Source organism: Neomonachus schauinslandi, chromosome 16 (assembly GCF_002201575.2).
Source record: "Neomonachus schauinslandi chromosome 16, ASM220157v2, whole genome shotgun sequence".
NCBI classification, from domain to species: domain Eukaryota; kingdom Metazoa; phylum Chordata; class Mammalia; order Carnivora; family Phocidae; genus Neomonachus; species Neomonachus schauinslandi.
This window is the reverse complement of record NC_058418.1, coordinates 4,259,919-4,404,097: the sequence shown is the minus strand read 5'-3', so window position 1 is coordinate 4,404,097 and position 144,179 is coordinate 4,259,919. Positions and strand designations below refer to the sequence as shown.

At 40.3% G+C, this 144,179-nt stretch overlaps 5 protein-coding genes and 1 pseudogene across 5 annotated transcripts; 1 reads left to right on the top strand and 5 right to left on the bottom strand.

Moving 5' to 3' along the window:
• Nucleotides 1–31,173: 31,173 nt before the first annotated feature.
• Nucleotides 31,174–32,630, bottom strand: LOC110573772 (zinc finger protein 501-like). Its single transcript, XM_021682399.2, has one exon. The coding sequence runs from the start codon at nucleotides 32,564–32,566 to the stop codon at nucleotides 31,238–31,240; it is 1,329 nt and encodes a 442-aa protein (XP_021538074.2). The 5' UTR covers nucleotides 32,567–32,630; the 3' UTR covers nucleotides 31,174–31,237.
• Nucleotides 32,631–56,753: 24,123 nt separating this feature from the next.
• LOC110573639 (putative protein ZNF720) lies at nucleotides 56,754–60,247 on the bottom strand. The gene is made up of 3 exons (XM_021682264.2): nucleotides 60,233–60,247; nucleotides 57,326–57,452; nucleotides 56,754–56,863 (listed from the first exon to the last, which is right to left on the bottom strand). Exons 1-3 carry the CDS (start codon nucleotides 60,245–60,247, stop codon nucleotides 56,754–56,756), a joined length of 252 nt encoding a protein of 83 aa, XP_021537939.2.
• Nucleotides 60,248–81,360: 21,113 nt separating this feature from the next.
• On the top strand, nucleotides 81,361–82,345 carry LOC110573773 (annotated as a pseudogene).
• A 2,788-nt stretch (nucleotides 82,346–85,133) lies between these two features.
• Nucleotides 85,134–85,621, bottom strand: LOC110573775 (microsomal glutathione S-transferase 2-like). The gene has a single exon (XM_044922019.1). It carries the CDS (start codon nucleotides 85,572–85,574, stop codon nucleotides 85,134–85,136), a length of 441 nt encoding a protein of 146 aa, XP_044777954.1. The 5' UTR covers nucleotides 85,575–85,621.
• An 8,543-nt stretch (nucleotides 85,622–94,164) lies between these two features.
• On the bottom strand, nucleotides 94,165–110,884 carry LOC123323242 (zinc finger protein 678-like). The gene is made up of 2 exons (XM_044911346.1): nucleotides 109,951–110,884; nucleotides 94,165–94,190 (listed from the first exon to the last, which is right to left on the bottom strand). Exons 1-2 carry the CDS (start codon nucleotides 110,792–110,794, stop codon nucleotides 94,165–94,167), a joined length of 870 nt encoding a protein of 289 aa, XP_044767281.1. The 5' UTR covers nucleotides 110,795–110,884.
• Nucleotides 110,885–132,423: 21,539 nt separating this feature from the next.
• Nucleotides 132,424–138,407, bottom strand: LOC110573637 (putative zinc finger protein 727). Its single transcript, XM_044911345.1, is given in 4 exon segments — nucleotides 132,424–132,572; nucleotides 133,047–133,113; nucleotides 133,115–133,173; nucleotides 138,332–138,407. Coding segments are annotated over 4 exon segments (306 nt in total). The 3' UTR covers nucleotides 132,424–132,468.
• Nucleotides 138,408–144,179: the final 5,772 nt, after the last annotated feature.

The following is a 144,179-nucleotide window of genomic DNA, read 5'->3' as shown; positions in this document are numbered from 1 at the left end:
ATTGAAATTATGACTCCTAGGTCATTATATCAGAACAAGAATGCTTCTTGAATGCTTATAATCTGTATTTTCAACAAGGATCACACAGTGGATTTGAAATGCATAACATAGTCTTTGTATAATCCTAAGATATTTTAATGATAGAATATATTGGCTTTTAATGTGTTAACACTGATAGGTAATGGATGATGTATTCTCCTGCCACCAATATTAACCTATCTCACCTTAATTAAGAACGTAGACAACAGATGGTATCTACCACGCATTTGATAATGGTGATATAATATAACTAGTAATCCACTTTCTCAGTGGCCTCAGACTTTAAATAATGTGTGGTTATATTTCCAACAGTTTATCTATTGCACTGGTTTCTCTTCCTTTTAACTCCTGGGACATCAACATGGACACATGATAGATTATATAGGGGGACTGTTGACAGTTTAGGTAAACTTCTCCATAATGGTGCTACTTGGCATCCATTTTGTGTAGTCAGTTGGATTACAGGGGACTTGAACTCACACCAGCCCCTCTCACCAGTGCATTTCCGAAATAACAGCCTGCAGAGTCACATGCTAATATAACTTCTGATAGGACACCTCAGCCACTGCCCTTGTGAACAACCATCTTCACTGGAACCCTAGACATCCCCCTTGTGCACCCTGTAGAGAAGTTCCCCACAGAGTTTACCTAAAACTGTTTTAGTTTCAATAGGTCAACCTGGACTTACCCAGGAACTCCAAAGTACTCTACCCACGGATCCGAATAAAGAATTTAGCCCCATGTCAAAACTCCAATTTGTCTTTAAAGATGGATTCTTTTTCTTTTTTTAAAGATTTTATTTATTTGACAGAGAGAGGCAGTGAGAGAGGGAACACAAGCAGGGGGAGTGGCAGAGGGAGAAGCAGGCTTCCCGCGGAGCAGGGAGCCCCATGCGGGGCTCGATCCCAGGACCCTGGGATCATGACCTGAGCCGAAGGCAGAAGCTTAACGACTGAGCCACCCAGGCATCCCTAAAGATGGATTCTGTCAAGAACCTGAATGGTCCTGGAAGTAGACTCCCCCCTGGAGGCTGCAGAGAAAATCCAATGCCTCATGAAACCTTGATTTTGACTTTACAGGACCCTAAACAGAAACAGCAAATCCACTGAAAGTCAGACACATAAATAGCAGAGTACTCTTTTTTAGCTCCTAAATATGTGGAAATTAGTCACAGTAAAGTTGGAAAACATCTACACATAGGCATAAATTTAATTGTATAATAGAAATTATTTATTCATTTTTAATTTAAATAAATTAAAGTAAAAGTCCCCATTCATTGCCCCCAGTCAGTAATAGTTTGATTTTCAGATATAACAGCTCATCAGTTTGAGCTGTATCTTCCTTCTTGTGCAATTTCAGAGGGCATGTGAAGTTCCATTTGAAATTATATAACACACACACAAACTAAAATATTTCGCACTTCCTTTAATGTTTACATAAATATGGCCACATCAAACTTACCATCAATCAAATTGCTTTCCTTAACCAATGCTATCTAAAGGTGGTGTTTTCATACCAGGAGAAATGGATTTACTGCATTCCTAAAATACCATATCTGGTGGTAATTGTCAATACAGCACCCTTGTTGAAACACTTTTTTTTTTTTAAAGATTTTATTTATGTATTTGAGAGAGAGAATGAGAGAGAGCACATGAGGGGGGGGAGGGTCAGAGGGAGAAGCAGACTCCCTGCTGAGCAAGGAGCCCGATGCGGGACTTGATCCAGGGACTCCAGGATCATGACCTGAGCTGAAGGCAGTGGCTTAACCAACTGAGCCACCCAGGCGCCCCGAAACACTTTTTTTATACATTTACATACTTAAATATATCTGTCTCCTGCTATCACACACATCATGAAATGTGGATCTTTGATTTAGATACAAGTGACTTAACTGGGTGGTTCCTGGACATGAGATTGTTGCACCATGATGACTGCATTTTTATAATGAGTGAACAATTGAACTACTCTTGGAAATGGATAAAAAAAGAAAGCAGAAAAGTCAGTAATATCCTACCAACTGTGTTTTCACTGTTAAAGAAATTAAACAGGGAAGCCACTGACTCAGGGGGCTCTAATGCCTCAGTAGCCTCGATAAGCAAATCACAACTTAATTCACAGTCACTGCATTGGAAAGGAAGAAAATGAACTTGAGAACAAAGAATTACAGTCAACTAGGCTTTCCAAAAATAAGGCAACTACTTAAGATATACCCAATCAAGCAGTGTCCTTGCTTTGCTTCCATATCCTCTCAATAAAAACCTTACTAATGGGGCACCTGGGTGGCTCAGATGGTTAAGCCTCTGCCTTCGGCTCAGGTCATGATCCCGGGGTCCTGGGATCGAGCCCCGCATCGGGCTCCTTGCTCCGCGGGAAGCCTGCTTCTCCCCCTCCTTCCTGCTAGAGCTCTCTCTCACTATCTCTGTCTCTCTCAAATAAATAAATAAAATATTAAAAAAAAAAAAAAACCTTACTAGTAGCTCCTACAGGTGGGACATCACTAATTTTTTTGTTAAAGATAGATTGATTTTTACTTATTTATATTTTTATATATTCATATTTTTATTTATATTTTATTCATTCAGTTAATTAATTAAGAGGGGGAGGGGAAGAGGGCAGAGACAGGCAATCTCGAGCAGACTACCTACAGAGCTCTGCCAGAAGCCCAACGCCAGTCTTGATCTCACCACCCTGAGATCATGACCTGGGCCAAAACCGAGTCGGAGACCTAACCCACTCAGCCACCCAGGTTCCCCATGCCTAACAAATTGAGTAGGCAAATCAAATGGTCAAATTAACACTTGAAAATTTCAATGTATATCACGTCATCTTTTAAGATCACAATACCACTTTCATTTTGACCAGTTTCTCAAGTGGCCTAAACTCCTTACCACATTGCAAGTGGCAGATGACAGTGCGACAGGTTTCCGCGCCCCCCTCTGCTCACTTTTGCACATGCGCACAACACACCAGCGCGACTCTGCTCTCACTTCCCGGGACTTCACCCTTGGCAATGGCTCCCCACAGCGCCTGCGCAGATAGAGTTGCCCAACAAATGCTGCACATGCGCACAGAGGCCTTGTGGCGCACACAGCCTCTTTGGGCCAAAACCTGCAGTCATCTCCTCCTTCCTTCACCAGCCGAGGTCTTCAGAGCACCACACCTAAATCCCATCTCAACCAAGCCCACACACCTCAGTTCACAGTTCAGGCAAGCTGGGACCAGAGTCTATGGACAGACCAGTCCTCCCTCTGACTAATGTTATTACACCCAGAATATTTGACGGCTTCTCCCTTCCCTAGTGCCGAAATTTCACACATGCGCACACAGAGAATGCAGGTGAACCCCTCAAGATCCTGAGTACCGCACCTGCCACAGTGCAGAGGGACCCAGAGCAGGTGGGGATAAGGGACTGGACATCAAGGATCACCATGTGCAAAAGTCATACTGTTCACTTTCAAGTTGGCTGTCTCCCTCCCCCGTATGTACAGACAGTAATAGGGTGTGGAATTTCGTCAGTGGCCAACATCTCACAGATTTTTATTTTGTTTCTGTCCTCAACATTTTTGACACCGTGCTGTTATATTCAGTACATGAAAAGATACTATGCTGAAAGCTTTTTAGGAAATGTTGACAGTATTTTTGTACAAAACATTTTTTTTTGAAAAAATACTTGTTAATTTATTCTATTTTAATTTGCCAATGTCAATAAAAAGTTAAGGGAAAAAAAAAAAAAGGATCGCCCTGTGCAATATGAACGCATAAGGTGCCCATCAATCCCACCTCTCTAGCGGACCTTCTGACATCCTAGTTCCGGATTCATTTTTCGGGGCTAACACTATGAGCCTAAACCTCAGCAGCCCCAGAATTCTCATCAGAAATAGTACTTTTGCCTAAATGGGGTTTGCAGACTCTAACACAGAACTGTCATTTCAGATTCTGTAGAAAACGACCTCAGACCACGAAACTGCCCTCCACGGCTCCACTGTCAGTCCCCGTGCCTCCCTTCTCAGAACAGCTCAGAGAACAGAGTTCCTGGCAGCTCCACCTGGGTGGCCCAAACTGGCATTCACACCCTCCTGAGGCTCAGACTTAGATAAAGCAGAGTAAAGGACTAAAAATTCAGGGAGTCAGTTTCACATGTCTGGTTGAAACAATGCTTCCAAGGTAACACATAACATCCCACCTTCCATTCCTGAGATGTCCACTCATAGTCCACACATTAAAATTAACCAAATACATAAATGCAAATGACTGATGAATCAAATTTCACTCAGAGCCTCTAATCCACCCTTCCTTTCTATGTCTGCTCTCTATATTTGTGCTATCGTGACATTATTTTTAAGGTTAATGATAACGAAAAAGAAGAGAAACAATCTCTACAATCCCAGGGAGGCACACCCAGCATCTAAATCCTCCTGGGAAAAATGAACATATAGTACCCAGTTCCCAGGGCTTTAGTAAGATTAACATGCATAATGTATGCAAGATTCCCAGCACAGTATCCTGAACACAGTGCATCCTCAAATACCTGGAGCATGTAGTAGATGCTCAAAAAACATTCCATTCATGAATGAGCACATACTATTTATCCAAAACAGCCTTGCTCAGACACCACAGCCTTATCTAGTCCCTTCCCAGCTTGCAGCTGATGAGCAGAGAGAGTCATCTTTCCGGGAGATGTCAGTCTTCACTGGGAATGGCAATACTTGTGTTGATATAGGATGATTGGGTATGGGGCGCCTGCGTGGGTGGCTCAGTCGTTAAGCGTCTGCCTTTGGCTCAGGTCATGATCCCAAGGTCCTGGAATCAGGCCCCACATCGGGCTCCCTGCTCCGCGGGGAGCCTGCTTCTCCCTCTCCCACTCCCCCTGCTTGTATTCCCTCTCTCGCTTCTCTCTCTCTGTCAAATAAATAAATAAAATCTTAAAAAAAAAAAAATAAAAAGGATGACTGGGTATAAGGGACTCAGGCTTGATCTTTTGCTTTCTCAGTGCTACTGGAAATGATGTCTGGGGACAGCAACTTCACTGGCTGTTAAAAACACAAATTAATGGGCTTCATGCAGACCTAGGGAGTAGTGATATCTGAGTGTGGGGGCCAGAGAATCTGTTTTTAATGGGAACCTCAAATGGTTTGTATATACATGAAATTTTTTTAAGTTTATTTATCTAAGCAATCTCAATACCCAACAAGGGACCTGAACTCATGACCCCACAATCAAGAGTCACATGCGCTACAAACTGAGCCAGCCAGGCGCCCATATATATACATGAAATTTTGAAAAGCAATATTTAGAAAATTCGTTCTCCGCTTTGGCGTCACGTCAGGATCCCCTGTGTAGATTTTAGAACTGCAATCTCCAGGGTCCCAACCCCAAAGCTTCTGTCACTTAGTCCTCAATAATGCCTAGCATCAATTAAGTCTTAATGACACGGCCCAACTTATTCCACTGTGAGGCCAATGTAAACACTGAGGCTCCCAGGTACATTTCTGAGGACAGAGCACAGGGTCTCATCAATGGGGAAGCCTCCATGGGGAGAGCTGCTCTATGTAAGTTTGGATAGAGGAGGGTCAGTCTACCCCACATTCCTTATGTTGTACCAGAATTTGTGTGTGTCTACAGGAGACAAATGCACCAAAACAGAGAGAGAGAGAGAGAGAGAGAGATGAGTAAAAGACACTGGGGCCTCCACTTGGAAACTCCTAAGTGTACAGATTTTCACATGCCTCCACAATCAATGGAATAGCAATCAGATCACATATTCCCTCACTGGCCATGGGGAGGGTTTTGGATTTCACTGTGAATGCCATGGAAGACACTAGAACAGAAGGTAAGTCCTTAGAGGATATAGGAGCACGTGAAGAATGAGACAGGAGCTGTCCCTCTGTGAGCACCAGAGAAATAAACCTTGGCTTCCAGGATCATTCCATTCAAGCAGAGCTTCCCAAAACACATTTTATTTTTCTAAAAGGTTTATTTATTTATTTGAGAGAGACAGAGACAGAGACAGAGCATGTGCGAGTGGGAGGAGAGGCAGAGGGAGAAAGAGAATCCTCTAGCAGTGGGGCTGGATCCTAGGACCCTGAGATCATGACCTGAGCCGAAATGAAGAGTTCGACACCCAACCAAGCCACCCAGTGCCCCCCGGACCACATTTTCAGACTATGTTTTCTCCTTTGGCCCCCCCCTGTGTCATCTGCTTCATTCATTCCCACCTACCTGGGTGTGTGGCTACTGTCTCCTTTCCCTTCATGTGCCCGCGCTCTTTCCTTTTGTAAAGAAAAAGAACAAATACAGCCTAGAGATAGCAAGACCTACTTATAAGAAAAGGAAGCATGACTCTTGCTGGAGAATCTTCAATTTGAAATCCAGCACTATGCTCGGTAGAGAAGAGAGCACATTACAGAAGGATGTAGAAAATTATTTCTCCAAACGCTCTTACTGACGGCCACTTTAGAACACTTAGGAAGCATTTTCAATGTTCAGCTCCTTAACTCTACTTCCAAGTACTACTGAATCAAAAATAAGGAATAGATGTCTAATTTTAAGATTCTATGCCAGTTAGTTTCTAGAATTATCACTAATCTAGAGTGAAGATTACGGATAACCTCAGCAGATGGGAACATTAAAGTCAAGATAAAACATCATGAATACTTCCTTCCTTACACCAACAAAGCCTGATTATTTCCTTGAAATGATGTCATTTGTCACTTGTGATGACTTACAATATAGAATTTTAAGAACTTGAACATATAGTATTATACTATACTTCTTTCCTCTTCCTGAAAATAGAAAAGTAATAAAGGAGATAATTTCTGTAATGCTATGCAGGATGAAATGGAAAATTATGAAACCAAGGAATAATTTAGAACCTTTACTTGCAAAGACTTGGATCTCCAGTAAACAAAAGTGAGAGCCTTCATTTTTCTTTTAAGATTTTTATTTATTTCTTTGACAGAGAAAGAGACAGCGAGAGAGAGAACACAAGCTGGGGGAGTGGGAGAGAGAGAAGCAGGCTTCCCGCTGAGCAGGGAGCCCGACGCGGGGCTCGATCCCAGGACCCTAGGATCACGACCTGAGCCGAAGGCAGACGCTTAACAACTGAGCCACCCAGGCGCCCTGAGAGCCTTCATTTTCTAAGGGAATCTGGCAGAGAGACCCTGAACCAAGTGAACAAAATTAATATCAGCTGTAATGAGACAAACTGATTTCAGTGGCCTGAAGCACAAAGGACTCATCACTGCGACAGTGCTTACAAAAATAAAAAAAGCAAGTCTTTATGATTCCAATCATGAAAATATAGCATTTTTCTGAAATTTCAAGCCACAGATTGCTCCCATGTCCTGTAATCTTTAATATATTTTAAATAGTAAGTCTTTTCGTTGAAGCAATCTAGACAGCAAGGCTCTCTTTTTCAGAACGTTGACTTATTCTGGGCCTGATAACTGGTTTATTTGTTCATCTAGTTTCCATAGACTCAGGCCTCACCCAGACAGAACCTCAATATTATATATGCTCCTCCTTTACTGGGATCCCAAAATCTAACCCATCTCCAGTGAGAATCTTGGGTATCAACACATCCCCATATTGATCTGTCACAGAGGGAATACTTTCAATAGTTGCAGGTCATGAATTCATGATAGGAATTCGTCATGCTGCATAGAAAACCCGGCTGGAGAGAATGGAGAGACAGCCCGGGGATAATAGAGGAATATCCTAAAGGGCTGACTTGACTATCATTAAAAGAATATAGTCCGAAACATATTTACTAGGCAGGACCACCAAAAGTAGAGAAGTGAATGTTTGCAAGTTCTAATATATGGCCTTTCAGTAAGAAATGAAGACACTGCCCTAAGCTAAGTCAAGACAAGATTTACCCCAGAAGCAGCCCTTTCGGCCTCTCCCTTCTGTTCTAGGTTTCTTTCTCTATCGATATTAGGTAGAGAAATCACACCTGTATGCCTTTAAAGGCCTCAGCACAGTCTCTTCACCTGCTATCATCAGCTCAGAGGCAGAAGGAACTTGAAATGCACAAAAGGCTACCCACTCCTTTACTTTTTCACAGGGAAGATTCAGAAAAAAAGAGCTCCTACGTGGACATTTGCGTGTGAGTTTCTCCTTCCCCGGTTTCAGATGTCTTCCCCTCCCACAGACAGCCACAAATCCTGCCACAGGGAACTTGGGCTGCACTGACCTGCCCCTTCCAACTGCAGACCAAACAGTCTGTTAGCTTCTCTTCAAATGAAAGCTGGACTCAGCTCTCACAAGTGTGTCTGCGAATCCTTGGGCTTCACCCTGGTCTACCCGAGAAGCACCTGAAGCACATAGTTAAAGCAGCACTGATGTTCTCACCCTGACCAGTAGACAGACTCTGGCAGAGGGCCCAGGTGATGGTGGTTCTTAAAACTCACCCTGGGATCTTTACTGTAAACCCAGGCTGATAAGCAATGATGTGCTTTCAAGTTTTAATGTGCATAGAAATCATTTGGTGATTCAGGTTCCATAGAAGAAATGGTGATTCTGCAGGTTTGGAATGGGGTCTGAGAATTGGCATCCTTCCCAAGTTCTTTGTTAGTGCTGATGCTGCTCCTGGAGACCCTCGTTTAGTGGCCACACTAGAGAATGCAGGCACAGCGCACCTGAGCCCCCCACACCCACCATCTACGTCAACACAAACAACTCCTGGTGAGTTCCCAGGAAAGAATTTACTATTCACTTTTCACTGTTGTGAGTTTATTGTTGGTCCCAGGAAAGACCTCCATCACCGCCCTGAAGGACCACATGCTTTCATAGCACTTTACAGTTTATAGAAAGGCAGCTCGTGAATGCACTAATGTCTGAGCAAGTCTCTATTTGGAAAACAACGTGTATACATCGATTACTGCAATGTTGATTGAGCACTGATTTTCTGTTCACAAGGAAGTTATGGTGCACCGTGTGGGCAACTTCACATATATGATGTGATTTCATCCCCATAATGCCCTGTGAGCTGGGCACTAGGTGTCCTATAATAACCATGAAGATGCACAAACTGGGCCCCACTTATGTGCTTCATCTTTTTCCCTATCGATTAAAAAATAAAAGTTTGTATATTACAGGAGCGAAATATGGATGAATGGAAAAATAGAGAAAGGAAGGGTAGATTAGTAGTTCCAAGAGTTTTCTTTGTTGGGTTTACATGTTTTTCACAGGATAGAAAAATGTTTGATTTTATAAGCAAATGCCAGTTTTCTTCTACTTTGTATACTCTCATTAGCAATATAGGATCATTTTATTTTTTTTTATTTTTTTTTTTTTTTTAAAGATTATTTATTTATTTATTTGACAGAGACAGAGACAGCGAGAGCAGGAACACAAGCAGGGGGAGAGGGAGAAGCAGACTCCCCGCCGAGCAGGGAGCCCGATGCGGGACTCGATCCCAGGACCCTGGGACCATGACCTGAGCCGAAGGCAGTCGCTTAACCAACTGAGCCACCCAGGCGCCCAGCAATATAGGATCATTTTAATTCCTCCACATTGGTATTACCAAGTTTGTTTTTCCCTCAAATCTAATTATTCTAGCAAATAGGAGGAGTCATTTTCCTGTATGTTTCCTAGAAAACATCTCCCTGTTTTCTAGGAGTGGTTAAAGAAAATGTGCTATATATATTATTTAACATGATTTATGATATAAAATATGTATTATAGAATATTTATATATTTTAAGATTTTATTTATTTGACAGAGAGAGAAACAGTGAGAGCAGGAACACAAGCAGGGGGAGTGGGAGAGGGAGAAGCAGTCTTCCCGCGGAGCAGGGAGCCCGATGCGGGGCTCAATCCCAGGACCCTGGGATCATGACCTGAGCCGAAGGCAGACGCTTAATGACTGAGCCACTCAGGTGCCTCTGTTATAGAATATATTATGTATCATAAATAATTTATTAAATATACTATAATATCTATCTATACAAAATTCAGCCTTAAAAAAGGAAGAAAAACATCCTTCCATTTGGACAATGTGGGTGAGCATGGAGGATTTTATGCTAAGTGGAATAAGCCACACAAAATGGCAAATACTATCTCAATTATATCTAAAATCTAATAATCTAATAATCTAATCTAAATCTAATAATGTTGCACTCCTAAAAGCAGAGTAGATGCTAGGACATGGCTGAGGGCAAAGTGGGAGATGTTGGTCAAATGGTACAAAATTTCAGTTATGCAGAATGAATAAATCCTGGAGATCTAAAGTACAGAATTATGTGACTACACATAATTCCATGTCTATTATACTTGACATTTGCTAAGAGAGTATATCTTCAATGTTCTCAACAAAAATTAATTTAAAAATCAGAAATAAAAAGTCCTAACACTATGAGATTAATTAGCTAGATTGTTTTAATCATGTCATAATGTATACATAGATTTATGTTTTGTTACTTGAGCAACTACTGAATCTGCAGGAATGGAAAACAGGATTCTGGGTAAAAGGTTGGTGAAGCACACGATTTCATGATAAAAAGAGAAAAGAAGGCACTAAAATATACAGTCGTTTCCTTCCACGTATCAGCTTCTAGGTTTTGGGAATTGTGAGCACCAGCCCTGGAGAGATGAAAGGAACAGCCACTCCACTCAGAATCTGATCTCCTCTAATCAGTCCTGGGAAGGGAGGAGCTCCAGAGCCAGGCCAGACCTGCACACAGCATCAGAAGGGGGTGGATCTGGTTTCGGCTTGGGAGGGAGCTGGCTGTAGGCTCTGATCTCCCTGCTTCTGGGGTATGTCTAGGCCTGTCATTCCTAAGCCTTCCCAGAGAAATTCAACACGCAGAGTTCATACTGTTTTAATCTATTTAGTCTCATTCCTATTTCAGAAAATAAAATAAAAAGCAACTTAACATAAACACTTAGCATTTTCGGGGGCAATTACATTAGAAAGCTTTTATTCTTACAAGAATGCAAAACAAATGCTACTGCTACTAAGAATTCTTTGGACCACGGATGACCCATCGAAGGTGACACCAGAACTCACACCACAACAGAGAGAGGGAACTGGCCCAGCTGAAGCAAAGCCCCCTGTATACCACCTCTTCCTCACATTGACTCCACAATCCTGAATTCAACAATTTGCTCTAACCTAAAAGTTCCTGGATGGTAGGCATCATGACTCCTCATCTGTTTTTCTAATGACTGAATGCCATGGAAATAATCAGGTTCTATCTGTTTGCATCTCTAAACTTGCTCAGTCAGTGTTCTTTACCACAGTATGAGGAACCTGGAGTACCTCCCACCTGGACCACGAAGGAGATTCCTTCTATGGAGGGAGGAGAGGACCCTGAATGACTCATTCTTCTTTCTCTGAGATGGAAGCAGATTCAGATTGTGATGCCAGTCTAACCCCAGGCTACACCGGACATTCCTAAATATTCCAAAGAGTTCCTGGTTCTGAAAAGAGTGTCCCCAGTGAGACTGAACTGTTGATGCCCCCATAGGGATTCAGGGAGCAGAAACCTTAGGCCATCAGCTAGGGCATAAACCTGTCCTGGTGGATCAGTATCCTCTGATGCAGGTGTGATGTATCCTGTCCCTGGGCAGGGATCTCTGCAGTAAGAAGCCTCTACTTCAGTTAACACGGGTTACAGGTAGCTGTAGTTGTGGCCATGATTCTAGATATTTTGTGGGTCTTAACCTTGCACTGTTAATGGATCTTCTCCCCTCCTGAGGTTGTACTAAGGCAGGACCTAGTGTGGCAGGTTTTAAGCCTATGCTCGTTAAAACTTACAGATTTGGCATTGATGATCAGGAGTGCCAGTTTGTTGAAGGACCATCAAACTTGTTAACCACCTTTGTGGAACTGCCTTCACAAGATCACACCCAGGAAAATGTTAGGCAAATATAACATATCATATTGAAAGATACCCATTCAGAGATATTTTGGGTATCTCTGCATTCTTTCAGGAGACCCTGTGACATTACTGACTGGACTCTGATCTTACCTCCTGGGACCATTAGTACATCATAACTGTATAATTAATTAAAATAATAATTTTAAAGGATTCATTGTATAGCTACAGTTATCTATTACTAGAATAGATTCTCTATATTATTCTCAATTTTACCTACAATGTCACTAGCTTGTAAGTGTACATAACACTCTGTGAGGCATGAATATATAAATGACTGACATGGAGGAAAACAGACTACATTTTTCTCTTGAGATGAGGAAGTTTTCTAATTCATCCAGGGTACAGAGGAAGACCTGGATACAGAGCGGTCATCACTAAGGAGAATAAAGGGGCAGAGAATCTACACATTCAATGCAATCCCTATCAAAATAACACCAGTATTTTTCACAGAGCTAGAGTAAACAATTCTAAAATTTATATGAAACCAGAAAAGACCCCAAATAGCCCAAGTAATGATGAAAAAGAAAACCAAAGCTGGAGGCATCACAGTTCCAGACTTCAAGCTATATTACAAAGCTGTAGTCATCAAGACAGTATGGTACTGGCAAAAATAGACACAGGGGCTCCTGGGTCGCTCAGTCGGTTAAGCATCTGCCTTCGGCTTGGGTCATGATCCCGGGGTCCTGGGATCAAGCCTTGCGTTGGGCTCCTTGCTCAGCAGGGGAGCTGCTTCTCCCTCTCCCTCTGCCTGCCACTCCCCCTGTTTGTGCTGTCAAGTAAATAAACAAAATCTTTAAAAATAAAATAGACACAGAGATCAATGGAAAAGAAAAGACAACCCAGAAATGGACCCTCAACAATATGGTCAACGAATCTTCAACAAAACAGGAAAGAATATCCAATGGAAAAAAGACAATCTCTTCAACAAATGGTGTTGGGAAAATTGGAAAGCAACATGCAGAAGGATGAAACTGAACCACTCTTTCACACCATATACACAAATAAATTCAAAATGGATAAAACACCTAAATGTGAGATAGGAATCCATCAAAATCCTAGAGGAGAACATAGGCAACAACCTCTTTGATTTCAGCCACAGCAACTTCTTACTTACTAGATATGTCTCCAGAGATGAGAGAAACAAAAGCAAAAATGAACTATTGGGACTTCATCAAGATAAAAACCTTCTGCACAGCAAAGGAAAGAATCAATAAAACTAATAGGGAACCTACAGAATGGGAGAAGATATTTGCAAATGACATATCAGATAAAGGGCTAGCATCCAAAATCTATGAAGAACTTATCAAACTGATTAATCAAAAAACAAAAAATCCAGTCAAGAAAAGGGCAGAAGACAAGAGCAGACATTTCTCCAAAGAAGACATACAAATGGCTAACAGACACATGAAAAAAATGCTCAACTCATCAAAATTACTCATCATCAGGGAAATAAAATCAAAACCACAATGAGATACCACCTCACACTTGTCAGAATGCATAAAATTGACAACTCCAGAAACAACAGGTGTTGGGGAGGATGCAGAGAAAGGGGAATCCTCCTACACTGTTGGTGGGAATGCAAACTGCTGCAGCCACTCTGGAAAACTATGGAGTTTCCTTAAAAAGTTAAAAATAGAATACCCTATGATCCAGCAATTACACTACAGGGTATTTATCTAAAGGATATGAAAATAGTGATTTGACAGGGCATATGTACCCCAATGTTTATAGGAGCAATGTCCACAATAGCCAAACTATGGAGAGAGCCCAGATGTCCCTCTATGGATGTTGGTTAAAGATGTGGTATATATATACAATTGAATGTTACTGAGCCATTAAAAAGAATGAAATCTTGCTATTTGCAACGATGTGGATAGAGTGTATTACCCTAAGTGAAATCAGCCAGTCAGAGAAAGAAAAACACCATGAGTTCACTCATATGTGAAATTTAAGAAACAAAACAGATGAACATAGAGGAAGGGAAGATAAATGAAGTAAGATAAAAACAGAGAGGAAGGCAACCATAAGAAACTTTTTTTTTTTTTTTTAAGATTTTATTTTTATTTAACAGAGAGAGACACAGCAAGAGAGGGAACACAAGCAGGGGGAGTGGGAGAGAGAGAAGCAGGCTCCCCGCTGAGCAGGGAGCCTGATGTGGGGCTCGATCCCAGGACCCTGGGATCGTGACCTGAGCCGAAGGCAGACGCTTAATGACTGAGCCACCCAGGCGCCCAAGAGACTGTTAACTACAGGGAACAAACCAAAGGCTGCTGGAGGCGAGGTGGGTGGGGGATGGGGTAATTGGGTGACGGGCACTTGATGTAGTGAGGGCTAGATGTTATAAGCAACTGGCCAACCACTAAATTCTACCCCTGAATCTATTAACATGCTATCTGTTAACTAACTTGAATTTAAATAAAATCTTTTAAAAAAACAGTCATTCTAAGAAAAATGAGTAAAGGGGATGGCAATTTGGAAATATGTTGATTAAGAACAAGTTGTTCACTTCCCTCCACATAGTCTAGTGAAAAAGAGAAAAATTATAGTGATGGAAAAAGGAAGGATATAAAAAATTACAACAGTGCTTTCCAGGACAAAAATGCCTGGGGTAGATATTTTCTCAGGAGAGGTTCTTGGTGTGGTATTGGTCTGATGCAAGTGTTAGCCCCCCGAATGTGCATGCACAGAAGAAAATCAGAATGAGTCCCAAACAGAAAACATAGGAGGTACATCTGAATGCTGCATAAAGTAAATCTATGTGTTCCTCACGAAGTATAGCAGAACAGGATCCAAAGCCTATAATGTTTGTGCATATTTGTTGTACTTCTTATCCCATACATACATAGGAACTGTGGTATTGACCAGCTCAGGGAGGATCCAGCACAAGATACTGGAGGGGCCAAGTGAATGTGGGGCTGTTCCTTAATGCTTTGCCCACCTGGAGTTTCTGGGACTGATGGTGATGGCTTGGAAGACACTCAAGGGGCCAGAATTATCAATGGACAGACACATCTCTGGACTCTCTGTGCAACTAGAAAATGAGTCTGTGTCCAAAATCATGGAGAAAATGTTTCAAACCAAAAGCTGCCAATGTGTCTGAGATTCCTCTTGAAGAATGACCAACACTTGGCTACATTCAGATGACTGAGAAAAACCTCTCAAACTCGCCCTGGTTCCCGTCTAGTATGGGAAATGATGACATAAGAGGTAGAACTCCTCCAGTTTTCCAGGGAAAACCTAGAGCAGGAAGATCATTCCCAATGTCAAATACTCAAAGGCTAATTTCCAGGGTTCAATATTTACATTCACATGCAGAACAATCAGCAGGGAAACATGAGTTGTGGGCCATGTTTTTCATGAAAAATGAAATCTACAAGGTTGACCAAAGTCTAAAGTCATTCTATAGTGTTTACAAGATATGGCCCGCTGTTACTGTTTTATTCTAATGATTTTAATGTTCATGATTTTATGCTTTTGGACTATTATTCCTTTTTTACTGTGTCAGATAATAGAATACATATATAATCTGACTGCCCCTGATTTTGGCACAAAGCTCCTAACATTCTTGTAAATTCCCAAGTGATAAGAGCACTAGGAGTATCCATGTTCTAATATTTGTCCTTGAACTCTCCCTGACTCAGGGCTGCTAAAACTCTTTTAATTCCTAAATGATAAGAGCACTAGGAGTATCTCTTATTCTAGGGAAGTGGCTCTGGGTGGGATCCTGGATGCGAGCTGGCCACCAGAAAGACCAAGCCATGATCAGCAGCTTGGAACACTCAGTTTCATCTCCCCAACCCCTTACTTCGGAGAAGGGCTGCAAATGGAGTTATGACTGCTCATGTGTACATGAAGAAGGCTCCATAAAATCCCAATAGTATGGATTTGGGAGAGATTGCAGGCTGGTAAACACATCCACACAGGGAAGGTTACACACCTAACTTCATAGGGACAAAAGCTCATGATTGTGGGACCCTCCCAGACTCACATTATGTATCTCTTTATCTGGCTATTCATCTGTATCCTTTATCGTATCCTTTAATAAGCTGGTAAACATTAAGTGTTTCCCTGAGGTTTGTGAGATACTCTAGCAATTTAATTGAACCCAAGAAGGAGATTATCGGAAGTTCCAATATATACCTGGTCATTCATGTGTATAGGTAACAGTGTGAGCTTGTGAATAGGGTGTGAAAGTATTTTGGGGGTGGGGGCAGTTTGTGAGACTGAGCTCTTATCTGTGGGACCTGAGAATATCTCTGGGTAAATAGTGTCCACATTGAATTAAATTGCAAAACATCCAGTTGGTGTTGGAGACTTGCTTGTTGCTGTGGGGAAAGTACCCCCAACCCATATTTGTGACCAGAAGTGTCAGAAGTAAAATGCTCTGTGTATGTAGTAAGAGGGACACAGAAGACATATACATAAAGGAAAGAACTGTGTTTAACCCTTCATAGAAAAGAAACAATAGGTTTTTTTTTTCTTTACAACTGACCAAAATAGTTTAGTTCAAAAAGGTTTAGTGATCATCTAAATATCAGTTGAGTCAGCACTTGAACCTGGGTACCTACAGCAACAAGAGGCATTCAAATGCCCTTCCAGAAGACCTGTTCTTGGATTCTCTCCCATTAGACAATCAGTCCTTCATCCAGAAGACTTCACACAGAACAGCTTCCATGGTCTGAGACATGAGAGTGTAAGTTCCAGCCCTGCACACACACATATAGTCTGAATATGTATTTAATTGACCACTGAAAAACAGATACGGCAGGTCCGGCTTCCAGAATCAAAACACAGAAGCCTCGCCTACACATGACCCACTTTCACATCTGCAGAACCAAGACCAGAGTCCACTTAAAACAATTCATGCTCATCTCTATATCTGATTGCGTTCTTCATGGGCAAATATCTCCATTGAAGATGACAACCATAAGGAGGTCCCCAGAGTGTCATTCTCAAAGCAGGTTCCCAAAACAGGCCCCACTGGCATCATTTGAGCACTTGCAAGAATGGAAAATTGGGGGTGTCACAGCCCAGCCCAGAACTATTGAAATGATAACATGGGAGGAGGCCTAGAAATCTGAGATTTTTACAAGTGTTTCAGGTGGTTCTGATGCAAGATATGACAGCCTCTGCAATAACTAAGTCACAGGTCATCCCTGAATTAGGCACAGATAAGTCCTCTTACAAATCTTCTATATTTGTGGTGATGTTAGTGGTGTGACACACACACAAATACACACAAAACACATTTTTCTTAGCCATAAATAAATCTGACTCTAACATAGTCTGTTATGGCTTCCTGGTCTTCCAGGTCTTACTTCCCTCAATGCCCTCCTCCAGCTTCCTGGGATCACCCATAAATACAGTTCTCATCACATTCTTTCATCAAAATAATCCAACTTAGAATGAGTTGGAATTTATTCAAATATTTCATCAAATAAGATAGGAAACACATAGAGCCAAATGGTAATAAATGTTATAATTTATAATGGACTTGAATATACAATTCTCACTATGAATCGGCATTTGATGATTTTTACTGTAAGAGCATAAATAACGGGATGCCTGGGTGGCTCAGTATGTTAAGCGCCTGAGTCTTGATTTCAGCTCAGATCATTGATCTCAGGGTTGTGAGATCCAGCCCTGTGCTGGGCTCTGCGCTGGGCGTGCACTCTGCTTAAGATTCTCTCTGCGTCTCTCCCTACCCAGGCGCAAGCTCTCTCTCTCCCCCTCTTAAAAAGAGAACAAAAAGAAGAAAAGCTTAAAAATGATATATGTAAATTATAGAGTACACAACATAAAAAATAGGATTTGAGTTATTGGTGACATAAAGACGGTAAGGGGGAGCAGAAAAGGTAGTAGAATTTCGTATGTTACTGACAATATCAAGTTAAAATGGTTTGTTACAGCTTTGAGAGGTTTTAAGTAATCTCCAAGGTAACAGGAAAAAAAAAACTATAAAAGACATAAAAAGGAAATGAAAATGGTATCAAAGCTGTCATTACAAACGTCAAACAAACATAATGGAACACAATAAGAGAGGGAAAGAGGGATAAAATATCCACAAGAAGTACAGAAAACCAAAATCACAACAGCAATAGTCCTTTCCTTTCAGTAATTATGTTCTCGGTAAGTACATGAAACTCCCTCCATCAAAAGGCATAAAATAAGGGCACCTGGGTGGTGCAGGCAGTTAAGCATCCAGTTCTTGGTTTCAGCTCGGTGTGATCTCAGGGTTATGGAATAGAGTCCGAGTCAGCTCCACACACAGTGTGGAGTCTGCTTGGGACCCTCTTCCCTCCCGCTCTGCCCCTCCTCCCCTTCCGTGGAATAAATAAATCAATCTTAAAAGAAAAAAAGTGCCATAAAGTTGCTGAGTGAGTAAAACACAACATCCGACAACCTCCCATCTACAAGAGTCACATTAAATCTAAGGACACACATAAGATACAAGTCAAAGTATGTAAAAGCACATTTCATGCAAATGGAAAGCAAAAGAGGTCACGGGTAGCCATATTACCATCAGACAAATACACATTAAGTTCATAGAGTGTCAGTACAGAGAAACGACCATATATGTAAAGAAATGAAATTACCTGGATAACAACAACTATAATAACGTGTGCACATAACATCAGAGATCCCATGTACGTGAAGTATCCAAGACAGAACTGAAGCAAGAAATCAACAGCGTCATGATAGCAGCAGAAGTTAATACATCAATTTAACTGGATAGAAAGACCACACTCAAGCCCATTAGGGAGAGCACTTGAATAACATAAAAGACCGGGTGCCTGGGTGGCTCAGTTGGTTAAGCGACTGCCTTCGGCTCAGGTCATGATCCTGGAGTCCTGGGATCGAGTCCCGCATCGGGCTCCCTGCTCGGCGGGGAGTCTGCTTCTCCCTCTGACCCTCCCCCTTCTCATGCTCTATCTCATTCTCTCTCTCAAATAAATAAATACAAAATTCTTTAAAAAAAAAACAAAACATAAAAGACCAATTACATATAATGGCATATACAGACAACTCCATCAAGCAAGAGCAAAATATACAATCTTCTCAATCACACACGGAACATTCTCTGGTATAGACAACCTGTTTGCCTACAAAACAAGTCTTAACAAATTTAAGAAGATTAATATCATACCAGTATCTTTTCTGACCACCGTGGAATGAAACTAAGAATGAATAGCAGACGGGAAATTGGAAATGCCACAAATATTTGGAAATTGAACAACATGCTCTTGAAAAATCAATGGATTAAAATGAAATTTAAAAAATAACCAGTAAATATCATGAGACTGATGAAATGAAACACAATATATTCAAACACATGGAAATCAGATAAAATAATTATAAGGAAACACTCAGTGGAGTTTAAAGGCAACCTGAGAAATGGAAGGTAATTTGTCACAGAGTCTCTAGAGCATAAGGATTTAATATCAAGAATATAGAAAGAACTTTTGCAACAACAACCAAACAGCAACTAGCATTATTAAGAACTGGACAATGTTTTCAATGGGGACAACTGAAGGAAGATATACAAATGGACAAGGATATGAAAGATGCTCAAAATCACTATTCATTAGAGAAATACAAATCAAACAGTGAATCATCACCTCACACATGTTCAGATCCCACTATTAAAAAAACAAAAAACCCACTTGTGTTGGAAAGGATGAGGAGAGACTGAAACCCTTATGCACTGTTAGAGGAAATGCAAATGGTACAATCATTATGGAAAACGGAATAGAGATTCCTCAAAACTTTTAATGCATATTATCATATGACTCAGCCATCCCACTTGACAGTATATAACCAGAAGAATTCAAAGTAGGATCTGCAAGAGATATTTGCATAAGTGGATTCAAAGCAGCATTATTCAGAAAAGCCAATAATAAATGAAAGCAGCAGAAATGTTCGAGAATGCATAAAGAAAATGTAGATATACATGCACTAGAATAATATTTATATTATTTATATATATTTATATTATATATATATTTATAATATTTATATAAATATTTATAATATTTATATTATTTAACCATGTCACTTTATACGACATGGTTAAACGTGATGTTAAGTGAAATAAATGAGTCACAGGAACAGATACACTATGATTTCACTTAAGTGACTGACGTAGTGTCATGAACAGCATGAAGGAAGGAAAGGAAAGAGAAAAAGAGAAAGAGAGAAAAAGAGAATGAGTGCCCGAGTCTTAGAATAGAGACAAATGTGGAAGTGACTGCTTAACAGGTATTATGTTTCAACTCAGCAAGATGAGAAAATCCCAGAAATTGTTTTTCCAATAATGTAAATACACATAACACTTTAGTTATTACCAGAGACAAATTTTATCTGAGTGACCCATTTGTATGACAGGGCAAACGTCTAATTACCAAACATCTGCTGTTCGTCTTATGGCTCCGTGAAGTGCATTTCTCCACTTCAAAGTGCCAGACCCTCCTCCATTTAAGGATGACAATATATACCTCCTTTTACCCAACTGTCTTTGAGATTTCCATGTCTGGGAAGGTTCCTTCTACTTACGAAATTTAATTTGATCTATCCTGTTAATCTGTCACATTTCTTTTCTTTTCTTTTTTTTTATTCATGAGAGACAGAGCGAGAGAGAAATGCAGAGGGAGAAGCAGGCTCCCAAGGAGCAGGGAGTCCGATGCGGGACTCAATCCCAGGACCCTGGGATCATGACCTGAGCCGAAGGCAGTCGCTTAACCATCTGAGCCACCCAGGCGCCCTAATCTGTCACATTTCAATTGGATTCTTAGTCCAGGCAGAAGGACCTTGAAGGGAACAGAAATTCATGCTCCCTGGCAGGATCAACACAAAATTGATCTAATGAAGCCAGCATTGATCTTGTCAGTTCAGATGTAAGAAAGCAAACTACAGGTAATATATTCCCAGGCACAGCTGTACCAGACAAGGGACATGTAGCCTAGGCTCAAGACATAGGCTTGTGACCCCACTAGCTTACAAGTAGTTATTCAGCACTAGCCTACAGATATAACTACCAGATGCAACTGATAAAACCTTTAACATTAAGAAACATTTTTTCTGATTTAAAGTCTTTTTTTTTTTAAGATTTTATTTATTTTTTTGACAGAGAGAGAGAGAGACAGCAAGAGAGGGAACACAAGCAGGAGTGGGAGAAGGAGAAGCAGGCTTCCCGCGGAGCAGGGAGCCTGATGCAGGGCTCTATCCCAGGACCCTGGGATCATGACCTGAGGCGAAGGCAGAGGCTTAACGACTAAGCCGCCCAGGCGCCCCCTGATTTAAAGTCTTTTGAGTAGAATACACCTCTGGGGTATAAGGTAAAGCGGCAGCAGAAGGTATCAATTAACATCTGCTAATATGGCCTCATGGGTCTATAATTTGTTTTTTTCTGTTTTTTTCCAGTTTCACCTTAGGGCACAAAATTACACCACTTGTATTATTTGTGAGGAGCTTATGACAATAGAATTGTTCACATTCACCCATTCTAACAATAAGGCAATGAAGTGCAATGGAAGGCTGAATTCTAGCTGTAATGTTTTTTTGTAATAACATTTTCAAATATACTTAAATATAGAGAGGTTTTTATGACACAATTTGATTTTCACATCAATGAAATATTAATATAAAATACAGAGGAAGAATAATTCAATTTGTACTGAAATAAATATTACATGTACAAAGCACATATAGTTAAAATGGGTCACAATAAATGAAAGTGGAGACATCATTTTGCCCAGTCACTAAAGAAAGCCGCTGACACTTCCAATCCTACATCATCAAATTTAATTATTCTTGCTGATTTAGAACACAAAACAAATACAGATCCCAGGGCTTAACTTTCAGAGGTACCAGCATACATAAATCACTACAGTGATCCAATTTAAGGTCAGTAGGGACCAGTAAATCACAGCATGAAAGTGAATGAGTTCCTTTTTCCATTAGTGCCGTCAGGGTAGGATTATTATGTTACTAGATTTTCTCAAAAGGACTTCACATTTTCTCAAATATTCAGGAGAAATATATTTTCCCTCTGTGCCCTACATTAACACTGATGTGCTTTGGTCTTGAATACAGAAGAATGATGAGTTTTAAAATTTCTTTTATAAATTTATACAATCTGGATTGTATTGGCCTGAAGAGTGTAACTGCCAAACTTGTACAATAATTGTTATTAAAAATGGATGCAAGAGAAGTTATTAGGAAATGCGGACATACTATATATACAAATTGTTAGTTTAATATATCCCATTATATAGAGCACCAGAAGTGTGCAATTATAAAGCAAGAGTTTGTTAGGACTCTAATATTAGTCACCCTTTTACATTTCTTCTGATTAGACACATCACAAAATGTCAGTTGTCTAAGACTTGGCCCATTTGGTCTCAACCTACAAATATATATGTAAGCAAATATTCATATCAAAAGCAATTGCTCTATTTTAAATGTACAAAATAAAATTTCGAATTAAACTGTCATGAGCCAAAAAAAAAAGGAGCTTAGTTTAAAAGGACTGTGCATATCAAAAAGTTACCTTTAAGAAGACTATGATGGAAAATGTGAAATGACTCTTGAGTATGGCACTTTCATTTTGCAATGAGAGAAATAAGGCATTTGATTGGGAAGACCTCTCTTGGTAAGTAACTTAGCATGTGACAGTTTCATCATAACCTCATTTTGTTGAGGACTAGTCCTCTTCTGCTTATAATACTTTACAGAATCTGAGAGGCTTTGTGGTTCTGATTCTGTGCTTGTGTTGTTGAAGTTGTTTTTTTGGATAGCAATGGGAAACGGTGTGTCTGATATATCTACCCACTTGCAGCCCATTAGGGTGCCTGTTACAAAACTGCTTGGTGTTCAGTTACTACTCTATGAAAAGGAAGGTGATTTTCAATTGTAATACTTCATGGCCACAATATACTTTAGAGTCAGGAGAAGCACAGACTGCAGATGTGTGGTACAGATGCATCTGCCTCTTATAATTTTAAAATTCTCCACAATGTTGCCAATTTAAATCCTTGATACATTCTGTAGAAATTCTGGGGGCTCCTGGGTGCTTCAGTGAGTTAAGCGGGGGTCGAGTCCCACTTTGGGCTCCTTGCTCAACGGTGAGCCTACTTCTCCCTCTCCTGCTCTCCCTGTTTGTGCTCTCTGTCTCTCTGTCAAATAAATAAATAAAATCTTAAAAAAAAAAGGAGATTCTGAATGAATCCAAAGACAAAGGACATTAGCTCCTCTCAGTTGACCGGAGGACTTTCCTCCAGCATCCAGCATCCATCCCACAGGGATTCCCACTCATGATACAAATAATTTAGGTGCTGCTCCATCAGGGGAAACAGAAGAATCAGCCACTTAGCATGCTGAGCACTTTGAATTTAGGCAAGTTAACTCCAGAGAAAACCAAGACACAAAATACAATCCACCATCTCCAGGGTGACACCTGAAGGAGCAAGACCACTCAAATTAGCACATTCATACACAAATAAAACCCCATAGGTCGTGCTGGGCATCTCAACCCTCTAGGATGGAAAATAAACCATCACAATGGGGAAAAAAGTGATGGAGAAAGGCCTTCCAACAATCTGGTGAGATTGATGTTTCACACACATACATTACATAGTTTCAAGTCTCTAAGTAAACATAAAATTATACTAATGATCTTAATGCTGAGGTGGCTTAAATGAGGACCCCTTGAAATAATTAGTGTACTTATGCATCATCATCCAGAGAGCCAACTATTAAGCTAAACAAATCAAGTGTGATACCTCTTTTGACTACTACTTAGGACCTTTTAAAGGAGACACTGAGAGGATAGGAACCATGCAGGAAACAAATAATGGACTTTCTGAAATAGTGACAAAAACAGAGCTAAGACATGCCAAGTACGGGACAAGTACTTCGCACTGCTGCACCTTCTTTTTATACTTTAAATAGGATGCCAGGAAATGAGGCATTAAAATTAAATCCTCTGCCAGGGAACAAGAATACTTGTCCCCTCTAAGGTCCTTCTAGTTGGACTAAGAATCAAATTAACATGAGACAGATTACCAGGAGAAAATCAAATTAAGTATGTGTAAATACAGGGAATCCATATAGACACAGAAATTCAAAAGACCGTCAGGCAAGATGAGGTACAAATGTCAACCTGAACTAAGGAAAAGAGAGTAGGGGCCTGGAGCTTCACAGGAAGGGAAAACACTTCACCAGGCAGTAAGAAGAGCAGATATTTGTGCTTACAGACGAGTCACTGAGGTAAACTGTCTCACTGTTAATAACTCTTATTCTCGGAAAGACCCCCCGTTTTAGATTCTTCTCTGTGGTTAAGGGGGGAGGGAATGTTTTCCTGAGTCTGCAGGGGTTTTTTTTTGTTTTTTTTTTTTTAAGATTTTATTTATTTGACAGAGAGAGCACAAGCAGAAGGAGAGAGGGAGAAGCAGGCTCCCTGCTGAGCAAGGAGCCCGATGTGGGACTCCATCCCAGGACCCTGGGATCATGACCCGGGCCGAAGGCAGCGGCTTAACCGACTGAGCCACCCAGGCGTCCCAGTCTGCAGGTTTTTAAGTGCCTTCAACTCAAATTATCCAAAGGCCAAACTGGCACATTGGGTTGGGGGGTAGAGAAGGGGCGAAGAGGCTGTCCTTAACCCCTTCAGTTCCCCCATATGAAACTTCCTTGGGACTTTCACGTATTAAAAGTTGACCTGGTAGATTGCTTCATGTCGCTGATCCAGGACTTTCCTCCAGACAATAGGTCAGTAAAAGTCAAAATCATTTCAGGAGGCAATGATGCAGGTCGATGTTTCAAAGTTAGCCCGGGGGTTCAAGTAAGGTTATTAAATGAGACATTGGTATGAAAACAAATGAACTCTACTTAATGATTAGATCAAATGTTAAGCCAGGTTCTGATTTCTTTTTTTTTAAGATTTTATTTCTTTATGAGAGAGAGACAGAGAGAGCGAGCGAGCGAGCACGAGCAGGGGGAGGGGCAGAGGGAGAGGGAGGGGCAGAAGAAAGAGAAGCAGACGCCCTGCTGAGCAGGGAGCCTAGTGCGGTGCCGGGCTTGATCCCAGGGCTCTGAGATCATGACCTGTGCTGAAGGCAGACACTTAACCAACTGAGGCACCCAAGCGCCCTGCCAGGTTCTGATTTCTAAGGGTTGCCAGTTGAACAGACTTCTAGATGATGCATTGGAAGTATCTTTGGATAGAGTGAGGGTAAGTAGGGGCAAAGTGACAGATGTTCCTTGTTTATTTTTCAAATGCATCTGGTAATACTTTCAGTGAACCATAGAGACAACACTAACACTGTGTATACATGACCTATCATGACGATTTCTTTACATTAAGATATTTATATTAAGTTTGCAGAGCTACAGGAAAAGCAATTTTAGTTCTAAAATGATTGCAAGTAAGAAAGGTGGGAGAAATACCAAAATGTTAGGGGCACCTGGGTGGCACAGTCCATTAAGCATCAGACTCTTGGTTTTCGCTCAGGTCATGATTCAGGGTTGTGAGCTCGAGCCCCGCATCAGGCTCTGCGCTCATCACGGAGTCTGCTTGGGATTCTCTCTCCCCCTCTCCCTTTGTCCCTTGCCCCACCCAACCCTCTCTAAAATAAATAAATCTTTTAAAAAAAATCAAAATGTTAGTTTGGGGACTTAAATCCTGGCATTGGAGGAGTCTAGAAGAAATCAGGATGGAGGCCAGTTGATGATGAATAGTATTAAAATCTAATAACTATAAACATGTGTTACTGAGACATATTTTTCTCTATAGTCATCTCCATTTTTACCAAAGATAGCCAAACTAACACTGATTGGATTGCAAAGGAAGCCTAACAAAAACACTTGTCCTGGGGGCACCTGGGTGGCTCAGTGGGTTGAGTGGTTGCTTTTGGCTCAGGCCATGATCTCAGTCCTGGGTTAGAGCCCTGCATCAGGCTCCTTGTAGGGTGGAAAGCCTGCTTTTCCCTCTGCCCCTCACCCCTCTCCTGTGCTCGTTCTCTCTGTCTCTCTCGCTCTCCCTCTCTCAAATAAATAAAACCATAAAAAAAACACAAAAAAACAAAAAACCTTGTCCTGATTATTTACATAAATGCAGGAAGAATAGAGTTTAACCTACCAAATCTTTAAAAATGGCTTTTCTGGAACTTTTCATAAGAAATCTCAAGAGCGAACATTCAATAGCCTCTCCACACCAGGAGCCATGCCATAAACTTGCCACCAGACTTTCCCTACAATAACAACAGATCTGGGTAAATTCCTCTCTTCATGAAGACCCCTAACTATCCATGGGTTCCTGCATCTCTTAGGAAATTACCTTCTTTGCTCTCCTGGTAAGGCTGCTGGGAACTCCGTAAACAAGGTGTCAGGTTGATATTTCCAAGGGGCCTTTATTGGCCCCATAAAGTCAATGTTAGTCCCTTATAGCTGTCATCATATCTGAGTCTATGCAGCTCTTCCTCAGCTATGACATTCTAGTCAAAGCCTTGTTTATATAACCAGTGTTTTCAATTGTGTCTCCTCCGAATGAAAACAGATTCTTATTGAAATTGCAAATACATATATTGGCTAAAATATAATAGTTACTCCGACTTTCTGGATTCTGGAATAATCAGGTAGGGAGAAAAGATAAATATTTCAATTTGTTTACAAGGGTATATTTTATGCCCTGGTGCAAGTCAGTTAGGAGAAAAGTCTACTTGGGGCGCCTGGGTGGCTTGGATGGTTGAGCATCTGCCTTCGGCTCAGGTCATGATCTCGGGGTCCTGGGATCAAGTCTGGCATCGGGCTCCCTGCTCAGTGGGGAGCCTGCTTCTCCGTCTCCATCTGCCCCTCCCCCTGCTTGCGCTTTTACTGGCTCTCAAATGAATAAATAAAATCTTTTAAAAAAAGTTTTCTTAAATCTGTAAAAAACAAAACATTTAAAAGGATTTTTTTCAATTCCAGTTAGTTAATATACAATGTAATATGAGTTCCAGGTGTACAATAGTGACTCAACAATTCCCTGCAACACCCAGTGCTCAAAACAAATGCACTCCTTGATGCCCGTCATTTATTTCACCCATCCCCCAACCGACCTCCACTCTGGTAACCATCAGTTTCTTCTCTATACGTAGGGTCTGTTTCATGATCTGCCTGTCTTCTATTTTTCTCTTGGCTTGTTTCTTATATTCCACGTATGAGTGAAAATATATGGTGTTTCTCTTTGACTTCTTTCGCTTAGCATAATACTCTCCAGCTCCATCCATGTCATTGCAAACGGCAAGATTAAATTCCTTTTTATGGCAGAGCAATATTCCATTACCCCACCCACCCACACATACACACAATGTCTTCTTCCTTCATTGATCAGTGAATACTTGGGCCTGAATGTCTGAACAGAAATGCTCACCACCACTGACTGTTGAACCGCTCCTCCGAGAAATCCATGGCACAGAGCCAGAGAATGGGACTATACCCACAATGGGGCTGACTGAAGGGAAGAAGGTCCTGCAGAGCAGTGCATCAACTTTCACGCAATGCCACCCATCTACGGTGGATCTAAACTTGATTGGGGTTACACACCTGGGATACCAGTGCTTGGGTGCACCCACAGCACATGCCTTGCTGATCCTGCCTACGCCACTCTCTAAAAGGCTTCATCTCTCAAACCTACTTTACCATGGGGTATTTTTTTTTTAAGGATTTTGTTTATTTGAGATAGAGAGAGAGCATGAGGGGGGGAGGGTCGAGGGAGGAGACCCCCCTCCGAGCAGGGAGCCCGATGTGGGACTCAATCCCGGGACCCCGGGATCATGACCTGAGCCGAAGGCAGTCGCTTAACCGACTGAGCCACCCAGGCGCCCCTACCATGGGATATGTTTTTTTTTAAAGACTTTTAATTAATTAATTTATCAGAGAGACCACAAGCAGGGGAAGCGGCAGGCAGAGCAGGCAGAGGGAGAAGCAGGCTCCGCGCCGAGAGAAGAGCTCAATGCGGGATTCGATCCCAGGACCCTGGGATCATGACCTGAGCTGAAGGCAGACGCTTGACTGAGCCACCCAGACGTCCCCACCATGTGATATTTTAAAGCTACGCCCAAATGATTACATCATCCAATATCCTTCCTCCATCAATTACCACTGATCTAGAACTGGGCAAACAACAGTCATCGTCGTCATCCAAAAGAATCTGGTCCTCAGTAACACCTAGGAATTCAATTAAATCATGAAAACACAGAAGCCCCCTATGCTTCAGAAACCCCATTTGCCAATTCCTTATGTCCATTATATTTATTCATCAGAAGACAACACCAAGAGCTGCCTTTGCCTTTGCAGTGGCTAGAGGGGAACCACCTCTGTCTGGTTCCCTCCCCGCATTGGAAAGTTCTTCACATTTTTTTTTTTTTTAAGATTTTATTTATTTGAGAGAAAGAGAGACTGCATATGTGGGGGAGACAGGCCAAGAAAGAGAGAGAAGCAGACTCCTTGCTGAGCAGGGAGTCCGACGTGGGGTTCAATCCCAGGACCCTGGGATCATGACCCGAGCGGAAGGCAGACGCTTAACCAACTGAGCCGCCCAGGCGCCCCTCACATTTTCTTTTAATAGATCTTATCTTTCTCTCTAAGGATGGTGCCATCATTGTGTTTTACAACCCAGTGTTAAATGTCTGAATACCCATTGGCCTTCCATTTCTCTAATCTCAATTCAGTGTTTACTTAGGAAACTCTAGCCACAGCACAAGCGAAGAAGAATGTTTGTGATGCCTAAATAGCTGGAAACAAAACTGAGGATAGAACTGGAGATCTGGAGATAACTAGGAAAAGAAGTAGAAGTTATTTTTCTAAATCCAAGGAGTCAGTTGTGCAACGCAGGAAAGGTATCCTCTCTCCGTATGCAGAATTCATGCCAATTCTTCATCGTATTTTCTACCTCTTACTTGAGGCTACAGTATCACTCCTATTGGAATGTTTCTCCTACTTATAGGGTATCTATTACACACCGAGCATTAATAAGAATGTATGCTTACTTCATAGAAAAATCAAAACAACACCCCCACGTATGAAGTGGGGCACATACCTTTATTTGGGGCCATGGTACAGTGCTTTAACATCCCAAGACTAAGTCCAGATTGAGTCATTCAAACTAAAACAGGTTTAGGTAAGCTCTGTGGGGGTCTGTCTTCTCTACAGGACACATGAGGGAAAGTCAAGGTAGTCAGGGGACATGTTTGCTCATGAGGGTGGACTGGGGATGTGAACAGAAGTTACAGTAACTTGTGACTCCGCAGAGTGTTGTCTAGAGAACACACTAGTGAGAAGGGCAGGTGTCAGTTCAAGGTCCCTGCAAAAGTACTGCCTACACGAAATGTATCCCAAGTAGCATTATTATGGAGTACTTGTCAATAAGACCCCCATATAATCTGTAATATGTCCATGATAATATCCCACTATTTCCTAAGAGGAGAAAATGATACAATAGATAAACTAGGGTAAAAATAATCACACATTATTTAAACTTTAAGGACAATGAAAAAATGGATGACTAGGTATATTATTCAACTCCATTACCAAATATGTGATAGATTCCATCAGTTACCTAAAACCTTTAGATAGGTTAACGTTGCTGGTAGGATAACACTTCATTCATTACTCATCCATGGTAATACATTAAAAATCAATTAGTTTTATTAAGACCACACATGAACTAAGTTATGAATTTCAAATGCACTCCGATCCTTATTCAAAATACAGAATCCAAATGTTAAAAAGCACTCATATGCGGATATAATGATGTGGAAGTAGTGATTTCCATAATTTTCAGGCATGAGGTCATTCTTAAAAAATTGGTATATAATTTGTGTATATATAATTATATACCATTTTAGGGAAGAATTAGCTATCCTCTTTCTAATATCTGTGAAGATTTCTTCATTTCAACCACATCAACTGACATTCTCTACTTGTAACAATAGCTATTATAAGGATACATCAGTATTTTACTGAACTGCCACCTCTTTTTCCTCAATAACCAGATGGTAAAATATTTTATTTATAATATCCAGGAAGTTCTTTAGCTTTAATAAAAGAAGAATGTTGTTCTGAACACCTCTTTCATGATAACTGACATTAATGTTATAACCGCAAACAGCATCTCCATTTAGATTTTCTTCATATATTGTATATTATATTGTCCTTCTTCTTCCATGGACAATTAGATATGCGAGTCCCAACAAATGAAGAAGGGCATCTCATATCTTTGATACAGCAACAATCAGCCACATACTTTGACACACCCAAGAGGAATAAATGAATTTCATGAAATGATTTGAGAGTACAAATACATTAATATTTGCTAGTCACAAATCCCAGATAGGATCAATGAAAAAAGAAGCACATATTGAAATTAATTATACTTATGTAAAAATCCATCCACTTAAACCTTTGAAGCATAATAGCACATACACTAAGTGTTTATATTATTCCTTATAAGGAATATTTTTATGTAACATCTGAATAGATTAATTCCTATACTGCCTTCTACTTGATTTCTGTGATATTGACATTTGATGTTTACTTACATACATTTCTAAATATTTACATCTTTCAAGTTACTTTCATTTATGTATTCTCTGGTGTTTGCTACAGTGAATATTTAAAATGAAGGTCTTTCCTCATTCATTATGTTTCTAGGGTTTGAATCTAGGATGCATTTTGGGATACTGAGTATAGACTGAATTCCAGTTAAAGGCACTGCAACTTTGTCTGCATTTTACAGTTTCTATCCTGTATGATAACTAAGATGTTGAGCAATTTGTGAATTCCAGCTAGAGGCTTACGACACTCCTTATATTGTAATCTTTCTCCTCAGTATATGTGCTGCCGAAGCGAGCACTCTTTCTCCTCAGTATAAACTCTGAGATACAGAAAAGGGTTGAGCAGTTTAAAAGTTTCCCATGTTCTTTACATTTCTAACTTTTTCCCCAGTATGAATTCTGTGATGTTGAATGAGGCTTGACTTCTTATTAAAGGCAATGCCAAATTCTTTGTATTTGCAAAATCCACTCCAGCATACATTCTCTGATCAGGAATCAGGGTTTAACATTGCTTAAAGGCCTTGCCACATTCTTAACAACTTTATGGTCCCTCTCCACTATGAATTCTCTGACGTGGAGAAAGGGGTGAGTAGTCTTTAAATGTTTTCTCACATTCTTTTACATTTGTAATGTTTGTTCCACTATGAATTCTGTGGTAATGAGTAAAGGTTGAACAGTGATTAAAGGCCTTCCCACATTCTTTACTTAGGTAAGGTTTCCATCATCAAGTATGAGTTCTGTGATGTTGACGCAGGTGTGAGTGCTGGATAAAGGCATGGCCACATTCCTTACATATGTAAGGTCTCTCTCCAGTATGAATTCTGTGATGTCGAGTCAGGTGTGAGTGCCGGTTAAAGGCCTTTCCACATTCTTTGCATACGAAAGGTCTCTCTCCAGTATGAATTCTGTGATGTTCGGTAAGCTTTGAGTGCTGGTTAAAGGCCTTGCCACATTCTTTACATTGGTAAGGTCTCTCTCCAGTATGAATTCTGTGATGTCGAATAAGGTATGAGTGCCGGTTAAAGGCCTTGCCACATTCTTTACATATGTAAGGTTTCTCTCCAGTATGAATTCTGTGATGTTGAGTAAGGTTTGAATGCAGGTTAAAGGCCTTGCCACATTCTTTACATATGTAAGGTTTTTCACCACTGTGAATTCTGTGATGTTGAGTAAGGCTTGAGTGATGGTTAAAGGCCTGGCCACATTCTTTACATTTGTATGGTTTCTCTCCAGTATGAATTCTGTGATGCTGAGTAAGGTTTGAGTGCTGGTTAAAGGCCTTGCCACATTCTTCACATTGGTAAGGTTTCTCTCCAGTATGAATTCTTTGATGTCGAGTAAGCATTGAGAGCTGGTTAAAGGACTTGCCACATTCTTTACATTGGTAAGGTTTCTCTCTAGTAGGCATTGGTTGATGTTGAGATAGTGTTGAGTGCCAGTCAAAGGCTTTGCCACATTCTTCACAAATGTAAGTTTTCTGTCCAGTAGCGGCTGTGTTATGCATGTTTAGTCCTGATGCTTGTCTAAACATGTCCCCAGGTTTATTACATCTGTATGAGTTTTTTTCCATGTGAATTCTCTGATAATCACCAACATTGGAGGACTGGTTAACAGATTTCCCATATTCATTATATTTATAAGGATTCTCTCCCAAAGGGATACTCTTATATATAATAAGGTTGGAGCTTTGATAAAAGACTTCCTCAAATTTATCAAAATTAAAATGGTTCTCTGGAAAATGAGTCCTCACAGGTTTATAAACATTTGAACACTGGTTAAATTTTTTTGCAGATTCGCTACATTGAGCAATTCTGTTTTCATTGAATATGTTCTGGTAATTTTGTAGAGTCAACTCCTTGGTGAAGGACCTCTCAAGTGGATCCCACATAGCACTTTGTTCTTCATTTTTAAATCTCTGATTTTCAGAAATATTTGACTCAAATGTCAATCCAATCCTACTTTCAAAATGGTTCAAATAATTATTTTCAGCATGAACTAGATAACTTTCCAGATTTTCCAACTTTTTGTTCTCCAGATATGTATGTTTGACCATTTGATTTAAGCCCTTGCTTACAAAAACAAACTGCTTTGCAGAAGAAGCAGGATTAAGAAGGGATGTTTTCCAAAGTGTTTTATATCCTTCATCATTTTGGGCAGTGAGATTCATATTATGGACAGTTGTCTCAGTTTGGATATGTCCTCCATGATATCTTTGATGCTCTTCACTCTCCCCATCATTTTTCCAGTCTATCATTAAGTGTAAATTGTCAAGGGCACTATGTTTATATCTACCCACTGCCACGTTTTGGAAAGAAGCTTCTATGCACAGCTTTGGCAGGAAATTCTGGGTGCCATGTGAAGATACAGCTGAAAGATATTGAATAAGAGAAAAGTAAAATCATTCCACTTACTATTCTCAGATGAATATAATGAAAACTTCTAATATGGAAAAATAAAATCAATCAGAGAACTTCAGCAAGATGGCCGAGAAGGAATCATCAGGACTTCATTCCTCCAGGGACACATAAACTTGCAGACATATACCCGTAACATAGCCTAACATACAGTTCTGTAATATTGTCATGCTGGAGCACACATCACTTTCCTATACGTAAAAAACCAGGAAAAGTACCAATTGAGCCTAAAATTAGCAGCAGGAACTAAATTTAAACTTAAAATACAAATAAGATAAGATATAGCAAAAACAGAAAAATATCAACAATAGGAAGAGTTGGTTTTCAGAAAAGAGCAAAAGCATTGACATACTTTTAACTAAATCAAGTAAGAATGAAAGAGAGAAGACCAACTAAAATCAGAAGTGAAGTGAAAGCAGACACAGTATAACCGATACCATAGAAATAAAAAAATTATAAGAGGTGATGACGGATAATTATATGCCCAGAGATAGATAACCAAACAAGGTGTATAAATTTTTTTAAAAAGTACAACCTAAAAAAAAAAAAAAAAAAAAAAACCAACCGAATCCCATAAGAAATTTAAAAAAAAAAAAAAAAAAAAACCCTAATCTCCCATAACGGGAAAGTTTAAAAAAAAGGAAAAAAAAAAAAAAAGCCCGACAAAGAAAAAGTCCTGTGCCAGATGAATTCACTGGATAATTCAAAGAAATATTTAATGAGAAAGTACTTCAAATCCCTCCAGCATTTCCAAGAGGTGAAGAGAAGGGAAATTATCAAACACTCTGTGACAGCAGCATTACCATGTTAACAAAGCCAAGGAAGATACTGTAAGCAAAGAAAACTACAAATTGCTAAATTAAAGAATAGCCATGTAAATGCCACAATAAAAGGAAGCAGACTGAATCAAAAGCACATTTTACTATTTTACAACATAATCAAGTGAGAATTCTTCCTGGAATTCAAGTGTGTTTCAATATGCCAAAATCTACAAACTTAAGATTGCACATTAATAGGATGAAGATCAAATATGACATCATATTAATTCATGTAGAACATGAAAGTGAGCATACGGGACACCATTTCATGATTAAAAATACTCAATAGTAGGAATAGAAAGAAACTAACCCCACCTAATAAAGGCCATATATGTACAAAAAGCAGATATCTAACATATTTGATAGTAAAAGACTGAAAACTCTATAATCAGAAACAAGGTAATAAAGAGACTTCCTCACTTCCAAATCAACATAGTACTAGATATTCTAGTCAAAACAATTAGGCAAGAAAAAATACATAAAAGGAATCCAATTGAAAAGAGAAAGAAAACTATCTCTGTTCACAGATGACATGATCAATAGAAAACCCTAAAGAGGGGCACCTAGGTGGCTCAGTTGTTAAGCGTCTGCCTTTGGCTCAAGTCATGATCCCAGGGTCCTGGGACTGAGCCCTGCATCGGGCTCCATGCTACGCGGGAAGCCTGCTTCTCCCTCTCCTGCTCCCCCTGCTTGTGTTCCCTCTCTCGCTGTGTCTCTGTCAAATAAATAAATAAAATCTTAACGAAAAAAAAAAGAAAACCCTATAGAATCCTTATTTTCATTTTTATGCTATTTCATTTTTTTATCATCACTTATATTGTTTATTTCTGCCAATTTTCCCTAGTAGACATTCCATTTTTTAATTTTCTTATGCTTAAATGCTTAAGAAAAAAGGTTCAGGGGTGCCTGGGTGGCTCAATCGTTAAGCGTCTGCCTTCGGCTCAGGTCATGATCCCAGGGTCCTGGGATCGAGCCCCACATCGGGCTCCCTGCTCCGCGGGAAGCCTGCTTCTCCCTCTCCCACTCCCCCTGCTTGTGTTCCCTCTCTCGCTGTGTCTCTCTCTGTCAAATAAATAAAGTCTTAAATAAATAAATAAATAAAATCTTAAAAAAAAAAAAAGGTTCAAATAAGCAACTTAATATTATACCACCACGAACTAGAAAAGAAGGAACATCACTGATATTTAGATGAGGAAGGAAATAACAAAGAAAAATCAGAAATAAACAAAATACAGATCAGAATAAATAATAACATAACATTGAAAGTAATGCAGTCTCTAGCAAAATCCAAATGCCAATTTTGGCAGAAAGAACAAAACCCCTCCTAACATTCATATGGATGTCACAGGATAACACATACCCAGAACAATCTTGAAAATGAAGAGTTCATTGGTGGCACCTCAGTTCCTGATTTAAAACATATTACAAAGACACAGTTAACAAAATAATGAACTATAAAGATAGGGATAGACTAATGGAAGAGTGTGTTAATGTGTATGACAATTAACTGAAGATCTTGTTAAAATTCAAATTCTGATTTGGATTTCTAGGTTGGGTCTGAGTTTCCATATTCCCCACAAGCTAGCAAGTGATGCCAACATCTTAGTTCAAGAGCCACAATACTGGGCGCCTGGGTGGCTCAGATGGTTAAGCGTCTGCCTTTGGCTCAGGTCATGATCCCAGGGTCCTGGGATCGAGTCCCGCATCGGGCTCCCTGCTAGGCGGGGAGCCTGCTTCTCCCTCTGCCTCTGCGTCTCTCTCTCTCTCTCTGACTCTCATGAATAAATAAATAAAATATTAAAAAAAAAAAAAGAGCCACAATATCAAATTAAAAAAAAAATAGAGGAAATCATGAATGATTTTGAACTCAGAGGATATTGTAGAAATTACAACTTCTAACATCAAGAACAGAAACAATTCTTCTTGAACATATACTAGCCACTACGTAACATTCTAACATTTTTTCAAAAATTCACCCATGAATCCACACAAACCTACGTGAAGAGTAGAACTGTTCTTCATCTTTCAAAAAAATATCTTGGCAAAACTTCAGTAATAGTAGAGCCTGAGTTTTACCCAGATTGTCTGACGTTGAATTCGTGTAAGAGGAACAGAGACCAGTATACAGAGGCACCTCTAAAAGAAGGTTCACAGTAGGTTGGAAAGTGACATTGGGAATGCAAACATGATTAAATCACAGAACATATCAACTAAAAGAGGTAAGGCTAAAACGTAACACAGAAAAAATCACAAATAAAAATAAAAAGAATAAAAATGATAAATCAAAATTTTTTTATTGTCCTTGAATCTAAGAAATGTCTTCAGGGGCATAAAACTTACAAATCTATTTGTGGATGAAGGGTTTTGTGTCTTGCAAACACACCACAGAGACAAACACACAATGATAGAAATGAAATACCTATTGTTTTGGAGTCTCTTATAGTATTGAAAGTTTTTGCTCATTTACCTTACCTAGCCGAGTTAGATTTTAAAATTTTAGGGCAGTAGGGGCGCCTGGGTGGCTCAGTTGGTTAGGCGACTGGCTTCGGCTCAGGTCATGATCCTGGAGTCCCTGGATCGAGTCCCGCATCGGGCTCCCTGCTCGGCAGGGAGCCTGCTTCTCCTTCTGACCCTCTCCCCTCTCATGCTCTCTGTCTCTCATTCTCTCTCTCTCAAATAAATAAATAAAATTTTTAAAAAATAAAATAAAATAAAATAAAATTTTAGGGCAGTGGAACATAGATGATGCATGCTTTCCTTCTACAGAGCAACAGAGAAATGCTAAGGAAGAGTTGGTCTCAGGAGAGAGACTTCACTTTGAAAGCAGACTACAAAGTGAAACAGAAGGGAGTTTCCAGATTAAATGAGATGATTTATGCACGTCTTTCAGTAAATCCTCCCAAGGTATGTGATGATAACTGAGAAAAATTACTAATCTTACAGCGGAGGAATGTGACATACAGGACAGCGGAAATGAAGTGTATGAACCTGTAATGGGTCACACTGGTGTCAGGTGCCTAAGGTTCTTCAAAGGAAGCATAACAAGTGCTATGAAATAAATGTCTAAAACAACAACTAAGTAAATCATAATCTAAATGGAAACCTGAAAACATCCATTTTATTCAAATATCAAGTCACATATAGGACCCAGACACTGTAATCTGGAATAGTATATGTAAACTATGTCTTTCGTGTGTGATCACAGGCTTTCACGGGCTCCTCTGCATTTTGATCAGCTCAATCACAGAGGCTTTTCCAGCGACCCAGACATGGGAGGTTAACCGATGTACAAGAATCGTGGAACTCTCATCTCCTGTAGGTACCCTGCCCTCACTTCATAACGTCCTCGAGGGTTCCTCAAACACTGTGGGATTTCTCCACTGGAACACAGATGGACTGGGAGTTTTGATACAAGTCCTAGTCCTCATGTTGACCGATGTCCTCTCCAATTTTTGTCTCTCAAGGATGATGTTCTTCTATTCTAACCTGCGAGGGCCCATAGCAAGGTACACCTGTGTACAAACGTGAATGATCTAGGGGCGCCTGGGTGCTTAACTTGGTTAAGAGACTGACTTCAGCTCAGGTCCTGAACTCAGGGTCCTGGAATTGAGCAGCCGGTGAAACCCCATGTGGAACCCCGCATAGGGCTCTGGTCTCAGCAGGGAGTCTGCTTGTAACTCTGCACCTCCCCCTGCTCTCTCTCTAATAAATAAATAAACCTTTAAGACAAACAAACATACAAACAAACACAAAGTTATTGATCTAGTCAAGTGGAAGAAGAATAGGCAAAGTTCATTTAACACCAGGGCTGAATCTATGGCTCCCTTACCTCATTTATCTCTCAGGTTTAACCAAAGAGTGATAAAAATGATTCCTTTCTAGGTGCTGTAGAAAAAGGAGGAGGAGGCACACCTCACATGGGAACCAAGAGACTGAATCAAGCCTGCACGAAATCCAGCTTGAGTTCAATGAAGAGCACTAAATATACTTAAAACAAAAACAAAAAATACTTCTGTAATCTGAAGCACACTACCACTTCGGGCAGTCAAACCTTGAGAATGTATGCTCCACACAAAATTCCAGGTCTGCATCAGAGAAGATGAACAGTTTCAAAGAGTCCCTCAACGTAGGGAAGAGGACCAAAGAGGTGGGGCTGGAGTCCTTCCCTCCCTTCACTTTTCATTCAGCCTAATGTCACTGCTGCAGGGTGAACAGGATCCGCCACTCCTCTCTGGGGCTCCTTTTATTTCTCCTTCTTCCAGTCGCCATGCCAAACATATTCTTGGAAATAGCTCCCACTTTGACAAGTAATGCAGGAACAATCTGCTTCTGGGGCAACAGTGGATTTCTTCGCTTGGACCACACAGATTCCATAGTCTTTAAAAATACCAAGTTTTCTCTATACTTTTACTAATGCCCGCTGCTTCAGGGTACAGAATCTCTTCTGTTTTCCATGCGAGCCTCCTCCTAAAAATTGACTTTGCCTAAAATCAACACAGCCAGGAAAATCAGTTGCCCTTTCCAATATCCCCAAAAGAATTCACTTATACAGAAAAGCCTTCATGAGACATGTGGCCATTATTACATACATGTTAATGGTTGAGAAATGAGAGAGAGCACCTTGTGGGAAAAACAATTTAAGAAGCTCTAACAAAAATTACTGTTCTTCCATTTACCTCCCGGGTTGCTCAGCCTGTGGGGACTCTAGGCTTTCCCATGTCCTCCTATTTACTTCTCCAACCGGCTACACACACTTTCCTCCACAATTTACATTTTATCCATTGTGTTATTTATAAATTTGCATTCCTAAATCTAAATCCTACCATGAATACCTAGGATTAGCTTCATCTGGAGAGTAGATTAGCTTTCTTTTTTTTTTTTTTAAAGATTTTATTTATTTATTTGAGAGAGAGAATGAGAGAGACAGCACATGAGAGGGGGGAGGGTCAGAGGGAGAAGCAGGCTCCCTGCCGAGCAGGGAGGCCGATGCGGGACTCGATCCCGGGACTCCAGGATCATGACCTGAGCCAAAGGCAGTTGCTTAACCAACTGAGCCACCCAGGCGCCCATAGATTAGCTTTCTTTACATGCAAGTTCTGAAGAAAGTAGTTGAACCAATAAATAAATAAATAATAAATAAATAAATAAATAAATGTATACCTGTATTTCTTTCTTTTGAATGAAGTCCATCAACAACCCTGAGAACTATAAAAATTCCATGACTACACACATTCCGTAAGGTAACTAGTTGGACTCTTAACAATTTTCCAGTGCTGGCAGAAGACAGGAGACTCCTAGATCAAAGTCCAAGCATCTTATGGCTTCTGACTCAGCAAACATCATCAACATTTTGATCACAGTAATTTCACTTGCCAGCCTCCCACCCACACTTCCTACAGGTAGATGCTGCACGTGCAGTGGGTTTGTGTCCTGTCTGTGAGACTCTGAGCATAGGAAACCCCAATATCTTAGAGGAACATCTAGCATATCTGTCCAAACTTTTGTCATGAAAAGAGACATATTTTCTCGTACAATAAACAAATCTGTCCTCTACCCAAAAGTCAGATACTGTCACTATAGTCCAAAGCCTTTTTACACACAAGCATCAATGGAATGACAATTAGAATAAAAATTTTCAGTGCCGGGCGCCTGGGTGGCTCAGTTGGTTAAGCCACTGCCTTCGTCCAGGTCATGATCCTGGAGTCCCGGGATCGAGTCCCGCATCGGGCTCCCTGCTCAGTGGGGAGTCTGCTTCTCCCTCCGACCCTCCCCCTTCTCGTGCTCTATCTCATTCTCTCTCTCAAATAAATAAATAAAATCTTTAAAAAAAAAATTTTTTTTCAGTGCCTCCATCCGTAACACATGGAGAAACTTAAAACCATAGAGAATCATCTCCCAACAATATCTACCAGTGAGTTTGACCCTGGCATAGCTCTTGCCTAATTTTCCCATATGTACACCACCTCATTAAACATTCATTAATCTGACACAGGATCTGGGATAATATCTATTCAGTTTGCATCAAGAAATGTTTTCCAAGGCTATGATCAGCAAGAAACACACAGAAGAATCAGGTGAGCTGTATCATTCACTTCTGCAATGTCACCATGTGTCTTGCATTCAACCAGGTGAAGAAATCCAAATACCCCTGAGGGTCCACCTTAAATTTCTATAGTGAGCTTTCTAAGGGACATAGGTAAATAAACACTAAACTGTGTGAAAGCGTACACCTTACAGGTACGAGAGGTATGTACAGGATGAGAGGATATTGTACTCCTTACCCAGGCAAAGTACATAATGGATACACTGGAATCATGGATTATTACAGTAAAAGGACTGAAAAATGGAAAACACATAGAAATTAGGGCACAGGATTGGGGCAGAGGTGTTTATCAACCATTATTGGGGGAATATTAAAGCACAGGCCTAAAAGATGAGTGAGATGGTGTAAAGTAAAACAGAGGTGGTCACAGGGGCGCCTGGGTGGCTCAGTCGTTAAGCGTCTGCCTTCGGCTCAGGTCATGATCCCAGGGTCCTGGGATCGAGCCCCCCATCGGGCTCTCTGCTCGGCGGGAAGCCCGCTTCTCCCTCTTCCATTCCCCCCTGCTTGTGTTCCCTCTCTCGCTGTCTCTCTCTCTCTGTCAAAATAAATAAATAAAAAATCTTTAAAAACAAAAAACAAAAAACAGAGGTGGTCACACGGAAAAAAATACTTTGGGTGGCCCTGAACATAGGTGAAGATCTGGAGGAAACGATCCTATGAATACACTTCACCTACTATGTGTGCCTCTACTGGATGAAAATCGAGGAACCTGTGATCCAGATCATGAGCTCACAGCATGATTTCAAGGAATAAAAATGCTGTACACACCAAATGTATGACTTTCTTCTGCTATTCACGACAGTATCCAAAATTCATTTTCCTGTATGCTGTTTTGCTGCCTATTTGGCAGTGACAGAAGAAAATGAAAAATTCAATGTACCTGGAAGCTTCTATGTTAAGCTCCTTCTAACAAGCAGCTAATCTTAATGGTCTGGAAGACACCCAAGGCACACATTGTACCACAGTGAACACACCCCTGGCCACTCCGTAAACATACCAAATAAGTGTGTATCTAGAACCATGGCAGAAACACTTTCACCCAAAATCTGTCACTGTGGGTGGGACTCCTTTAGAGACAATGACCAATGAGTTTTTTCCTGTGTCTGGCAATAAAACCTGTAGAACTTTACCTCCAGTGAAGTAAGGAGAGAGATAATGGTAAACCAGCTATCAGGTTGCCAAGATTCCAGCTACAATCTATAACAAGTAAATTTTTGCTACTGCCAAACCTCTGGAGGCCATTCTGCTATGGGAAATAGGAATAATCATTCATCAGAGCAAAGGGGTGCATGACATCAAAACTGACATTGTGTGTATGGTCCTGGGAGATGGCTAAACATCACTAGAGACAGGAAAAGATGGAGACAGATCACAGGAGAAGTCTGCTCCAAGATTGTGGTGATGTTAATGCATGTGAAGAGTTGTGCAAGCAAATGAAAAGAAAGCACAATAGAACATTTTCAGAATACATGTCAATTTGTTCTCAAATTGGATGGGAAAAAAGAAAAAAGAATATAAAACTTCAATTTACTACACAAACCATGCAACATATTGATTTTTCATAGATTTCTGATTGAAATTGTAAAGATAATGATTTTTTTTTAGAAAAACACAAAGGATTCTATCTCTGTGGTCTTGGTATGAGAGAAGATTTCTAAAAATGAGAAAAATCACTAACCATTAAGGGTGAAATGAAAAATTGGATTACATTAAAATTAAGAACTCAGGGCACCTGGGGGCTCAGTCAGTTAAGCGTCCAACTCTTGATTTCAGCTTGGGTCATGAGATAGAGCCCCGCATCCAGATCCAGGCTCGGCTGGAGTCTGCTTGTGATTCTCTCCCTTTCCCTTGGCCCCTCCCCCTGTGCATGTACTCTTTCTCTCTCAAATAAATAAATCTTAAAAAAATATAAGAACTTCTCTGAATCACAATCTCTAAAGATAAAAATACAGGTAGAGTAAGAAAGAAGACAAAGGACTCATTCTCAGTATACATATATAACTACAAAGCCTAAAGAAAAAGATATCACAACAATTGGGGTCCCTGGGTGGCATGGTCCCTTAAGTGTGGGACTCTTGGTTTTGGCTCAGGTCGTGATCTCAGGCTCATGAGATCGAGCCCCACGTCAGGCTCCATGCTCAGTGTGGAGTCTTCTTCAGATTCTCTCTTCCTCTGTCCCTCCTGCTTTGTCTCTGTCTAAAAAATAAGTAACTCTTAAAAAAAAAAAAATTACAACAGTAAAAAGGGACAACTAACTAGACACTTCAAAAAGGAGACTATCCAAAGGTTAACCTAATTCCATACTAACAGGAAACAAGAACAACAACAAAAAAGCAAATAAAACCACCACTTGGTAACATCACATAGCAACCAGAAGAAGCAATTGATTGTGAAAATGACATAAACTACCAAGTCTCAGAAAATCTGTGGATAAACCAGAAACCCATACACTGCTGGTGTGTGTGAAGATTGGTACAAAATTTTTGCAAAGTGTTTGGTAGTATCTCTAAAAGGTGAACATATCTAAACATATTTACCAACAATGCACTCCCACATATATGGGCAGCAGACATTTGTACATGTTTCACTAAAAGACAAATTACCAATTTTACATGCCAGTACTGTTCATGATAGTCCTACACTGAGAACCATCCCCCTGTCCAGTAACAGTAGAATGATGCAGTCATTTGATATTCACAATGGAATTGGATAGATCCATTCTAATGAATGATGCACAGTATCATGCAGGAATACAGATAAATTCAAACAATAGATGGAAAGAAAAAAAGCCAAATACAAAAGAGCTCCTGTTGCCTAAACTTTTATATTAAGTACAAATATGGGGACAGCAATCTCTTGCCTTACATGTTAAAAGAGTGCTGAGCTTTGGGGAAAGTTACTGAAGAGCTCAAAGGGAATTTTAGAGGACAAATAATATTCTGTTTCTTGATCTCAGTGGCTTATACAGATGTAATCAGTTTGTGTAATTCCCCTGAGCTGTTTACTTATGATTTCCACATATTTACTTTAAAAAAAAACACGCACCATCAAAAAACAGGTAAGTAAATAGATAAGTATCACAATGTACATATACTGACAAGTTGAAATTAAAAGGATGTAATTTCACACTGTGACTATATTTAAAAAGCCTTTTTTCCTAAAGCTTGCTTTCATTTCTAGCTAAAGCAATATAGTTCTGAGTATACAAAGTTCACAGAAAAAGAATGAAATGTATAATTATTTTCTTAAAATACACACAGGACAACATAGCAAACAAGTAATGAAAAAACAGGGTGTAAGGATAAGCATAAAAAACTTGGTAAATAAAAACCCCACTATCTTCACTAGGAATATTAAACATAAATAAACCAAATGTTCCTGGTAACACTAAACTTTGCCTGAATATATTCCACTGGAATTTTCCTAAAGCCATAACGAACACAGGAGGAAAGAACTGGAAAAAAGAAACAAATAACACCCCATATAGTGGTAACCAACCAAACAACTGGCATGGCAATATAAATATCATATATTAAAATCCTCAACACTAACGGGGTTTGTCACTGTAATTCATAGTGTTATTTTTCAATATCTAAATATACAGCATTTCAATATTCAAATTGGAAGATAACATAATCTATATTTATGTGTGTCCATATTTATACACACACACATATATAAAAATATAGACATATAAATACATGTATATAGGGAAAAATTTATTTTTAGCTCATGAGAGATTAACATAATCATCACAAAGGGTTGACATCACCAAGATGGTGAAACAGAGGCTCCTGGGTGGCCCAGTCAGGTAAGTGTCTAAACTTTGATTTCAGCGCAAGTCATGATCTCAGGGTTGTGAGATCGAGCCCCATATCCATTTCCATGATGGGCATGGAGCCTGCTTGGGATTCTCTCTCTCTCCCTTTCCCTCTCCCACATGTCTCTCACCTTCTCTTAAAAAAAAAGATGCTCAAATACATAGTTGCCACATCAGTACTTCTCATAATGAGCTCAAGTACCAACTATTCACATAAAACATCGCTGGATAAATCTCAGTACTGAGGCGTGAGGCTGAAACACCCCCTGGACCACAGAGATCAACAAGCACAGCATTAGAAGGGTTAAGAGGTTAATTTAGGTTAATTAAGGGTTAATTTCACATTGACCACAATGCACCTACTTCCCCCGCCCCCACCCCTGGCCTCAGGCCAGCACAGTTCCCTACCATGATTCACCACCTGGAACTATTAATTCCTCCACCAAGAAAAAGAGGGTGGTGGGCATCCAGCATTCTCCAAATGGCAAGCTGCTTCCTGGGAGGCCCACCTACGTCTGGCCTCATGGGGATTCCTGGAGGAATCTGTGGTGCTGGACCACTGGGGATCATAGAGGCATGGAAAGGTGGGTAGGGCTTACAGCAACCAGTGCTCAGATCTTAAAACACTGACAGACCAGACTGCAGTCCACCTTGCAGCGACACCCAATCAGAGATCACAGTGACTGCCCACTTGCAGAACAGAGATGAACCCACCTGGTTAAGGAAATTTGTCAGCAGCTGGGCCTGACTTGGGTCTCCAGCCAACAGGGTGAACTAGAGCATGGAGGACATTCTTGGGCTCTATCTGAGCAAGTATGCAAATTGGAAGTCACTTCCCACTGCTGAGCATAGCCTCTAGTCACCCCCGCCCCAGCAATCCTGGGCAACCGCAGAGCCTACGTCACATGCCTACGGGAGAGAGAGCCAAGCCAGCAGCATTGCCCAAGTGTTGAGCATAACCTCTCTCTGCATGAGCAGGGAGCTTGAACAGTGACCTGGGGCAGTCTCAGAGCCTAGCCTATTGTACTGCCCAGCAACAGAGAATGGCCTTCAGTCCTGCCAAATGTTTGAGCATAATCCATGGTCCCACCTGATTAGGGACTTGCAAGCATTGGCTTGGAAAACACTCAGGAGCCCACAGTACCCAATGGACACATGTCTGCCCTCTGTGAACATAAGAAGAAGGATTCCAAGAAAAATCTGGACCAGAGAAATCTTTCCAATTTTCAAACGCACACAGGCTATTTGGTTCTATTCCAAGGCTCAATATTTACATTCCAACAGAGAGGATTCAGCATGAAACGTGACTTCTGGGCTACCTTTTTCATGAAAAATAAATTCAAAAATATTTACTGAAGTCTCACACATTCCTTTGCATAGTACGTACCATGTATGTCCCATGGTTATTAATGCTTTATCTATTTTAATGTATTTAATGTTCCTGGTTCTATGTATTCCTGCTAATATTATTCTCCTCTTACTGACAAAAATAATTAAGTTAAAAGAAGGTATAGTGATCATTTCAATATTGGTAGAGTCAAGGTTTGAACCTGGACACCCTACACATGAACATGAGGCACGCACGTCAAATGCCCTTCCAGAAGGTGACCTGTGCTTGGATTCTCTTTCCTCTTGTTCCCGGGGAAGTCTTTATACACATCGGCCTCCATGAGACTTCAAAGCGAAAATTCCAGCCCAAACCAAACACATGCAAATGAATGGCTTTCACTTGAGTACTAAGGACCAGAACCAGAGATCAGGTGTCCAAGGTAAAAACACAGGAAAGGCCCAGCACACATGAGTCCACTTTCACACCTGGAGAACCAAGACTACACACCTCTGTACCTGACTACATTCTGCATAGGCTAATACCCTTCCTGAAGAACACAACTATAAACGTGTCCCCAGACACGGGTTCTCAACATGTGTTACCTAGACAGGCACCTGAGAACATACAGGAAAGGAAATTTGGGGGCTGCACCCCAGAACCACTGACATGATAATGTGGGGCTAGGCACAGCAATCCAAGATTTACAAGTACTTCTGGTGACTCTGACTCAGGCTACATTTGACAACCTCTGCAGGAACTAAGTCACAAGTCAATCCTGAGTTATCCAAACAGAAGTCACTCTGAGAAACCCTCTATGCTTGTGGTCATGTTACTGTTGTGACACACAAACACAACATACATACACACACACACACACAAAATACACAATACATATTTTCCTTATTCATTAATGAATCCGACTCTAACACACTCTATCTTGGCTTCCTCCACTTCCCTGTCTCCCTTCTCTCAATACCCTCCTTGAGCTTCCTGAGATCACGCCCAATAACACTTCTCTTCACATTCCTAAATGAAAACAATCCAACTTAAAGTGAATTGGAACTTACATAAATACTTTATCAAGTTATGAAATGCATTCAAGACATTAACACATATTATATATTAAAATGGGATTGAATATAGCATTCTCACTATGATGCTGTATTTGATGATTTTACCATAAGACCATAAATAATTGCAGGCTTAAGCAGCTCTTCATCAGCACGCCATTTACAGGCAGAATAAAAGACCTGTGCATTAAGGTTAAGGATACTCTAAATTTCAGGGGATTTTTGTAACGCCTGGTTTCAAGGCAAAGTGTGATTGCCTTTCTGTCAGATGCTGGGAAAAAGTTCAGAGAACAAGAGCCATTCGCAAACATCTCCTATGTCCACCTGTGCTAGAGTTATATCTTTCTACTGAGACTGGAAACTGACAAAGTACTGGTTACTGCATGGAGGGACTAGTGCCCTGGGGAGGATGACCTTCCCCGAACAAAAACAGAAAGGCTTCAAATCAACTTTTTTTAAGTCCTAGCATGCATGCGTGGCTCAGTCGGTTAAGCGTCTGCCTTCTGCTCAGGTCATGATCCCAGGGTCCCAGTACTGAGCCCGCATAGGGCCCCCTGCTCAGCGGGGAGCCTGCTTCTCCCTCTCCCTCTGCTATTCCCACTGCTTGTGCTCTCGCGCTCTCTCATTCAAGTAATTAAAAAAAAAAAAAAAAACAACCCTCAAATTTCCTAAGTCCTATGAGACTTACACTGCCTCCTTTGCTGCCTGGATCATGGTTTGAAGCCTGGTGGTAGGGCAGGTATCCTGGGGCCATGAGAGAGCAAGTATAAGCACAATGTCTACAGGGAGAAAATACCAGAAAGAAGAAATGGAAAAATCAGAGTCCCCTCTAAGATATCTGAGCCATTTTATCAGATCTGAGCATCTCCCTACTCACTGTGTACATAACACAAAATAAACGTCTTTTCTTTTTAAGATTTTATTTATTTATTTATTTTTAAAAGATTTTATTTATTTATTTGAGAGAGAGAGAGAATGAGAGACAGAGAGCATGAGAGGGAGGAGGGTCAGAGGGAGAAGCAGACTCCCCGCCGAGCAGGGAGCCCGATGCGGGACTCGATCCCGGGACTCCAGGATCATGACCTGAGCCGAAGGCAGTCGCTTAACCAACTGAGCCACCCAGGCGCCCAAGATTTTATTTATTTATTTGACAGAGAGAGACACAGCGAGAGAGGGAACACAAGCAGGGGAAGTGGGAGAGGGAGAAGCAGGCTTCCTGCCAAGCAGGGAGCCCGATGCGGAGCTCGATCCCAGGACCCTGGGATCATGACCTGAGCGGAAGGCAGAGGCTTAACGACTGAGCCACCTAGGCACCCCAATAAACATCTTTTCTATACATATACAGCAGTCTTCTCATGATCTAGGTGACCACCAAATAATAGCTACCGAAAAATGAATTATTATCCCTGAATTGAACAAACGTCAAATGTGAATATGACTGTGACGCAACTTCATTTTACCAATTTCTACAAGTGATAAAAATTCTTTCTCTACTCAGGTCAAGATGTCTGTAAGGACAGCATGAGCTGTGAAACAACATTGGGACAGCTAGCCTAAAAACTGGGTAGACTGAGGCAGAAATACTCACTGCCAGTGACTAGTGCCCTGCTTCCCAACTAATCACTGCCTCGTACACAGTTCAGAGGGAGGTCCTTGCAGCTGCAGGTCAGCATCCTTGGAAGGTCACCCATCTCTACTGGATCAGACCTATATTGGGGTTATATACCTGGGATACCAGGGCTTTGTGGAACCACAACACACACCTGGCTGGTTCCGACTACTAGGGTCCAGCAGCCTTCATCATCTTCATGATCTACTGTGTCGTGTGACATCTTAAAGCAATACCTATAATGTTTAAATCATCCAATACCCCCTCTCCATCCACCACCACACATCTGGGCCTGGGAAAGTACAGTTTCTCTGCCATCCAACAGTTCCTGTTGGAAATGGTCCTCTGCGCCACCAGGATATTCACAAAATCATGAGGAAAGTGTCTGACTTCCTTCAATTCCAAAAAACCACCACATTTCCCAAGTCCCCATCTCTGTCACATTTGTTCATCACCAAAAGCTTCTTAAGACTTTCCAGTGACCGGGTGCCTGGGTGGCTCAGTTGGTTAAGCGACCGCCTTCGGCTCAGGTCATGATCCTGGAGTCCCGGGATCGAGTCCCGCATCGGGCTCCCTGCTCGGTGGGGAGTCTGCTTCTCCCTCTGACCCTCTCATGCTCTATCTCATTCTCTCTCTCAAATAAATAAATAAAATCTTTAAAAAAAAAAAAAGACTTTGCAGTGACCAAAGGGAGCTCCTTACCAGATCTTTACTCACATTTCAAGAATTCTCCATATTTGCTTTTAGTAGGACTTATCTTCCACTCGAACTGTATCAACATCATGTTTTATCTGCCCTCACAACTCTCTCAGTGCCACATGCCTAAATTAATCCTGTGGACCACTGATGGCATTTTCCTGTTCTTCCAGTGAAGCGGTGACAACATTGTATTTACATCTCAGATATGGCTTCAAATGAACCTGTTACCAACCATTTACCACTGAATTTGAAAATTCCAAGCTACTCCTAAGGACCTACAAGGGCCTGAATGGCTTCTGTTGGACGGAGCGAGCAGTGACAATGGGGTCACCATAACCCAGGAAGGAAGGACAGCCGAGACACCTACATCCCTGGAATGGAGATGAGGAGACAGAAGAACTGGAGATAATTCAGAAAGAAACAAGTAAAATTTATCTTTCTAGATTCAGAGTCAAGAGCGCAGCCTTGGACAGATGTCCTTTCCCCACATGAAAAATTCATGCGTCAGACTAGATGCTTTTCATCTCCTACCTTGGCCTGCATCATCCCTCATAATAGAAGATTGTTTTCTTCCTAACTTTAGCACATCTACGAAGACCCAAAACTGTCCCATGTTTGGTCCCTTCAAATATAGGTTAAAACAACCCATGACTTATGAGGTTTCCAAGTTTTCACCTAATAAACTTGTTATAGTACATAACTTGGATCATGTCACTTCCATGAAGAGAAAAGAAGAATAACTAAAGAAATCTTGCTTAGGGTTCTTTTCCAATCAGAAGGAAGAAGTGAAATGGATCAATTCAACTATATAGAATTTAATATACTCACTGTAGAATTAGCCCACATTCAAATTAATTTTGAACACCATGTCATTTCATGCAAACTGTTCATAAATCTGTGAGTAAGCCAACTGAGCAACAGTTCCTGAACACTGGAACAAGGAAAACAGAGTAGATCCTATATGAGTCATAGCCATATAGACAAGACAAGATTTGCATGGGGAGATTCTCAAACCAACATACAAGAGATTTAGGAGAAATAAATCCTATATAATGCAGAGAAAATTATTCCCATTATGATATCTATAATATTTGTCTTTGCTAGGCAATCAGCAATTTTGAAATTTGGAAATTATCTCATTGGATCCAATATTCCCTTTCCTTCTGAAAATACAGGTATGCACGCACACACACTTACTTATTCCTAGTTAGTTCTTTTACTCCAAAATACATCTTTAGCTCAATATAACATATTGAACTCTGTGCACATCAAAACTATAAATCTCTGTGTTCTGTATGCTCACAAAAACAATACAAGCAACGAAAAATATAGGGTAAAATGTTTAAAATACTGAGCATTCTGTAAATATGGCTTATATTAAGAGTGATTTTGTTCAATTGGCAGTAGTTAAGTAGAACCTCTGGGCATTAGATAGTGAGACATGGTTCAATAAAAGAAAAGAAAGATATTGAAATAAAGTTTACTACTCTTAGTTCCTGGAGGATGTACATAATATGCCTTGAGGGAACAACATGAAGAGGTCAAGACTGAGTGCAGGCAGAGAGAATGGCAGGAACTAGGGCAGATGTCGTTCTCAGGGTCCATGGTTGGTGTGCTTTGGAGTTCCTGGGCCAAGTCTAGAATATACAATTCAACCCAAAATGAGTGGAGTATGGTAAACTCTGCGGGAGTCTTCTCTAAGGGATGCTCGTGGTAAATATACTGGGAGTGGACACTCTTTCACAAAGACTACTGAGGAAGTCAGATTGGGAACTTACATGTGCGTGTGACTGCGGGGGCTGTTATCTAGAGTATTTGCTATTAGGTGTAGCCAGAGTCAGCTCAAAATCCCTGCAGGCAGTCTAGTTACACAAACTGGAATACAAATCAGCAGTATCACACATTTGTTTACCTACACACTCAGTAATACTTCTATATCATCCTTATTAAAAACACCATAATGTCCTAGCAGTTACAGAAAGGAAGAGAAGCCTTACACAATCCATAACATAATAAAATAAAACTAAAAAAAAAACCCCACAAAACAAAACAAACAAAAAAGCTATAAATATAAATGTGGGGAAAATTAATTTCAAATAATTTGAGATTTAGGGCCATTGGGAAAAAAGATTATTAGTGATATCATCACTAGTGATGTGAGAGTACAATTACAAGTGCCCCTTCAATAATGCAGGGGTTCGGTGTACCTACAACCCATGCAGTTGAAAATCTGTGTATAACTTTGACTCCCCAATAGTTTATTTAAATAGCCTACTGTTGGGGCGCCTGAGTGGCTCAGTTGTTGGGCGTCTGCCTTCGGCTCAGGTCATGGTCCCAGGGTCCTGGGATCGAGCCCCGCATCGGGTTCCCTGCTCAGCAGGAAGCCTGCTTCTCCCTCTCCCACTCCCCCTGCTTGTGTTCCCTCTCTCGCTGTGTCTCCCTCTGTCAAATAAATAAATAAAAGCTTTAAAAAAGAAAGAAAGAAAATCAGAAAGAAGAGAAAATACATTTACAGCACTGTACTATAAATAAATCTGACTATAACGGGACCCACACAGTTTAAACCCATGTTGTCCAAGGGTCAAGTGTACTTTGTGTTACTGTCTGTTTACCTGCAATCTTGACGAAATTGGGGCAGGCTAAGGTTGGTGCAGGATCACACTTTATTACACATCAGTGTTAACACATTAAAATCCATTCAGTGTTATTATTTTAAATATACTAAGTCCAAACACATTCCAAACACACTCTTGAAAAATCACTGTATGATCCTTGGTCAAGGTACCCATTAACATCATTCAAGAACCATTCTTGTTTCTCTGACATAATGCTCTGTGAGTTGTGCCTTCCATGCTTTTCAAACTGAGGCTACTTATCGAGTAAATGTGGATTTACAATAATTTTCCACCTTTTTATGAAAATGTTAGATATACTTTCCTAGATATCTATGAAAATTTCTTTATTTCAACCATATAACTGACATTCTTGACTTGTATCAATTACTACTGTGAACATACATCCAGGCTTTAAATAAAGTACCACCATATTCTCCTAAACAGGAACTGGCAAAACTATTTAAAATTTAGAATGTTCCTCTGTTTTACTTTAATGCAAATAACAATGCCCTGAATACTTACTTCACTGTGGCTTATTATCACTCTTACACGCAAACACAAACAGCATTTCCATGTGGACTTCCGTCACACATTGTACATTACAGTGTCTTTTTTTTATTTTTTTAAAAGATTTTATTTACATACTTGTGAGAGAGTGCACACGCAAGTGCATGCGTTAGAGAGAGAGAGCGCATGAGGTGGGGGGGGCAGAGAGGGAGAAACAGACTCCCCCCCCCCCCCAGCAGGGAGCCAGATGCGATATGGGGCTGGATCCCAGGGCCCCGAGGTCATGACCTGAGCCAAAGGCACTTAACCAACTGACCCACCCAGGCGCCCCTACAGTGTCTTTAATCTCATGGAAAAGTAGGTATGAATTCCCTATCACACAAGAGCCTCTGAGACAGCAACTAGATTATTTTGCATGCACACAAGCAATAAAGGCTTAGCACGAGACTATGTCAGAGTAAAATTAATATTTGCTATTGAAAATAACTCAAATACGGTCAAAAGAAAAAAGAGACACAGTGAAATTAATTATCCCTCTCCAAACACCCATCCCACCTTGATCCTCTCAGGTTTATTAACAAATAGAGTTGACCATTGAATAACATGGGTTTAAACAGCGTGGGTCTACTTATACAAAGATTTTTTTTCTTTTTTGTAAATATCGTGTAGTACTATAAACATGTTTTCTCTTCATTACACATTCCTTAATATTTTTTCTCCACCTTACTTTATTATAAAAATACTGTATAGAATACAGACAACATAAAAAGAAGGGGATGATTAACAGTTAATGTTCTAGGTAAGGTTTCAACAATACGGTATTTCCATGGTAAAGTAGGAATGGTTTTAAGTTTTGGGGACTCAAAAATTACACACAGATTTTCAGTTCTGGAGGGGGTTGGTGCCCCTCATGTCTGCCCTGTCCAAGGCTAAACTGTGATTGATCTAGGTCATTTAAATTTGGATTTTTCTCTGTAATAAATACTCCGATTTAGAGTCATGTCTGAAAATGGCACTGACTTATTAACAACTTATTGTTAATTCTGATTTTATTTAGATTTGCCTTTCTATTGCACATACTTAGCCAATTGTTTACATCTTTAATATTTTTATCCTTTATAAAGACTCTTTCTTTCCATACTGTATATTAAAAACAAAGGTCATTCATCAGCCATTACATGAAGGTTTCTATCTAGTATGCTTTATCTGATATTGAGTAAGGGTTCAGTTCCAGGTAAAGACGTTACCACTATTCTTGACAATTTTAAGGTATCGCCCCAGGATGTATTATCTCCTGTTGAATACTTTTGATTATGAATGAAATGCTTTACCACATTCCTTATATTTGTAGGGTTTCATACATCATGCACTCTCTGATATTCAGCAAGTTTGTAGTTCTGCTTAAAGACTTTGCCTTTTTTTTTTTCCCTGTTTTACATTTGTTGGCATTCTCCCCACTGTATTTTACCTTATATTGATAAGTTTTGAGTGGCAGTTAAGGTCTTTACCACACTGTTTACATTTGTAATACTTCTTCCCATTATGAAATGTCTGCTATTGAGTCTTGAAGACTAGTTAAAAGGTTTGCCACACTTACTACCTTTTTAGTCTTCACTTCAGTAAAGATACAGTAATATACGATAAGATTTGAGCTTTCATAAAAGACTTTCCCACATTTATTATTCTAATACTGGTTCTCTAGAAACTGAATTCTCTGATGTTTATTAGGATTTGACCCTTGATGGACATTTTCCCCAGATTCATTACATTGTCAAGTTTTGTCTCCTTTATAAACAACATGGTAATTATAGAAAATAGTCCTCACAAAAGGCCTTCCTAAGTTCACAACACATGAAAACTTGCTCCAAATTAAGTATTATGTGGTTAAGTATTCCACAGTGATGTTTGGATAAAGACTCTCCTGTGTTTACCAAATTTGGAGAGTGTGCAACAAGGAGGGAGAATAATGAACTCTCTGAAAAAGACTTCTCAATCACATTTAGAATTTTTATCTTTATTTTTAAATGTCTAACATTCAGAAAAGCATCAGTGAATGACTAAACGAATCTTATATTTGAAATGGTTTGAATGAAACTTTCAGCACAGACTAGGTGACTTTCCAGAATTTTCGTATTCCACAGAATATGTATGTTGAAAAAATGCATTATATTCCCTGGGTTCAAAGACATTGTTCTGCAAATATAACTGACTTACGGTGGGATTTTCCCTGAATGTGCTCTATGCCTCATCTCTTCTGGCGGGAAGGATTTCATTATGGTAACTGTCCCACTTGGGTTATATCCATCATAACATCCTTCCTGCCTGCCCTTCACTACCCTCTGTCACCCTCCCAGTCATTTATTAAGTATAAATACTCAGGGCCACTGCTTCAACATCTTAAATCACTCCAAAAAGCGAATCTTCTTTCCCTGTCTTTGCCAACAGGCCTTTGGGTGTTATGGAAAGACACAACTAAAAGATACAAAATAAGTTATCACACTCACTATACTCACATGCATATATATTAAAATGCTAATGTGCAAACTTAATACTAATCATTGCTCATCAGCAGAATGGAGAAATACGAAGCATCAGGACTTTGCTCCTCCATGGGGACAAAAATGGACCAAATTACCTTTTAGAGTGCTCCAGAAGCCAGTTAGAACACAGCAACCCCAGATAAGTACAAAGGTAGAAGAGGCTCATCGAAGAGACAAGAGAAGTTTGGGACACTTGCCCACAACAGCGGCTCACCCTCCCTGACACTCCACAGCAACAGCGTGAGAAAACTCTTACCTCTCCTCAGAGAGGATCAAGTGAGTGACCTGTATGCTCAATGATCTGGCTGTGCGGATGCTGCCTGAGGAAATTGTTTCTGTCATGTATGCCACAGAGGAAGAAGGAATGAGAGAGCACCCTTTGGACGCATTATGGTGGCGGCTCAGACAAAAGGGGCACATTTGTTCAAACACTGGAGAGACTAAAGAGCTGACTGATACTTGAGTTAAATTCACACTGTCCTGGGGGCGCCTGGGTGGCTCAGTTGGTTAAGCGACTGCCTTCGGCTCAGGTCATGATCCTGGAGTCCCGGGATCGAGTCCCGCATCGGGCTCCCTGCTCGGCGAGGAGCCTGCTTCTCCCTCTAACCCTCCCCCCTCTCATGCACTCTCTCTCTCTCATTCTCGCTCTCTCAAATAAATAAATCTTTAACAAAACAAAACAAAACAAAAAAACAAAAAAAAAAAAATAAATTCACACTGTCCTGAAATCTACTGAGGTGAAAATTGTCATCCTATAATAAAATACACAGGTAACTAAATAATGTTGTGAAAGGTCCCATACAAAAGGAAGCACATTATTATGGAATTATAAAACCAGAATAAGACAAAATTTAACCCAAAGAATTCCACATACAAATAGAGGAATTTTGGGGTGCCTGGGTGGGTCAGGCTGTTACGCGTTTAACTTCAGCTCAGCTCATGATCTCGGGGTCCTGGGATGGAGCCCAGTGTGGGATCCCTGCTCAGTGGGAAGTACGCTTGTCTCTCTCCCTCTGCCCCACTCCCCCCACCCACTTCTGCGTGCTTTCTCCCTAAGAGATAAATAAAATCTTTAGGGGAAAAAAATGGATTTTTAAAAGGAAACCTTTTATAGAACTATAACTTTAAATTGAGACTGTGTCCTCATGAAAACTAAATAAGCATTCTGAATTATAGGCATGCCTTTATTGACAGTAAAATAGTAAAGAATATATATTAAAATCTACCATGAGAAGTTCTAATGGAAAATCTTATGCATAAGCACTTAAAAGACATTGGAAAATGTATTATTAATAATATATCCCTCCTGTACACAGACTAGAAGGCCACCTTTAGAACCAAGCACTGTGGGGCACCTGCATGGCTCAGTTGGTTTAGCATCTGACTCTTGATTTTGGCTCAGGTCATGATCTCAGGGTTGTGGAATAGAGTCCCTCAGGGGTGTCCACGCTCATCAGGTAGTCTGCTTGGGATTCTCTCCCTTTCCTTCTACCTCTCCCTCTGCCCCTCACCCCAATAGAGCTCATACACTCTCTCTCTCTGCCTCATAAATATATCTTTAAAAAAAAGAGAAAAATAAGAATCAAGCACCAAAAAAAACCCCTTCATTTTGAAATAAAGAAATACCGTCACAATTTTAATATGGCAGCAATCACTTTGTAAAAAATAAATATTTGGGGTTAAATTCAGATACATTCTGAGGAAAGTAGAAGAAAAGCCTAATGGTTAATTCTTCCAGATGTAAAATTAAATTTATAAGCAAAACTTTTTTTTTAATATGGGAATTTTACTAATTATCCACCTTACTTTCTATAAGCAAATGCCCATGTCATATCTCCACTTTTGATATAAAAAAAAATCAAAGATGAATATCATGTATAACTAATAAGAAAGTGAGATCACACATGGCAAAGTCACAGCAAATTCATACCATGCAAAATTATAAAATGATTCAATTATTAATAAAGTAACAACTGAGACTTTATTACAGGCTGAAAATTCTGAATTCTAAATATTCTAGCTCCCCTATGGCATTATTTAGGTAGGAATTCCAGGAAACAGATACATTTAATTATTTCACCACTGAAGAATGGGGACACATAGAGTGAAAATTTCTAATATTATTTAATACAAAGAAAAATGAACTTTTAAGTGAAATAAAGGATTAGATTTTCTCATTCTAGGGAGGTATTTTGTTATCTGATGAAATTACTGATTCTCAATTTTGTACAACTAAGATTAAAGCCACCATAACATAGGAAAGCATAAACCAGAAAACATGTGATATCTGTCTCCAGTGTTCCCAGGATTTCTGCACCAAACCACAATGTGCTTACAACCACCCTGACACACTTCTCCCATGATGAAAAACAGAACTTACAAAGGGCTTAGCATAGAGTTCCTCAGAAATAGGATGATTTTCCCAGAGCCCTCATAGCAATGGAGAAGCTCTCAGACAATGGAGGCCCTCCCACTCCCAGGAGAGTCCCCTGGCCCTCCCTGTGGATGTCATGGACCATCACTGGAGCTGACGGAGAATCCTTAGAAAATTTAAGAGCTTGATAATGTTGGATAGCAGATGTCCCTCTGTGAGAGGGGGGGAAATTCAACTATGCTTCCAAAACGAATTTCCATTCAAGGAGAGCTACTTGAACCTCACTTTAAGGTCTGTCTTCCTCCTTCACATTTGGGCCTCACCTCTGTCATCTGCCTCATTCATTCCCACCTACCTGGATGGATGGCTACTGTTTCCTTTCTCTTCACATCCCAGAGCTGCTTCTCTTGCTCCAAAAAGATGACCAGGTCTGGCTTCCACACAATAAGACCTGTTTATCAGAAAAAATGAATAGTAGTACTGCTGGAGATTCTTTCAATCCACTAGAGGACACTGTAGAATTCTAGAAAATGATTTTCCAAACACTGTTGACCAACAGCCCCATTAAACAGGCAGGAGAAGTTTCACATTTTCACATCATGACCTCCACTTTCAAGTACTACCAATACAAAAATAAGGACTTAAAATTTCAGTTTAAGATGTGGGCAGTACCATTTTTTGCCACTCACTGTTTACAACTGGCACTCATCTACAGAAGTGATGATGTTCTCTTAAGGAACGGGAAGCTAAACCATGAAGATTTTTCTCTACATCTACAAACCCCTACTTATTTCCCTTACTGCCTGGATCTGAATTCCCAACATTCAAAGAGGAATCTTCTAATACACAGTCTTCAAAGGAAGGAACAAAACCCTGAGTGTGGTTTGGGAAATCTGGAAGGAGTCATCCTCACCCAGGAAGAGAAGGTGTCCGTAGTTCTCTAACATCACATCCCTGTACAATTCCCGCTGAGTGTGGTTCAGGCATCCCCACTCCTCCTGGGAGAATTCGATGGCCACATCCCTGAATGTCAGCAGTGCCTGCAATAAACACCACAGTTACCAAGTGGCCATTGACAGAGTTCACAGTGGTTCCTAAGATGAAAGAGGGAGTTAAGGTCACCAGCTAGACCCAAGACCTGACCTTCCCCAGTTACCTGATTATACCCTCCGATCTTTGTCCCACATTTTACTTAACCTCTTTTTCCACCTTATCTTTTACTCCAGGCAAAGACCCCATGGTCTAGTCTCCTGTCAAGGAATGAAAACTATCCAAATAAAGGTAATGACGGCCCACAGGATGAAATTGGGCCAGCCCAGTTTCAGCTTAACCCCTGACTCACACCTGTGTAGATGGACCAAAGAGTAACCCATGGTACTTTTACCTCATTAAAATATGAAAATCTCCATCCTAGGAGAAGCGCAAACCTCACTTACATAACATACCATGTATGTATGGAAGTGTTGTCTTCAGGTACCTGTTTGACCTCATGCCCAGCTCTATACAAGATGATGAAGCCCCTCTTTCTAAATTTCCATTTGAACCCTAAATAAAAGGAAACCATTCTCCCTGGCTCTGGGAGTCTCTGCTTTGGAAGTTATTCCCTGTGATCTCCTTACTGGCTGCAAATCAAGTTTCCTTTGCATCACAAGCCTACCTGATATAATTTCTATCTGTGACTCTATTATACTTCAGGATTTTAAGACACTCAAACATGTTAAGTGGTTCTTGTTTTTTTGTTTTTGTTTTTGTTTTTTATTTGACAGAGAGAGAATGAGAGAGAGAGCACAGAGAGGGGGAGGGTCAGAGGGAGAAGCAGACTCCCTGCCGAGCAGGGAGCCCGATGCGGGACTCGATCCCGGGACTCCAGGATCATGACCCGAGCCGAAGGCAGTCGCTTAACCAACTGAGCCACCCAGGCGCCCTGTTTTTGTTTTTTTCTGAAAATACAAAGAGGTAAATAAAACGGTAACTCTGACCTAAGTGTGGAGTAAAATAAAAACCTACAAGATGGAGGTCTGACTTAGAACCTCCAGTCCTAGAAATCATTATCTCTGCTACACAAAGGTGACAGTCTTCATTGTCCAGTGGAAACTGATGTGAAGGGGCCTGCGAGCTAAAGGGTCAAGAAAGAACTCTTGGGACATTTTCAGTGCAAAAACTGTTTTTATTAAAGCGCAGGGACAGGACCCCTGGGCAGAAAGACCTTCACTGTCCTAGTGAGAAGCCATTGATAAAATAGTTTTAAGTTGGCGGGCAAAAATAAAGGAAGTTTCTGCAGGGATTTTCATATGTTAAAGAGGACTTACAGGATCCTGGAGGTCTGGCTATTGTCAAGCTGGCTGCTTTTTGTCTCTAGAGAAGCATTAACATTAAGGCAGTTGTGAATTCCTGATGGAATGTCATACTCTGCTAGTCTCAAGTATTTATCTAGGGTCTGGAAGTTGAATTTCAGTTTATCTACATTTCTTTTACCTTTGTTCTCCTCAACAGAAACTAAAAGAGAAATTCAGAAGAAAGAAGTTTCCACTTTAAATGTGATGGTTTCTGCATATCACTCAGTAAATCCATCTAAGATACTTATGAATATATTTTTTTTAAAGATTTTATTTATTTATTTGACAGAGAGAGACAGAGTGAGAGAGGGAACACAAGCACGGGGAGCAGCAGAGGGAGAAGCAGGCTTCCCGCTGAGCAGGGAGCCCGATGCGGGGCTGGATCCCAGGACCTGGAATCATGACCTGAGCTGAAGGCAGACGCTTAACGACTGAGCCACCCAGGCGCCCCAACACTTACGAATACTAAGGGGGAAAATATGAACTTTATAGGGGAGAAATCTGTCAGAGTGCACCAACCCAAGTAAAAGAAGGTAACATGAGGGCACCTGGGTGGTTCAGTTAGTTAAGCATCTGTCTTCCACTCAGGACACGATCCCAGGCTCCTGGGATCAAGCCCCGAACCCAGCTCCCTGCTCAGCGGGGAGCCTGCTTCTCCCTCTACCCCTCCTCCCTGCTCGTGCTCTCTTGTCTCTCACTCTCTCTCTCAAATAAATAAATAAAATCTTAAAAAAAAGAAGGTAACATGAGCTCTAAGGAAACAAATTGATACCAGTGCTTAAAGCACACCAAAGGACCTATTGTTACTGGTATGTTCTTGTGGTCATCAAACATTAAATCAGAATATAAATTGAATTATGAGAATACAGTGCATTTATACAAAGTTCAATCACACATAAGTTTCCAAGTCCTGTAATATCTATTATATTTTAAGCATTTTTTTCAATCTAAAGAACATGAATCCGCCCCCCTTCCCCTCGACCTCACCTCTTCTCCCCCCCCAGAACTTTCCCAGTTATTCTGAGCCTCATATCCATCATGTTTATTTATGCATTTTCTGACTCCTGGTCTACAGAAAGCTGAAAAAGCATCCAGATGGGACCTAAATAAGAACTGCTTTCCTTGACTGATATCCCAGGACCGGACCCCATCAGCAACAGGAATCTTGAACTCAAAGACTTCCCCTGTGAATCAGTCACAAAGGGAATATTTTCAATACTTGCAGGACTTTAATTCCAAGTGACAATTGTTGATGGACTATTGGAAGCCAGGTTGGAGAGAAGGGAGAGAAGGCTCTGTGATATAGGGAAGAATTGTTCCAAAGACGTAACCTTCAGTATCATTTTTGAAAAGGTTTTAAAAATTAGGTGAAAACATAAAGCGGAATTATCAGAAATAGAGGAATCAACATTTGCAATTTCTAAATGCAAGGAATTTCAAGAGAAAAAGATGACAAGGCCTCTGACCTCAGATGCAAGGCTTACCTGAGAACTGGCCATTTCTTCTTCTTTCACCTTGTCCTCTAGATTTCTTTGTCAGAAGAGATTCATGGAGAAATCACAGCTGCATCAGGAGAAAATGCCTTTAAAGCCACCAACAGAGCCTCTGCACCTCTAAACTGCTCGGCCTGAAGGCAGGACTTTGAAATGCAGAAAAGGCCCAACATCCTAGTCCTTTGTGTCAGGAGCCTTTCAGAAACCACGAGCTCCTACTTGAAGACCAATCCCTGACTTTTCGTTCTCTGCTTCCAGGGGGCCTCCCCTCCCACAGATGCCCACAAATTCAGCTACAGCCTAGGAACCCTGTGCTCCAAGGACCTGACCCTCCCAGACTCATGTAGCAGAGACCCTGTTTCCTCTTCTTGAGCCAAACCCTGCTCTCAATTCTCATAAAATAACAGAAAGCCCTCGTGCTTAACCCTGGCCTCACTTAGAATCACCTCGAGCCCTTAATTAACACAACACTGTTGTTCTCACCAGTTGACAGAATCTGAGGGGGAGGGCACCAGCAAGGATCATTTTGGGAACTTCACGCTGTTATCCTATTGGGAAGCATTTGGGGAGGTGACCAGGCAAAGCACAGTATCCAAGGCTGTGGTTGCTAACCAGATTTAAATCGATGCTTTTTCCAATGATCAGAGTTTCTGGAGATTTATACATTCTCCCTCTTTCTGCTACACAGAGGGAAGCACCCTTACAAATGGAGCTTTCCCTTATAAATGCAAGTATCTCTTACAAAAGTAAACATACTGTGTTTCAGGGCTTTTCCTTTGTCTGCCATTTCTTTAAAATAACAAGTGGAGGGGCGCAGGGGCGGCTCAGTAGGCTGAGCATGTGACTCCTGAATTCACCTCAGGTCGTGATCTCAGTGTCATGAGGTCAGCATCCACTGAGCAAGGAGCCTGCTTAAGATTCTGTCACAGTGCCCCCCCTTCCCCCCTCCCCGCTCGCGTGCGCATGCTCACTCACGCTCTCTCTACCTCAACCACCCCCCCCCACACACACACACCAGCCGGCCTAAAATAACCCTTAAACAAAGAGACATATTTTGTGCTAAGAGCATGCTGCCCTTCGGTAGGTAAATGTTTGTTTTCATAAGTAACTGCAAAACAGTTTTCCAAAATGCATGTACTTTTTACTTTCCCATCAGCAATATAGGAGTATTCTAATTCCTCAAAATTTTCACTAAAATTGTGTTATTCTTCTTCTTTATTTTTGGAATTCTAGAAAATAATGAGTGGTTTCAGACTTAAAATTTGAAGCGGTCTTACTTCAGTTGCCCTGGTGACTCAAACTGAAACCACTTGAGAGCATAAGTTGAACAAAAATCAAATGGCTGCATTAAAACAGTAGTGAGGCTTGATGGTATAAAGTATGCTTTTCCCTCTCTTCCCCAAACTCCCCCCTCCCTGCTTCTTAGCCTTTGTTTCCTGTTTTCAGGAATCCAGGACCACTCTGAAAGCCTGAACAAGGCTGGCAACACAGACACAATTCCTGTTCAAACAGGCGAGATCCTGTATATCCCTACAAAACCCTCAGCCCCTGATACCGGGTGAGCTTGTTGTTCTGAAGGCCTCAACTTCCACCAGCCTCCTCTGTCCAGCAAAACTATAAAGCTACTGTTCTCCTTGACCCCCCAACTCTGTCTTCAAGTTTGGCTCTGAAACACGAAGGTCAGTTTTCAACAACAGAATGAATGTTAGGAGAGGAATCCATTTTTCTGCATCTGTTCTCAATTCTTTGGCCGGTCTAATAATTAAACTGATATAAGACAGATTCACAAGAGAAAAAAAATAATTTCTTAATTATGGGAACCTCGAAGATATGAGGCTCAACCACAGGAAATTGATGCTTACATGCCACTGTGACTTAAGAAGAGTATAAGGACTTAGAATTTCAAAAGGGGGTAAGCATATTCACAGGAAAAAGGAAAGAGCAAATTTTGTCAAACAATAGTTTGCAACACCAGGCAGGCAACTCTTTATAATATAAAAAGGTAATGTCTGATATTTGTTATATTACTGATAGAGGTCTGCCATCTAATTCATTCTGGATATATAATCAACCTCACAAAAGAAGGAAATCCTTCCATTTGCAGCAACAGAATAAACCTAGGGGACCTTTTTTTTAAGTTACAGAAAAGCCCTGCCCGGGCCCCTTTGCCCAACTTAGTAGTCTTCAAATTTTAGCATGCACCTTTAGCCTGTGTGATTGATAAACCAAACCTCTTTGTATATCTATAGGTCATGTATTGCTTCCTAGAAAGACGTGGATCGGAATCCTCTTGCATAACCTCCCCTGGGGCACCAATGCATCACCCCCAAGAACCACAATAACGTCTGTAGCTGACACCACTGAGTCTGCAGGAACCGAGAAGTGCTAGAGACTACCATTCTCCTCTTTTACCAATTATTGGCCTCAAGTTCCCTTAAAAATCTTGGGCCAGGCTGAAACCACGGAGTTGGTTTTTGGACAAGACTTCTACTGAACTGATTAAAGCTCATATTCATTTCCAATCAAAAATCCTGTCTTGTGTATTGGCTTTTTGAGCCACCAGCAGCCAAAAATGGGGTTCTCCGTAACAAAATTGTTGTGGGATTGTTGAGCCCATCCAGCAGAAAAGAATTCTTGAGATTTTTTTTTTTTTTTTTACAGATTATTCAAGTAGCAGGGAGACAGGACTCCTCGGCAGAAAGAGTTGCACTTTGGCTACATGAAGCTTGTGGTTATATGCTTAGTGTTCAAGGAGGAGGGGACATGCAGGGAGTATTAGATCACAAATGTTTCTCCAATTTTCTACTTATAAAACTACTTTTTGGGATGCCTGGGTGGCTCAGTCGGTTAAGCATCTGCCTCCAGCTCAGGTCATGATCCCAGGGTCCTGGGATTGAGCACCGCATCGGGCTCAGCAGGGAATCAGCTTATCCCTCTGCCTTCAGCTCCCCCTGCTTGTGCTCTCTCTCTCTGACAAATAACATCTTTTATTTTTATTTTTTTTAAAGATTTTATTTATTTATTTGAGAGAGAGAGAATGAGAGACAGAGAGCACCAGAGGGAGGAGGGTCAGAGGGAGAAGCAGACTCCCCGCTGAGCAGGGAGCCTGATGCGGGACTCGATCCCGGGACTCCAGGATCATGACCTGAGCCGAAGGCAGTCGCTTAACCAACTGAGCCACCCAGGTGCCCCACAAATAAAATCTTTTTAAAAAAACACTACTTTTGCAAAATTACTTTGGTGCTTATCATTCAGTTCGATATTAACTATGCAGTCATGAGACCCTTTAAGAATGTACCAACCAGCATATATTCGATCCTTATCAAAATTATGCAGGCTATAGGTCAACCTTCTGGGTTAAAGGTGAACATTTTTCTGTTTTTTCCCTCATCATCTTATCCCCACCAATTATCGGTTCTTAAATCATCAAGGTTGTTGAAGGGTGAAGGGCTCAAATTCTGTAACTTCTTCAAGGTGATAGGGGTTGTAGAGATGTCCCTGCCCATGCATTGAAATTGGTCTCTATCTGTCCCTACGTGTAGCTATTACAGAAGGCCATTGTTGTAGGGTCCAGAAGGGACACTGCGGTGAATTTGTTTTACGTAGTCAGTATGATCTGTAGGCTGGGTAAAGGAGTCAGGAACTGCTTGCATGTATCTCAACAATAGGAGAGAACAAAGCAAAAGAGAAAACACTTAGAATATTATTATAATGAGCAATGAGAAGACTCTTTAGGGTGACCATAGTCTACCTCTCCACGAGGAATTTAATCAATTCTTAAGTGAAGTGGAGAGAGACAGAGAGAGAGAAATCAAGAAACAGACTCTTAATGAGGGGCGCCTGGGTGGCTCAGTCGGCTAAGCGGCTGCCTTCGGCTCAGGTCATGATTCCAGGATCCTGGGATCGAACCCCGCATCGGGCTCCCCGCTCAGCGGGAAGCCTGCTTCTCCCTCTCCCTCTGCCTGCCACTCTGCCTACTTGTGCTGTCTCTCTATCTCTCTGTCAAATAAATAAATAAAATCTTTAAAAAAAAAAAAAAAAGAAATAGACTCTTAATGATAAAAAACAAACCAATGGTTACCAGAGGGAAGGTGGGTGGGGAGAAGGGTTAAATAGGTTTTGGTAATGAAGGACTGCACTTGTTGTGATAACCACCTGATAATGTATGGAATTGTTTAACCATTATATTGTACAGCTGAAACTAATATAACACTTTTTGTTAACTGGAATTAAAATCTTAAAAAGTAAAAAAAAAAAGTGGTGGCAATCAATCAAAATACTGATGTATCTTTACAGTAGCAATAGACAGATGTACAGAATATTAATTGCTGTGGTTGAAATGAAGAAAACTTCCCAGATATCAGTAGAGGATAGCTAACTCTTCCCTAACAGGGCATATGATTGTACATCGACATTTCTTAACAATTACTTCAGGCCTGAAAATTATTGAAATTATGACTCCTAGGTCATTATATCAGAACAAGAATGCTTCTTGAATGCTTGTAATCTGTATTTTCAACAAGGAATCACACAGTGGATTTGAAATGCATAACATAGTCTTTGTATAATCATAAGATATTTTAATGATAGAATATATTGGCTTTTAATGTGTTAACACTGATAGGTAATGGATGATGTATTCTCCTGCCCACCAATATTAACCTATCTCACCTTAATTAAGAACGTAGACAACAGATGGTATCTACCACGCATTTGATAATGGTGATATAACTAGTAATCCACTTTCTCAGTGGCCTCAGACTTTAAATAATGTGTGGTTATATTTCCAAGAGTTTATCTATTGCATCGTTTTCTCCTCCTTTTAACTCCTGGGACATGATCATCATGGATGATCAACATGGATATATTATAGATTATATAGGGGGACTGTAGGTAAACTTCTCCATAATGGTGCTACTTGGCAGCCATTTTGTGTAGCCAAGTTGGTTTGCAGGGGACTTGAACTGACACCAGCCCCTCTCACTAGTGCATTCTCTAAACAACACCCTGCAGAGGCACACATTAATATAACTTCTGATAGGGGCACCTGGGTGGCTTAGTCGTTAAGCATCTGCCTTCAGCTCAAGTCATGATCCCAGGGTCCTGGGATTGAGCCCCGCATCGAGCTCCCTGCTCAGGGGGAGCCTACTTCTCCCTCTCCCACTCCCCCTGCTTGTATTCCCTCTCTCACTGTCTCTCTGTCAAATAAATACATACTTTTTTTTAAATGTAACTTCTGATAGGACACCTCAACCACTGCCCTTTTGAACAACCACCTCCCCTGGCGTCCTAGACATTCCCCTTGTGTACCCTATAGAGAAGATACCCAGAGTTTACCTAAATCTGTTTAAGTTTCAGTGGCTCAATCTGGACTTACCCAGGAACTCCCGAGCACTCCACCCATGGATCCTAATAAAGGATTGAGCCCCATGTCATAATGGAGGGGTTCCTTTGATGCTTAAATGAAGTGAATATACACACATGGCAGTACCTGGGGTGTAAGAGATACCCCTTGAGTAGGAGGAAAATATTCCAATATGAGACAAGGCAAGAGAGAAAAAGATTACAGGAAGAAGAATTGGCATGAATTCTGCATGTGGAAAAAGGATAACCTGTTTCCAGGTTGCCCACCTGAGTCTCTGAATATAAAAAGATAAATTCTACTTGTCTTATTTTTTAATGATCTCCAGTTCTTCTTGGTTCCTCAGTTTCATTCCCAGCTACAAATCTGTCTGAGAAAGTTTTTTGTATGTGTTGTGGCTAGAGAGTCCTCACTGACCTCTTAATTCAGATTAGAGGGATACAAGAACAATGGGCCACAGTATAAATTCAGACATTTAGCACTGAGAGGAATGTGAACATAGGTAAAACATGATGATCTATACTTCTAGAAAGAAAGAGAAGACTTATTTTTCATTTTTTTAAGATTTTATTTGAGAGAGACTGAAGTGAGAGAGAGCACAAGCAGGGGGAGTGGCAAGGCAAAGGGAAAAGCAGGCTTCCAGCGGAGCAGGGAGCTCAATGCGGATCGAATCCAGGATCCCAGGATCATGACCTGAGCCAAAGGCAGATGCCCAACCAACTGAGCCACCCAGGTGGCCAAGACTACTTTTTAAAAGCTTTTATTTATTTCACAGATTGAAAGAGACAGTACAAGCAGGGAGAGCAACAGAGGGAAAGGAGAAGTAGGCTAGATCCTGGGATCCTGGGATTATGATCTGAGCCAAAGAAAGATGTTTAACTGACTGAGCCACCTAGAGGCCCCAAGATAAGACCTATTAAAAGCATACATGGAGAACTCTTTTTGAAATGTGGGGAGGGAACTGGAGGGAACATGTACTCACTCCAAAGGCCAAGTCAGCTGCTCATGGTGTCATCTGATGATTAAAGTAATGGACATGTGGACTTGGTAAATACGGTAATCTCCTGGAACCAAGGAATTCCTATTTTTCTTCATGATTTAACTGAATTCTTGGGTGTTACTGATAAGCAGATGCTGTTGGATGACAGAGATTACTGATCTTCCTCAGGCCTAGATTATTGGCAGTGGATAGTGATAGGTATTGGATGATGGAAGCAGTGTAGACATCGCTTTAAGATGTCACATGACAGAGTAGAAGCTGGAGATGAAGCCTTCAGGACATTCTAATAGGCAGGATCAGCAAGGCATGTGCTGTGGTTGCACAAAGTACTAGTATCCCAGGTGTATAACCCCAACATAGGTTTGATCCCCTATAGATGGGTGATCTTCCAGGGATGCTGACTCACAGCTGACAGACACCTCCCTCATTCCACATAGCCCATGATTAGGGTAGTCATGTGCTCTGGGCTCTATGCTTGTTGCCAATTAGTGGGGACACAGGTTAGTAGTCAGAGGCAGTGACCATCTCTGCTTCAAATGATCCACCCATATTTTGGCCAGAAATCCCCGTGGTATTTCACAGCCCTTGCTGTTCTTACACTCATCCTATCCAGAGTGGAACTGGGATTTCTAGCAGTTGTGGAATCCACTGCAAAGAAGTTGGGTAGCAGGTTATGCCCATTTAAATTATTACAAGTGAAATATAATAATCCATTTCATTTTGTAGCTTGTGTGCATGTGTTCAGCTATACCAAGAAAGAGTAATACTTATAGAAAATAAGATGTATATTTTAGGTACACAATGAATATGTAGGAAGCCCATGTCTGATGAAATGACTGAGACATCACACAGGGTACCCTCTTTTTCCTCGTTTTTGCTCTGATATTTTTGATATGCAGCGCTGTGCTCCTCTTTCATCTCTCATGGCCCCCAAATGGTTGCCCTACCACTAGGTACCAAACCCTGTTTCAAGATTAAGAAGGAGTAAGAAAAAAATCTGATAGCACATAGAGATTTTGATTGGAAGTTATTTCTTTTTCATCCAGGGCAGTCCTGCCTCCATGGGCGCTTCTGCATCTCACTGACCAGAGCTCTCTCCGATGGCATTTAAGCAACACCGTGTGTGTAGCGTAAGTGGACACCCAAGAATATCATTAAAAATGGCCATTTTTAGGGGCACCTGGGTGGCTCAGTTGGTTAAGCGACTGTCTTCGGCTCAGGTCATGATCCTGGAGTCCCGGGATCAAGTCCCGCATCGGGCTCCCTGCTCGGCGGGGAGTCTGCTTCTCCCTCTGACCCTCCCCCTCTCATGCTCTCTGTCTCCCATTCTCTCTCTCAGATAAATAAATAAAACCTTTAAAAAATAAAAAATAAAAAAAATGGCCATTTCTACCCACACTGTGTCACCGTGTCTGACACGATGGCCATCTCCCTTTTCACTATAATGAGGTGTTATGAAAATCCCTCAAATTTAGAATATGCTTAACTCAGATGCACAAGAATCTTATTATGTATGTAAGTAGAATGCTTCTTTTGAGGTAGGCATGGACAGAGTTTCAACACTGAACTTATGATATTTAGGATTTTATGGAAAAATCGTTGGGGAGAAATAATTTTCCATTACCATTTAAGATTATTTTAGCTGGTCTAAGAATCAAATTGACTGAGATAGATTACAGGAGGGAAAAAAAAAAGTATAATTACATGCACCCAAAAAGCCAATCATGAAATTGAGACCCATAGAAATAACTGATGTAGATAGTTTTTATGGTGTTTTCGGGAAAAAGAAGAGAGACAATACATCTGTGAGAATTTGACAGCATAAAGAAAACTCCTGTTTGGGCCTTCAATTAGTATGGAATTCTGAGCAGAATTTAGGTAGTGGAAGTAAAGTAGTGAAAAGTAACAAGTTTGTTCAGGCAAACTTCTCAGCTCCTAATTCCCTACCCATGGAGATAAGAATACCTCTTTCTCTCTCTGTGCAAGAAAGTTATCCATTACATGAAAGATTGATTTCCTGCTTTCTGGACACAAATGGTGATCAGAGTGTTCTTTTTTGCATTGGCTGTTTCCTAAGTAGCTTTTATTTCAAAATAATCAATACAGCCAAGGGGTACATTTTAGGGCAGTCTGCCATTGTCCTCTATACAATCCTCACCATCCACAGCCCCACCCAGATTCACCTTCTTCTGAAGATTTTCTAGGTCTGTCCCTACTCTAGACTCTCCCCTCACTGAACAAATAGGAGAGCAAAATTTTCTTTGGCTGCTTATTCCTAGTCTCAATGTCAGGTGCTCACTTTTTGCTGAAACCCAAGAGCAGATACATGGGAGCAGAGAAATGTGTTTGAGTGCCTAAATGTCTGTCTTTGTCATTAAAGTCAGTGCTAATTTTAAGTACTCATTCAGGACCTTGTTTTCCATTTGTGAACATCCAGTTGTTGCTGAGGGTTAAAACAGTAAATATCCACATACATGGTGAAATTATCATCTGAAACTGGTTTCACCTCATGGTGGGTGTTGAGCCAAAAAACACCGCCAAGACAAAAATAAGAAAAATACAGGTTTTACTTGTATCAAGTGAAGAGAACACCGGGGACATTTCCCAATACTAGCTCCCCAAACAACAAAATTGGGTGAGTTTTAAGCTAATGGCATATGCATATTCATCAAGGGGCCTGGAAAAGGCCATTTCAGAATGAAATCCATCAAAAGGCATCCTAAATTGACAGAGTCCAGGCGACTGGACTTTGTGCTATCCTACAGATTGTATGGGCAAAGCACAAAGCCCAGTTGGTTGAAGTCAAAGGACCTGTAAGGGTGGGGATCATCAGTTCTCTGGCTCCTTTATTATTTGTGTGCTCAAAGGGATTTAATTCCCACAACAGCCACTACAGAATCTCTGTTAAGACAATCTTTACTTTGGAAACAGCAATGGGAGTTTCACCATGGATTAATTGTCTCTGGTATGGTTAGACTATCTTCTGGGCTTGTGGTGGCTGTTTGTATTTACATGCTTTTGTAGCCTTAAAATCATTAGCTACTGAGGTCTTTCTGTAATTTTGACATATTCCAGGACATTCATCAAAGAGGTGCTTGGGTAAGTGGTGCCAGCATAGATCATAAGCAGGCATACATCATAAAATGGCTGGGAGCCTAAAGGGACTTCTCTTATGTGAAGAAATCTTTGTCTTTTCTCCCTTTTTCTGTGGACCGTTAACCTTCTTTTTAATTTTTGTTTTTAAGATTTTATTTATTTGACAGAGAGATAGCGAGAGCAGGAACACAAGCAGGGGGAGTGGGAGAGGGAGAAGCAGACTCTTTGCCGAGCAGGGAGCCCGACGCGGGGCTCGATCCCAGGACCCGGGGATCATGACCTGAGCCGAAGGCAGACACTTAACGCCTGAGCCACTCGGGCGCCCCCCCCCTTAACCTTATTTACCTACAAAACGTTTACCATAATGAAGCTCATGAACATATCCATCACTCGATATAGTTAAGATTTTTGTGTGCTGATAATGCTTTATTTAGATGCATTCTAGCAAATTTCAAGTGTAAAATACATCACTATAGTCAGTGTGCTGCACAATGGAACACCAGTATTTCTTTATCCTAAGTGAGTGTTGTTATATTTATGGATTTTTTAAAGATTTATTTATTTATTTTAGAGAGAGAGAGAGAGAGCAAGAAGAGGAGTGGCAGAAGGAGAGAAAGAATCTCCAAGCCGAGTCTCCACTGAGGGCAGAGCCCAACATGGGCCTCAATCCCCGTATCTTGAGACCTTGACCTAGACCGAAATCAAGAGCTGGCTGCCCAACCAACCGAGCCACCCAGGTGTCCTGAGTGTTGTTATATTTAACATTAAAAATAAAAACTGCCAGGGGTGGCTCAGTGTCTCAGTCAGTTTGGTCATCTGACAGGATTTTGGCTCACATCAAGATCTCAGGGTGATGAGATTGAGCCCTCCAACAGCTCTTCGATGAGCATGGAGACTGCTAAAGATTCCTTCTATCCCTCTCTCTCTACTCCCCCCCACACACACCCTGCTCGTGCTCTTGTTCTCTCTAAAAATAAGTAAACAAATAAAATAAATAAAAATAAACAAATAAAAACTGCCAGTTATTTTTTCCGCAAAAAGATGGGTTTATTCAGGAATAACAGTATCAAATTAGGGACATACAGGCTATGGCAAAATGATAGGCAAGTCTAGGAAACAAAGAAGGAGGCTTTTTTGAGGAGAGAAGGGGTAAGCTGAGAACTCTGTTACACACTAAAGTTCTTTGGAGTAATATCGTAGTTTGAAGGATGGTGATTTTTCAGTGGTTGCCTGGGAGGGATAAGAAAAGCATATCTTCCTCTGGCTGGAATAGTATAGTCCATCTCCAGGGTCAAGTTTGTATGTCAAGACCTTCCCTTCCTGTTGGATCTGCCAATGACTATGAGTCATAGGGCTTGAGAGCTCCGCCTGCTGAAACCTCCTGACTCCATTTTAGTGAGAGTTCCAATTAATTTCACATTACCATTTGACCAACATCTCAAAATTTCCTTCACTGGCAGTTGCTGGCAACAAACCTTCTATCTTCACTTTGATGATTTCACTTTTTTTAGATTCCATGTGATTTTATACAGTATTTCTTTTTTCCACGTCTTATTTAATTCAACAAAATATCCTACAGATTGTATGGGCAAAGCACAAGCTGCCCCATGATGGACCACTTTGGCAGAAATATTATTTAAGTTAAAAAGCAATCAAAATTCAGCAGATTAAGGAAAAGTCTTTTCCACCCTCCTGACTAAAAATAATTTAGATAGAGAAGCTGCCCCAGGATGAGAGCTATCAACATACATAACTACCTTATGATAATATACTAGGTACAAAAAACACAAAGGAACCTAGTAAGACCTGTTTGAGCCAAATTCTCTGTCCTATTTTTTAAGATTTTATTTATTTATTCATGAGAGACAGAGAGAGAGCGAGGCAGAGGGAGAAGCAGGCTCCCAAGGAGCAGGGAGCCCGATGCGGGACTCGATCCCAGGACCCTGGGATCACGACCCGAGCCGAAGGCAGACGCCCAACCATCTGAGCCACCCAGGTGCCCTGTCCTATTTTTTTGAGTAGCCAAGAGAATAATATTTTACTAAATATTTACTCATTTTTTCTTCTTGTGAATTATATCTCTTCCCTTGGAGTTCCCAGACTTCTCCCTTCTTCTTCCTTTTCTTCTGATTTTCTCCTCAAAGAGATATATACCTTACTTTGCCAGTCTTTGAAACTTTCACATCTGTGTGGAGTCTCCATACATATAGGTTTTTTTTTTTTTAAAAAGATTTTATTTATTTATTTGACAGAGACATAGCGAGAGAGGGAACACAAGCAGGGGGAGTGGGAGAGGGAGAAGCAGGCTTCCCGCCGAGCAGGGAGCCCGATGCGGGGCTCGATCCCAGGACCCTGGGATCATGACCTCAGCCGAAGGCAGATGCTTAACGACTGAGCCACCCAGGTGCCCCTCCATACATATGGTTTGAATTTGATTTTCTCCTGTTTATCTCATGACAATTTGATTCTTAGTCAACAATGAGAACTTCCTTTTAAGTTCCAGTTTGTTTTTATATATTCCTCCAATCTATACTTAGCTCCTATTTTATACACTTAATGTTAAGGAAGAAAAAGAAGCAAAAAGGCACGGCCTAGCATCTACATTCTCAGGGAAAATAGGGGACATCTAGTACCAACCCCTCAAATATTATGAGGATTAACTCACCTACATGTTCCTGAGGTCCAAGCACAGCACCATGGATCCTATGTGTGTGCACAGAGTAAAAGCTCAATACATACTGCATTAATAATGTATCTATGTTATTTTCCAAATATAAACTTTCCAAGCTGTAACTACTCCCAGCATGGTTGGCTACATAAGTCTAACTCACTCACCTATGCTCTCTAACTTAAGGCTTGACTAATTGTAGGTTCTTGAGATCAACAGACCTCTGATGCTAGGGAAACCAGGAACTCAATGTTCCTAGAAGATCAAGCTTCATCCTGCTAGAAAGTGGCATCCCTGATGCTAGTGAGTCTCCTTTGAGAGATCAAGGATGATGAAGCATTGTAGCACTGCTTCCCCAGCATGTCAAAGCTCACTACTTCTCGGAGCACCTGGGTAGCTCAGTCGCTTAAGCGACTGCCTTTGGCTCGGGTCATGATCCCAAGGTCCTGGGATCAAGCTCAGCAGGGAGTCTGCTTCTCCCTCTCCCTCTGCCTGCCGCTATGCCGACTTGTGCTCTCTCTGTCAAATAAATAAAATCTTAAAAAACAAAAACAAAAAACTCACTACTTTTGTGTGCCTCCCCCTTAAACACTTGCTGCTTGGTCTGTGACTTTGTATATTGTCTTTGGACATGAATCTACCATGTTCCCCATTGGCCAGCCTCCTGAACAAAGCAAATTTTCCTTTCCAACTATGAAAATTAGTCATGGGATACCTCACTAAAATGGAGTCAGAGGTCTTTGGCAGGAAGAGCCCTCTTGCCCTACCACTGGAAGTCAGTTTCAGACCCAACAGAAAGAGATGTACTTGATCTTACATGGACTTGATCTTGCTCCAAGATACTCCTTCATTCCAGTGTAAGGAAGAGATGCCTTTCTTAGGTATAAAAAATACTTTCCCTCCTCATGGGCTTTTGTATATAAACAGACTGACTTAACAAGAAGTAATTTAGAACTTCAACGGCCATAACTGGATTCTTTGCTCTTTCCAAAGTTACTTTTATCAAAGATGAGGTGGAAAAACATGGTTCTGAAATTGACAAAACTGAATGGGATTCCTATTTTAATTGGTATTTTGAAGGTTCCAAACCCTATCAGAAACATCATATTGCCTCATACCAATATGTAATTTTTCAACTGAAAAAGGTAAGAAAACAATTACAAACACAGAAAAGGGCTTCTGAAGCCTATTCTTCCCCTCCCCCACCTTCTTTGTCAACAGTCGCTAGGAAGCCATCCTGTGCTCAGGCCCCGTGTCCAAAACCATCTTCCTCTGGGCTCTCCCTTCTTCATCTCCACTCTCATTCTATCCTTTTTTGCACCTTCCTTTTCATCTGAAGTTCCCTCTGCTACCTCCTCTCCTGAACCTATTAAAATCTGCCCCCTTAAAGTTAAACCTTCTGAAGCTCTAAGTGGACACAGTTCATGTTCACTGGAATAAGGGTGAACTTTGAGCAATGAAGAGTTCCCTGAAGTGACTGAGGATCTCCATAGGTTTGCAGAAGAATTTAACATATTGATTCAAAGTTGCCAAGCTGGTTTTTCAGATTTATATCAATTGGTCCACATGCTTGCTGTGAGGGCCAGGCCAAACATTTGATGAAATTAGCCCAATGGAAATATCATGAACAGGATCTAAAGAAAAAGATGTGTAACTTTTGGCAAGATGCTAGAAAACTTGCTAGAAGACATCAACAATCAATTATATTGGCTTTTCTGAATCCAGTAGATCAGAACAAAATTCAGGTCTGTACACAGGAGGCAGATGAGTCCCTTCATAAGGATTAGAATCAACTCCAATTATCTTTAAAGGTGGATTCTGTCAGGGTGCCTGGGTGGCTCAGGTGGCTGAGTGTCTGATTCTTGATTTCACTCAGGTCATAATCTCAGGGTTGTGAGATTGAGCCCCGATTCAGTCTCCAGGCTCAGCAGAGAGTCTGCTTGAGATTCTCTCTCTCCTCCCTCTGCCCATCCCACTGCTCCTGCTCTAAATAAATAAATAAATATCTTTAAAGGTGTATTCTGTCAAGAACCTGAATGGTCCTGGAAGCAGATAATCCCCTAGAGGCTGCAGAGAAAATCTCATGCCTCATGAAACCTTGATTTTGACTTTATAGGACCCTAAGCAGAAAACCTGGAAAGCCCATTGAAATTCAAATATATAATCAGCAGAGTGTTCTTTTTTAGCTCCTAAATGTGTGGAGATTTGTCACAGTAGAGATAGAAAACATCTACACATAGACATAACATCAACTATTTTGTACGTTTATATTGTATAATTCTTATTTTACATTTAAATAAAGTAAAAATCCTCATTCAGTGCCCCAAGGCAGTAACACTTTGATCTTGTCATAACAGCTCATCAGTATGAGGTGTATCCTCTTCCTTGTGCAATTACAGAGTGTGTGTGAAGTTCCATTTGTTTTGGGGTATTTTTTTTAAAGATTTTATTTATTTATTTGACAGAGAGAGCGAGACACAGCGAGAGACGGAACACAAGCAGGGGGAATGGGAGAGGGAGAAGCAGACTTCCCGCAGAGCAGGGAGCCCCATGTAGGGCTTGGTCCTGGGATCAGGACCTGAGCCCAAGGCAGACGCTTAACGACTGAGCCACCCAGGCGCCCTGTGAAGTTCCATTTGACATTGTGTAACACACATACAAATTAAAATATTTTGCACTTAATGTTTGCATAAATATTGTCATACCAATATTACTGCCAATAAAATTGCTTTCCTTGGCTCCCTACTCAGCAGGGAGTGTGCTTCTCCATCTCCCGCTACTTGTGCTCTGTCAAATAAATAAATAAATAAAATCTTTAAAAAAAAATTGCTTTCCTTAATCAATGCCATAGGAAGGTGGTGTCATCTACTGCATTTCTAAAACATATCCCGCTGTAATTGTAAATGTAACACACTTGTTGAAACACTTCCTTCAGTGTTCACACGCAAATGTATCTGTCTCCTGCTATCACACACATGAAATGTGGATCTTTGATTTGTACACATGTAACTTACTGGGTGGTTTTGGGACATGAAATTGTTGCACCATTATGACTGTGCGTTCTTACAATGAGTGGACAACTGTTGAACTACCCTTGCAAATCGATTAAAACACACACACACAAACACATAATATCCCACCAACTGTGTTTCCACTATTAAAAAAATTAAACAGGGAAGCCATAGACTCAGGGGGCTTTAATGTCTCGGTAGCCTCTGAAAGCAAACCACAACTTAATTCACAGTCACTGCACTGGAAAGGAAGAAAATGAACTTAAGAACAAACAATTACGTCAACTAGGCCTTCCAAAAATAAGGCAACTGCTTAGGGTATATCCAATCAAATACTGCCCTTCCACAACCTCTCCATAAAAACCTCACTGCAACCTCCTACAGGTGGCGCAAGACTAACCATTTGAAAACACAAACCTACTGGTCAAATTTACTCTGGAAAATTTGAATGTATATCACTTCATCTCTAAAGAGCACACAGTACCACCTTTCATTTTGACCAGTTTCTCAAGTGGCCTAAACTCCTTACCCACATTGCAAGTGGGCAGAAGACAGTGCAACAGATTTGCCCGCCCTGCTCCGCTCACTTTTGCACATGCGCACAACACACCAATGCGATTCTGCCCTCACTTCCCCAGACTTCAGCCTTGGTAATGGCTCCCCACAGCGCCTGCGCAGATAGAGTTGCCCAACAAATGCTGCGCATGCGCACAGAGGATTTGTGGCACGCACAGCTTCTCTCTGGGCCCCAACCTGCAGTCGCGTGCTCTTCCCTTCACCAGCCGGGGGCGGGGGGCTCTCCAGAGCACCACACCTGAATCTCATCTCAACCAAGCCCACACATCTGAGTTCACAGTTCAGGCAAGCTGGGACCAGAGTCTATGTTCAGCCCAGTCCTCCCTCTGACCAACATTGTTATTGCACCCAGAGTTTACCTGCCCTCTCCCGTTTCTGCCTTTCCTGTTGCCAAAACTTCACACATGTGCACACTGAAAACAGAGGTGAACCCCTCAAGGTCCTGAGTATGTCATCTGCCACAGTGCAGAGGATCCCAGAACAGATGGAGATCAGGGACTGGACATCCATGATCACCCTGTGCAATATGAATGCATATGGCGCCGGTCAATCCCACCTCCAGTGGACCCACCGAAGCCCCCGGATTCCTGTTTCTTATTCTGGACCTAGCATTGTGTGCACAGAGCTCAGGTAGAAATTACATCGGGAATAGTCCCTCTGCCTAAATGGGGATTACAGAGACTTACAGGGAATTATCCGTTCAGATTCTGTGGAAAATAACCTTAGACCACGAAATTGCCCTCCACGGCTCCAATGTCAGTCCCTGTGCCTCCCTTCTCAGAACACTCAGAGAACAGAGTTCCTGGCAGCTCCACCTGGGTGGCCCAAACTAGCATTCACACTTTCCTGAGGCGCAGACTCAGATAAAGCAAGCAAGAGACTTAAAATTTGGGGAGGCAGTTTCACCTTTCTGGTTAAAACACTGCTTCCAAGATAACACATAGCATGCCACTTTCCATTCCTGGGATGTCCACTGATAGTCCACACATTAAAATTAATCAAATATATAAATGCAAATGATGGACCCCTCAAATTTGTCTCAGAGCCTCTAATCCACCCTTCCTATCTCCCAGTCTGCTCTCTATATTTGTGCTATAACACCCAAGATTATTTTTAAGATTAATGATAATGAAAAAGAAGAGAAAGAACCTCTACAATCCCAGGGAGGCACACCCAGCATCCAAATCCTTCTGGAAAAAATGATCATATAGTACCCAATTCCCAGGGCTCTAGAACGATTAACATGCAGAATGCATGTAAGATTCCCAGCACAGTATCCTGGACACGGTGCATCCTCATATACCTGGAGTATGTAGTAGATGCTCAATAAACATTCCGTTCACGAATGAGCACATACTATTTATCCAAAACAACTTTGCTCAGACAACACAACCTTATCTAGTCCCTTCCTAACTTGTATGGGATGAGCAGAGAATGTCATCTTTCCAGAAGCTGTTAGTAGCCATCACTGAGAAGGGCAGTATTTGTGTTGAGAAAGGATAGTTTGGTATAAGGGACTCAGATGTGCTCTTCTGCTCTAACATAATGCTACTGGAAATGAAGTCTTGGGACAGCAACCTCAATAAGTGTTAAAAATACACACTAATGGGCTTCATCCACACCTAGGGAGTCATGATACCAGAGTATGGGGCCCCTGATTCTGTTTTTAATGGGAACTTCAAACGGTTTGTATATTCGTGAAATTTTGGCAAACAATGTTTGAAAAGTAGTTCTCAGCTATGGCTTCAGGTTGGGATCTCCTGTGTAGTTTTTAGAACTACCATGTCCAGCGTCCCAACCACAAAGATTCTGTCACTTAGTCCTTGATAGGGCCTAGCATCAGTTAGGTCTTAATGAAGGGGCCCAGCATATTCCACTGTGAGGCCAATGTAAACACTGAAGCTCCCAGGTACATTTCTAAAGACAGAGCATAGAGTCTGGTCAATGGGGAAACTTCCATAGGGAAGGCTACTCTGCATAAGATTTGATAGGGGAGGGTCAGTCCTCGCAACACCCCCGCATTCATGATGTTGTATGAGAATTTGTGCGTGTCTCCAGGAGACAAGTGCACCCAGGATTGCGAAAGGAGTAAATCACACTGGGGCCTCCACTTAGAAACTCCCTGTGTGTGCAGATTTTCCCATACCCCCGAAAGCAATGGAATAGTAATTGGGTCACATAGACCCTTAGTGGCCATGGGGAGGCTTTTGGATTTCACTGTGAATGCCATGGAAGACACTAGAACAGAAGGGAAGTCCTTAGAGGATGTAGGAGCATGTGAAGAGTGGGACAGGAGATGTCCCTCTGTGACCACCATAGAATTAAACATTGGCTTCCAGAATCATTCCATTCAAGCAGAGCATCCCAAACCACATTTTTTTTTTTTTTAAGATTTTATTTCTTTGACAGAGAAAGACACAGCGAGAGAGGGAACACAAACGGGGAGTGGGAGAGGGAGAAGCAGACTCCCTGCCGAGCAGGGAGCCCGATGCGGGACTCGATCCAGGGACTCCAGGATCATGACCTGAGCCGAAGGCAGTCGCTTAACCAACTGAGCCACCCAGGCGCCCCCAAACCACATTTTAAGGTCAAGTTTTCTCCTCTGACCTTTGGCCCCCACCTGTGGCATCTGCTTCATTCATTCCCACCTACCTGGGTGTGTGGCTACTGTCTCCTTTCTCTTCATGTGCTGGGTTCTTTACTTTTCCAAAGAAGTTGACCAGATCCAGACTACAGACAGCAAGACCTATTGACAAGAAAAAGAAGCATGACTCTTGCCAGAGAATCTACAATTTCAAATCCAGCAGTATGTTCGGTAGAGACGAGAGCACATTACAGAAGCATATAGAAAATTATTTCTCCAAACACTGTTTCCTGGTGGCCTCTTTAGAACGCTTAGGAAGGATTTTCAATGTTCAGCTCCTGAACTCCACTTTCAAGAACTGCTGAATCAGAAATAAGGAATAGATACTTGATTTTAAGATGTGGGCAACAGTGTTTTATGCCAGTTAGTTTGTAGAATTATCACTAGAGTGAAGTTTACAGATAACCTCAGGGAATGGTAAGGCTGAAATCAAGACAAAACATCATGAATACGTCCTTCCTTACACCAACAAATGTTATTTCAAGGAAATAATCATTTGTCATTTGTGCTGAATTACACTACAGAATTTTAAGAAACTTGAATATACAGAAATTAAAAAGTACTTGTTTCATTCTGCTGAAAATAAAAAAAAGGCAATAAAGGAGAGCGTATCTGTGACACTATGCAGATTAAATGGAAACTCATGAAACCAAAGACCATTTAGTACCTTTATTTGCAAAGGCCAAGATCTCCTGTAAAGAAAGGTGAGAGCCCGTTATTTTCCGGGGGAATCTAGCAGAAAGACCCCGAACCAAGTGAACAAAGTTAACATCAGTTAACAAGACAAACGTTATCAGTGGCCTGATGCACGGAGGACTCTTTACTATTGTGATAAAGTTTACAAAACAAACAAATCATATTACGATTCCAATCATGAAAATATAGCAGTTTTATGAGATTTCAAGCCAGAGATAGTTCCCATATCCTGTAATCTTTCATGTATTTCAAATAGTAATTCCTTCGTTGAAGCAATCTAGACAGCAAGGCTTTCTTTTTCAGAATATTGACTTATTCTGGGCCTGATAGCCACGTGGATTGTTTGTTCATGGTCGTTCAGTTTATACAGACTCAGGCTACACCCAGACAGAATCTAAATATTACATATTTCCTCCTTCACTGAGATTCCAAAACCCAACAAATCCCCAGTGAGGATCTTGGGTATCAACACATCCCCATGTTGATCTGTCACAAAGGGAATATTTTCAATACTTGCAGGTCATGAATTCATGGTAGGAATTCTTCATGCTGCATAGAAAGCCCAGTTGGAGAGAATGGAGAGACGGCCCCAGGGATGTAAGATGGGAATATCCTAAAGGGCTGACTTTGACTATCATTAAAAGGATAAATGGCAGTCCAAAACAAATTTGCTAGGAAGGACAAGAGGTAGAGAAGTAAATGTGCAAATTCTAAACACATGGCATTTGGGTAAGAAATGGGGACACTGCTCTGAGCTAAGTTAAGACGAAACTTACCTGAGAAGCAGCTATTTCTTCCTCTCCCTCTTGCTCTTGATTGTTTTCTCGGGTGATATTATGTAAAGAAATCACATGTGTATGCCTTTAAAGGTCTCAACACGGCCTCATTACCTGCTATCATCAGCTCAGAGACAGAAGGATCTTGAACTGCACAAAAGGCCAACCTCTACTTTGTCACAGGAAAGATTCAGAAAAAAAGAGCTCCTACGTGGACATTTGCGTGTGAGTTTCTCCTTCCCCGGTTTCAGATGTCTTCCCCTCCCACAGACAGCCACAAATCCTGCCACAGGGAACGGGGGCTGCACTGACCTGCCCCTTCCAATTCCAGACCAGTCTGTTACCTTCTCTTCAAATGAAAGCTGAAGTCAGCTTTCACAAATATACCTTCGAATCCTTGGGCTTCACCCTGGTCTACCCGAGAAGCACCTGAAGCACATAGTTAAAGCAGCACTGATGTTCTTACCCTGACCAACAGACAGACTCTGGCAGAGGGCCCAGGTGATGGTGGTTCTTAAAACTCACCCTGGGATCTTTACTATAAACCCAGGCTGATAAGCAATGATGTGCTTTCAAATTTTAATGTGCACAGAAATCATTTGGTGTTCCAGGTTCCACAGAAGAAATGGTGATTCTGCAGGTTTGGAATGGGGTCTGAGAATTGGCATCTTTCCCAAGTACTTGTTAGTGCTGATGCTGCTCCTGGAGACCCTCGTTTAGTGGCTACACTAGAGAATACAGGCACAGCGCACCTGAGCCCCCCACACCCACCATCTACGTCAACACAAACAACTCCTGGGGAGTTCCCAGGAAAGAGTTTATCATTTACTTTTCACTGTTGTGAGTTTACTGTGGGTTCCCAGCAAAGACTACAATCACCATCCTGAAGGACAACATCTTACATAGCACTTTAAAGTATACAGAAAGAAAAAAAAAGTTTACAGAAAGAAGACTACTGAATGCACTGATGTCTAAGCAAGTCTCTATTTGGAAAACAACGTGTATATATCGATACTGCAATGATGATTGAGCACTGATTTTCTGTTCACAAGGAAGTTATGGTGCACCATGTTGGCAACTTCACACATATGATTTCATCCCCATAATACCCTGCAAGCTGGGCACTAGATGTCCTATAATAACCACGAAGATGTACATACTGGGACCCACCTATCTGCTTTGCCTGCTGTTTCCCTATCGATTAAAAAAAAAAGTTTGTGGCTCTCTGTTCCCCCTCAATCAGCAGACAGCCATATCTTCTGGTAGTGCAAGCCGCATCCCCAAGACACGATGGTGACGGTTGGGGTAAACAGATTTGGCCAATTGAGCACCTGGTCACCAGGGCTCTTTTAAATCTGGCAAAGCAGATATTGTAGCCATCAATAACCCATTTATTGATCTCAACTACATGGTCTACATATTCAGTATGACTCCACCCATGGCAAATTTCACGGCATAGTCAAGGCTGAGAATGGGAAACTTGTAATCAATGGAAACTCCATCTCCATCTTCCAGGAGTGAGATCCCACCAACATCAAAAGGGGTGATGCTGGTGCTGAGTATGTTGTTGAGTTCACTGGGATCTTCACCACCATGGAGATGGCTGGGGTTTACTTGAATGGTGGACCCAAGTGGGTCATCATCTCTGTCCCTTCTGCTGATGCCCCCATGTTTGTGATAAGCATGAACCATGAGAAATATGACAACTCCCTCAAGATTGTCAGCAATGCCTCCTGCACCACCAACTGCTTGGCCCCTCTGGCCAAGGTCATTCATGACAACTTTGGCATCATGGAGGGACTCATGACCACACGTCATGCCATCACTGCTACCTAGATGACCATGGACAACCTCTCTGAGAATTTGTGGCATGATGGCTGAGGGGTTGCCCAGTACATTATCCCTGATTCTACCAGCACTGCAAGGACATCCCTGAGATGAATGGGAAGCTCATTGGCATGGCCTTCTGTGTCCCTACCCCCAGTGTGTCATTTGTGGATCTGACCTGCCACCAGGAGAAAGCTACCAAATATGATGACATCAAGGAGGTGGTGAAGCAGGCATTGGATGGCCCTCTCAAGGGCATCCTCAGCTACACTGAAGGCCAGGTTGTCTCCTGTGACATTCACAGGGACACCCACTCTTCTACCTTTGATTCTGGGGCTGGCATTGCTCTCAATGACCAGTTTGTCAAGCTCATTTCCTGGTATGACAATGAATTTGGCTATACGAACTGTAGCCAAACCTTATGGTCCACGTGGCCTCCAAGGACTAAGAGCCCTCTGGACCACCAGCCTGAGCAAGATCAAGAGGAAGAGAGAGGCCCTCAGCGGCTGGGGAGTACTTGCCCCAAGTCATCCCCCAACATACAGAGAATCTCCTGACCTCCAATTACCATCTCAGACCCCCTGAAGAAGGGGAGGGACTGAGGGAGCCCTACCTTATCACATACCAGAATAAAGTATACTGTACCCAGCAAAAAAAAAAAAAAGTTTTTATATAATAGGAACAAAATATGGATGAATGGAAAAATACAGAAAGGTAGATTAGTAGTTCACAGAGTTTTCATTCTTGTGTTCACATTATAGGATAGAAAATGTTTGACTTTATAAGTAAATGCCAGTTTTCCTGTACTTCATCCACACTCATCAGCAACGTATGGTCATTTTAATTCCTCCACATTGGTGTTAACAAATTTATTTTTTTCTCAAATTTAGTCATTCTAGCAAATAGAAAGTGTCATCTCCCTGTAGTTTTCCTGCGTTCTAGGAGTGGTTAAAGAAAATATAACATATATGCATTATATAATATTATTTAAGATATAAAATATATATATCATAGAATATATTATGTATCATCAATAATACATAAGATATATGGATGCAAGATTCAGTCTTAAAAAAAAGAAGAAAGACATCCTTCCATTTCAGACAAAGTAGGTGAGCCTGGAGGATCTTATTGTAAGTGGAATAAGCCGCAGAAAATGGCAAATACTGCTTTATCTCAATTATATCTGGAATCTAATAAAGTTGAACTCCTAAAAGCAGAGTAAAACTGCAATTTCAGGACATGGCTGAGGGCGAAGTAGGAGATGTTGGTCAAATAGTACAAAATTTTATTTATGCAAGACGAATAAATTCTGGGGATCTAAAGTACAGCATGGTGAATACAGATAACTGTGTCTATTATTATACTTGATATTTTCTAAAAGAATATATCTTCAATGTTCTCAACAAAAATTAATTAAAAAATCAGAAATCAAAAATCATAACACTATGAGGTGATGGGCATGTTAATTAGCTAGATTGTTTTAATCATGTCATAATGTATACATAGATTTATGTTTTGTTACTTGAGCAACTACTCAATCTGCAGGAATGAAAAACAGGATTCTGGGTGAAAGGCTGGTAAAGCACACGATTTAATGATAGAAATGAAGGCAAAAATATTTAGTCCTTTGCTCCCATTTATTGGATTCTGGGTTTTGGGAATTGTGAGCACCAGCCCTGGAGAGATGAAAGGAACAGCCACTCAGAATTGGATCTCCAATCTGTCCTGGGAAGGGAGGAGCTCCAGAGCCAGGCCAGACCTGCACACAGCATCAGAAGGGGGTGGATCTGGTTTCGGCTTGGGAGGGAGCTGGCTGTAGGCTCTGATCTCCCTGCTTCTGGGGTATGTCTAGGCCTGTCATTCCTAAGCCTTCCCAGAGAAATTCAACACCCAGAGTTCATATTGTTTTAATCTATTTAGTCTCATTCCTATTTCAGAAAATAAAATAAAAAGCAACTTAACATAAACACTTAGCATTTTCAGGGGCAATTATATTAGAAAGCTTTTATTCTTACAAGAATGCAAAACAAATGCTACTGCTACTAAGAATTCTTTGGACCACGGATGACCCATCAAAGGTGACACCAGAACTCACACCACAACACAGAGAGGGAACTGACTCAACTGAAGTCAAGTCCCCGGTATACCACTGCTTCCTCCCATTGACTCCACAATCCTGAATTCAAAAATGTACCCATTTGCTCTAAAAATTTCTGGATCTTATGGATCATGACTCGACTGCCATGGAAACAATCAGTTTCTATCTATTTGCATCTCTACACCTGCTCAGTGTTCTTTAACCATAGGAGGGACTCCCACCTGGACCACGAAGGCGATTTCTTCTATGGAGGGAGGAGAGGACCCTGGATGACTCACTCCACTTTCTCTGAATGGGAAACATATTCAAATTCTACAGAGTCTACACAGGACATCCCTATATATTCCAAAGAGTCCCTGATACTGGAGAGTATGTCCCCAGTGAGACTGAATTGATGCCCCCATAGGGATCCAGGTAGTGGAAACCTTAGGTTTCGTCGGGGTCATCAGATAGAGCACAGACCTATCCTGGTGGAGCAGCATCCTCTGATGCAGGTGTGATGTATCCTGTCCCTGAGCAGGGTTCTCTGGAGTAAGAAGCCTCTACTTCAGTTAACATGGGTTACAGGTAGCTGTAGTTGTGCTCATGATTCTAGATATTTTGTGGGTCTTAACCTTGCACTGTTAATGGATCTTCTCCTTCCTGAGGTTGTACTAAGGCAGGACCTAGTGTGGCAGGTTTTAAGCCTATGCTCGTTAAAATTTAAAGATTTGGCATTGATGATCAGGAGTGCCAGTTTGTTGAAGGACCATCAAACACGTTAACCATCTTTGTGGAACTGTCTTCAAAACCCCATGCCCAGGTATATGTTAGTAAAATATCTTATATTGAAAGATACAGATTCAATGGGGGCGCCTGGGTGGTCTGTCTTTGGCTCAGGTCCTGATCCCGGAGTCCTGGGATTGAGCCCCGCATCGGACTCCCTGATCGGCGGGGAGCCTGCTTCTCCCTCCTACTCCCCCTACTGTGTTTCCTCTCTCACTGTCTCTATCGAATAAATAAATGAAATCTTAAAAAAAAAACACAGATTCAAATGTATTTTTTTTTTCTTTTTAAGAATTGATCAATTGACCCCACATGACCTTCAGGGTGGAAATAGCTTCTGCAAGCATTTGGGCAAAGGGAGGGGGGAACGTTAGAAGTGTCTCAGTTTCTTGGCGACATTGAAGTCCAGGTATTCATCCAGAAAGCTGTTTGCAATCCCCAGGACGCCTAGGACCGTCAACAAGGCCAGACTCCCCAGACTCAGCCGGAAACCGGTGATCCTTTTTTTAGCTGCTTCTGAATATCCCCAGAAATACTGGTGATGGGCATGTATGTAGACCAGACCCAGACAAGTAGCAAAAACTTGATTAAAATACCATCCAGCCATCCACAATGTAATCAGAAATATGGGGTAAAACTCCACACAGTTTTGTTGTGCACAAAATATTCTTTCAAACTCTGGTGACCCAGAGACTGCCAGGGGTGTGACTTCGTATTTTAATCTTGCCTTTCCTACATGCAAAGCAAAATAACTTTGTTGACAGGCCGACAGGATTGAGACAGCAGCCAGCAAGATTGAATGCCCAGCCATCTTTCACATGGAAGGTTCTGGTTCAGGGAACTATTTGTTGAAACCCCACATTCAAATGTATTTCGAGTATGTCTGTTTTATTTCAGGAGCAATGGTTTCATTACTGATTGAACTGTAACCTTTATCTCCTGGGACCATTAATACAACATATCCTATGGATAATTATATAATTACAAAGGATTCATTGTACAGCTGTAATTTCTTATTACTGAAACAGATTTTTTTTTTAAAGATTTTATTGATTTATTTGACAGAGAGAGACACAGCGAGAGAGGGAACACAAGCAGGGGGAGTGGGAGAGGGAGAAGCAGGCTCCCCGCAGAGCAGGGAGCCCGATGCGGGGCTCGATCCCAGGACCCTGGGATCATGACCTGAGCTGAAGGCAGACGCTTAACGACTGAGCCACCCAGGCGCCCCATAAAACATTTATTTTATTTATTTTATTTTATTTTTTAAAGATTTCATTTATTTGACAGAGAGACACAGTGAGAGAGGGAACACAAGCAGGGGGAGTGGGAGAGAGAGAAGCAGGCTTCCCGCCGAGCAGGGAACCTGATGTGGGGCTCGATCCCAGGACGCTGGGATCATGACCTGAGCCGAAGGCAGACGCTTAAGGACTGAGCCACCCAGGCGCCCCTTTTATATTTTTTTAAAGATTTTATTTATTTATTTGACAGAGAGAGACATAGCGAGAGAGGGAACACAAGCAGAGGGAGTGGGAGAGGGAGAAGCAGGCTCCCCACTGAGCAGGGATCCCGATGTGGGGCTCAATCCCAGGACCCTGGGATCATGACCTGAGCTGAAGGCAGACGCTTAACGACTGAGCCACCCAGGTGCCCCATAAAACATTTATTTTATTTATTTTATTTTATTTTTTAAAGATTTCATTTATTTATTTGACAGAGAGACACAGTGAGAGAGGGAACACAAGCAGGGGGAGTGGGAGAGAGAGAAGCAGGCTTCCCGCAGAGCAGGGAGCCTGATTCGGGACTCGATCCCAGGACCCTGGGACCATGACCTGAGCCGAAGGCAGACGCTTCACCGACTGAGCCCCCCAGGCGCCCCTGAAACAGATTTTCTATTTTATTCACAATTTTACCTACAATGTGACTGGCTTGTAATTGTACATAACACCCTGTGAGACATGAATATAGAAATGACTGACCTAGACAAAAACAGACTACATTTTCTCATGAGATGAGGAAGTCTTGGAATTCCTCCAGGATACAGAGAAGGACCTGGATATACGGTGGTCATCACCCAAGAGAATAAAGGCGCCTGACAGTTGGGAAATATACATCCATCAAGGCCAAGTTGTTCACTTGCCACCAGGTGGTCTGATGAAGAAGAGAAACATTACAATGATGGCAGAGAGGGTATAAAAAGTTACAAAGGTGGGGGCACCTGGGTGGCTCAGTCGTTAAGCGTCTGCCTTCGGCTCAGGTCACGATCTCAGGGTCCTGGGATCGAGCCCCATGTTGGGCTCCCTGCTCAGTGGGGAGTCTGCTTCTCCCTCTCCCTCTGCCTCTCCCCACTGCTCCTACTCTCTCTCTGTATCTCTCTGTCTCAAATAAATAAATTAAAAAAAAAAATTCAAAAAAAAGTTACAAAGGTGCTTTCCAGGACAGAAATGTAGTAGGTGTTAGCTCAGGGGACGATCTAGGTGTGATACTGTTCCTATGAAGGTGTTGGCCCCTACGCTTGTGTTTGCATAGAATGACAGCCACAATGAATCCTACACACAAAACACCGGAGGTACATCTGAATGCTGCATAAAGTCTACACGTGTTTATCACAAAATACAGCAGAACAGGTGCCAATTATCTACAGCGTTTGTGATGTATTTACTGATCTTCTTGTGACACACAAACATGGTAATGGTGATATTTAGCAGCTCCTATAGATTCCAGCAGAGGACACTGGAAGGGCTAATGGAATGTGAGACTGTTTGTTCCTTAATGCTTTGCCCACCTGGGGTTCTGGGACTGATGGTGATGGCCTGGAAGACAAGGAGCCAGAGTTGCCAAAGGACACACCTCTGGACACTATGTGGAACTAAAAATACATCCGCATCCAAAATCATGGAGAAAATGTTTCAAACCAAAAGCTGCCAAGGTGTCTAGGATAACACCAAGAGAAAGGAACAATACTTGGCTACATTCAGATGACCGAGAAAAACCTCTCAAACTTGTCCTGGTTCCCATGCAGTAAAGGGAAATAATGACGACATAAGAGGTAGAACTCCTGCAGGTTTCCAGGAAAAATCTGGACCAGGAAGATCATTCCCACTGTCAGGTTCTCAGTTGTCATTTTCAGGGTTCAAATATCTACATTCAAAAACAGAGAAAGCAGCATGGAAACAGGAGTTGTGGGCTATGTTTTCCATGAAAAATGAAAGCCACAAAATTCAAAGTCTAAAGTCATTCCATAGTGTTTACAATGTATGGTCCAGTTATTAATGCTTTATTCTCATGATTTTATGAATTTGGACTAATATTATTCCTTTCTTACCGATGTTAAATAATAGAATACATATATATTTGGAACAAAGCTCTGAAAGCTCTTGCAAATTACTAAATGATAACAGCAGTAGGAGCATTTTTTGTTCTTCGGAAGGGACTCTGGGTGGGCTCCCGGTTGGGGAATGGCCATGAGAAATACCAAGTCATAATCAGAATCTTGGAAAACTCAGCTTCATCTCCCCACCCCCCTTAATCCAGAGAAGGAAGAAGTGCTGCAAATGGAATTATGACTGGTCATGCGTACATGAAAGCGGCTCCAAAAAATCCCCATAGTATGCAGTCGGGAGTGATTACAGGCTGGTGAACACATTCACACAGGGAAGGTGACACTGCCTAACTCCATGGGGACAAAATCTTCTAACCATGGGACCTTCTCAGACCTCACACTATGTATCTCTTCATCTGGCTGTTCATCTGTATCCTTTATCATAGCATTTATTTATGTATTTATTTATTTAATTAATTAGTTTACTTACTTATTTTAAAGATTTTATTTATTTATTCATGAGACACAGAGAGACGGGGCGGGGGGGGGAGGGGCAGGCAGGCTCCCTGCAGAGCAGGGAGCCTGATGCAAGACACGATCCCAGGACCTTGGGATCATGACCTGAGCTGAAGGCAGACGCTTAACCGACTGAGCCACCCAGGTGCCCACCTTTATTTATTTTTCAAGATTTATTTATTTGAGAGAGAGAGAGCACATGGTGGGGAAGGACAGAGAGGAGAAACTCAAGCAGACTGCGCTGAATGCAGAGCCCCACACGGGGATCAATCTCAGGACCCTGAGATCATAATCTGAGGTGAAACCAAGAGTCGGAAGCTTAATGGACTGCACCACCCAGGTGTCCCTATGATAGCCTTTAACTAGCTGGTAAACGTGTTTCCCTGAGGTTTACAAGCCCTTCTAGCAAACTAATTGAACCCAAGGAATACATTATTGGAATCTCTAAACTATACCCAGTCATTCACAAATACGGGTAATAGCCTGAGCTTGTGAATAGTGCCTGCAAGTATTACGTAAGGCGGGAGGGCAGTCCTGTGGAACTGAACCCTTAACTGTGGGACCTGAAGATACCTCTGGGTAAATAGTGTTCAAATTAAGTTAAATTGTAAGACACTCAGATGGTATTGGAGACTTGCTTTTTGTTCTGGGGAAAGCACCTCCACTCTGTATTTGTGACCAGAAGTGTCAGAAGTGCTCTATGTAGTAAGAGGGACACAGAGCAGAGAAACACATTAGGGAAGAACTGGGTTTTTCTCTTCATAGAACAGAAATAGGTTGTTTTTTTTCTTTATATGAAAATAGTTTAATTAAAAAAAGGATTAGTGATCATATAATATTGGTAGAGTCAACATTTGAACCTGTACCTACAGCAACAAGAGGCCCTTCCAGAAGACCTGTTCTTGGATTATCTCCTCTGTCTGACAAGCAATGCTTCATCCAGAAATCTTCACACAGAACAGCCTCCATGGTCTAAGACTTAAGAGTGTAAGATCCAGCCCTGGACACATACATATACCCTGAATGGGTATTTAACTGAGCACTGAAGACCAGGTACACAGGTCCAGCTTCCAGAGTTTAAACACAGAAGTCCAGCCTACACATGACCCACTTTCACATCTGGAGAACCAAGACCACAGTCTACCTAAAACAATTCATGACCATCTGTATATCTGACTGCATTCTTCATGGGCTAACAACTTCATTGAAGAGGCCAACAATAAGGATGCCCCCAGAGTGTCATGCTCAAAGCAGGTTCCCCAAGCAGGCCTCATTGGCATAACCTGAGAACTTGCAAGAACGGAAAATTGGGGGTGTCACAGCCCAGCCCAGAAATAATGAAATGGTAACATGGGAAGAGGCCTGGAAATCTGAGATTTTACAAGTTGTCCAGGTCGTTCTGATGCAAAATAAATTTGACAGCCTCTGCAGTAACTAAGTCAAAGATCATTCCTGAATAATGCAGATAGTCACTCTTAGATATTCTCTATGTGGTGATGTTACTTATGTGACACATACACACAACCTAGACATTTACCGTATTCATAAGTAAATAGTACTGTAACATAGTCTGTCTTGGCTACCTCATCTTCCACATGTCACTTCCTTCAGTGCCCTCCTCCAGCTTCCTGGGATCACCCTTGAATACACTTCTCATCACACTCTTTCATCAAAATAATCCAACTTAGAATGAATTGGAATTTATTCAAATATTTCATCAAATAAGATGAACTAAGATATGAATACATATATGTATACATATATCAATATATATGTATATATATGATATGAAATAAGATAGAAATACATATAGCCAAAAACAGATGTTATAATTTATAATGGAGTCGAATATAGAATTCTATGAATCTGCATTTGATGATTTCTACTATGAGAACATAAATGACTACAGACTAAAAAGCTCCTCATGCTCACCTCTGAAGAATTAGCACTTTATTTCCATATATGATAAAATTATTGTGAATCTCAGTAGGCACACTCTAAATCTCAGGGCCTTTTCATAACATCTGATTCTAGTGCAAGGCATGTCCTTTGTATCAGATGCCTTGAAACCATTCAGGTAACGCTGGCCATTCCCAACAAGCTCACACGTCCACCTGTGTACAGATATGTGGTTACTCAGAGTGGCCTCATGACAGCGTTCTGGTCAGTGAGATGAAGAAAGAAGCACCTGAAAGAGGTTGGCCTGCTCTGAGAGAGAAAGGAGTGGTTCTAAAACAAATTCCCTGAGTCCTAGCAGATTACCACCACCTCCTTGATGCATGGAACATGGTTTGATGCCTGAAGGTGGGGCAAGCGTCTTTGGCCATGACAACAAGCGTTAGCACAATGTCTGCTAGACAATAGCAGAGAGAAGAAATGGAACAACGAGAGTATACCATAGTGTGTATGAGCCATTTTATCAGACATGAGCATCTACCTACTCATTACATACATAATACACATCTTCTTTTCTATTAAGGACACATCTGCCTTTTCATGGTGTAGCTGAACACAAACAACAGCTACCAATTACATTGTACCAATGTTAAATGTGAGCACAACCTACTACCCAACTTCATGGTATCAGTTTCCACAACGGACAGAAACCCTCTTTCATGCTGCTCATAGGATGGTTAAAAATGCAGCATGAGGGCGCCTGGGTGGCTCAGTTGGTTAAGCGACTGCCTTCGGCTCAGGTCATGATCCTGGAGTCCCGGGATCGAGTCCCGCATCGGGCTCCCTGCTCAGCAGGGAGTCTGCTTCTCCCTCTCCTGCTCCCCGCTCTTGTGCTCTTTCTCTCTCTCAAATAAATAAATAAATAAAATCTTTAAAAAAAAAAAAAAAAATGCAGCATGAGCTGTGAGTGAACATAGGAACATCTATTTTTAAAAAGTACGTGGACTGTTTGAGGCAGAAATGCTCACTCTCTCTGACTGGTGAACTGTCCCCCAACTAATCAGTGCCTTGAACAGACCTCAAAGATAACAGTCGACATTGGGCTCAAGCAGAACCGAGTTTCCTACCAGCTGTGAATCAGCTTCACTACAATGACATCCATCTACAGTGGACCAGACTGACGTTGGGCTTATATACCTAAGATTCTAGTGCTTTGAAAAATGACAGCACACACCTTCCTGATACTTCCAGTGTCCACAAGGCTTCTACATTTCCAACAACTACTCTGCCATGTGACATTTGAAGGGTATGGCCACAACATTTGCATCTTCCACCAACCCCTCTCCTTCCACTCCCATGGGTTTTAGCCTGAAAAGTACAGGAATCTCTATCATCCAACAGCATCTGTCCTCAATACTACATAGGAATTTATGAAATCATGAAGACAGGATCTGACTTCTCCGAAGGTAGGGAAAAGAAAATGCTACTAAGAAAATCATGAAGAGGGACGACTAGGTGGCTCAGTTGTTTAGGCGTCTGACTTCAGCTCAGGTCACCATCTCAGAGTCCTGGGATCAAGCCTGGTATGGAGCTTTGCCCTTGGCGGGGAGTCTGCCTCCCCCTTTCTCTCTCCCTCTGCCCTTCCCCCAATTCGTGCTCTCTCTCCTTCTCTCTCTCAAATAAATAAAATCTTTTAAAAAAAGGGAAAATACAGTAGTGTACTATAAAAAATATGTACATGTAAGTGGACATGCACAGTTCAATCCCATGGTGTTCAAGGTTCAACAATACATTATAGTTAGTCTCTTTACGTACAACTTTGTTTAATGTTGAGTAGGTTAAAATTAGTGCAAGGATAACATATCATTCACCACACATCAGTATTAACACGCACACACAAAACATTCAGTTTCATTAATTAAATAAGTTCAAACATGGTCTAAATAAGCTACTGCAAAACCACTGTATGATCCTAGGTCAAAATACAGATTACCAGCATTGAACAAGCAGTTTTGTTCATCTTCTGTGATCAGAGAGTTGTGGCCCCATGGTTTTACTAATAACATTCCAAATATGTGATCAAACTGTTTATGTTCTCAGTAAGGTTTCTGGTCAACAGTAGTCTACTAATAGTTAAATGTTGGTACACATACAAACACAAACATTTTCCTTAGTTCTTTTACACCTAAATTATATCTTAAGCTCTGTGTATTTACAATTTGCATTCCATGCATACCAAAGCCATGGGAACCTTTTTTGCTCAGGACACGCAAAAAAAACCTCATGAACAAAGAATAGTATAGAATAAAACTTTATAAATGGTGATTTACAATTCTGCAGGTATGGCTTATAAGTATATTTCTAGTGACTTTGTTACACTAGCATTTTTTTCTTTTTAAGATTTTATTTATTTGACAGAGAGAGACACAGCGAGAGAGGGAACACAAGCAGGGGGAGTGGGAGAGAGGGAAGCAGGCTTCCCGCGGAGCAGGGAGCCCGATGCGGGGCTCGATCCCAGGACCCTGGGATCATGACCTGAGCTGAAGGCAGACGCTCAACGACTGAGCCACCCGGGCGCCCGTTACACTAGCATTTGTAGAGTCCCTGGGCTTTTGTGGTGAGTCAAGTTTCAATAAAAGGACACCAAGGAAAATGAAATAGCCAAGTTCATTACTCATATATCCTAGATGATGTACACGATATGCCTTGACAAGTACATGATGGAGTCAAGGAGTGCAGGCAGAGAAAGAGGCAGGAACTGGGGCAGATACATTTATTAGGGTCCATGGTTGGCACGCCTTGCACTTCATGGGCAAGTCTAGAAGGCACAATTCAAACCAAAATATGTGGAGTATGATAACCTCTGTAGGGGTCTTCTCTACAGAATGCACAAGGGAAATATACTGGGAATGGAGATTGTTGTTTACAAGGACTGCTGGGGTTGTCATATCAGGAACTCACACTAGCTTGTAACTGTGAGGACTGTTATCGAATATATTCGCTATCAGGAGGAGCAAGTCAGTTCAAACCTCCTGCAAACAGCCTAGTTATATCAAACGGGGTCCAAGGCAGCAATACCAAAAAGTGAGATAGCTATATTATTATACTTTTTATTTAATGATTCACTTTATTATTTATTTGACAGAGAGCACAAGCAAGAGAGGTAGAGGGAGAGGGAGAGAAAATCTCAAGCAGACTGGGCACTGAGTGTAGAGTCTGACACAGGGCTCGATCTCATGAACCTGAGATCAGAACCTGAGCTGAAATCAAGAGCTGGAGGCCTAACTGACTGCCATCTAGGCACCCCTCTCGATAATACTTCTATATCATCTGCATTATAGCAGTCATAAGGTCCCAGTAGTTACAAAAGGGAGGAAAATATACAATATATAAATTTGGGAAAGATAATCTCAAATCATATGAGGCTTAATGCTACTGGGAAGACGTAATACTTCTTAGGCGATCCCATTGCATTCATAAGTACAGTTGATTCTGGTACAATGCAGGGGTTGGGATTCTCCTACATATGTATACTCTGATGTCAAAGAAGTTTTAAGCAATGCTTAAAGGTTTCACCAAATTGTTTACATTTGTAAGATTTCTTCCCAGTATGTATTCTCTGATGTTTAGAAAGTTTTGTGTGCCAGTAAAAGGCTTTGTCACGTTCATTTCATTTTTGAGGTTTCTCCCCAGTATGTGTTCTCTGATGTCCAGGAAGTCTTGAATGCTGGGTAAAGGCTTTGCCATATTCCTTACATATGTAAGGTTTCTTCTCAGTATGAAGTCTATGCTGTTGAGTTTTGAACACTGCTTTAAAGCTTTGACACATTTACTACATTAGTAAATCATCTCTTCAGGAAGGATATGATGACATATAAAAAGGTTAAAGCTTGATAAAAGACTTTCCAACATGCATTTGTTTTATACTGGTATCTGGAAACTGAGTTCTTTAAAGTTTATTAGGATTTACCCTTGTTAATGTTTATTTCCGTATTTATCACATTCATAAATTTTTTCTCCATTATAAACACCTTGGTAATTATTGAAGATCAAGTCCTCACAAAAGGCCAGCCAAAGTTCATCACACACAAAATGCTGCTCCAAATTATGTATTATGTGGTATCTATTGAACAGTGATGGTTGGATAAAGACACTCCAATATGTATCAAAATTAGGGACTCTGGAATAGGACAGACTATTTGTTGGTAGAATAATCATGAACCCTCCGGAAGGGAATTCTGAAATTGATTATTAGACTTTTAATCTTCAAATTTCTAATTTATAGAAATCTTTGAATAATTAATACCTCCTATATTTGAAATGGTTCAAATCATTACTTGCAGCATGGAATAGGTAATTTTCCAGAATGTCTGCTTTTGTTTTCAGAGAAAACGTATGTATAAAAAAAGGAGCTGAGGCTTTGTATTCAGAGTTCTGCAAACATAATGGTCTTAAAGCGGGATTTTCCCCAAAATGTTTTCTACTCTCTATTTCTTCTGGCAGGAAGGATTCGATTAAGGGTAATTGTCCTGGTTTAGTTATATCCATTATAACACTGTTTCTGCCCTCGTTCTCAGTCTTTCATTAACTGTGATCTCAAAGACACAGCTTCCACTGTCTTCCCAGTAGCACGTTATGGAATACATTTTCTTTGACTGTTTTTTGTAAAAAATCCCAGGTGTCATGAGAAGACCTAATTGAAAAATACCAAATAAATTATCCCACATAGTATGCTTGCAAGTATATACTTTAAAATGCTAATGTATAAAATTAATATCCATCAGATGACATGAGTAAGATGGAGAAATAGGAAGGAGGAGGACTTTGCTCCTTCATGAAGACAGAAACTAACCAAATTGCCTTTTTGAGTGCTCCAGAAGCCAGCTGGGAGAACACAGCACCCTCAGGCAAACACAAATGAAGAAAAGCCTGTTTGAAGAGAGAAGGAAAGTTTGTTACATTGCCCCAGTAGCTGTTCACCCGACTTGGCACTCGATGACAAGACTGCGAGAAAACTCTCAACTCTGCTCAGGAAAGACACGCGTGAACTTTGTGGGCAATAATCTGGCTTCTTTACAGCTGCCTGGAGGACTTGTTTCTTTCATGCATGACATGGAAGGCTGAGGGAATGGGAACAATGGGAACACCCACTTGATGCATTGTGGGGACTACTCACAGAACAGGTAAGACTTGCTCAAAAGCCAGAGACTGCAGTGCTGAAGATCATGTGTAATTAACAGGAAACAACAACAATTATCTAACTGTGAAAGTACAAACACTCAGACATTACACATCCCCAGAGTATGTTTGATAGGCCCCACAACTACCGCACAGATGGCTGTTATCTGTGTTCTCCATTACAAAGCAAGTACATAGGGCGCCTGGGTGGCTCAGTTGGTTAAGCGACTGCCTTCGGCTCAGGTCATGATCCTGGAGTCTCTGGATCGAGTCCTGCATCGGGCTCCCTGCTCGGCGGGGAGCCTGCTTCTCCTTCTGACCCTACCCCCTCTCATGTGCTCTCTCTCTCTCATTCTCTCTGCCTCAAATAAATAAAATCTTAAAAAAAAAAAAACAAAAAAAACAAAGCAAGTACATAAATTCTGGGTCCAGGGCTGGTTTTTAAATTTCCAAACATCACCAAAAGATCATAAGGCATACAAAGGAGCAGAAAAATGTGTTACAATTAAAGGAACAAGACAAACCTCCAAAAACTGGCCCTAAACTAATAAAGAACTATAAATTACCTGACAAAGGATTCAAACTAACTATCATAAAAGTGCTCATGAAGGAAGAGTAGAAACCAGGTAACTAAATGAAATCCAGTAAAGTATGCATGACCGAAATGAAAATCCAGAGACAGGAAGTTTAAAAAACAACCTAACAGAAATTAGGAGCTAAAAGGTACAAACTAAATTTTAAAGTACACTAAAGGGTCAGCACCTGACTTGATGAAGTAGAAGAAAGACTTAGACAACATAAAGATCCCTCATTTTAAATTATCCACTGAGGAGAATAAAAAACTTGTGGAAAAGGACAGGGTCCAAGGGACTTATGGGACACCAACAAGTAGACCAATATACACATTAAGGGGGACTCCCCCCAAGGAGAGCAGAGTGGAAAGGGGCAGATAGCTTACATGAAGAACAACTGGCTTATACTTCCACAATTGTGGAAAAATAGAGACATGTTCAAGAAGCTCAGTGAATTCTAAGTAGGATAGATGTCAAGACATGAAGACACAGACACATTATAATTAATTTATCAGAAATCACAAGTGAACAGAGAGCTTTGAAACAGCATGACAAAACTAATTTCTCCTGAGCTCTTCTAATAACATTAATGGTTTCTCAGCAGAACTTACAAAAAGAAATGCAAGGGATAAAATCTTCAAGTACCGAAAGACCAAAAAAATATCAACCAAAAACACTGTATGTGGCATAAATGTCCTTCAAAAATGGAGAAATGAAGGCATACCCAAGTCAAATCCCCTAGAAGTGTACCATTAGACCTGTCCTACAAGAAACACTAAAGAAAGTCTTTCTGGTTAAAGCACAAAGATTCTAAATAGTAATTAAAACCACATGAAAATATAAAGCTCTCTGGTAAATGTAAATGTTTACACAAATATAGAAACCTAGAATATTATAATGAGGTAGCACAGACTGCTATTTTCTTACTGAACTGAGTTATTTTAAAGAATAAAAACATAGGGGCGCGTGGTTGATTTTGGCTCAGGTCAAGATCTCAGGTTGTGAGATCAAGCCCCGCATTGGGCTCTAAGTCTCTCTCTCCCTCTCCATCTGCCCCTCCCCCCACTCACATGCATGCTCTCTCTCTTCCTTAAAAAAAAAAAAAATAAAAGAATAAAAATGATATATCTAAATTATAGAGTACACAACAGAAAAGACAGAATTATTAAATATAGGGTTATGAGCGACCTACAGTGGGTACAGGGATGGACAGCATAAGCAGTAGTTTTGCATGCTCTTGACGATATTAGGTTAAAATGGTTTGTTACAGCTTTGAGAGGTTTTAAGTAATCCCTATGGTAACCGGGGTGAAAAAAAAACCAACAACAGAAGATATAAAAAGGAAAGGAGAATCGTATCAAAGCATGTCACTACAAACATCAAACAAATATAATGAAGCACACTGGGAGGGAAAGGAGGATAAAATAGCCACGAGAAGTACAGAAAACTATGAAAAGACAGCAGCAGTACTTCCCTTTCCTAATTACTTTGATGGTAAGTAGATTAAATGCCCCCCATTAAAAGGCATAAATTGGCTGAATGAGTAAAACACAAGATGCAACATCCTCCTGCCTACAAGAGAGTCACATTAAGTCTAAGGACACACCGAAGATGCAAGTAAAAGTATGTAAAAGCACATTTCATGAAAATGGAAACCAAAAGAGGGCACAGGAGGCCATACTAATACCATACAAATACATGTAAATTCATAGTTTCAAAAGAGAAAAACATACATACATAAGGAAACGAAACTACCCAGATACTGCTAACAATTATGTGTGCACCTGACAACAGAGATCCCAGACATGTGAAGCACAAAAGGCAGAACTGAAGGAATAAATCAACAGCATCATTATAGTAGCAGAGGTTAATACCTTGATTTAACTGGACAGAAAGACCACATTCAAGTCCAGGAAGGAGAGCACTTGATTACGTATGACGGACATATACAGACCACTCCACCAAGCAAGAGTCGGATACACAATCTTCTCAGTCACACACAGAATGTTCTCTAGCACAGACTGTCTACAAAACACGTCTTAACAAATTTAAAGATTAATATCGTAAGTATCATTTCTGATCACCATGGAATAAAACAAAGAATGAATAGCAGATGGGAAATTGGAAATGCCACAAATATTTGGACATTAAACAACATACTCTTGAACAATCAATGGGTCAAAATGAAATTATAAAGAAAATAACCAGTAAATACCTTGAGAGTAATGAAATGAAACAATATATTCAAACATATTGAAATCAGAAAAAGTCATTCTTTTTTTTTTTTAAGATTTTATTTATTTGAGAGAGAAAGAGAGGAGAGAGGGAGGGCATGAGCGGGAGGAAGGGGCAGCGGAAGAGGAAGAAGCAAACTCCCTGCTGAGCATATAGCTGGATGTAGAGCTGCTCAATCTAAGGACGCTGAGATCATGACCCGAGCCTAAGTCAGACACTTAACTGACTGAGCCACCCAGGCACCCCCACAGAAAGTAATTCTAAGGAAACAGTCAGTGGAGTGAAAAGGCAACTTGAAAAATGCAAGGAATTTTTTTTGCAGAGCCTCTAGAGCAGAAGGATTTAACATTTAGAACAGAGAAAGAACTCTTGCAATGACAACCAAACAGCAACTAGCATGATTAGTAACTGCACAAAATTTTCAATGGGCACAATCCAAGAAATATATACAAATGGACAAGGCACAGGAAAGATGCTCAACCTCACTATTCATTAGAAAAATATAAATCAAACAGTGAGTCATCACCCCTCACCTGTCCAGATCCCACTATTAAGCACGAACAACAACAAAAAAAGTACACGTGCTGGAAAGGATGAAGAGAGATTGGACCCCTTATACCCTGCTAGAGGAAATGCATATGAAGCAATCACTATGGAAAACGGAATGGAGGTTCCTCAAAGAGTTGTAAATCATATTACCATATGATCCAGCCATCCCACTTGACAGTATATAACCAAAGCAATTCAAAGTGGGATCCACAAGAGATGTTTGCACAGGGATATTCACAGCAGCATTATTCAGAAAAGCCAATAATAAATGAAAGCAACAGAAATACTTATGAATGCATAAGAAAATGTAGCATATACATTCACTAGAATAATATTCAGCCTTGAAAAAAGAGACACATATTGTCACTTTATACAACATGGTTAAAACGTGATGATAAGTGAAATAAATGAGTCACAGAAACAGATACACTATGATTTCATTTAAGTGACTAAACCTAATGTGAACCTCATGAAAAGGAAGGAAGGAAAGAGAGAAGGAAAGAAAGAGAGGGTGCCAGGATCTCAGACGCAAGTGTGGAAGTGGGTACTTAACAGTTACTAAGTTTTAGTTTTATAGGATGAGATAATTCTAGAAATTGGTATTCCAATAATGTCAACACACTTAACACTTTAGTTAAAAATGGTTAAAATGGTAAATTTCATGGCATATATTTTTGACCACAATGAAGAATGACACCTAAAACTGAAGAGATACAAATTTTTAAAAAATTACCTTTAGTTCAAAAAGGTGTTTCTTTCAAAAGAGAGTATGAATTCATCCACAAATAGATGATGACATTAATTCCATATAACAACTTACCCAGGATAAACACACAATATAAAACCACCACTGACAACCAACCAAGAAAAGAAACAAACAAGGTAAGTCATGAACCAACAATGTACGGGTAATATTTGTACAAACAAATACACACATAATTTTATTGGCATTTGACATATGGCTGATTCCTATTTCAATTAAACCCTACACTGTCTTTGAACTCCTAAGTTGAAAATTGTTATCCAAAACTATAAAACAGATAAAAAAACAAAAGCACAATTCACTAATGCTGTAGAAACTATCAATAAAAATGAAGTTTTACTGAATGCAAACAATAGGAGAAATGTTACCTGTAATACTTCTGAATAAAACAGATACGCTATTATACAAGGATCCTTCCATATAACGATAGTTTTAAACCGAGACCGGGCACTCAAGAAAAGCAAGCATTTTCTGCTTTGTTTAGTTTCTGCTAATGTTTAACACATTAGCATGTGTTATGTGGCATAAATTGTGCACAGAAAATTCATCACAGTCGATCATAAAATGTTCTAATAAAAATTTTATGGATGAGCTTCATTAAATGACACTAGAGAATTTGTTAAGAGATATTGCCACTTCTACAAAGAATGCCAAGGCTGTACTTCATCCTTGAGAAGCGACATCACGAACATACAGAGAAAGACCATGATTGTTGTACAATATGCTGAGTATCACTGCTATATAAAATAAGCATTTTGGGCGCCTGGGTGGCTCAGTTGGTTAAGCGACTGCCTTCAGCTCAGGTCATGATCCTGGAGTCCCAGGATCGAGTCCTGCATCGGGCTCCCTGTTCAGCGGGGAGTCTGCTTCTCCCTCTGACCCTCCCCCCCCCTCATGTGCTCTCTCTCTCTCAAATAAATAAATAAAATCTTTAAAAATAAATAAATAAAATAAAATAAGCATTTAGGTATAAATTATACCACAGTTCACATGTATTTTAAGATAATCATTTCAAGTAGCACTTCCCAAATCACACATTCAGGTGTGTTCTCCGCTTTGACCATTACACCTCACCTGCATCATCTGCTTTACTCATTCCCACCTACCTGGATGTAAGGCTCCTTTCTCTTCACATCCCAGGGCTCTCTCTTGGCTCCAGAAAGGTGAAGAGGTGTCACTTAGATATAAGACTCATTTGTTTTAAAAAGAGAAATAGGAGTTCTGTTGGATTCTTTAATTTTCAACCCAGTATTGTCCTCAACAGAGAAGAGAGAACATTGTAGAATTCTAGAAAATGGTTTCCCCAAATACTGTTACTTGATGAGTTTGAATGGAATGTTTTTATGGAAATTATACGTGCTACTAGAACACAAAGAATGGCAACAACAATCCTTTTTAAACATTTACTAGAGGGACGCCTGGGTGGCTCAGTCGTTAAGCGTCTGCCTTCAGCTCAGGTCATGATCCCAGGGTCCTGGGATCGAGTCCCGCATCAGGCTCCCTGCTCCGCGGGGAGCCTGCTTCTCCCTCTGCCTCTGTCTCTCTCTCTGTCTCTCATAAATAAATAAATAAAATCTTAAAAGAAAAAAAAAAACAACATTTACTAGAAACCAGGTAGCATTGTAAGTTAATGCAAGGAAACAAACCAAAACAACAAAATAATTTATGAGACCAAACATATTTTTTTTTCTCTTAGGAGAGTATTTTGCCAAACGTCCAGTAAATGGAAGAAATGAGGTTTTAATCAAGGTTATCTGAGTTTATGTAACATGACACACAAGTCTACATACAGAGACATACATAGCAATGTTTAAAGCAATGTTCTGTAGGGACCAAGGGTAGGCTGCCCCCCAAGATGAACATTCTTTTGGGCTAAAGGTAATTGATGCCCTGGCTTAAGAGAAACTTTTTACCGTCCCTTAACTTTGTAGAAGGATCTAACTTGGGGGTCTTCACAGAATATGGGTTATTAGTAGTGACAAATTTTATCTGAGTGACCCACCTGTGACGTGGCAAACATCTAAGTATCAAACATCTACTCTTCTTAATGCCTTGTGAAGTACGTTTTTCCACTTGAAAATCCCTGGTCCTTCTTAGTTCAGGAAGACATAAATACCTCATTTTGCCTGACTGCCTTTGGGATTGCCATGCCTGTGAGGGTTCCTTACACTTATAAAATTTAAGTTGATCTTTCTTGTTAATCTGTCTCATTTCAATTGGATTCTTAGTCCAGCTAGAAGGCCCTTTTAAGGGACAGAAATTCAAGCTCCCTGACAGAATCGACACAAAGTTGATCTAATGAAGCCAGCATTGATCTTGTCAGTTCAGATGTAAGAAAGCAAACTACAGGTCATATATTCCCAGGCACACCTGTACCAGACAAGGGACATGTAGCCTAGGCTCAAGACATAGGCATGTGACCCCACTAGCTTACAAGTAGTTAATCAGCACTAGCCTACAGATATAATTACGGGATACACCTCATAAAACCTCTCAGATAAAGAAGAACGATATTTTTCTGATTCAAAGTGTTTTGAGAAGGAATACACCTCTAGGGTATAAGGTGAAGTGACACCAGAAGTTATTAAGGACATCTGCTAACATGACCTCATGGGTCTATAAATTTTCTTTTCTGTTTTTCCAGTTTCACCTTAAGCCACAAAATTACACCACTTCTATTATTTGTGAAGAGTTTACGACAACAGAATTGTTCACAATCACCTTATTCAAACAATAAGGTAAATGAAAGGCTGAATTCTATGTAACATAGCAATTTCATATCTGCTTAAATCCAATCAATTTGATTTTCACATCAATAGAATATTAAACAAAGCACATAGAGTGAAAACAGGCCACAATAAATGATAGACATTTTGCTCAGTCACTAAAGAAAGCCCTTGACATTTCCAATTTCACACCATCAAATTAATCATTCTTGCTGATTTAAAAACACAAATCAGGGGCGCCTGGGGGACTCCAGTGGGTAAGCGTCTGCCTTCGGCTCAGGTCATGATCCCAGCACACTGGGATCCAGCCCTGGGTGGGCTCCCAACTCAGTGGGGAGCCTGCTTCTCCGTGCCCCCCTTATTCTCTCTTGCTCACTCTGCTCTAAGAAATAAATAATCTTTAAAAAAAACATAAAAACACAAATCAAATATGGATCCTAGGGCTTACTTTCAGAGGTACCAGCACAGATAACTTCCTATAGTGATCCAATTTGGAAGTCAGTAGGGACCAGAAGCCTACTCCCCGTGAGCAGGGAGCCTGACGCAGGCCCAATCACAGGACCCCAGGACCATGACCTGAACCAAAGGCAGATGTTTAACCAACTGAGCCACCCAGGCGTCCCAGAAGATGATTTTCTTCTGTAATACTGCATGGCCACAAAACACTGTAAAGTCAGGAGAAGCACAGATGCATCTGCCTCTTAGAAACTTAAAATTCTTCACAATGTGACCAATTTAAATCCTTGACACGTTCTGTAGATGAGATTCTGAATGAATGCCAAGACAAAGGATATTAGTTCCTCTCAGTAGAGAGTGGCAGAGTCAACTTCAGCACCCGGCAGCCATCCCACACAAATAATTCAGTTGCTCCATCAGGGGAAGCATAGAAGAATCAGCCACTTAGCATGTTGACCACTTTGAATTCAGCCAGGCTAACTCCAGGGAAAACCAAGACACAAAACGCAATCCACTATCTCCAGGGTGACACCTGAAGCAGCAAGATTAAACTCTAATTAGCACATTCTTTCACAGCTAAATTCCCTTAGCTAGTGCTGACATGTCAACCAACAGGGATAGAAAATAAACCATCACAACCAGAAAAATGGGATGGAAAACCCCCTTCATACAATCTGGTGGGACTCATGTTTAATACACATGGATTACATATTTGCAAGCATCTAAATAAGTAGAATATACAAAGGATTTTAATGCCCAAGTGGTCTAAATGAGGATCCCTCAGATACTTCATTTGTGTACCTATGCATCCCCTTCAAGAGAGCCAACTATTAAATAGAGAGGGATACATATTTTGATTGCTACTTAGCAGCTTTTATTTTTTTTAAAGATTTACTTATTTTAGAGAAAGAGAGAACACAGGGTGGGGGAGAGGCAGAGGACAAGGGAGAGACTCTTAAGGAGACTCCGCATGCAGCCTGACAGCCCGACACCAGGGCTCCATCTCATGACCCCGAGATCATACCTGAGCCAAAACCAAGAGTTAGATGCTTAACCAACTGCACCACCCAGGAACCTCTACTCAGAAGCTTTTAAAGGAAACACTGATAATGTACTATCTACGCAGGAAACAAATACAGGACCTTCTGAAATAGGGCCAAAACCTGAGCTCAAAAATATCAACTCCTGTACAACTACTTTCTACTGTTACACCACCTTTTTATAACTTAAATAGGATGCCAGGAAATGAGGCATTAAATTAAATCCCGTCAGAGAACAAGAATTCTTGTCCCCTCAAAGGTCTTTCTAGCTGGACTTAGAATCAAATTCATATGAGACAGATTAACAGGAGAAAAATCAAATTTAATAGGTATATGTACAGGAAATCCACACAGAAGTGGAAGTTCCAGACTGTCAGGGAAGAGGAGGTACAAATGTCATCCTGAAATAAGGAAAGAAGGGGTGGGGGTCAGGAGCTTCGCAGAAAAGGAAAACACTTCACAGGGCAATAAGAGCACATCTTTGGTATTTAGGTATTTGTCTTACCTTAAAGATGGTTCAGAGATAAACTTTTTCATGTTAATCTCTCATGTTCTGGAAAGACACCCTCCCCCCGCAGTTTAGATTCTTCTGGGTTGTTAATGGCAGGGGAGGGGTAGAATGTCCTCTGCAACCTGCAGGTTCTCAAGTACCTTCAACTTCAATTATCCAAAGGGGCATTTTGCAGGGGGCGGTGGGTGGAGAGAGACGTTTGTCCTGCTCCTTCAGTTCCCCCATCTAAGACTTCCTTGGGAGTTTCAAGTATTACATGTTGATCTGGTAGATTACTTCATGTCACTGATCTTGCATTTTACCCTGCCAATAGGGCAGTTTGGTCAAACTCGTTTCAGAAGGCAATGATACAGGTGTATTTTCAAAGGTAGCCCTGTAGCTTAAGTGCTGTGATTAAATGAGGCATTTATACGAAAACAAACGAACTACGATTAATGGTTAGATCAAATGTTAAGGCAGGTTCTGATTTCTGAGGGTAGCCAGCTGAGCAGACTTCTATATGTTAGATTTCAAGCATCTTAAGACAGAGTGAGGGCAGGCAGGGGAAACCTAACATTTTGTCCTGGTTTATAGTTTAAATACTACGTTGGTAGTATTTCAGTGGTCCACAGAGCCACAGTACTAAGACTGTCTATACATGAGCTATTATGACAATTTCTTTACAAGTCATTCATATTAAGTTTGCAGAGCTTCAGGAAAAATGTCAATTTTAGTTCTCGGGGCGCCTGGGTGGCTCAGTCGTTAAGCGTCTGCCTTCGGCTCAGGTCATGATCCCAGGGTTCTGGGATCGAGCCCCACATCGGGCTCCCTGCTCTGCGGGAAGCCTGCTTCTCCCTCTCCCACTCCCCCTGCTTGTGTTCCCTCTCTCGCTGTGTCTCTCTCTGTCAAAATAAATAAATAAAATCTTTAAAAAAAAAAAAATTAGTTCTCAAATGATTCCAAGTAGGAAGGTGAGAGAAAACTCAAAATGTCTGGGGACTTGTAGCCATGCATTGGTCGACATTAGAAGAAATCAGGATGTAGTCCAGTTAATACTGAATACTATTAAAATCTAGTATCTACAAAATGTTACTGAAACAAATTTTTACCAAAGATAGTCAAATTAACACTAATTTGATTACAAAATAGTCTAAGAAAAAAACACTTGGCCTGATTATTTACATAACTGCAGGTAGAACGTAGGTTGAGCTACAGACACTTTAAAAACAGTTTTGCAGGAACTTTTCATGAGGAATCTCTAAATCGAACTTTTAATAGCATCTCCAGGTCAGAGTCCATGCCATTTTCGTGCCACCAGACTTTATGGACAGTAACTACAGATTTCAGTGAACTCCGCTCTTCATGAAAGTCCCCTAAATATCCTGAGGTTCCTGCGCCTGCTAGTAAGTAATCTTCCTTGCTCACATGGTAAGGCTGCTGGGAACTCCCTAAGCAAGGTATCAGGCTGGCATTTCCAAGGGGGCCTTATTTGATCCATAAAGTCAATCTTAGTTCCCTATAGCTGTCTTGTCGTATCTGAGTCTATGCAGCTCTTTCTCAGCTATGACATTCCAGTCAAAGCCATGGTTGTATAAAGTGTTTGTTTGTGCTTGTCATCATGAGAACAGATTCTTACTGAAATTATACGAATATATATATATACAGGCATTAAAAAATATAAAAATAGTTACTGAGACACTCTGAATTCTGGAGGAATCAGGGAGAAAAGATAAACGTTCCAATTTGTTTACAAAGGTGTATTTTGTGCAACGTAAGTTAACATAAGGGATAAAATTTCTTAAATCTGTAAACACCAAAGTATTTTTTAAAAGGTTTTATTTAAATTATAGTGAGTTAACATGCACTGTCATATTTGTTTCAGGTGTACAATAGTGATTGAACAATTCCATACAACACCCAGTGCTCAATACAACAAATGCACATCTTCATTCCCATCACTTCTTTAACTCATCTCTCAAATCCATCTCCACTCTGGTAACCATCAGTTTCTTCTCTATAGTTAAGAGTCTATTTCTTGATTTGCCTGTCTGCTTTTGTTTCTCCTTTGCTTGTTTGTTTCTTATATTCCACATATGCGTGAAAACACATGGTATTTGTCCTTCTCTGACTTCTTTACGTTAGCATAATAACCTAGCTCCATCCATGTCATTGCAAACGGTAAGATTTCATTCCTTTTTAAGGCTAATATTCCATTCTATATAGATAGCCATCTTCTTTATTATCAGTCAATAAACACTTGCACCAGACTGTTTGAAGCAGAAATGCCCACTGCCACTGACTGTTGTACCACTCCTCCAAGAAATCCATGGCACAGAGCCAGGGCACAGGGCTACACTCATCATGGCACGCGGTAAAGGGAGGAAGGTCCCCCACGGCAGTGCATCAGCTTCCACGAAACGATACCCATCTACAGTGGATTTAAACTATGTTGGGGTTATATACCTGGGATACTAGCGCTTTGGTGAAACCACAGCACACACCTTGCTGAGCCTGCCTGTTCCACTGTCCAGAAGGCTTCTTCATCTCCAACATCTACTCTACCATGTGATATTTTGAAGCTATGCACTAAATGACTGCATCATCGAATACCCTTCCTCCATCCACAGCCACTGATCTAGACCTGGGCAAAGAGTCATCACAACAGCATCTGGTCCTCACTAACACAAAGGAATTCAATTAAGTCATGAAGATAAAATAGGACTTCCCTACTCCTCAGAAACCCACCACACTTGCCAATTCCTTTATTCCATTACATTTATTCATCAGATGACACCACCAAGAGGTAACTGTGCCTTTTGAATGACTAAAGGGAGCCATGTTGGGTTCCCTACCCACACTGAAAAGAATTCTTCACATTTTCTTTCAGTAGGTCTTACCTTTCTCTCTAAGGATGCTGCCATCATTGTGTTTTACTTATATTTACATCCCACATGCCAGGGCTAAATGTCTGAATTGACACCCATTGGCCTTACTTGTCTCTAATCTCAATTAAAAGGTCAGTGAGGACATTCTCACCACAACACAGGCAAAGAAGAACGTCTGAGATGCCTATGTAGGTGGAAATAAAACTGGGGATAAATAGAAATGGAGATCTGCAGATATCTAGGAAAATAAACAAGTGTAAGTTATTTTTCTAAATCCAGGGAGTCAGTTGTGCAACCCAGGAAAGGTGTCCTCTCTCCACATGCAGAATTCACGCCAATTCTTCATCCTCTGTACTTTCTCTTAATTGGGGCTACAATGTCACTCCTACCGGAATATATTTCTCTAACTTATGGGGTATCTATTACACACAAACCATTGTTATAAGTGTATGTTTATTAGATAGAAACATGAAAACAACACCCACATGTATGAAGTGGGGCACATGACTTTATTAGGGGCCATGGTAGAGTGCTTTAGGGTCCCGGGGAGAAGTCCAGATAGCCTTTCAAACTAAAATAGGTTTAAGTAAGCTCGGTGGGAGTCTTCTCTAAAGGACACATAAGGGGAAAATCATGGGAGACAGGAGAAATGTTTGCTCACAAGGGTGGACTGGGAATGCCCTATCACAAGGTACATTAACTTCTGACTCTGCAGTTTGTTGTGTAGGAAATGCACTAGTAAGATTCTCTTGTGTCACTTAAAGTCCCCTGCAAAACTCCTGCCTACACAAAATGTATGCTAAGTACCACTGTCATGGAGTACTTCACTTAGTTGATCAATAAGACCTACATACAATCTATAATATATCTGTTATACTATCCCACTAGTCCCAAGGAGGAGAAAATGATACAACAGATAAACTAACGGAAAAACAATCACACATTATCTAAACATTAAGGCCAATGAGAAAAACGGATTACTAGATAATATTTCCACTCTGTTGCCAAATAGGTGACAGATATCATTAGTTACCTACAAGCTTATATAAAATGAAATAGGTTAACACTGGTAGTCAGATAACACTTCATTCATTACATATCCGTGTTAACATGATAAAAACCATTATGTTTTATTAATTAAAATATATTAAGTTCACACATAGACTAAGTTATGCATTTCAATCCCCTCTATAATCCTTGCTCAAAATACAGTATATAAGCATTAAAAAGCATTCAAGCACTGATATAATGATGTGGGAGTAGTGGTTTCAACAATTTTCAGGTGTGAGGTCCTTCTCAACAAATGTGGATGTATGCCATGTTGGGGAAGAGTCAGCTACCCTCTTTATGGTATCTGTGAGGATTTCTTCCTTTCAACCACATCCACTAATATTCTCTAACTATTGCTATCATGAGGATATATCAGAATTTTACTGGATTGCCACCTGTTTTTCCTCTAATACCAGTTGGTAAAATATTTTATTTGTAATATTCAGAAAGTTCTTTAGTTTTAATAAATGGAAAAGATTGATGTCCTGAACACCTTTTTCATGACAACTGTCATTAATGTTATAACCACAAACAATATCTTCATTTAGATTTTCTTTATATATTGTATGTTATATTGTCCTCCATCTTCCATGGATAATTAGATATCATGAGTCCCACCTAGTGAAGGAGAGAGCTCCTATCTTTGAGGAAGCAACAATCAGTCACACAATTTCACACATACTAAAACTAAATGTATTTTCTGAAGTGACTTGAGAGTAGAGATACATTAATATTTGCTAGACACAAATATCAGATAGGGCCAATGTTTAAAAAAAGCACATATTGAAATTAATTAGAACTATGCAAAAATCTATCCACTTAATCTTTTGAAGAATAGGACAGACATTTCTAACAGTTTAACTTTGTTATTATTCCTTATCATGAGTATTCTGATGTAATATCTAAATAGACTGACTGACATAGTGCTTTGTACTTGATTTCCGTGACATTTATTGACATTTGATGTTCAGGTACATACATTTCTAAGTATTTACATCTTTCAAGTTACTGTCCTTTATGCACTCACGAGTGTTTACTAATGTGTGTATTTAAAATGAAGGTCTTTCCTCATTCATAAATTTGTAGGGTTTGACTCTAGTGTGAATTTTTGGATATTAAGGATTGAATTCCAATTAAAGGCACTGCAAATTTCTCTGTATTTTAGTTTCCATTCTGTGATGAGAACTATGATGTTCAGTAAGTTGGGAGTTCCAGCTAGAGGCTTGATACATTCTTTTACCTTTGTAATGTTTCCCCTCAGTATGAACTCTGAGATGCTGAGTAAGAGTTGAGCAATCCTAAAAGTTTTACCACACTCTTTACATTTCTAAGGTTTTTTTCTCCAATACGAATTCTCTGATGGTCACTGAAGCTTGACTTCTGATTAAAGGGCTTGCCAAATTCATTATGTTTGCAAAATCTTCTCCAGTATACATCCTCTGATCAGAAGTTAGACTTTAGCACTGCTTAAAGGCCTGGGCACATTATTTTGGTTAGGACTCCTTCAAGTATGAATTCTGTGATGTCGAGTCAGGTGTGAGTGCTGGATAAAGGTATCACCACATTCTTTGCATATGTAAGGTTTCTCTCCACTATGAATTCTGTGATGTCGAGTAAGGTGTGAATGCCGGTTAAAGGCCTGACCACATTCTTTGCATATATAAGGTTTCTCTCCAGTATGAATTCTGTGATGTTCAGTAAGCTTTGACTGCTGGTTAAAGGCCTTACCACATTCTTTACATTGGTAAGGTTTCTCTCCACTGTGAATTCTGTGATGTCGAGTAAGGTGTGAGTGCCGGTTAAAGGCCTGGCCACATTCTTTACATATGTAAGGTTTCTCTCCAGTATGAATTCTGAGATGTTCAGTAAGCTTTGAGTGCTGGTTAAAGGCCTGGCCACATTCTTTACATATATAAGGTTTCTCTCCACTATGAATTCTGTGATGTCGAGTAAGGTTTGAGTGCTGGTTAAAGGACTGGCCACATTCTTTACATATGTAAGGTTTTTCACCACTGTGAATTCTGTGATGTTGAGTAAGGCTTGAGTGATGGTTAAAGGCCTGGCCACATTCTTTACATTGGTAAGGTTTCTCTCCAGTATGAATTCTGTGATGTTGAATAAGGTTTGAGTGCTGGTTAAAGGCCTTGCCACATTCTTCACATTGATAAGGTTTCTCTCCAGTATGAATTCTTTGATGTCGAGTAAGCATTGAGTGCTGGTTAAAGGCCTTTCCACATTCTTCACATTGGTAAGGTTTCTCTCCAGGATGAATTCTGTCATGTTGAATAAGGTGTGAGTGGTGGATAAAGACCTTGTTACATTCTTCACATTTGTAAGGTTTCTCTCCAGTAGGCATTGGCTGGTGTTGAGATGGTGTTGAGTGCCAGTCAAAGGCTTTACCACATTCCTCACAAATGTAAGTTTTCTGTCCAGTAGCGGCTGTGTTATGTATGTTTAGTCCTGATGATTGACTCAACATGTTCACAGGTTTATTACATCTGTATATGTTTTTTTCCATGTGAATTCTCTGATAATCACCAACACTGGAGGACTGGTTAACAGATTTCCCACACTCATTATATTTATAAGTATTCTCTCCCGTAGGGATACTCTTATGTATAATCAGGTTGGAGCTTTGATAAAAGACTTCCACATATTTATCACACTCATAATGATTCTCTGGAAAATGAGTCCTCACACATTTATTAACATTTGGACCCTCGTTAAATTTGTTCTCAGAGTCACTGCATTGAGCAATTCTATTTTCATTGAAAATGCTCTGGTCATCTTGTAGGGTCGACTCCTCGGTGAAGGACCTCTCAAATGAATCCCACTTAGCACTTTGTTCTTCATTTTTAAATCTCTGATTTTCAGAAATGTTTGACTCAAAGGTCAATCCAATCCTACTTTCAAAATGGTTCAAATAATTATTTTCAGCATGGACTAGGCAACGTTCCAGATTTTCCAAATTCTCGTTCTCCAAATATGTATGTTTCACCATTTGATTTGAGCCCTTGCTTACAGAAAGACACTGCTTTGCAGAAGTAGCAGACTTAAGAAGGGATATTTTCCCAAGTGTTTTATATTCTTCATCATTTTGGGCAGTGAGATTCATATTATGGACAGTTGTCTCAGTTTGGATATGTCCTCCATGATATCTTTGATGCTCTTCACTCTCCCCATCATTTTTCCAGTCTATCATTAAGTGTAAATTGTCAAGGGCACTATGTTTATATCTACCCACTGCCACGTTTTGGAAAGAAGCTTCTACGCACAGCTTTGGCAGGAAACTCTGGGTGCCATGTGAAGATACAGCTGAAAGATATTGAATAAGAGAAAAGTAAAATCATTCCACTTACTATTCTCAGATGAATATAATGAAAGCTTCTAATACGCAAAATTAAAATCAATCAGAGAACTTCAGCAATATGGCTGAGAAAGAATCATCAGGACTTCATTCCTCCAGGGAGACAAACTCGCAGACAATGTACAGATCACATAGCCTACCACATAGTTCCATAGTATTGTCATGCTGGAGCACACATCATGATCCTATACCTCAAAAAATCAGGAAAAGTGCCATTTGATCCCAAAACTAGCAGAAGGAAGGAAATTTAAACTTAAAATAGAAATCAACAAAATACGATAGCAAAAACAGGAAAACATCAATAGGAAGATTGTATTGTCAGAACAGATCAACAAAATCAATATACTTTTAAACAAAGAATGGAAGCAAGAAGACTAGGTAAAATCAGAAGTAAAGAAGTGAAAGCAGATGCAATACAACTGATACCAAAGAAATAAAAACAATTATAAGAGGTGATGATGGATAATTACATGTCCACAAACAGATATTAAAAAAAACTTGTATAAATCTCAACAAGTGTATAACCTACCTGACTCCATTATGGAGAAATAATAAAAAAATACAAATATCAAATAATCTACCACTATTAAACACATTGAAAAAGTAAAACAAAACAAAACAAAACTCCCAACAAAGAAAGTCCTGTGCCAGATAAATTCACTGGAGAATTCAAACATTTAAAGAGAAAGCACTTCAAATCTCCTCCAACATTTCCAAGAAGTGAAGAGAAAGGAAACTATCAAACAATCTCTGAGACACCAGCTTTACCAGGTTATCAAAGCCAAAGGAAGACACTACAAACAAAGAAGACTACCAACTACTAACTATGAGGAATAGTTATACTAAGTCCACAATAAAATGAAGCAAACTGAATCAAAAGCACATTTTACTATTTTACAACATAATCAAGTGAGAATTCTTCCTGGAGTTCAGGGTCTTTTAACATATGGAAATCTATAAATTTAAGAGTGTGCATTAACAGAATGAAGGTCAAACATGACATGTTCATATTAATTGAAGCAGAACAAGAATGTGAGCATATCGGACACAGTTTCATGATTAAAAACACTCGAGAGTAGGAATAGAAGGAAACCACCTCAGCATAATACAGGCCATACGTACTGAAAGCTGAAATCTAACATATTCAATAGTAAAAGACTGAATGCTTCTCCTGTATGATCAGAAACAAGGTAACGGAATGACTTCAGCACTTCCATTCAACATAGTACTGGATATTCTAGTCAGAACAATCAGGTAAGAAAAAGATACATAAAAAGAATCCAATTAAAAAAGAAAAAGAAAACTATCTCTGTTCACAGATGACATGATCTATAGAAAACCATAAAGAATGCCTATTTTTATTTTTATGCTATTTTATTGTTTGGTCATCACTTGTATATTTCTGCTAATTTTCCCCACTAGACTTTCCATTTTCAATTTTTTTAATGCTATAAATGCTTGAGTTAAGAAAAAAAGTTCAGGGCGCCTGGGTGGCTCAGTTGGTTAAGCGACTGCCTTCGGCTCAGGTCATGATCCTGTAGTCCCTGGATGAGTCCCGCATCGGGCTCCCTGCTCAGCGGGGGGTCTGCTTCTCCCTCTGACCCTCCCCCCTCTCATGTGCTATCTCTCTCTCACTCTCTCTCTCTCTCAAATAAATAAAATCTTTAAAAAAAAGAAAAAAAGTTCAAATAAACAACATAACGTTATACTACAAGGAACATAAAAAAGAAGAAACAAACATGAAATTTAGAGGAAGGAAATAAGGAAGAAAAATCAGACATAAATAAAACAGAGATCAGAATAAAAACGAACACTGAAAATCTCTATCAAAATTCCAATGTCATTTTCTTTGGCAAAAGATCAAAACCCCTCTTAACATCCATGTGGATGCCACAGTATAACACCCCCAAAATAATTTTCAAAGTGAAGAGTACATTGGAGGCACCACACTCCCTGATTTAAAACATACTACAACGCCATAGTTATCACAATACACCACAGACATAAATACAGGGATAGCTAACCAAAAAGCAGAGGTGAGCCAGACCCGTCCTCATCCAATGTTAATGTGTAGGACAATGAAGTGAAGATCCTGTCAAAACTTATAATCTGATTTGGATTTCTAGGTGGGATATGAGTTCCCACATTTCTCACGAGCTTGCAAGTGACGCCCATATCTTAGCTCAAGTGCCACACTTTTAAATTCCAAAAAGAAAAAGAAAAGAAATGGATGACTTTGAACGTAAAGAATATTGTGGAAATTACAATTTCTAATTTCAAGAACAAAACAATTCGTCTTTGAACATTTACTACCCACTACATCACATTCTAACATTTTTTCATAAATTCACCCATGAATCCACACTAACCTATGAGAACAGTAGAATTGTTCTTCACCTTTCAAAAAACATCTTGGCAAAACTTCAGTAATAGTACATCCTGAGTTTTATCCCAGATTGAAATTGAATTACGTTAAGACAAACACACAGACCACTATACAGAAGTAACCCTCAAAGAAGGTCCACGGTAGGTTTCAAAGGGACAATGGGAATGCAAACACAATTAAACCACAGAACATATCAACTAAAACAGGTAAGTGAGGATAAAACATAAAAGAGAAAATTATAGATTCAATAAAAAAGAATAAAAATGATAGACTAGAGTTTTTCTTTATTGTCACTAAACTGAGAAATGCTTTCAGTGATAAAAACTTATGAATATATTTGTGGATGAAGGTTTTTGTGTCTTGCGAAAACACCACAAAGACAAACACACAAGTATATGACTAAAATAACGACTGTTTTTGAGTCTCTAATAGCATTCAATGTATTGGTCTCATGTGGCTTTTGTGCCGAGTTACATTTTACAATTTTAAGGCAGTGGAACATATATGATGCATGTTTTCTTTCTCTAGAGCAACAGAGAAGTGATAAGAAATGCTATGTCTGTGACATGAGTGTGAATAAAATGGAAATGTGTAGGGCCAAGCCGTTATTTATTTATAATCTCTACTTCAAACAATGGTATCTTAGGCCAACACAGGAGAGCCTTCATTTTCAAAGCAGACTACAAAGTGAAACAGAGAAAGGAGTTTCCTGATTAAGTAAGATGACTTATGCACATCTTTCAGTAAATCCTCCCAAAGTACATAAAAATAAATGAGAAAAATTATTAACCTTATAGTGGAGGGATCCAGCAGGGAACACCGAGGACATGAAGTCCATGAATCTCAAATGGGTCACACTGGTGATGGTGCCTAACAGTCTTCAAAGGACACATAATAACTACTGTGAAATAAATGTCCAGAAGCAAGTAAATCGTAATTAAATGTAAACATGAGAACTTCCCTTTCATTCAAATATCAAGCCAAATATACTGCCCACACTCTGTAATCTGGAATAGTGTATGTAAACTATGTCTTTCATGTGTGATCACAGGCTTTCACAGGCTCATCTGCCTGTGATTTTGATCAGCTCAATCACAGAGGCTTTTCCAGAGACCCAGATATGGGAGGTTAACCCATGTACAAGAATCGTGGAACTCTCATCTCCTGCAGGTACGCTGCCCTCGAGGGTTCCTGAAACACTGTGGGATTTCTCCACTGCAACACAGATGGACTGGGAGTTTAGATACAAGTCCTAGTCCTCATGTTGACCGATGTCCTGTCCAATTTCTGTCTCTCAAAAATAATGTTCTTCTGTTCTTTCCTGAGAGCGTCCATAGCAAGGTCAAGTGGAAGAGGAACGGGCAAAGTTCATTTAACACCAGGGCTAAATCTATGGCTCCCTTACGTCATTTACCTCTCAGGTTTAACCAGAGAATGATAAAAACTGATTCCTTTCTAGGTGGTGGAAAAACAAGAAAGAGGCACACCTCACAGGGGAACCAAGAGGCTGAATCAAGGCTGCACAGAATCCAGCTTCAGTTCAGTCAAGGGCACTAAGTGTATTTTTAAAAACAAAACAAAATAAAAAACTACTTCTATAATTTGAAGCACACTGCATCTGGGCAGGCAAATTTTGAAAATGTATGCTCCAGACAAAATTCCAGGCCTACATCACAAAAGATGAACAATTTAAAGGGTTCCTAAACACGGGGAAGAGGATAAAAAAGGTGAGCCTGGAGTCCTTCCCTCCCTTCACTTTTCATTCAAACTAACGTCACTCCTGCATGGCGAACTTCATCAGCCACTCTTTTCTGGACCTCTATCTATCCTTCTTCATGTCACCATGCCACATATATTCGTGGAAAGAGCTCCCACGTTGACAAGTCACACAGGTGCAATCTGCTAATGGTACAATGCTGATTTCTTAGCTTGGACCCCACAGATTACATAGATTTTAAAAATACCAAGGTTTCCCTACACTTTCACTAATTCTCAGTGCTATAGGATCTCTTCCGTTTTCATGTCAGGCTTCCTCCTAAAAACTGACTTTGCCTGAATTGAGCTCAGGAAATAAAATCAGTCGCAATTTCCAGTACCTTCAAAAGACTCCACTTATACAGAAAGTCTTCATGAGATATTTGGCCATTATTCCATACACGTTAATGGTAAGAGATGAGAAAGCACACTGCAGGGAAAACTATTTAAGAAACTCTCACAGAAATAAATGCATGTTCTTCCATGTATCTCCTAGGCTGCTCAGCCTGTGAGGACTCCAGGCTCTTCCATGTCCTTCTATTCACTTCTCCACCCTGCTAGAACTCTCTCCTCTCTCCCATGTCTTCTCCTTTCTCCAGCAATTTAGCCTTATCTCCATTGTGTTACAGATAAATTTGCTTTCCTAAGTCTATATCCTATTATGAATACGTAGGATCAGCTTCATTTGGAGTAGGTTAGCCTTCTTTACATGCAAGTTCTAAAGAAAGTCGCTGAACCTATATATGTATATGCATCTCTCTGCTATTTTGTTTTCTATCAAAGCATAATTGACACAGATTGTTAAGCTGGTTCAGATGTACAACACAGTGATTTGACAACTCTATAGGTTCTTCTACACTCACAAGTGAGCTACTGTCTGTCACCTTACAACACTGTAATAATACCATTAAACATACTCCTTATGCTGTGTCTTTTATCACCATGACGTATTCATTCCATAACTGGAAGCCTGTACTTCCCATCTCCTTTACCCATTTTGCGCATTGTCCCTCTCCGTTTCATGCTGGCAACCAGCAGGTTGTTAAATGTATTTATGCGTCTTTCTGCTTTTTTGGTTGTTTCTTGCCACTTGTGACAATGTAGATAGACCTAGAAGATATTATGCTATGTGAAATAAGTCAAAGAAAAACACTGGATGATTTCACTTATATGTACATTCTACACAACAAAACAAATGAACAAACAAAACCAGAAATAGACCCATGAATATCTATTTTGTTTTGAATAAAGTCCATGGATAATCTTGAAAACTATAAAAATTCCAAGATTACACATATTTCATAATGTGACAAACTGGCTTGTAACAATTTTCCAGTGCTGGCAGAAGAGATCCGGGATCCAAGTCCAAGGATCTTCTGGCTCATGACACAGCAATCACCGTACCATCTTCTTGCTCACATTAATTTCACTTACCAGCCCCCTAAGCACATGCACATATGAGACACAGGAAACCACAACATACTAAAGGAACAACTAGCGTATCTGCCTGCACCTTTTGCCATTTGAAGGAGACCTCTCCATTTTCTTGTGCAGTAAACAAATCTGTCCTCTACCCACGAGCAAGATAGTATCACTATATTCCAAAGCCTTTTTCTACACAAACATCAATGAAAAAAACAATTAGAATAAGAACCTTCAATGCTTCTATCCATAACACCCAGAGAAACTGAAACCAATAGAAAATCATGTCCCAACAGCAGCCACCACTCAGTTTGATCCCAGCTTGGCTCCTGCCTAATTTTCCCATGTGTATACCACCTTGTGAAACACTCATTAATCTTACATAGGATCTGGGATAAAATGTACTCAATTTACACCGGGAAACATTTTTCAAGGCTATGATCAGCAGGATGCAATGCAGGAGAATCGGTTGAGCTATCACGTTCCCTTCTGCAATGTCCCTGTGGGCCTTGCATTCAACCAGGTTAAGAAACCACAATAACCATGAGGGTCTACCTTAAATTTCTGTAGTGATCTTTCTAAGGGAGATGGGAGAAGAAAGAATGAAACTGTGCAAAAAACATACAATTTAAATTATCTGAAAAGATGAGAGTATTTTGTACTCCTTACCCAGGCAAAGCGGGTTCTGGATACAGTGGAATCACGGCTTATTACAATAAAAGGGATGAGAATTGGAAAGCAGAGGAATTAGGGCAGAGGATTAGAGCAAAGGTGTTCACCAACCATCAACAGAGAATATTAGAAAGACCAACATAGACCTAAAAGATGTAGAAGATTGTGTAAAATGAAACGGAAGTGGTCACAAGGACAAAAATAGTGTGGGTAGCCCTGAACTTATGTGAAGAACATTGATCCTATGAATGCACTTGACACACTGTTTGTGCATGTACTGGATGAAAATCATGGAACCACTAGTCTGGATCATGAGCTCACAACATGACTTCAAGGAATAATAACAATATTGTATACAACAAATGTAGGATTGGGTTCTAAAATGCCAAACAGTATCCAAAATACATTTTCCTCCATATTTTACTGCTCATTTGGCAGAGACATACAGCAGAAAATTAAAAACTCCTGTACTTGGAAGCTTTTACTTTAAGCTCCTTCCAACAAGCATCCATAGGGCTAATATTAATGATCTGGAAGACACCCAAGACCCACACTGTACCACACTGGACACACCCTTGACCACGTTGTAAACATACCAAAGTATCCACCCAAAACCACGGCAGAAATCTTTTCACCCAAAAGCTGTCATGGCTGGTGGGACTCCCTTAGAGACAATGACCCATGAGTCGTATATACTCACATGTTTGGCAATAAAATCTGTAGAACTTAACCTACACCTCATGAACTAAAGAGAGATATAATGGTAAAAAAGCTATCAGTTTGCCAGGATTTTTGCTACAGTGTATTAACAAGAAGATGACTGCTCACTTGCCAAGACCCTGGAAGCCATTTTGCTATGGGAATATAGGAATAATTCATCTGAGCAAAGCAGCCCATGGAAGGTTTTTGACATCAAAACTGACACTGAGTGTGTGGTCCTATGAGATTGTAAACATCACTAGAGGCAGGAAAAGATGGAGAGAAATCACAGGAGAAGTCTACTCCAAGATCGAGGGGATGTTTATTGATGTGAAGAAATGACTTTGGTAAACAAATTAAAAGCACAATGCAACATTTTCAAAATATATTTCAATTTGTTATCAAATTTGATGGGAAAAAAAGAAAATGAATAGAAAACTTCAGTCACTACACAAACCACACAACACATTCATTTTTAATAGATTTCTGATCAAAATTGTAAAGATAATGATGTTTTTAGAGAAGCACAAAAGGGGGAGCCTGGGTGGCTCAGTTGGTTAAGCAACTGCCTTTGGCTCAGGTCATGATCCTGGAATCCCAGGATCGAGTCTCGAGGCGAGTCCCACAGCCAGTCCCTCAGCAGGGAGTCTGCTTCTCCCTCTGACCCTCCCCCTTCTCATGTGCTCTCTCTCTCATTCTCTCTCCTCAAATAAATAAATAAAATCTTTTTAAAAAAAAAAAAAAGCACAAAAGGATTCTATCTCTGTGTTCTTGGTATAAGGGAAGAGTTCCAAAAATGATAAAAATCACTAACCATGAAGGGTGAACTGACAAATTGGATTACATTAAAATTAAGAACTTCGCGGGCGCCTGGGTGGCTCAGTCGTTAGGCGTCTGCCTTCGGCTCAGGTCATGATCCCAGGATCCTGGGATCGAGTCCCACCCACATCGGGCTCCCTGCTCGGCGAGAAGCCTGCTTCTCTCTCTCCCACTCCCCCTGCTTATGTTCCTGCTCTCACTATCTCTCTCTCTGTCAAATAAATAAATAAAATCTTAAAAAAAAAAAGGGGTGGCTGGGTGGCTCAGTCGTTAAGCGTCTGCCTTCGGCTCAGGTCATGATCCCAGGGTCCTGGGATCGAGCCCCGCATCGGGCTCCCTGCTCAGCGGGAAGCCTGCTTCTCCCTCTCCCACTCCCCCTGCTTGTGTTCCCTCTCTCCCTGTGTCTCTCTCTGTCAAATAAATAAAATCTTTAAAAAAAAATAAAAAAATAAATAAATAAAATAAAATTAAGAACTTCTCTGCATCACAAGCTCAAGAGAACAAAACAGAGATACAGAGAGAAGACAAAGGACTTACTCTCATCATATATACAAAACTACAGAGATTGAAGAAAAATATATCACAACAGTAAAAATGGGCACAATGACCAATTAAACACTTTGAAAAAGAGATTATCCAAAGTTTAATGCCCAACTCCATACTAAAAAGAAGTGACAAACAAAAAAAAAGGAAATAAAAACAAGACTCGGTAACATCACAAACCAACCAGAAAGCTACTGGGATGGGGCACCTGGGTGGCTCAGTTGGTTAAGCGTCTGCCTTTGGCTCAGGTTATGATCCCAGGGGTCCTGAGATTAAGTCCAGTGTGGGGCTCCCCGCTGAACGGGGAGTCTGCTTCTCCCTCTGCCCCTTTCCCCACTCATTCATTCTCTTTCTCTCTCAAAAATAAAATCTTAAAAAGAAAAAAAAAGGCTACCACGAAAATGACATAAATTACCAAGTTTTGGAAAGCATGTTGTAAGCCAGAAATCCCATACACTGCTGGTGTACAAAAATTTGTACAAATATTTTTGCAAAGTGTTTGTATTTATTAAAGCATAACACATTTAAACATATTCACTAACGATTCGCTCCCACATATATAGCCAGGAGATAAGTGTGCATGTTCCAACAAAAGACAAATTATAAATTTTACATGCCAGTACTGTTCATGATAGTCCTACACTGAGAACCATCCACCTGTGTCCAACAGTAGAATGATGCACTCAGTTGATATTCACACAATGGAATTGGAACCTTCCATTCTAATAAGTGATGCACAATAACATGCAATAAATACAAATAAATTCACAAAGAATAGTTGGAAAGAAAAAAAGCCCAATATAAAAGAGTTCCTGGGGTTGGGGTGCCTGGGGGGCTCAGTGGTTAAGATTCTGCCTTCAGGGGCGCCTGGGTGGCTCAGTCGTTAAGCGTCTGCCTTCGGCTCAGGTCATGATCCCAGGGTCCTGGGATCGAGCCCCGCATCGGGCTCCCTGCTCCGCGGGAAGCCTGTTTCTCCCTCTCCCTCTCCCCCTGCCTTGTGATCCTGCTCTCACTGTGTCTCTCTCTGTCAAATAAATAAATAAAATCTTTAAAAAAAAAAAAAAAAAGATTCTGCCTTCAGCTCAGGTCGTGACCGGGGGTCCTGCAATCGAGTCCTGAATTGGGCTCCCTGCTCACTGGGGAGCCTGCTTCTCCCTCTCCCAATCCCCCTGCTTGTGCTCCCTCTCTATTTGTTTTATTTTATAAATAAATAAAAGTATGATGTAATTTCTTTTTTTTTTTTAAAGATTTTATTTATTTGACACAGAGAGAGAGCACAAGTAGGCAGAATGGCAGGCAGATGGAGAGGGAGAAGCAGGCTCTCCGCTGAGCAGGGAGCCAGATGTGGGGCTCAATCACAAGACCCCAGGAGCATGACCTGAGCCGAAGGCAGCCGCTCAACGGACTGAGCCACCCACGCACCCCAGTACGATGTAATTTCACACTGTGATTAGATTTATTTTTATTTTTATTTTCTTAAAGATTTTATTTATTTATTTGACAGAGAGAGACACAGCGAGAGAGGGAACACAAGCAGGGGGAGTGGGAGAGGGAGAAGCAGGCCTCCCGCTGAGCAGGGAGCCTGATGCGGGGCTCGATCCCAGGACCCTGGGATCATGACCTGAGGTGAAGGCAGACACTTAATGACTGAGCCACCCAGGCGCCCCTGTGATTAGATTTAAAAAGCATTTTTTTTTTTTTTAAAGCATGCCTTAATTTCTAGTTAAAACAATATGGTACTGAGGACATAATTTACAGAAATAGAATGAAAAGTAGAGTTATTTAAATAAAATCTACTCAGGAAAACGTAAGAAACTAATAATAAAAAATAGATTAGGGTATGTAGAAAAACATAAAAACTTGGTAAATCCAAACCCCATTATCTCCATTGTAATATTAAACATAAATAAACCAAATGTTCCTAGCACTGCCAAACTCTGCTTGAATATACCCCATTGGAATTTTCCTAGAGCTATAACGAAAACAGGAGGAAAGAATTGGAAAAACAAAAACAAAAAGAAAGAAAGAAACAAAAACACACCTCATGTAGTGATAACCAATCAAACAACCAGCATGGCAATATATCATACAGAATAATCTTTAACACTAAAGGAGTCTGTCACTGTTATTCATAGTGTTTTCAATACCTAAATATATGCCATTTCAATATTCTAAGTGAAGAATAACAATCTGTTCGTATGTGTGCATATCTACACACATATATGTAAAAATACACACACACGTACATATAGGGAAACCTTCATTTTTCACTCATGAGACATTAAAACAATCATCACAGAAAGCTGGTATCATCAACATGGTGAATAAGGTCCAGTGGGTGGCTCAATCAGGTTAAGTGTTTGACTCTAGATTTCAGCTCAGATCACCATCTCGGAGTTTTGAGACAGAGCCTCACAGCTGGCTCCCACATCCTGCACCAAGCTGGGAATGAAGGCTAATTGAGATTCCCTCTCTCCCAATCAAAAAAAAAAAAAAAAAAAAAGGTGACATACTTAGTTCCCACTTCAATACTTTTCTTTCCTTTTCTTTTATTTACTTCAGCAGGAGAGACAGAGAGAGCGAATTCGAGCATGGAGGGGGAAGGGCAGAGGGAAAAGCAGACTCCCCATTGAGCAGGGAGCCTGACTCAGGGTTGGACCCCACAACCTCAGGATCACGGCCTGAGCTGAAGGGAGATGCTAAACCAACTGAGCCACCCAGGCGCACCCCCCCCCACTTCAGTACTTTTCATAATAAGCTCAACTAGCAATTATTCACATATGACATCACTGGGCAATTCTCAGTGCTCAGGGGTGAGGTTGAAACACACACCCTGGACCACAGAGACCAAGAAGGAAAACATTAGAAGGGTAAGAGGAGCAATTTCAGGTTGATCACAATGCACCTCCCCGGGACCAGCACAGTGCCCCACCATGAGGGACCAGCAGGAACTATAATTGTTCCACTAAGAAAAAGAGAGCCCATGGTTGGGCACCCAGTATTCCCCAAATGGCAATCCACTTCCTGGATGGCCACGTAGGCCTCATCTCAATGGGATCTCTGGGGGAACCTGTGGTGCTGGACACTGGGGATCCTACAGACATGGAGAAGGTGGGTAGGACTTACAGCAACCAGTGCTCAGATACTGGAAGACTCCCGGACCAGACTGTGTTCTACCTTGCAGTCACACCCATTCAGAGATCCCAGTAACTCTGCCCTCTTGTAGGGCTGAGATAAACGCACCTGGTCAAGGAGCTTTTTGCAGCAGCTATGCCCGAGTTGGGTCTCCAGCCAACAGGCTGAGCTACAGCATGGAGGCCATTCTATGACCCTATCTGGGAAGGCATGCAAGTTGGAAGTCACTCCCACTGCTGAGCACAGCCTCTAGTCCCCGCGCCCTCCACCATGAAGTGTGAACAAAGACCCTGGGCAACCACAGAGCCTATCTTATAGGCCTATGAGGAGAGAGCCAAGCCAGCAACACTGTCCAAGTGTTGAGTATAACCTTGACTCTGCAGGACCAGAGAGCTTGAACAGTGAACCAGGGCAGTCTCAGAGTGAAGTCTATTATACTGCCCAGAAACAGAGAATGGCCTTCAGTCCTGCCAAATGTTTGAGCGTAACGTCTGGTCCCACCTTATAGGGACTTGCCAGCACTGGCTTGGAAAACACTCAGGAGCCCACAGTTCCCAATGCACACATGTCTGCCCTCTGTGAACATAAGAAGAAGGATTCCAAGAAAAATCTGGACCAGAGAAATCTTTCCAATTTTCAAACGCACACAGGCTATTTGGTTATATTTCAAAGTTCAATATTCACATTCAAATAGTGAGGATTCAGCATGAAACGTGACTTACGGGCTACTGTTCTCATGAAGAATAAAGTCCGACATGTCCATTTTCATAGTGTGTACAATGGCAGCACTCAGGTGTTACCTACACCCTCAATAGTACTTCCACACTATCCTTATTAAAAGCACCATAATGTCCCAGCAGTCACAAAAAGGAAGAAAAGCTATAATATATAAATGCAGGGAAAATTAATCACCAATAATTTGAGGTTTAAGGTCACTGGGGAAAAGAGATTATTAGTGATATCATCCCACTGCTTTAACAAGTACAAGTGACCCTTGAATAATGCAGGGGTTCAGCTTATTCACCACCCATGAAGTTGAAAATCCGTGTATAACGTTGACTCCTTAACACTTAATAGCCTACTGTTGACAAGAACAGTCAATTTAATCTATCAAAAACAGTCAATTAATATGTATTTTATCTGTGTGTTATATGCAGTATTCCTACAATAAAGGAAGCTCAGGAGAAGAAAATGTTAAGAAAATCAGAAGGAAGAGAAAATATATTTACGATACTGTATTATAAATAAATCTGACCACAATGGACCATACTTCAAACCCATGTTGTTGAAGGGTCAAGTGTACTTTGTGTTACTGTTTACCTGCAACCTTGAGGAAGCTGGGGTAGGCTAAGGTTGTGTCGAATAACGTTTCTCTTATTACACATCAGTGTTAACACATTAAAATTCATTCAGTGTTATTAATTAAATATATTAAGTTCAAACACACTGTAAACAAACCACTGAAAAATCACTATATGATCTTTGGTCAAAATGCCCATTACATCACTCAAGAACCATCCCTGTTCACCTGACAGAATGATCTGTGAGTTGTGCTTTCCATGCTTTTCAACTGAGGCTAATTATTTAGTAAATGAGGATTTACAGTAATTTTACACCCTTTTAGGGAAGAGTTAGCTATACTTGCCTCAGTTATCTGTGAATATTTCTTTTATTTCAACTGAATAACAAATATTTACAAGTATCAACTGCTATGATGATGAAGATACCTCCAGCTTTAAATAACCTACCACTGTATTCTCCTTAAACAGCAAATGACAAAACCACTTAAAATTTATAATGTTTGTGTTTTACTTTAATGCAAATAATAATGCCCTAAATCCTTACTTCATCAGGAATTATTTCACTCTTGTATGTCAACCACACACATCTCCATGTGGACTTTCCTCATATATTTCATGCTATAGCCTCCTTAATGTTGCACGGAAAAGTAGGTTATGAATGAATTCCCCATCACAGTGCCCTCATGTTGGTGACACAGCAAGAATCAAATCATTTTGCACGCACACAAGCAATAAAGGCTTAACATGAGTTGATTTCAGAGTAAAATTAATATTTGCCATGCAAAATATCGCAAATATAGTCAAAAGAAAAAGGAGACACACTGAAACTAATAATCCTTCTCCAGGTATCTATCCACCTTTGATCCTTTCAGGCATATTAACAGAGACAGTTCACCATTGGATAACACGGGTTTGAACAGCGTGGGTCAATTTATAGATTTTTTTTCTTTTTTTTGAATATAGTGTAGTACTATAGACATGTTTTCTCTTTGTTATGATTTCCTTAATATTTTCCTTTATTAACCTTACTTTATTATAAAAATATTGTATAGGATACAGACAACATAAAAAGAAGGGGATGATTAACTATTCATATTCTAGGTAAGGTTTCTGGTCAACAATAGGCTATTTCTTTAAAAAAAGATTTTATTTACTTATTTGAGAGAGAGAGCAAGAGCAGGGACAGGGACAAGCAGACTCCATGCTGAGCAGGGCGCCTGATGCAGGACTCGATCCCAGGACCCTGGGATCACGACGGGAACCAAAGGCAGACGCTTAACCGACTGAGCCATCCAGGCGCCAGCCAAACAATAGGTTATTTCTATGGAAAAGTAGGTATGGTTTTGAGTTTTGGGGACTCAAACGGTGCCTGGGTGGCTCAGTCAGTTAAGCATCTACCTTAGGCTCTGCCTTCGGCTCATGTCATGATCCTGGGGTCCTGGGATGGAGCCACGCTTTGGGCTCCCTACTCAGCAGGGAGCCTGCTTCTCCCTCTCCCTCTGTGCCCCCCCATACCCCGGTGTTATCGGTCTCAAATGAATAAATAAAATCTTTCAAAAAAATTACATACAGATTTCCCCTTCTGGAGGGGGTTGGTACCCCTCCAGCCTGCATTGTCCAAGGCTAAAATGTAATTGATCTGAGAGTTTAAACTTCGGATTTTTCTCTGTAATAAATACTCTGATTTCTAATGTCTAAAATGTGGTACTGACTTATTGCTTTCTACTGTGAATGTTCTTATTTAGATTTCCTTTCTACTGCATACTTTGCAAATTGTCTACATCTTTAATATTTTTATCCTTTATGAAGACTCTGTATATTAAACACAAAGGTCACTCATCAATCAGTACATTTCTAGGATTTCTATCCACTATGCTTTCTCTGATGCTGAGTAAGGGTTCAGTTCCAGGTAAAGACTTTGCCACCATTCTTGACATTTGTAAGGTACCCCCAGGATATATTATCTCACATTGAATACTTCTGATTATGAATTAAATTCCTTGCCACATTCTTTACATTTGTAGGGTTTCATACAGTATGCACTCTGTGAAGTTCAGAAGTGTGTAGTTCTGCTTAAAGACATCGCCACAATTTTTTTTTTTACATTTGTTGGCATTGTCCCCACTATGTATTCCCTTATACTGATAAGTTTTGAGTGGTAGTTAAAGGTTTTGCACATTGTTTACATTTGTAATATTTCTTCCCATTATGAAATGCCTGCTGTCGAGTGAATCTTGAAGGCAGTTAAATGGTTTGCCGCACTTATTACATTTTTAAGTCTTCTCTTCAGTAAGGATACAATGATGTACAATAAGATTTGAGCTTTCATAAACAACTTTCCCACATTTATTACTATAATACTGGTTCTATGGAAACTGAGCTCTCTGATGTTTAAAGGGATTTGACCCTTGATTGATGTTTTTCCCAGATTCACTGCATTGGTAAGTTTTGTCTCTATTATAGGCACCTCCATAATTATAAAAGTTAGAGCCCTGACTAAAATCTTCCTAAGTTCTGGGGTGCCTGGGTGGCTCAGTCGTTAGGCGTCTGCCTTCAGCTCAGGTCATGATCCCAGGGCCCTGGGATTGAGCCCCGCATCGGGGTCCCTGCTCCGCGGGAAGCCTGCTTCTCCCTCTCCCACTCCCCCTGCTTGTGTTCCCTCTATCATTGTGTTTCTCTGTCAAATAAATAAATAAAATCTTTAAAAATAAATGAATAAAATAAAATCAAATCTTCCTAAGTTCACAACACTTTGAAACCTTGCTCCAAATTAAGAATTGTGTGAGATAAGTATTACAAAGTGATGTCTGGATAAAGACCTCCAGTGTACATCTGAAGTGGAAACTTTGCAAGAAGGAGGGATTATGTGTTGGTGGAAGTGTAACAAACCCTCTGGAAAGCACTTCTCAAATCAATCATATTTAGACATTTTATCTTCACTTTTAAACGTCTAACATTCTGAAATTTGTCAGTTAACGATGAAACCAATCTTGTATTTGAAATCGTTTGAATGATTACTTTTAGTTTGGACTAGGTGACTTTCCAGAATTTCCAAATACCGTTCAAAAAAATATGTATGTTTAAAAAATGGATTATCATCCCTGGGTTCGAAGACATTGTTCTGCAAATATAACTGACTTAAGGTGAGGTTTTCCCCGAATGTTTTATATCCCTCATCTCTTGTGGCAATAAGGATTTCATTATAGTAATTGTCACAATCTGGTTATATCCATCATAATGTCCTTCATTACCCCCCATCACATTCCCAGTCACTCATCAGTATAAATACTTATTTCCACAGCTTCCACATCTTCCCATATCACTCTACAAACTGAATCTCCTTTCCCTGTCTTTGCCAACAGGCCTTGGGTGTTATGGAAAGACACGACTAAAAGACACAAAATAAGTTACCACACTTAGTACACTGACATGCATATATGTTAAAATGCTCATGTGTAGAACTGATACTCATCCTAGCACATCAGCAGAAGGGAGAAATAGGAACCACCAGGACTGCGCTCCTCCATGGAGACAAAAACGGAACAACTTACCTTTTAGAGTGCTCCAGAAGCCAGTGAGGAGAACACAGCACCCCCAGGTAAGTACAAAGGAAGAGCCTCATCAAAGAGACAAGGAAAGCTTGTGATACTTGCCCACAATAGCCATTTACCCTCCTAGACACTCCATGGCAACACTGTGAGAAAACTCTTACCTCTCCTCAGGAAAGAAACAAATGAGTGACCTATATGTTCAATGATCTGGCTTCCTGGCTGCTGCCTGAGGGACTTGTTTCTGTCATGTATGACATGGGAGGCAGAGGAAATGAGAGCACCCTCTTGATGCAGTGTGGTGGCTGCTCAGACCAAAAGTGAGCATTTGTTCAACCAATGGAGAGAACACAGAGATGAAGACAAACAGAGAGGAAGCTATCACGGACATAAACTAGTAATACAGTTTTAAACCTGGGAAATTACAAAAATTCAGAAATGATAAATGTCCAGAACATGTGTGAGAGGTCCCAGAATTACTATTATTTGTGTTCCTCTCTACAAAGCAAGTCCATAATCTTGGGCTCAGAGGCTGCTTTTTTAAAATCCACATATGTCAACAAAATATAATAAAGCATAGGGCGCCTGGGTGGCTCAGTCGTTAAGCCTCTGCCTTCGGCTCAGGTCATGATCCCAGACTCCTGGGATCGAGCCCCGTATCGGGCTCCCTGCTCAGCGGGAAGCCTGCTTCTCCCTCTCCCACTCCCCCTGCTTGTGTTCCCTCTCTCGCTGTGTCTCTCTCTGTCAAATAAATAAATAAATAACCTTAAAAAAAAAATATATATATATATATATAATATAGCATACAAAGAAACAGAAAAATGTGTTCCAAACAGAGGAATGAAATAAATCTCCAAAGCTGGCCTTAAATTAATAAAGAACCATTATTAGTGGCCTAACAAAGAATTCATATAACCATCATAAAGATGTTCACGGAGGAAGAAAACAGATAGTTAACTAAATGATATCAGGAAAACTATGCACGACCAAAATGAAAATCCAAACAGACAGAAAGTATAACAACAATGAACCAGAAATAGGGAGCTGAAGAGAATAGTCACTGAATTTAAAAATACACCAAGGGGTCAGCCATAGACTTGATTAATCAGAAGAAAGAATCAGACATCTTAAAGACACCTTATTTTAAATTCTCTACTGAAAGGATCAAAGAAAAATGTGGAAAAGGACAGAGTCTAAGGGACTCATGGGAGACCAACAAGTGGACCAATATGTACATTAAGGGGACCCCATAAGGAGAAGAGAGTGAAGGGGGCAGAGAGTTTACATGAAAAACTAAAGGCTTGTACATCCCATGTATGTGGGAAGAGACTAATTCAACAAGCTCAGTAAATTCAAAATAGGATAAATCTCAAGACATGAACACAGTGACACATCATAATTAACTTATCACAAATCACAGGTGAAAAGAAAATTTTGAAACAGCATGACAAAACCAACCATCCTGTACAAGAGAGCTTTATAAGATTAGTAGTGGGATTCTCAGCAGACCTGACAAGAAGAACTACATGGGAAAATATATTCACATACTGAAAGATCAAAAAATAGCCACCAAGAATACTTTACCTGGCAAAGCAGTTTTCCATGAATGTAGAAATGAAGACTTTCCCAAGTAAAAACCCCCCTAAGTTTACCAGTAGACCTGTCCTACAAGAAACGTTAAAGGAAGTCTTTCCAGGTGAAATAAAAGGATTTTGAACAGTAACTGAAACCACAGGACAACACAAAGCTCTCAGCTAAATGTAAATATTTACACAATTACAGAATCCTGTAGTGTTGTAATGAGGTAGCACACGTCACTTTTATTTCTGCAATAGAATTTATTTTATATAAAAGCATAAAATCATAAACCTAGGTAACAAAGTACACCACATAAAAGATAGAATTTGTGATATTGGTAACAAAGTGGGTGCAGGGGTGGAGATGATAAGTAGAAGAGTTTTGTATGCAAATGACAAGAGCACTTAAAAATGGTTTGTTATACCTTTAAAATGTTTTAAGTAATCTCTAATGTAACTATTATGAAAGTAAGTACAGAGAAGACACAAAAATTAGTAAGGATGGTATCAAAGCATATCATGGGTATAACACCACAATTAAGGATATAATGTAATACCAAAATTTGATTCAGAGGTATAAAACGTTTAAAAATTACATTGAATTCACAAGAAGTGTTTCTCTCATGCAAAGGGAATATAAATTCAGCAACAGCTGATGAAATTAATTCTATTATTATAACAACTCACCTAGATACAACACTCACTGAACACTAACCAATAAAACAAATTCACAAGATGAGTCATAAAGTATGCATGGGTGGTATTTATACAGACAAATACATACATAATTTTATTGATAAAGGGCATAAAGCTGATTCATATGTGAGATAAACTCACACTGTCTTGAAATCTACTGAGTTGAAAATTGTCATCCTATAATAAAATACACAGGCAACAACAATATCACAACTAAATAATGTTGTGGAGGGTCCCATACAAAAGTAAGCACATTACTACGGAATTGCAAAAGCAGAAGAAGACAAAATTTAACCCAAGTAAGTCTACATAAAAATAAATGAATTTCTGAAAGGAAACCTTCTATATAAGCGTAATTTTAACCTGTGACTATGTACCCATGAAAAACAAGTATTTTGAATTACTGTCATGCCTAAATTGACAGTAAAATTATAAAGAATATTCATTAAAATCAACCATGAATAGCTCTAATAGAAAATCTTATGAATGAGCACTTAAAAGACATTAAAAAATGTATTATGTTATTAATATGTCCCTCCTCTTACACAAAATGCAAGGCTATAATCCATTCTTTAGAAACAAGCAGGCTGGGGTGCTGGGTGACTCAGTAGGTTAACATTCAACTCTTGATTTCACCTCAGGTCACAATCTCAGGGTTGTGGGATTGAGCCCCTCGGGTAGTCTGTTTAGGATTCTCTCCCTCTACCCTTCCCCATACTAGTGCTGGCTCGTTCTCTCTCTGTCTCTCATAAATAAATAAATTTTAAAAAAGAACCAAGCACCCGAAGAAATACCCTTCATTTTGAAATATAGAGTATCAAAATTGTAAAATATGCCAGCAATCACTTTGTAAAAAATAAATACTGGGAATTAAATTCGGATACATTCTGAGGAAGAAAAGCCTAACAGTAAATTTCTCCTAAAGTAAAATAAAATTTATAAACAAAACTTTTTTTGGGGCGCCTGGGTGGCTCAGTTGGTTGAGCGACTGCTTTCGGCTCAGGTCATGATCCTGGAGTCCCGGGATCGAGTCCCACATCGGGCTCCCTGCTCAGCAGGGGGTCTGCTTCTCCCTCTGACCCTCCTCCCTCTCATGCTCTCTGTCTCTCATTCTCTCTCTCTCAAATAAATAAATAAAATCTTTAAAAAAAAAAAACAACTTTTTTTAAAATATGGGGATTTTACTAATTATCCACCTCACTTCTTAGCAGCATACGCCCATGTCATATCCCAACTATTCATATAAAAAAATTAGAGATGAATCTGACATATAACTAATAAAGTGAAAAAACACGACAAAAATCACAACTTCATATCATACAAAATTATAAAATGATGCAATTATTAATAAAATAACAATTGAGACTTTATTATAGGCTGCAAGTTCTAAGTTCTAAATGTTCTAGCTCCCTTATGGCATTAATTTATAATTTATGTAGGAATTCTAGGACACAAAAAGATACATTATTTCACCACTGAGGAATGCAACACAGAGTGGAACTTTCTAATATTAGTCAATACAAAGAAAAATGAACCTTTGAAGGGAAATAAGGGATTAGATTTTCTCATTTTAGGGAGGTGCTTTATTACCTAATGAGATTACTGAGTCTCAATTTTGTTCAATTAAAATTAAAAGCCTCCATAACATTGGAAAGCATAAACCAGAAAACACCAGATATCTATCAACAGTGTTCCCATGATGTCTGCACCAAACCCCAGTATTCCACTGCTATCATGACACACTTCTCATACAAGGCAAAACAGAACTTAGAAAAGGCTTAGCATAGAGTTCCTCAGAAATAGGGAGATTTCCCAGGGCCCTCACGGCAATGGAGAAGCTCTCAGACTATGGAAGCCCCCCACTCCCAGGGTAGTTGCCTGGCCCTCCCTGTGGATGTGATGGACCATCACTGGAGCTGAAGGAGAATCTTTAGAGAATGTAAGAGCTTGATAATGTTGGATAGCCGATGTCCCTCTGTGAGAGGGAGAGAAATAAAACTAGGCTTCTCAAACTAATTTCCATTCAAGGAGAGCTACTTAAAACACACTTTAAGGTCAATCTTCCTGCTTCACATTTGGACCTCACCTCTGTCATCTGCTTCATTCAGTCTCACCTACCTGGGTGGAAGGCTACTCTCTTCTTTCTCTTCATATCCCAGAGCTCCTTCTCTTGCTCCAAAAAGAGGACCAGGTTTGGCTTCCACACAACGAAATCTGTTTAATAGAAAAAAGTATTGCTGGAGATTCTTTCAATCCAAAATTGTGCTCAGCAGAGAAGAGAGGACATTGTAGAATTCTAGAAAATTATTTCCCAAGTGCTGTTAACCAACAATCCCTTTAGAACACACAGTAGGGGTTTCGAATATTCACATTATGACTTCCACTTCCAAGTACTATTGATACAATAACAAAGAGTAATAATTGGAGTTTAGGATGTAGGCAGTACCATTTTATGTCACTGAATATGTAGAATTACCACAAATCTACAGAATTGATGATATTACCCTAAGGAAAGGGGAAGCTAAAGCTGAAAAGGAAATACCATGAAAATTTTTCTCTACAAACCCCTGATTTCCCTTATTGCCTGGATCTGAATTCCAGTCGTGCAAAGACTCTTTGAAGAGATGGTTTTCAAAGGAAGGAACAAATCCGAGTGTGGTTTGGAAATATGGAAAAAGCCATCCTCACCTAGGAAGAGGAGGTGTCCGTAGTTCTCTAACATCACATCCCTGTACAATTGCCTCTGAGTATGTATGGTTCAGGCATCCCCACTCCTCCTGAGAGAGTTTGATGGCCACATCGCTGAATGTCAGCACTGGTGAGCACAGAGGCCGACACAGGGCTCAAGCCCATGACCCATGAGATCACGAAGTGAGCCAAAATCATGAGTCAGACACTTCAGCTACTAAGCCACTCAGGTGGCCCTCTTAATTAGATTCATATTCTGATTTACTCTAGGGCAGCAACAAGAACACAGAAGTTATGCTGTGTCCTTCAGTGTGCCTCAGGCACTGATATCAATTTGCTTATTATTACAGCTGATGGTAACTTCTTTTACTTGGCTTGGTGCTCTCTGTCAGATTCCTCCTATATAACGTGAATTTATCTCTTAATCATTCATAATGATTGGATGGATTTACTGAAAGGTGTGCAGAATCCATCACATTCAAACTAGAAACTCCTTTCTTCTGAGTTTCTCTTTGCTTGTAGTTTCCAGTGGAAAATGAAAGCTCTCTCTTTTGTGCACTGAAGATTCTGACTTGTGGGAGTGTTGGTTCTAAGTCAATGAGGCCTCCAACTTGTAAGATTTCATTGTATTTCACACTCATGTCACAGACACATTCTTTTGTTTACTTATTTGTATTTTCCAGAAAACATGAATCATATAGTTAACATACTGAAGTGTCTCTGTGTCCAAAGCTGTGACTTTTCATATGGGTACATAAACTTATTTTATTTCACTTGGCACAGAGTACAACACAGAATGGCATACACCATCAAAGCACCATTTGTTGTCACGAGTGAACACTGTGGTAGCAGAGAGACTGTACATCTAAAGACGGACATTAGGGAGAGCAATATATCATGGACTCGCAAGAAACAGAGAAATTTTTGTTACTGGGAAGTTACATGCACAGAGAATATAGCTGACCAAATGGGTTTGACAAGTTGCAAATTTTCTGCATCCTATGACTGTTATTGGTGTTCTCCTGAAAAAAGCAAGTCCATAAAGACTAGGAGACCTAGGCTGTTTAAATTCCCAAATCTCAAAAGATCAAAAATCATACAAAGAAGAAAAACAAGGCACGCTGAAAGAAACGAAATACATCTGCAGAAATTGGCTGTAGGTAATGGACATCTATATTACCTGATACACAATTAAAATAACCATCTAAATGATGATTAAATAGCTAAAAGAGTTAAACAAAATATTCAAACTACGTTAGAACAAAATCAAAATAACAATGAGACAGAAAGTACAATCAAGGAACAAACAAAAAATGAGAGCTGACAGTAGTACAACAATAACTACACCTGAAACTTCACTAGCGCTTAATGACGACTTGATCAAGCAAAAGAAAGAAAGAAAAAGCCTGAAGATAATTCACTAAAATTATGAAGTTACAGGGAGCACAAAATAAAAATGTAGACAAGGGACAAATGCCTGAGGGACTCACTGGACACCATCAAGGAGACCAATATACACATCAAGGGGACCCAATGAGGTAAAGAGAAAGAAAAGGGGGCAGAGAGCTTAAAAGAAGAATTAATGGCTTATATGTCCCTCATCTGAGGAAAGAAACAGGCCTAAAATATCAAGCAGCACAATGAATTCCAAATAAAATAAATTGAAAGATATCCACAGATACACAATATATCAAACTATCAAGAATCACAAACAAAAAGAAATTTAAAAGGAACAAGAATAAGCACCTCAGGGCGTACAACAGAGCTTCTACAGCATTATCAGTAGATTTCTCAGCAACAGCCTCATATAAAGAAAACAGTATACAATCTATTAATAGTCATGAATGAAGCAAATTACCAAGAATACTCCGTCAAGATGAAGGACAAGTAAAAAATTTCCCAGAGAACTACTTGTTACAATTTCAGCACCATTAGACTAGCCCTACAGAAAATGCTAAGATATCGTACATACAGAGAATTTTCTAACATTGTCACACTGTAGCACAAATCACTTTATTACACAAAAAAGAATCAGAAAAAGAAGGATGTCGGGGCGCCTGGGTGGCTCAGTCGTTAAGCGTCTGCCTTCGGCTCAGGTCATGATCCCAGGGCCCTGGGATCGAGCCCCGCATCGGGCTCCCTGCTCAGCGGGAAGCCTGCTTCTCCCTCTCCCACTCCCCCAGCTTGTGTTCCCTCTCTCGCTGTATCTCTCTCTGTCAAATAAATAAATAAAATCTTTAAAAAAAGAAAAAGAAAAAGAAGGATGTCTAGCCCAAGAATTAGCAGAGGGGAGGAAATTTTAACATGCAACATAAATCAACAAAATAAGATATAGCAAGGGGCACCTCAGTAGCTCAGTCAGTTGAGCGTCCAACTCTTGATTCCGGCTCCTGTCACAATTTCAGGGTCGTGGGATTGAGCCCCACAAAAGGCTCTGTGCTCAGTGTGGAAGTCTACTTGGGGTTCTCTCTCTCCCTCTCCCTCTGTCCCTCCCCCTCTGTCCCTCCCCCTGTTTTCGGTCTCTAAATAAATAAATAAGTAAATAAATAAAATATTTTAAGAAATAGAATATGGAAAAAATAAAAAGCCATCAACAAAGAGTTGGTTTTCTGAAAAGATCCAGAAAAATGACACACCCTTTACTAAATCAAGTAAAAATAACAGAAGACTCAAGTAAAACCACATTAAAGGAACCGGGGGCGACTGGGTGGCTCAGTTGGTTGGAGACTGCCTTCAGCTCAGGTCATGATCCTGGAGTCCCGGGATCGAGTCCCGCATCGGGCTCCCGGCTCAGCAGTGAGTCTGCTTCTCCCTCTGACCCTCCCCCCTCTCATGTGCTCTCTTTCATTCTCTCTCTCAAATAAATAAAATCTAAATAAATAAATAAATGAAACTGATGCTGGGACACCTGGGTGGCTCAGTTGGTTAAGCGTCTGCCTTCAGCTCAGGTCATGATCTCAGGTTCCTGGGATGGAGCCTCATAGCAGGCTCCCTGCTCAGCAGGGAGTCTGCTTCTCCTCTGCCTGCCACTCCCCCTGCTTCTGCTCTCTCTCTGGCAAATAAATAACTAAAATCTAAAAAAAACAAAACAAAACAAAAAACTAATGCCATAGAAATAATAATTGTAAGAGGCGATAAAGAAAAATTATATGCCAACAAATGGATACCAAAAACCATGTGTATAAATTTCATAAAAGATACAATCTGTTAGGGCGCCTGGGTGGCTCAGATGGTTAAGCATCTACCTTCGGTTCAGGTCGTGATCTCCAGGTCCTGGGACAGAGCCCTGTGTCAGGCTCCCAGCTCAGTGGGGAGTCTGCTTCTCCCTCTCCTTCTGCCTCTCACCCTGCTTGTGCTCTGTCTCTCTCAAATAAATCAATCTTAAAAAAAAAAAAAAGATCCAATCTGTACTCTATCATGACCAAAAAAAAAAAAAACCAAAAAAAAAACAAAATGAGCAAACACCTCACAACAGACCAACAACTACTAAATAGATAGAAAAAAGTAACCAAAAACTCTGAAATTGTCTAACCCAGACGAATTTTTGGCTAATTCAAGGAAACATTCAATGAAAACTTACATCAAACTTCAAACACTACCAACGTATGAAGAGAAGAGAAATTATCAGATCCCTTTCTATGACACCAGCCTTATGCAGATATCAAAGCCAAAGACACTACAGGTAAAGAAGAATACAGACTACTACCCAAGATGAATATTCGTGCAAAAGTCCACAATAAAATACAGCAAACTGAGAGGCGCCTGGGTGGCTCAGCTGGTTAAGCATCGGACTCTTGGTTTCCACTTAAGTCATTATCTCAGGGTCTTGAGATCCAGCTCCTTTGGACTTAGCGCTCAGCAGGGAGCCTGCTTGGGATTCTCTCTCCCTCTCCTTCTGCCCCTTCCCACTGCTTGTTCTATAAATACATACATACATACATAAGACCTTTAATAAAATATAAAATAAAATACAAGGAGCTGATGGCAAAAGCACATTTTAACATTCTAAAGCATGAACAAGTGGGAATACTTCCTCAAATTCAAGAGTTTCAACATACTGAAAACAATATGTAAGACATCCCGTTAACAGAATAAAGGTCAAAAATAACATCACTTGAACTGATGTGGAAAAAGAATTTGACCATATTCAACACTGCTTCATGATAAAGACACTCAACAAAATAGAAAGAGAAGGTAACCACCTCAATGTAGTAAAGGCCATATATGAAAATCCTAAAGGTAACATCATACTCTAGTTAAAGACTGAAAGCTTTTCTTCCATGATCAGGTAGAAGAGAATGAAGCAAATTCAACACTTCCATTCAACATACTACTTGATATTTTACTTAGAACAATTGGATGGCAAAAATAAATAAAAGGCATCCAAATTGGAAAAGAAAAAGTAAAATTATTTCTGTTCACAGATGATATACTCTTATATATAGAAAAGCCAAAAGAATCCACATTTTAAAAACTTTTTTAGGGGTGCCCAGGTGGCTCAGTTGGTTAAGCAGCTGCTTTCAGCTCAGGTCATGATCCCAGGCTCCTAGGATCAAGCCCCATGTCAGGCTCCCTGCTCAGCGGGAAGTCTGCTCCTCTCTCTCTCTCTCTACCACTCCCCCTGCTCATGCTCTCTCTCTCTCAAATAAATAAATAAATATTTATTATATTTTATATTAATATTTAATATATTAATATTTATTATATTAATATAATATATTATATATTATATAATATATTAATATATAATATATTTAATTAAATATTTATTATATTTTATATTAATATTTAATATATTGATATTTATTATATTAATATATTATATATTAATATATAATAATATATTAATAAATATTTATTATATTATATATTAATATTTATTATATTAATATAATGTATTATATATTATATTATATATAATAATAATATATTAAATATATTAATATTTATTATAAATATTAAATAAATAAATAAAATAAAAACCATTTAAAAGCCAAACAAATTTTACAAAGTTTCAAAATACAAGGTCAACATGTAAAAATTAGTTGATTCTACTAAAAAAAAAAACAACCAAAAATTAAGAATATAATTACATTTATGGTAGCATCACAAAGAATGAAAGCTTAAGATTTAACATGATAGAGATAAAATCTTATGTGATGAAAATTATAAAATATTGCAGAGGTAACTAAAGACAAAATAAGTAGGAAAACATCTATGGTGTTGGATTAAAATCTAATGGTACTGGAGTAACATACATAATATTATTAAGATGTCAATAATACCCAATGTGATGGACAGATTCAATGCAATCTCTCTCAAAATCCCGATGACATTTTTGCCAAAAGGATCAAAACCCATATTATAACATTCATACAGAATGTCACAGAATATCACGTATCCAGAATCTTTTTTTTTTTTAAGATTTTATTTATTTATTTGACAGAGAGAGACACAGCGAGAGAGGGAACACAAGCAGGGGGAGGCGGAGGGGGAGAAGCAGGCTCCTCGCAGAGCAGGGAGCCCGACGCGGGGCTTGATCCCAGGACCCTGGGATCATGACCTGAGCCAAAGGCAGACGCTTAACGACTGAGCCACCCAGGTGCCCCCAGAATAATCTTTTTTAAAAAAGATTTTATTTATTAATTTGTGAGAGAGAGCGAGAGAGCACAAGCAGGGGGAGCGGCAGGCAGAGGGAGAAGGAGCCTGATGTGGGGCTCGATCCCAGGACCCTGGGATCATGACCTGAGCCGAAGGAAAACACTTAACCGACTGAGCCACCGAGGCGTCCCACATATCCAGAATAATCTTGAAAATGATCAGTACCTTGGAGACATCACACTTCCTGGTGTTAAGCATATTATAAAGCCAGAGTAAGCAAAATAATTTAAGAGGCATGATAAATAAGGAACACTGGAACAGAACAAAGAGCTCAGATATAAACTCTCATTTCAAAGGAACTTCAACAAGACCTCCTGCCTATACCACAGAATAGATAAAAGACAGCATCTTAAAACAATGGTGTTGAGAAAATCAGATGCCTACATGATAAGAATGATGATGGACTCCTACTCAAGACCACACACAAATATTAACTCAAAATGGGTCGAACACTTAATTAAACATAAACATGTAAATATAAAACTCCTAGAAAAAAAAAGATAGAGAAAAAGCTACGTGACTTCTGATTTGACAATGATTTTTTAGATATGACACCCACGTTGGAGGCAACGAAATTAAAAATAAACCAGTGAGATTATAACAAACATAAAAACCTGTACACAGTAAAGGAAAGAATGGAGTGAAAACAGAAACTACAGATGGGAACAAATTTTTGCAAAGCACCTGTGTGTAAAAAGGTTAATATCCAGAATTTATAAAGTAATGATACAACACAACATCCGAAACAACCTGAATGATAAATGGGTAAAGCACTGAATAGACATTAATCAACCCAAAAGGTACACACATGGCCAAGATGCATATAAAAGATGCTCCAAATCTGATAAATGATTCGTGAAATACAAATGAGAAACAACGAGGTATCACTTCACATGCAACAGGATGACCATTATGAAACATATCAAAATCAACATGGCTTGGTAACTGATGTGGAGAAGTTAGAACTCATATGCACCCTTGCAGGGAAGATAAAATGGTGGAACCAGTGTGAAAAACAGCATGGAGATTCTTCAAAAAATTAAAAACAAAATTATTCTATGATCTACCCATCCCACTTTTGGGTTTATATCCAGAAGAATTCAGAGGAAGATCTGGAATTGGTATTTGCACATCCACATCCACTGCAGCTTGACCCACAAAAGCGAGTAACAGGTAGAATCCACCCAAATGCTAATGGTTAGGTGGATGGATGAAGAAAATGTAGCATACACATACCATGGGATATTTTTCAACTTTGAAAAAGAAACAGATTTTGTGACATGATACAACTTGGGTAAAGCCTGAAAACATTATTTTTAGTGAAATAAATGACTCACAAAGAGACAGATACTATAGGATTCCACTGAGGTGAGATGGGTCCATTGTGGTGACTGCTCAGAAAAAAAAGCTGACCGCTTATTCAAGCACTGCAGAGACTGCACAGCTGCAGACAAACATCAGGGAAAATAATACATCATGGGTTCCAAAGAAGAAACAACAGAGCATTTTTTAACTGGGATATTTAAAAAACTCAGACATTACACATCCCCAGAATATGTTTGACAGGCCCCAGGATTATGCAGGACTATGCAGGCTAATGCACAGTTGAGTGTTATTTTTATTCTCCAGTACAAAGCAAGTCTATAAAGCCTGGGGCCAGAGGCTGTTTTTTATTTAATCCCCAAATCTCAGCAAAAGATCACAGGCATACAAAGAAACAGAAAAATGTGTTCTAATCAAAGGACCAAAATAAAACTCAAGACTGGCTCTAAATTAATAAGGAATATTCATTACCTGACAAAGATTTCAAAATAATGATCACTAAGGTGCTCATGGAGAAAGAGAAAACAAATAGGTAGATAAATGATAACTGGAAAACCGTACATGGTAACTGATGTGGAGAAGTTAGAACTCATATGCACCCTTGCAGGGAAGATAAAATGGTGGAACCAGTGTGAAAAACAGCATGGAGATTCTTCAAAAAATTACATGACCAAAATAAAAACTGGGAGCTAAGAGTTCAATAACTGAATTTAAAAATACACAACCGGGTCAGAAACAGATTTCACCAAACAGAAGAAAGAATCAGACATATTAAAGGCCCCTTGTTTTAAATTATCCATTGTCGGGAACAAAGAAAATATGGAAAAGGACAGAGCCTAAGGGACTCATGGGACACTGACATTGGAGCATTTTACATATTAAGGAGGTCCGCACAAAAAAGAGAGTGAAATGGGGCAGAAAACTTACATGAAGAACTAAGGGTTTACACCTCCCACAATTATGGAAAGAAAGACAAATTCAAGTAACTCAGTGAATTCTATGTAGGATAAATGTCAAGACATGAACACAGCAACACATCATAATTAACCTATCAAAAAGTACACGTGAAAAGAGAATTTTGAAACAGCATGACAAAAGCAATCCATCTTGTACAAGAGAGCTCCTATGAAATTAGTCGGATTCTCAGCAAATCCCCAGAGGTGCATGGGCTAATATATTAAAGCAATGGAAAAAAAAAATATATATATATATATATACACACACACACACACACACACCAAGAATACTCTATCTGGCAAAACTATCCTTCTAATATGGAGAAAAGAAGGCTTTCCCAGGTAAAAACCCTGGAAGTTTACCACTAGGTTTGCCCTCCAAGAAACGCTAAAGGGAATTCTTCTACTTGAAGTAAAAGGATTCTAAACACTAACTAAAACCACATGAAAATATAAAGCTCTCAGGTAAATGTAAATATTTACACAAATATAAAATGTGAAGTACAATAATGAGGTAGCACAAATCAATTTTATTTCTGCTACAGAATTTCTTTAAAAATAAAAGCATAAAAATCATAAATCTAGGTTATAGAGTATACAACATAAAAGATAAATTTTGGAATATCAGTAACACAAAGTATATACAGGGGTGGTGATCCTAAGTAGTAGAACTCTGGATGCAATTGACAATATCAGTTTTAAATGGTTTGTGATAGGGGCGCCTGGGTGGCTCAGTCATTAAGCATCTGCCTTTGGCTTAGGTCATGATCCGAGTTCTGGGATTGAGCCCCGCATCGGGCTCCCTGCTCAGCGGGAAGCCTGCTTCTCCCTCTCCCACTCCCCCTGCTTGTGTTCCCTCTCTCGCTGTGTCTCCCTGTCAAATAAATAAATTTTAAAAATCTTAAAAATAAATAAATAAAAATAAATGGTTTGTTATACTTTTAAGAGGTTTGAAATAATCTCCATGGTAGGGGCGGCTGAGTGGCTCAGTTGGTTAGGCGACTGCCTTCGGCTCAGGTCATGATCCTGGAGTCCCGGGATCGAGTCCCGCATCGGGCTCCCTGCTCAGCAGGGAGTCTGCGTCTCCCTCTGACCCTCCTCCCTCTCATGCTCTCTGTCTCTCATTGTCTCTCTCGAAAATAAATAAAATCTTAAAAAATATATATATAAAAAAATAATAATAATCTCCATGGTAGCCACAAAGAAAACACCTACAGAAGACACAAAAATGAAATGAGAATGGTATCAAAGCATTTCATTACAAAAATCAAAGAAACATAAGGGAACACAGTAACAGAAGAAAAATGGGATAAAATAGCTACAAGATGTACAGAAAACTATTTAAAAATGGCAAGAGTAGCTCTTCCCTTTGAGGAATTACTTTCACAGTAAATGGATTAAACTCCTCCGAAGACAGGATGTCTGGGTAGCTCAGTCATTAAGCATCTGCCTTCGGCTCCGGTCACGATCCCAGGGTCCTGGGATCAAGTCCCACATCCGGCTCCCTGCTCAGTGGAGAGTCTGCTTCTCCCTCTGCCTGCAGCTCCCCCTGCTTGTGTTTCTTTGGAAAAAAATTTTATGCGTGGTATGGCCCGACTAAGATTGGGACGAAACAGTTTTAAAAGTACATGGGTATAAGATGGACATTCGGCTTTCACCCCGTTAGAAAGACATAGTTTTCTTGAATTGTTGGTCATCTCTTGGTAAGAATTGTAAACAAAGTTTTTTTTCCCTTCTTTATCTGCCCAGAAAACCAGAGTTTCTATGTTTTCTATTTACTGGGTCTTTGTTTACTTTAGAAAGTTAAAACTTCTCAATATTATAGGAGATAAGTTTTGCTAACAACTATGTAACATATGGAACCACTGATTGCCACCCTGGTTAAATAAACAATTAAAGGGGTTTCCCCCCTAAAGATTTTATTTATTTATTTGAGAGACAGAGTATGCACGAGAGAGAGAAAGAGAGAAGGAGCAGGGGGTAGGGGCAGAGGGAGAGGGAGAAGCTGCTGTGCTTATGTAAATAATTAGACCAAATTTGTTCGACTTGGAATTCTGTTACAAATGAACTAATGTGCATTTCAGTATCTTTGATGGAAATGAGGGTGATTTTAGAGAGAAACATTATGTTTTAATAACACATGCTTGTGGATGTCAGATTGTAGTTCTCATTATCCGTTTGTTTGCCTATAAAATAGGGCTGGATCCTGAACTCTACTGGCTTCCTCAAAAATCTGGTTATGACTCTCCAAACTGAGGTTTCTAATTTTCTCTCATTCTCTTGACTTGGAATCGAGAACTACAACCACCCTTTTTCCTGAAGCCCTGCAAACCAAACAACTGAGGTGAACTTCACAGAAACTGCCACACGGCCCATGTTTACACAATCTTCATGCCTGTTGCTGTATGGGCCACTTGGAAAGACCCCCGGAGACATGTGAAGAACAGGCCAGAACAATCTATCGGACTGCCTCTGCCTGTTCCTACTCCACTGGAGGGGGCTTCAAGCCTGACATGTGAAAATCCCCTTACTGGAGGTGTCTGGGTGGCTCAGTTGTTAAGCATCTGCCTTCGGGGTCCTGGGATCGAGTCCCACGTCGGGCTCCCTGCTCAGAGGGAAGCCTGCTTCTCCCTCTCGCTCTGCCCCTCCCCACTGTTCATACACACACACTCTCTCTCTCACACATAAATAAATAAAATCTAAAAAAAAAAAAAAAGAATCCGCCTCCATGACGCCTCCTGAAATGAGACAACTGTTCAACTGAACTAACCTATTTTGAAGACAAAGACTGGTTCGTAAGATAGTAACCAAACTTCTTACCTAAGGCTCAGAGCGGAACATTTAAACTCCAGCTAGAAGGAAACAATGTTGATCTATGATGTTTTTCCAAGAAAAATTTTGTCAAAAGGGGAGATTTTGCAATTGCCACTAACTCCCTCCCAACCTATAATGCATGATCCACTAAAAGACAAGTTGTAGATTTTATATACCAGTATATTCACGATAGTCCTACACTGAAATCCATCCACATGCCCCTTAACAGTAAAATGATGCCATCAACTGTTTGATATTCACACAATGGAACTGGATCCATCCATTCTGATGAATGATGCACAGTAACATGCAGTAGTTCACAAACAACATATGGAAAGAAAAAAACCAAATACAAAAGAATTCCCATGGCCTGATTACA

What these genes read in the sequence shown, in the direction of transcription:
- LOC110573772 (XM_021682399.2), bottom strand. Translation starts at nt 32,566, where the DNA reads ATGGTCAAACATACATATCTGGAGAACAAAAAGTTGGAAAATCTGGAA.
- LOC110573639 (XM_021682264.2), bottom strand. An exon ending in CGGACACCTTCTCTTCCTGG is followed by an intron (nt 56,864 to 57,325) that starts GTGAGGATGACT and finishes TCTGATAAACAG; the next exon opens with GTCTTATTGTGTGGAAGCCA.
- LOC110573775 (XM_044922019.1), bottom strand. Translation starts at nt 85,574, where the DNA reads ATGGCTGGGCATTCAATCTTGCTGGCTGCTGTCTCAATCCTGTCGGCC.
- LOC123323242 (XM_044911346.1), bottom strand. Translation starts at nt 110,794, where the DNA reads ATGCCTACTGGAGAGAAACCTTACAAATGTGAAGAATGTAACAAGGTC. An exon ending in GACTCGACATCACAGAATTC is followed by an intron (nt 94,191 to 109,950) that starts ATACTTGAAGGA and finishes ATCAGAGAACAC; the next exon opens with ATACTGGGGAGAAACCTCAA.